The sequence below is a fragment of the Pinus tabuliformis genome, chromosome 7, assembly GCF_031772625.1.
Source record: "Pinus tabuliformis cultivar Carrire ecotype Pingquan chromosome 7, CPIR1, whole genome shotgun sequence".
In the NCBI taxonomy this organism is placed as follows: domain Eukaryota; kingdom Viridiplantae; phylum Streptophyta; class Pinopsida; order Pinales; family Pinaceae; genus Pinus; species Pinus tabuliformis.
This window is the reverse complement of record NC_142293.1, coordinates 1,111,107,632-1,111,251,810: the sequence shown is the minus strand read 5'-3', so window position 1 is coordinate 1,111,251,810 and position 144,179 is coordinate 1,111,107,632.

Here is a 144,179-nt window from a genome sequence, read left to right as displayed (position 1 = left end):
TATCAATCCGCTGTATTCAACAATATTGTTCGTTGACCGACCAATACATACCCCTCTGAAACTCACTAACTCGCCGCTTGGATTGAAGATGGCTTAGGCCGCAGAAGATAGGTTCCGCGAACTACGACTCGCTCTGTCGGCATATCCAACAAATGATTCCAATAGGTCCAACATCTGCAACAAATGTAAAAGTGGGTCACTTAACCAAAACAATTACCCTTAGAGAAAACAAAAAATGTAACAAAAGCATAGGGGTTACTATCTTGAGTCAAGCATAGTAACGCTTAAGGTACAACCCATTGCGAGGTTGCGCCAGTGGAATCCCATCATAATTTACTAACTCGTAGGCTCCTTTTGCTAATACACATTTAACAATATAGGGGCCCATCCATAAGGATTTGAACTTACCTGCTCCCAATTTGTCGGATTCCTGGTCGTAAAGTAAGACCAAGTCACCTTCTGAGAAGACACGGGGTTTGACATTCTTGTCGAACTGCACCTTCACTCGTTTCTTATGGGCTTCGTTAGCCAAAGCGGCATCACGATGGGTTTCATCCAATTAGATTAGTTCCAAGAAACGAGCCTCTTCTTTAGAAGTTCCAGAGAGAAGGTCGACTGCAAGTTTGAGGGACGAGATTTCACACTAAATTAGTAAGATTGCTTCCAGGCCATACACTAATTGAAAAGGTGTAAACCCAGTTTCATTTCTCACCGATGTCTGGTATTCCACAAGGCTGGGTACAAGATCAGGTGCCAACTCCTTTTGTGGACTCCAATCATCCTTTGCAGCATCCGCTTCAGGACCTCGTTGATTTCCTCAACTTGTCCGTTAGTCTGTCGATAATACAGAGTAGAGCTGTCGTCGGACAACCCTAACTTGGAAGCCAACTCAACCATCATGTGATTGCGAAAATGTGATCCATGATCTGTGACTATGGCCTATGGAACGCCGAATCTGGAGACCACATGATTGAAAAATAAGAGGGCAACCGTTTCGCCGCTGTTGTTTAATGTAGGCATCGCCTCGGCCCATTTGGTAAAATAGTCTACCGCGACTATGATATACCCATGCCTCCCGGCCGAGGTGGGGTTACATGTCATGAAATCTATGCCCCATTTTGCAAATGGCCCAACAAAAACTATTGGTTGCAGCGGTGCGGGTGGTATTCTGGTTTTCTGATCAAAGATTTGACATGCATGGCAACTTCTGACTGCGGTTATGCAATCTTTAAACATTGTTGGCCAGAAGTATCCTGCTCGTAAAATATTTTGCGCTGTAGTGTAACCAGATTGATGCCCCCCACATGCGCCTGAATGGCAATCATTCAGGACTTTTTCAGCCTCCTCATGGGTGACGCACCTCCTCAGAACTGTATCGACACCACGATGGTAAAGTGTATCACCGACGATCATGTAGTCTTTTGCTTGGTATCAAATGCGTCGTTGTTCTGAGCGGGAGGTATTAGACCTATATGTTTGGGTTTGGAGATAGATTATTATGTCTCCATACCACGAATTGCTTGAAGATATCAGAAACAAAGATTCATCCATGATTGTTTCTTCTGATGTTAAATCATTAGACGACGATGGGAGATCGCATAGTAGCTCTGTGAAAACCAGGGATTTCTTCAATTTGGATTTTATAAATTCCAGATCAAACTCTTGTAGAATTGCTATCCATTTTGAATATTTCCCCCCTAGCAACTGTTGCGACAATATATAAGTCATGGGTTTGCAATCTGACAGAATGGTAGTTTTTCGAAAGAGGATATAGTGTTGAAATCTTTGTATCGCTTGAACAGCTGCGAAAGCCAGCGATTCAACGTAGGAGTACTTGATTTCTGTATCATTTAAGTTTCTACTTAAATAATATATAAGATGTTCAATTCCATTGTCTTCTTGAACTAAAACCATTGCAATGGTTGTATCCACTGCAACTAGATACGGTTAAAGTATTTTTGATAATCAGGAGCGTACATTAATGATGCTTTTATTAGGGATTCCTTTAAAGCATCAAAGGAAGCTTGCGCGACCTGATCCCAGACGAAGGGTACTTCTTTTTTCAATAGACGAGAATAAAATTTAGCAAGTTCAGCGTAGTTTGGAATGGACCTCCTCAGAAAGTTTTCTTTCCCTTGGAGTTTCTGAATCTGAAGAAAATTTGAAGGTGGAGGCAAATTGATGATTGCCTCAACCTTACATGGGTTGAGACGAATCCCATCCTTTGAGACCACAAAGCCAAGTAAATGACCAGAACTAACACAGAATACACATTTGTGTGGATTGAGTCGTATCTTGTAGTGTCGACAACGTAGAAATATCGCTCTCAAATGCTGCGGATGATCGGTCCGCTTTCGTGAATGAGCCAGAAGATCGTTGAGATATGGTTGAACGATGTTTTTGATGTCATGGAAGGCATAATTCATTGCCCTCTGAAATGTTGCCCCTGCATTCTTTAAACCAAAGGGTAGTTTGCGATATGAAAATGTGCCCCACGGACAAATAAATGTAGTCTTTGACTGGTCTTGTGGGAGGATATTTATTTGATTATACCTGGAAAATCCATCCATAAATGAGAAGATTTCACATCCAGTGCATCCATCAATTATCTGGTCAATGAAGGGTGTAGGGTAGTTGTCTTTTGGACAAGCTTGATTTACATCCCTATAATCGATGCACACTCTAATCGTTCCTTGTTTTTTCATCACAGGAACAATATTCGATACCCAATCAGTTAGAGAAACTGGGTAAATAAAACCAGCATGGAGAAGTTTTTCAACTTCTACTTTGATGGCAGCGGCTTTCTTTGGGTGCACCTGCCGTAGCTGTTGTCGTACCGGTTTGACATCTGGATACATCTTAATTTTGTGTTCAACTATACTCGAGTCAATTCCTGGCATTTCATCATACGACCAAGCAAAGACATCTCTGAATTCGCGAAAAAGAGCGCTATATATTTCCAGTTTTGAAGGAGAACAAGATTTTCCGACATGAATATTCTCTATAACATCTGTTTTGGTCGAGATATTTATGGCGATGGTCTCTTCAATATTGGACAAGTTTCGCTCGGAATCCACCGTGTTTACAGTATTTGATAGAAAATCAAAAACTGAGGGATGATGAAGGTCACTAGGAGTATCTTCTTTGTAATCCAGAAGATGGGAACGATGGTGGTAATCTTCCCATGGTGCCCCGTCAATCATCATTGACTGAACAATTCCTTCGTCTGTATAATGTACTTGCGACCAAGGATCTGAAGGGGTACCATATTCCTTAGACCTATCTATCCAAACGCTTGGTGAGTGTTGATTTGGGGTCACCTCCCATGCCAGAAACATTGATTGCTACAAGATTTCTATTGGGCTTGGAGGCAATACCGGCAGATGATCCATGTTAATATCGTTTTCAGAAATCTTTTGAATAGAAGATATCATATTGCAGGTTCCCATCATTGCCACTTCCGCCAGATTTATTGGAGGTGGTAGGGAAAAAGTCCCCATTAATGTAGGGTCTTTTAGTAGGCTACTCCGATATTTTGAAGCGAATGAGGGCTTCCATGGATCATTAGAATGCTTACCGTAACTTGTGAACTGTTGGGGAGAAAAGTTTGTTGGTCGATGATTGTAATTCCTCATTGAAAGGGAAATGAAATCTTCCTGAAGTAGGTCGACACAACGACTGCCATAGCATATATCCAGGGCCTTCCCAGTAGGATGTTGTAATCGAGGTTTCCTTCAATTACTTCAACATCTATTTCTACTATTTTGCCCCCCAGTTCGACTTGCAAGTTAATTAAAATCCCATATGGGGTATATGTTCGTCCATCAAATGCTTTTAATGTTGTCGAAGATCGCGACAAGGGTGGAGATCCTAAAGTTTTCCAGCAACTCATCGACATAATACATGTAGATGCCCCCTCATCAATAATTGTTCAATGAACAGTTTTGCTGAGGGCTTTCACTTGAATGAGGAAAGCTAGTTGAGCTGGTAATTGAGGGTCATATCCTTTGTGATTAAAGGACACCAGATTGGAATACGTTGGGTCAATCCCACCTATTGCTGATAATAAAACCTGTTTTTGGGAGGGGAAATTTTGCAGTACCTCAAGTGTCGACATAGTGGATGGCGATTGGGCCAAATCTTCCACTATATTATAATGCTGTGCTGCTCTGGCATGAGGATTAAATGTCGATTTGTGTACTACTCCCTTTGGTGGCTTTATCATTAGTTCAGGAATGATGGGTGGCACAACTTCGGTCGAAGTTGTTGTCGAACTACTAGGTTGATCATTGGCCTTGTTGTTCGACAACTGTGGATTCCCGTAATCTTTATTCCTTGTCGATATCAAAGCATCGTTTGGCTGCTTTGAAACCGACAACATTAGCACTTGGGACGGGGAAGCATTGTCACTAGCAACCAGATTTGTTCCTGGATTTGGAAACAGATTAGTCAATATTGCCGAGGTTTTTGAATTCTTGAAGAATTTTCTAAGCTCAGCTTTATACAGACACTCTCTTGTCCAATGATCCTCATCACATATTAGGCATGGACTTTTTGGTTTCCTATCTCTAGAAGGGTTTGCAGAAGATTTTTCAGGGGACGAATCCTCCTGTTTTTTCTTCTTCCCTTTGTTTTTCTTCTTGTCTCCTGGTTGCTTGGTTTCTTTGCCTTTGTCAGTTGATACGGAATTTACTTCCGAGGCGTGAAGTTCTTCATTTGCATCTTGACCTGAAACCGTACGGGCCTTTTTCGACTTAGCCTTTGCGGTTTTTGTGCTGGCCTTTCCTATCACGCCGTCCCCGACATGAGAGTCTTTGTTTGATTTAGGAGATGGAGGAATGGAAAATTCTGGTCTAGGAGCATCGGGGATTTTATCATAGAGCATGCCAGGCTGAGTATAGATCAAGTCTAGATATTGCGCACGAGCAATTACTTGCTCTTTAGTGGCGACTCCCCCCTTTGCCACATCTTCCGTAATAGAAGGTAACAATGAATTAGTAAACCATTCAGTGAATAGCTGATCAGGAACATACACTTTTACCATTCAACGATGACGTCGCCACTCATGAATATGATCGGATATGTGAGTGGCCGTCGTTTGCTTGAAATTGGTAAGAAGTTCTGTTCCTATTTCGTACCTTATGGGTAACTGAAAATGGGTTAAAAAGGTTGTGGCTAGGGTGCTGAAGTTATCAAACGAAGCTCTAGGCAATTCGATATACCATTTTTCCGCCGGACCAGTTAACGTTCGCTGAAAGAGGCGAAGCATGATCGAATCATCATTTAGAGTGTTAGACGAACACCACAAGTGAAAGGTTACACATGATTCAGTGGGTCTTCACCCGGATTTCCATTAAATTTAGGAATATCTGACGGAAGTTTGTGAGGAATCGCTGGCCACCAATGGGCGTAAGCGATTGGATTGTTTGTTAGCCGATTTAAATCTAGTAACTCTAAAGTTTCCATGAAGGGCAACTGTTGATTTAGGTTCGGGGAAGCATACCCAGGATAAGATGGGATTGCCTGAGCAGTGGGTCTTTGCATACCAGCATAGTGCATTTGATGCTGATAACTTTGATAAGGTTGATGGGCATAACCATTATGAAATGGTTGATGTTGACTGTTTTGAATATACGGCTGCCCATTACTTGCAAAGACTTGGTGCTCAGATCCTTGGTAAACTTGTTGGAATTGTGGTTGTTGGTGTTGCACCAGCCATGGTTGTGAGACCATGTGCTGTTGTCTAATACTGGCTGTTTGACCAAGATGAGGGGTAATGGTACTCGTTTGAGCCTGGGTCATTCCAGTTAAGGAGCCACTAACCAATGATTGTGGTGGCATCGTAGGGACAAAAGGCTGTTGGATTACGACCTGAGAGACTTGAGGTTGGCATACAAAAGGTAATGCTTGTACTTGCGACACCGTCACAACAACCGGTGTAGTGGTTTGACATAGGCAAACTTTGTTGCATTGAGTATACAACTCCTAGTTGTTGAGGCAGTATTGGCATCCAACCACTGGATGTAATTACAACGTAACCTGAATTCTGTTGGGAACTCACGTATGTTTGACCTCCTGGAGGAGACAATGAAAGGGCATATTCCTCCCCATACGGTGGTAATCCAGTGGTTAAGGGAATTATTTTCCTTTGAGGACCGGACTGCCCAAATTGACATTGCGAAGGATCAATTTGTTGAGACTCAACATAAGAGATTCCAGATATTATTCCGGATGAACAAACTGGAATAGACCATACCGTCAAAACAACCCCTGGATGGATCTCATCCAGTGAATGTGAGCTAGTTGCGACAGAAGGTACACCGACGAACATTGTCGGAGTAGTGGCAGGAAGTTCTGCCGCTGCTGTGTCAAATGACACAGTCCTAGATGTCGATGGTTGTTCAGACATATCTAGTCTATCCAAAAGGTTTCCTAGCGATTCTACAGGAACTTCCGATAATGGTAGAATAATTTTTGATGAAGAAGGATATAGAGTGACCCCTACTCCATATTGCGATGGAATATCAGGTGGTGGATCCTCCACAATCTCTTATATAGCAATCAAATCGTGTGGAAGAGGTAGACCGTCAGGTTCGTAAAATATATCCGGTGCTGAAGAAGGTATAGATTCTGCAGCGACTGATGTTTGGGGAACAACGCCTTCCGAATCAGCTATGGATGGAGTCGGTTCAGATGTAGAAGTGTTTACCCTCACTCTAGGATCAATTCTACTGTCCTCTTGTTGTTGCGGAACTTCTTCTGTAAAGGCAGGGGTACCAGAAATGTTTGGAGTAACCGGAGTCTCTGAGGGTGTTGGAACACTTGTTCCAACTTGGCCAGGGGACTTCGAACCGGTTAAACGAGTTCGCTTTGTCTAGAAAAGTTTTGATTTTGGGGACAAAGACGGTTGACTCGTAAGCCTCTGCGAACGACAAGGTTTGAATTGAATTTCTTCCATGATTGTGGATTACTCGATCAACTAAAAATAAAGGGGAAAATGTTTCCGAATTAAATGAATTTTAGACGCTTTGACACAACTTGTTTTTTCAATTTTTAAGAGTTGAGAAAAAACAAAAGATGACTCTAGTCGCCTTCGATTTTTAATGAGCCTGAAGTGACAAGTGCTCAGATGGACCTTTTCCTTTAAGGAGTCTAAAAAGGAACGAAAGGGACTACTCTGGAAATCTAGACAGAGGGATTACCAAACCAATCACAAAACTGCGAATACTTTTTACGGTACGGCAGTCAATCTTCCCGAATGCCGTGTTCAGTGCATTGCGATCGATAGGGCAGCATACACAGCTTCCTATGGATAAAGGATATAGCCTATTGTGGTCTCCCAATATATACTCGATGGTACGTGGGAGCACAAGTCCGTACTGGCACTTTTCATCTCAAAGAGGAGGAATCACCCAACCAACAGTGAAAGTGACAGTTACCAGGCTTTACGACGCCAGAATACGTATCTAGCCTAGACTTCTAGATGTTGTGTGTTAGGTTCCAAAGCGTTTTTAGGTTCATTAAATTTGTTTTATAGTTGATCTTTCTTAAGAAATTTGCCTTTCAGGTTCACCGTGTGATGTAGATGTACAATTCCTAAAATGCAATCTAAGATGATAAACAATCGTTTAATCTTCTTTTTGCAATGAAAATCCTAGCTACTAAAGAAAGCGAGACGATATTCTTTCAACATAGAGCATAGAGCACACACTAGATGCCCTGTCCTAAATCAAACAAACAAGCAGTCTAAATGCAAATGCACATACATGTATTTATTTTCAACCTTCTTAATGTGTGAATGATAAGAAGAATGCTAAGTACAAATCTAAATTATCTTTTCAAAGCGACAGTACTAACAGATTTCTCTTCAAAAACGAAAGGAAGATAATGACGACACTTTACTATTTCGAATTGAAAACTACTTTCGACACTTGAAAAACTACTAATTCAAATCAAATACAAGAGTAACTATATAATCGACCATCAAGAAAAAATAGAATTCTTTTATTTGACTAAAAACGACACTTGCGACACTTTCAAATCAAAAGACGACAATTCGACTATGCTACTACTTTGTAAAAGAGAACTGAAAATGGTGGAAAATACATAAAAACATTCACAGTTCTTTGCATAATGGAGGTGGAATGATGGAAAGGAAGGGGGTTTCCACAGTGGTATACTGATCACAGACAACAAAACTACAGAATAGAGCTGAAAAGAGTGAAGACAAACCAAGACCTAGAGGCAAAATTAGCCTTTTCTGATCATCGCACCTGTAACACAGGGATGCATCCCACCTACTGCACACGAGAAGTGCGATGCATCCAGATTTCCTTGAAGAGAGGGTGCAATGGTACCAGGACGAGACTTTAGTTGGCTCTTGATCACAGTTTGCAACTCGGTTCAGGGATTTAGGCTGAGCAAATGATGTACAATAAATAGAAATCACAGGGGCTAATCTAATGAGGTTACTAGAGCCACCACTAGGGAAATTAGAAGGTTTTCAAATCGATCGTTCAGTTTATAAACAAAACCCAGAGATAGACTGAAGCAGCATTGATCTACTTTGCACTTGCATAGCAAATGCAGTTTGAAGGCTAGCTAGCTTGACTTCAGGCTCTGTCTGTAAGTTTATAAAACAAACAAATATAGACAAATAAAGAATCTATTCGCTCCCCAGTGGAGTCGCCATTTTGTTATCGGAAAATCTAGTGTCCACTCGGATCTGCTAGTCCCACTACGACTGGTAGCTATCTTAGAAGCAAACAAACTAAAACCACTTTCGTTTTACTTTATGAGGAGTAGATAAGAGTGGAATGAAGGACACCAACCTTAGTCTTGCGCTTGGTTCCTTGCTTGATTCCTCTCCTTTCTGACAGATCCTTGCCGCTCCTCTTTCGTCTACCCAGCTTCAAAGAGCACCTATGGAATCAAAGCAGCATAATGCTATCGAAGAACAGAGATCTACAATAATAAACAATATAGGACCAGATATATATTGACCACACAAATGCATATATCATCAAACATACAAGAATGTGGAGGAAAAATTGAATAGCTTTATTAATAATCAAGAATAGCAAAGAGGATTACAACCAATTGTTCTGACCCAACGTCATCCTCCAGCATGAAAGCCCTTCTTTCACCTCATGAAAAGCTTAGATCACCCAACACTATGATATTCCAACAAGAAACCAACAACACTTCCTTACAAGATACAAAATTCCAGCCTCTGGATCTCTGGGATGAGGGATCCATATATAGATGATTGCTGGGGGGTGAGTCAGCTTCTGGGATTTTATAAGTGTCCTCTCTCTGATAGTTCTTGATTCCACTTGGAGATTGATGATCTCTTACTCATCCTTGGGCTAATTTAGAGAGGCAAGTGTCACAGGAGAAGTTTCTGGAAGCTTCCATGATCATCCACCTCGCAAACTGTCTCTGCCATTTGTCCGCTTTCGTCCATCGCACCCCATAGAAGGGCTTTTTAGTATGCATCGCACCTCCCGTCTGCATTTAGGTGGGATGCATCGCACTTTGACCATGGAGCAGGTGAGATGGTCCAGTTTTGACCAGTTCTGAGCATTTTTTCATGGAGAACTTCTAGGAGATTATGTAATCAGCTGACCTTGTTCTTTTAGGGGATGGAACAACACTTTTAGGGACTTAGGAGCCCTTGGTTTATGGACATGTTTTATTGGGGTTGTAGTGCCCAAAAATGTCTATAACACATACCCAACGCCCATGTCACCTCTTTGATAGGTAGGTTCCTCCATTTGATGAAGTAATTATTAATTACTTTATTTCTCAGCTACTTAATCCTTTTTTCTAGGATTTTTTCTTGTTCTAGTTGATTTTAACATCTTCATTAAACTCTAGTAAAATAGTTTGGACTAGTATCTTGTCACAATTACCTTCTTTAAGAAAGAAACATGGAAGGTTAGATGTATACGTGAAGATGGAGGCAACTCCAATTTGTAAGCCATACTTCCAGTCCTTTGCAACACTTTATGGGGGGCCATAATACCTTGGTGCTAATTTATTCCTCTTCTTTTGTTGTTTGAGAGAAATCTGTTTATATGGTTGTAATACCACAAATACTCAATCCCCCACTTCAAATTTTCTTTCAATGTGATGTTGATCTAATTGTTATTTTATCATATTTATTCTATAACCAAGTTGCCTTTCAATAGTTTGAGAACCTCTTGGTGGTGACCTATGTAGTCCTCCATTATTATTTGATGATCCTTGTGATAGATCTTAGTAGCTTTCAAAGCATCCCTTTGATTATACCTTGCTTGTGTTTCTGATTTGGCCTGAAACTGTTGATTTTTGAGCAATTTGTGACCCAGAACCCAGGAGAAACAAGAGTTTCTCCTTCAGCGCAACTGCTGTGAAGGCAGTCTGCATTTCAACGCAGGTCCCGTGAAGGCTACCTGCGCTGAATGTCAAGTCCTCAGTGTTGAGGTTGCGCTGAACCAGTTTGGCCTTGTGCAGCTGGGGTTCTCTGCTCTCTGTTGCCCTGTTTTGATCTCTGTTTTTTGCAGCCTTTAACCAGCATAGGTACCAGTCAGATAACTCCTTTTCTTTGCTTAGATTCCGCCTCCTTTTGTACAAAAAGACTGTGAGTGTTTTTATGTGTTTGTGGTGTCATTTACAGTTTTCCTTTGCATGAGTAAAATAGTCATCCTGTAGCCTTTGAATCAGATCTGATTGATTGTGATCTTAGAAGAGAGTTCATTGGCTGTTTGCAGATTGATTATACATTTACTTTTGCTTATTGGTTTGAATTTGTCTCTTTTAAGTGTCAAAACAAGTCTTTATTTCGAAAATCGTTAAGTATTGTAATCTATTCTATCTTCTCTGATTTCGAAAAAGTGAACTTGTTTGTATTGATCATTTAAAAGCAAATTCAAAGTTGTACAAAAAGCTTTCTTTGTAGGCATCAATACTAAGAAAGCGGAAAACAAACACCTGCATTGTGCATTTTGCATTTGATAGTTTGCATGTTGGATTTAGGAAAAGTGCATTAGAGTGTGCTGATTGCTCTTTGAGAAAAGATGGTGTCTTTCTTTTCCCTTAGTAGCTAGGATTTTCAAATTTGAAAAGATATAAAGCTTGCTTATCATCTTTAGACTGCATTTAGGAATTTGTATCATACATCTCGTGGTGAACCTTGAAAGGCAAACTTTAAAAACATCAACCTAAAATAAACTGAATGAACCTAACAACGCTTTGTAACATAACGCACAAGATAGAGGTTTAGGCTAGAGACGTGTTCCGGCGTCGTTAAGCCTAGTGACTGTCGATCTCGTGGAAGGTGGGTGATTCCTCCTGAGGGACGATAGCGCTAGTACGGATTGTGCTCCCACGTACCGTCGCGTATATATTGGGAGACCCCTATAGGCATATATCCTTTATCCTTAGGAAGCCGTGTCGGCCGCCCTACTGATCGCAATGCAGTGAACACAACATTCACGAAGATCGACCGCCCGTACCTTAAAAAGTATTCTGCGGTTTTGCGAAAAGTTTGGCACACTCTCTGCCTAGAACTCCAGAGCAGTTTCTTTTGGCCTTTTTCAGACTCTATAAGAGAAAAAGTCCATCCGAGCATTTGTCACTTCGGGTTCGTTAAAACATCGAAGGAGACTAGAGTCATCTTTAGCTTTTTCTCGACTCTTTAAAACTGAAAAAGCAAGTTGTGTCTAAAGCGTCGTTAAAATTTATTTTAAACGGAACAATCACCCTTTAATTCCTGCGTTGATCTTTAGGTTGAAAGATGGAGCACACCAACCAAGGAATTCCCCTTGGTGGAAATCCTAGTCCCTTCTCCTCTTGGGGAGATGTTGGTGCGCCCCACATGGCCACATTGTCGCTTCCAGGACTGACAATTGGCCTACCATTCTGGCTCTTTTCAACCAATGTTGTTCAGAACGTCACCATTCCTGAACAGTCGAGTCAACAGTCAGACCAGACCAGAGTCGCCCACCAGCCTTCTACTTCATCTTCCTCTCCTCCTTCCTCTTCGCTTGACGGAACTGGTAAAACCAAAAACCAGGCTCCTAAGGAGAAGAAGGAGAAGAAGAAGAAAGAAAAGAAGAAGAAGGAGCCAAAGGCGACTGGGGGCAAACGAGAGTCGTCTGACAAAAATCCACACACAGCACTGACCAGGCATAAATCACCATGTGTCATATGCAAGGGAGACCACTTCCATAGAGATTGTCCCTGTATCCCTCGAATACTAAGGGACTGGTCTCCCCGTTTGCACAATTCGGTAGCATCAACCTCTGATAGCCATGTTGATTGCTCACCGTCAACTAGTGGGAGTGAAGCCCCAGGACAGAGAGGGAAAGCTAAATTTCCCTGCAAACTGTGTGAAGGCGATCATGCCATCCACCGTTGTCCCTTCTTAGATGAGGCAAAAAGAGTTCTGGAAGATCGTCCGATTTGACGAGCGCAACTTCCTCCTGGATATCAAAGAGTCCTGCCAAGTCCTTCGCTAGTTGAGAACCCAGCTGACCCGCCCAGGTGGTCAGCCAAAGCACCTATCATTGAAGATGAACTGTCTGGATCCATGCCTGACGAAATTCAAAAGGTTGATACGGTAGTTGACCCAGTTTTGCCTTCAGAGGCTCTATCTTCGAATGATACCATCACAGAGGAGACTAAAGACGACACCGTCCAAATTCTCTTCATCAGCACTGACTCTGATGAACAAGGGGGCAATGCCATCATTCCTTTATCGCAGGAAGGAAGTTCATCAGAGCGATATCCGGCCGTCTACTCGGTCCCACCACCAAGCAACCTAGTTGTCTCGTTCGACTGGAACCAACTAGGCAGACACCGGTTGCCAGCCAGTATACCATTTAGAATTACTGTCCAAATATACAGAATGGTAATGGCTGGCACTATCATTGATGAAGGGGCATCTGTGAGTATCCTTTCCTCTATTTCTTGGAAAGCGCTTGGTTCGCCTGCGCTTTTGCCTGAAATGAGAAATCTATCAGGCTTTGATAAAGGAACCAGTCGACCTTTAGGGATCCTCCCCAATGTGCCCATAACATTGAAAGGGAAGACCGTTCAAATGAACGTGATGGTCATTCAAGGACCCTTGGATTATAACCTACTCCTTGGATGAGACTATATATATTGCATGGGGGCCATCGTCTCCTCACTCTTTAGAGTAATGTGTTTTCCGCACGAAGTAAGAGTGGTCAAGCTCGTGGACCAACTTTCATTTCCCGGATCACGCACCGCAAATAGTCATGTACCATCCCTAAATGGTCTATTCACGCAAGAAGTGTCTCAACCCACGATCCGTCCTCTTGATGAGCGCGAGTAATCTGGGAGGATATGAATGGAACCCAGGGGGCATGCGTCCTGGTCTGCTTCGGCAGGAAAACTTTGGGTATAGGGTAGGTTTCCGCGGGAGAATATGACTAGTCCGTACCCCGTCCGTCTAGGAAGAGGGTTGTTCTAGAATAAGATTCTTTTGTTAAAGTTATGTGAGTTGGCGGGCTACGTCGCTCACCTTTGCCTATTTCGGTAGACATCGCCGAAGAAATGTTTTGTTTGCTCCGTGAACGAGACAATCTTTGGGTAACCTGAAAGAGGTAAGCCTCTCTCGTTAAAACAAATGTTTTGGCGGAAGTGAAGTAGAGGTAACCTTGAAATCGTGCTTTATACCTGGGGGCATGCAAACCTTTTGGAGTGCAAGCAAGGGGCAACTATTTATTTTTTAAATTTTTAGGACCTCTAACCCTTTAAACTCGTAGGATTAGTCGTTTCCAAACTTGCATAAAGAAAGGATCCGGAGCAAAGCTTTGTGAGATGAAGCTCCATAAAAAATAGAATCTCAATGAGACACTCTTATCATATGACTGGGTAATCGAGCAGTTTTAGCATAAAGTTCATGCTCGTTAAAAAATAAACGCAAGATCCGAGCAGTTTTAATGCGGACTTCAAGCTCGTTAAAAAATAAACATAAGCAATGAGCAAGTGTTTCCACCAGCGTTTAAGCTCATTTTAAAATAAAAAATGAACCTACCCAGTAAATAACCACTGTGAATGTAATATCATTAGCCATTAAATCCTTGGTCGTGTTTGCACCTGTCACCTCCACTTTTCATTTGGCCGATCGTTCACCTCCATATGATTGTTTACCCATTTTGAGGAACAGCTGCGAAGAGTGATTTCACCTAGCCATCCTTGTGACACTGCCGTGATTGGAAAATTCCAACCTGTACCTGGAATCATCTGCTATCCCTGTTTATCACTCGTTCCTCAAAAGACGAGTCTTCTTTAAGCTCTTTTCAACTGACTCGTAAAATATGAAAAGATTGCCGAGTTTTGGCCTTCCAGCTCGTTAAAGCAACCGGAAGAGCTATCCCTCCTCTAGATTTTAATCTTTTTGGACCTGAGGGATTATTGCACAAAATAATCGAGCGCTTGTTTTATTCGGCTCGTTAAAACTATTGAAAACTCATCCCTTCTGTATTGTTTTATACTTTTTCGGACTTCAGGGATTAGATGACGAAAAAGGACTTTTGGAGTTAACTTTATGTATCTTTTCAGACTCTCTAAAAATGAAAAGGACCGAGTTATCCTTGTCGTTAGACTCGTTAAAATCATTAAATAGCGACAAACTTGTCTTTAGAAGAGAACGAGTTTCACTATCGCTAGGCTCGTTAAAACATAACGATGGGCTTGCCCGAAGGGCAGGTTATAGAAAAAGCATATGTTATCCTCCTCAAGCTTGACAAAAATAAAGAGGTACTGGTTAGCAATGACTGGGGAAAAATTGGGAGAAACTAAAGAAAACTTTGATGGTAGCAAGTCGCTCTTGAACATGACACTTTTCCTTCGTACCACAATCGGGTTTGGTTGTTTCATTCACCGGTCACATCACCATGGTCTCGCCATACCATCCATATTTGGGGTAATGCTACCGATCCATCGCATCAGTGTCGCCATATGTTTAAGATAAGTCGTTCAGAAAGAGTCAACCGTGTCCCATCCACTGCCATACATTATCCTTCATCCATTCATGACCGCCACCCTGAATCATATGTCACAGATCGTCTTCACCTCCATTAAAATCATTAACTCCGTTCCGTGTCACTGATGTGGGATTCATTAAGGCCCTCCTGTGACAGATCGCTTCTTGTCGACATCAGCTCATTATCCAGGAAGTTGATCTAGGAACAACCCCTTTAGTACTTTGAAGCTTGCATGCCACAATGGCAAGTTTCTCACTTCCGGCGACGGGTATACATCAATGACCTTCGACCAGAATATTTTGCGTGGTGTTCGACGCCAAGTCCTTTATTCACACCACGTAAATTGTACTGCAGTACCTTGAGGGTCATTATCATTATCGGTGATTCCTCTCGCGCTTGTTAACGGTTTACATCATTGACCGGTAATCAAGCGATGTCTTTCCATGTTCAACTTCAGAACAATTCTCACATGGATCGACTTGTACTTAGAGTGAAGATCGAACGAGTTTGAAGACCCCGGATCTAGTTTCATCCATCCGAGCTGCGATATATATTCAAGAAAGATAAAGACATTGACATGTACATCATTGCAGCAGATAATCATCCTACTCAAAGGATGATAATTTCATCAAAATTATCAGTCTATCATCAGACGATTGTCTGTTCTATGTATAGAAAAATGTATTTATAAAGCTGACCATGGGAATGCCCGCCTCAGCTAGATCATGAAAGCAGTATGAAAAATAATGTATTGTATTGTATTGTATTACAGGTCTCCCTCCCAGCATTGGATGAACTTCGGATCCCCCTGATAAAGCATTTCGCCCGATAAACAACCTCATACTTTACGGGGCAACTGTTATAGACATTTTTGTGCCTTACAGCATTGAGCATGAAATGTCCATAATCTAAGGGATCCAAAGTCCCTAAACATTTTGTTCCTACCCCTAGAGGAACAAGGCTAACAAACCACAACAATTCACAAAAGTTCTCCACCTGAAACTGCTCAAAAACAAGTCAATTCAGGATCATGTCAACTGCTCCACTGACCATCCGCGCTGAATGTCAATGGATCCACTGGCTACCTGCGCTGAATGTCAACTCCAACACTGGCTACCTGCGCTGAGCAAGATTGGACAAGTGGCAGACTCATTCCTCAAGGTGTCAGAACCCAGGAAGCTTCCAAAATGACACTTGCCTCAGGGAATTCGACTGGTGATGAGTAAGAGGTTCCAAATCTCCTAGTGGAAGCAAGAACCTCCAAGTGGACTCAAGAATTGATAGAGGGAGAGGACACTAGTCAGATCTCAAGCTGACTCATCCTCTCTCCAAACATCTATATATGGATCTCTTCTCCATGAGATCAGGAGGCTGGAATTTTGTTATTGCAAAGAATTGCTGTTGGTTTGAGACTGGAATCATTGGGTGCTTAATGCTTTGAAGGGGCTGAAGGTAGGAATTCCATTTGCTGGGAAGGAGATGCTGGATTGGAGCCCTCTGGGTTGTATCTCTTCCTGAACCTTGTTATTCATCAATAAAGCTATCTTGGTTTCTCCTATACGCTGATGTATTTTGATGTATAAATGTATTAGTGTATTTGGTTTATTTCGAATCCTAAACCAGTTATGAATGTGAACATCTGTCTTTGTGTAGTGTTCTTCTCTTGTCTCAAGTAGCTGTTCTCTTGTCGCAAGTAGCTGTTCTCTTGTGATCTTGTAGGAAGTTGTAGATGGATAAGCAAGAAGGCAAGTAGCTGTGAACACCCAAAGAGAAGGGAGATCGGATTGAGGGAAAAACGGAAGACACCGGTAAGTCTATGGATCTCTCTTCTTTCACATTTCATAAAGGAAGAAACCAGTGTAGCTGTACTCGTTTGTTGCTAAGGCACTGTCACACCTTAGGTGGATAGGATCGTCCTGCATAGGCATTTTTCCCCACAACACTTGGTAGCCCATTTTTGTTTCTATTTTGAAGATATCCTTTGTTATAAGAAGTACTTCAAATTAACATGATCTGTTTTTACTTTGAAGTGTATTCCTATTAGGTATGGATGCCATTTCTTAACTGGATGTAGTATGGCCAAGTTTTTTTTCATGGATGGGTCTGAGTAAGTTCTTCCCATTAGGTTCACTACTTTGAAAGGAAATGGGCCTTCTTTCTTGCATCAAAACTACACTAATGCCATGGCATGAGGCATCACACTCCATAATGAAGGTTTTTTTGGAAATTAGGTGTGGCCAGTACAAGATTTGTGCATATAACATCTTTAAGTTTTCTAAAAGATTTGGTTGTATGTTTAGTCCAAGAACATGCTTCCTTCTTCAATATTCTTTTCAAAGGTTCTTCTATTGACCATAATTCTTGACAAACGCGTGGTAACATCCTATTAATTCTAAGAAACCTATGGGTTTCTACAATATATCAGGGATTGGCCATTCCCTCATAGCTTTGATTTTTTTTAGGGTCCACTTTGACACCTTCATGGCATAAAATATGACTCAAATATTCCACTTCTTGAGCCCCCAATGGAACACTTAGAAGGATTTACATATATTTGTTTCTCTTGCAATAGAATTAAATAATTTTCAACTTGTTGTGCATGCTATTCCAATAGTGTTAAGCCCACGTCAACATGTTGTACACGAATTTTCAAAGATTTGTTTTAGATTAGTATGTCATAAAAAAATACTAACACAAATTTTCTAAGGGTAGGTTTGAAAATATAATTCATTAGGATTTAAAATGTTAAAGGTTCATTAGAAACTCCAAATGGCACAACCAAAAACTCATAATGACCTTCAAGTGTTCTAAAGGCTATTTTGGGAATCTCTTCTTGCCTAATTATTATATGATGATCTCTAGAACATAGATCCAACTTAGAAAGAAAAACTACTCCATGAAATTAATCTATTAATTCATTATTGATAGGAAAAGGAAGCTTATCTATGATTGTCACATTTTTGAGTTGTCTATAATATGGACACTTATGCCATGGACCATCCTTTTTGATAACCATCACCACCGATGAAGAGAAAGCACTCTCGATAGGTTGAATGATGGCAACCTTACATTTCTTGAACTATATGGTTAATCTCACTCTTTTATGCATATGGATGTCTATAAGGCCCAATTGGTACACTTCCAGGATGCATATTGAGCAGGTGGAAGACCCTTAGGAATTCCTCCAAATACCTTGGAATGATCGTTGATTACTTTTTGGATATCCACTAGAGAAAATCATGTAGATGTTTGAACATCGAATGAATGTGAATATGTAATTACACCATGCTATCCCTTTTTATTATTATTAATTTTGTCATGCTAATAGAACTCATAACTTTAGAGCGTTTCCCTTGGATACCTCTAAGTTTAATTTCCATTCCTTCTAAGGATAATATCATCAAAAGATCCTGAAAATTAAGGGCCATTGTTCCCAATGATTGTAACCAAATTATACCCTTGATACAACATCAACACCACCCATTTGGATTGCTACCATGGGATTATCCAATAAATACTCCCCGATATTTAGTTTAATATTATGGCACTTCCCTAAACAATTTATGGTACCTCTATTTTCAATCATTACTTGAAATTATGACGTTGGATATACAAAGCAATTAAGAAGTTTTTCCAATTTGTAATTGATGAAGTTATGCATACTGAATGAATCAATCAACATTGTTACCTTTTTATTTTTGGTATATCCTTCTATCTTGGAGGTTTGTGGAGTACTAATGTCATTAAATTTTTATTTTTGGTATATCCTTCTATATTGAGAGTTTGTGGAGTATTGATGTCAGCGAATGCATGCCAACATATTCTTGTAGTATTCTCTTCTATCTCTATATATTTTTTATGGTTTCACTTATTTATCCTCTTCATATTCACAATCTATGTAGAATAATTTCATCTCACCACATTTATGCTCCTTATTGTACTTATTATCATAGTTGATATATAGTCCCTTTGTTATTATTTCATCCATTTGTTCAGGTGTCAACCTTGTCGACTTAGGAGAAGGATCATGATGTTCTCTATCATTATTGATCAATTTCTAGTAGCCATATTTTTACTTTCAAATTTCCTTTCTAGACTTAAAGCATACTCTAGAGACTTAGGTTCAAAGAGATGCACCGAATGTTGGACGATTTCCTTTAAAGTTACCATAGAAAGAAAACTTCAATTTGAAAGTGTAAGGATAAATATGAGAGTTTAGACTCTAGAATACTATCTCAACCCCGAATCCAAAAGTTAAATAAGAAACATCAAATGACAATCTCCAAAATCCTTAGAAAATATCTATTTTAAATCTTTATTTGTTCTATATTGAGAATGACATAATTTCATAATCTTGAATCTATGTAATTCTAAACAACATCTAATTACTTATTGTCAAAGGAAACATGCTTCATTTTTTCTCTTGGGATTCTAACAAGGGTTTTGTCTGTTTGGAAACATTATACGACTTCCATCATTCACGATGTATCCTTTGATCATAAACACCAATCACAACCAATAACAACTCCATAGGTGACTAGAGGATCCACAAAAATTATAGTGAATAACATAGTTATATGTGATGATGGACTTGTCCATGCACATAAGTATTTAATTTCACCATATTTAGGGACCTCTCTTGAATTAATAACATAAATACTTTCTCCAACCTCATAATATTTAGTGCACTCTAACCCCAAAGACTCCATTATTGAGAGTTGCATTCATTTTGAACTTCTTCCCAAAAAACCAAAAATATGTCCCACCCTTGAGTCTTCATCTAAACCCATAGAGGTAATGTATTTCGGAACAATCCAAGGGTTTCTAGGTCAAAAATCATAATGTGACTTCTTCTCCTAATTACATAATCTGAGGATAGATATTCCCCCCTACTATGAAATATTGACAGTATTTTCACGAGATTTGTGTCAACATCTTCAAATATCCCCTTGAAATACCCCAAACCCAAGTCACTAGAAATATTAACATAGTCAAAATCAATTTCTTAACCCCCTCCAAAGGCTCATAACCTAAACCTAAACCCCTAGTACCTGAGACTTTTGAAATCTCCATAAAAATAGTTTCATCTTCAACAATAATGTAATTGAAATAAGAGGACGTGATCATAGAATTTAACTTCACAATCAAAGGAGGAGGACACCTCAAGTCATCAATGATGATGTTCTAAACATAACCTGGGTCTCCTTATCCTTTGTTAGCTAAGATAGATATCTTAATGCTTTGTTGAAGATCCCTCCCTCCTCAATAAGAGCTATTGACGGGTCATCAAAAAATACCTTGTTTCTTAGACAACTCCATCAATTGAAGTTTCATGAATATACTACAAGTTAAGAGAGTTTCCATAGCTTGTAAGTCCCTAACAGGTTTCATTTTCTCATTTTTTAGCCCTTATAATGTCTTTGTAACCCATTTCTTTCTAGTGGATAAAAATTCATAAATAACTAGGACATGGCGCATCAAATGGCATTCATTACATTTATTCAATACATCAACATAATCAAGAGTTTAGGTATATTTTCACTGATCCACTATTATATTCAAAGATTCAAAGAGAAACCCACACACATTTAATTCAATTAAAACCTTGGCTATAAAGAGTTAAGGAGGAAAATTTAGAAAATTGTCATCCACTACTAGGATATTCCCTAGTTGATTCCCATTCACTATTAAATCTAAAGCAATAAGCCATTCCAAAGGAAGAACTAAGAGTTTCATCCAAATAGCCAATTTCTCGAGAACAAGGTCCTTTAGATAAAAAAGGGGGAACCATGGCTTGATTAACAAAAAGGTCCAATCCCAAAACCATAATCCCTTTATAATTTGATTTTCATCCTTTTTTTCACAAACAAAATGCATCCATTCATTAGTGAAGGTATGGAAACCAAAGGGGTAACCTAACTTTAGAACCTAATTGAGCTAAATACAAACACTTGTGGTTTCCAAGTAAATTTGTTAGCCCATAATTTTCCTACCAAAGAGTTCTCTCTAAGTGCACAATGTCCTCCAAGCTGAGGTCCTCACCCACCATGAATTAAACCAAGGGGGTAACCTAAATTTAGAACCTAATTTAGCTGAATCGAAAACCCTAAAGTTTCCAAGTAAATCTATTAACCCATAATCGTTCCCACCAAGAGTGCCCTATAAGTTCACAATGTCCTCCAAGTTGAGGTATTCACCCACCACCAATGAAATGTTTCAATCCTTGGAATTAACAATTTTCTTTCTCGTAACCCTAGTAAAGCTCCTCTTCTCACAAATATCCCCTTCTAAGTTAGAAATATCAAGAGCTCCATGAACTAACTTAGGGCATCCATCATTTGGCTCAAAATAAAAGAAAAGGAAAATATAAACAAGAAATATTATTATCACAAAAAAAAAAGGTTTTACCATTTATCTGAGTAAGATTAGGTGGCTTGTTAATGGCCCAAAATATGGAATATATCCCAACCTTCTCCATAGTGATTCTTCCCTTCCACTTATTAGTTCTACCATAAGAAATGTTAAAACCTCAAGTTAGATCTCCTTCCATATTGCAACAATGTCAGAACATAGAGACGTTTTAAGGCTTTCATGTAAACATAATAGATCAGATCTTTAAATGACCTCCAAATATTCTCCAAAACATCTCGAGACACCTTAGAACCTTGTGACCACCTACTTATAAAATATCCTATATTTTTCCTATGAGATGTGGCTTGATTCCATTATGTAAGCTTCTTTTATAAAAAAAAGTCCCTCCTAATTATTATGTTCCAAGTTTATCATGATTGTTCTTAACTTTGAACTTTATTTTATGTAGTTCTGCTTCTAGAAGATTGTCTCCCACTCGAGTTATTACTGGTGACTAGGTATCTCTTGTTTTCCAAGATCACCATCTAGTGTCCATTGTATATTTCCTTTCCTTCCAATATAGGCTAACAATATGCTATATTGAGGTGTGGAATGTATTTATGGATTCTTGAAGATTTTCTTGTTTTCATAGTTGTGCTTGGTGCAGCTAGGAGTCATCCTGAAAGACAATAGAATTCCCATATTTGAGTTCACGGAAAATTTGGTTTCTAAATATGTATTTTTTTCTAAGAATTAATCCAAATCATAGAGCATGGGTAGTTATCTTTCATTCTTATGAGGTTTTTATCTTCCACATGTCTTGAATAATTTTTGCACCATATTTTACCCCATAGATTTTCCTTATTATTGAGCCATCTCTACTAGAGCTTTGATTCTAGGACCTTATTGAGGACATGAAAGTCAAAATATCTTAATTTCGCTAAATATTTTGGAAGGCTTTATTCGTACCAAGCTATAAGAGTGCATTTTAATTCCTTTTTTGGATCCTCCTTAAGAAAGGATATTTACATATTTTTAATGGATTTTAGAATTGTAGAAGGATCTACTAGGACTGTGAAAATATAAAGAGTCATGGTTTCATCAACCGATTTGAGAAATGTTAATCCTCCATGGAGGTTAAGGTATTTAAAGGTCCACAAACTAAAATAAACGTCAATACTAGAGAGGAGGTATTCTTGAGAGATGTTTCTAATTGCGGCCCCAATGAGAGGATAACCTAGGTATTTTAGGGGAAGTGCACATTTTTGAGATCAATGGGTTCAAATTATGTTATATTCGGTAATCAATTAGGTTTTGGAGAAGAGAGATGAGGGATTTATCCACATTAATTGGGGTTATGTATTTTAGCTAAAATGTGTTTAGGCTTGCTTTGATGGATTCTAGCTCCTTGGTTGAAGGATGGTTGATAAGCATTGTGTCATATGCAAATTGGAGGTGGGAAATATGATGAAAATCACTATGAATTTTGTGGTCTTCAAGTTATTTGGAATAATGTCACAATGGAGGTTTCTTTCCAACCCTTCCATCATAAGATAAAATAATAAGGGACCAAGGGGATCCATTTTTTGATGCCATGAGAAGGATTGAATTGGGGTGAGTAGGGGAGCCATTAACAATGATAAAGAATAAAGTTGAGAAGACAAGATTTTTGACCTAATTGACCCAAGTCTGAATGAAGCTAAAAGACGTTATCATTTGGACTAGGAAGTCCTAATTAAAAAATATAAAGCTTGGAGATGTGAAGTTTGATAGCCATACTTGGTTTTCTAATTGATTTTAGGAGTGCATAGCCTCATGAGATATTATGATGTCATCAATAATTTATCACCCTTTAATATACCCTTGTTGTTCACATGAAGTTATAGGGAACATGACAAACGTTAACATGTTGGATATAACCTTGGACATGGTCTTATATATCCTATTATATAACCAGATAACCTTTGAACTTTTCTAATGAGTTAACCATATATTCCTTGGTTATGAGAGTAAGAAAGATGGAGCTAAATACTTGGAGGATTTATTACAAGGATCTTGAGTCAACCAACACTCTCCTTACATTTGCACCTATGAAAACCCAAACGTTTTGGAAAAGTTTTATAGTTAAACCATTAGGTCTAAATGACTTACTAATTTCCATTCCTTTAAATTCTCCTTTGATTTTCCCCAGGATGATATCTCATGTGGCTTGGATTCTATTTTTGGAGTTACTAGACAAGGGATGTGGTTTAAGATGGACTTTTTGGTTTGCTACCTATCTACTGTTGGATTTAAGGAGTTGTAGATAATATGCTATGAGTTCCCTTTCAATATCATTATTTTCTTTTGGTTTCTCTCCGTTAACACTTTTATTGTGGTGCCTACTATTGATCATTAGGTTGGGAAAATTTTGGTGTTTATTTCTCATTCCTTAATCCATTTGATTCTATATTTTTTCCTCCATAGGATTTATTCTTACTTCATCATTATTTTGATCCATTCGTTCAAAGTTTCACCTTTTATTGCAAGCTTACTACTCCTATCTTCATTTAAGTTGGTAGTCCGAACCTCTTCCCATTTGGTTTGCAAACCTCATTGTGCCCCAAAAATGTCTCAAAAGATAGTTTTGTTTCAAATCTCTAGTTTTGATTTCATATTTTTAAGTCGTTGTTGAAGTTCATACATGGATGATCCCTTCCATGGATCTGCAACCTTCCACCACTTTTATATATTTCATTAAATTAAAGGTGATCAAGCTAAAACTTCTCAAATTTGAAAGGTTTTGAATTGGGTGACCCCACACTATCCCACGATGGGATTTTGAGCCAATGATATGATCCTAGTTATGGTAAGATTTGAAATTCAAATATAGCTCTAGATTGGATAAATGATTTCAATGAGGAAGTGATATAACCTTATATAAATTTGATGTTTACACCATATTGCATTATAGGTGTGAAAATAATTGTTGGTTTTCGCATCTACTAATTTTGGCCCTTAAAAGGTATTTTTGAAGAGAGCATTGTGCTCATCTAACTTCCTTGTGCCTCCCATTTTTTTCACTTAGTGAGGCTATCAGCTTAAAATTTCCTCCAATTCTCTTGTGATTTAGACCTATTGCTGCACATATATTCCACATTATCTCCAGGACATCTAGTTTCATGGGTAGAGTATTGGGTCCATAAACATTAGTAACTATACCTACTATTATTGATCCAATCTCCTTGAAATTTTTACATATGGTTCAACTTATTGTTATGAAGTTTTTAGCATTATCATGGATCGATTTCAAAAATGGCTAGACCTCCAAAGAAACCATCAAAACTAATGGTTACTAAGTCACAACCCTTCTTGAATCTTAATGCATTTTTTTTTCACTAGTTTCCTATCACACATAGTTTTTAAAAATGTGGGTTTGTCTTGCATGGCCTTGCTCTTGATCAATCTTTTCTTACACTTACCATTCGCCACTCTAATGTTCAATGATGCGATAATCATATACCTTAGGTGGAGTGCCAAAGTACATATCCAACAAAATTGACACTTGTCCAAAGTCTAGTAGTTGGGAACCCTCCTACTATATTTTTTTCTTCCTAAGTTTCCTACCTCTTTTATTTTTTCTCCCCCTACTAATTTCTTTGTGGTTTTATTCTATAATTTTGATTCCTAGGTCTAATTAGGTCTATTGATTTTGTGAAGATAAGCCATTTTTCCTTTTCCCTTCCAAAGGTTCCCTTGATAACACTGGAATGTTTTCTTTTGATATATTTATTAATATTTTTTTCTATATATAATTCAATGAGTGTTGGTAGATATATCTCTTGTATGTCCATATCCTCCATTATCTCTAGGCCCCCCTTCTTCGAATTGGATTTGTCCTCTTCCTCATTACCCATTTCTAAATCTATATTATTATGTCAATCTCCCTCTATTAGTTTTAGGCTTGCATCATTTTTTTTGTGATTTGTCTCACTTGGACTGGTTGTAGGAGAGATATTTTCCTTGGTTGTTCATGCTTCCAATTCTATTTTTTCTTTGCGGGATCATGTTCTTTTTCCATAGACTTGAAACAATTACTTACTTTGTGGGTTATTGTTGGTTGCTTTAGTGGAGTATTTTCTTCCAAAATTTATTTTACTTAGCACCTTAACAAAACCCTCCTTGTTAGCCTCTTCCTCCTACTTCTTAAAGTTAGTTGAGGCATTTAGAGGGAAGTTCCTGAACATATGGTCATGCTTGTGGAATTTCTTACAATGGAATGGTATGTATTCATAGCCTAGGGTTTTTAACTACTCTAAATCTCGGAAATTGATGTAGATAGACTTTGGTAAAGCTCATGAAATATTCATATAAACACAAATTAATACATAAGAACTATATCTACTTGCTTCAATGATTTTTGATGTTTGGAAGAGCTTCTTGGAATCTTTCTTATTCCCATAAATGTCTATTCATCTTTGAATTTTTGAGAGAGTGATTGTAGCCCAATCCACAACAAAGTTAACGAAGTAATATTCCTTTCATGGTTGAACTTATTCATCCATAATGTTGGGTGTCTGTTATATTCTTTCCATGTGTCATGGTTTTATTTTATGCGGACCCAATAATAGTTGAGCAGACCCAAGGATTGGGGAAAACCCAAAGATGGTGGGCAGACCTACCCATGGTTTTGTGCATGGTTTTCACGCATGGTTTTTGGGCACGATGGTTTTTATTCACAGTATCTGTAGATCCGGTAAAGGGAACTACAATTATGTTCTAATCCAGGGTTAGTGGATTGGGGTTTGTGAATGCTTCGACATGTACATATATATGTATTGTAATATTAAAAGGAATATAATGAAAAACCAATATGATATTCCTAGTTTTGGGATCCAGGGGAAAAATTTGTGTATATTTGTTTTATGTTCTCACCATTGTATATATATATTTTTTTAATAATTCATTTGCAGGTAATTTCTGTATAGTGTTAAAACCTACATACAAACTCATATGCAATCCTCTAGAATTGAAGAAGTGAGTGCCTTAGTTAAAAACCCTTTCTTTGTATTTAACACTTGTAAAGATGGAAGTTAAGAAACCCTTAGATCCTAGCTCAAGATCCATTTCCCTTTATGTTATATACCTAGGGGGGATAATATGGGGTACCAAGGGAGGTAGGGGGCTTCCTATATACCGAGAGGGTACGTGGAAGACAGTCTGTGCGCGGTTCTGTCTAATGCGCTACTACTCGAAGGGGTACCCACAGGGATTACAACGGAGTCCAACAGACGTGACCACCTCTTGTATTTCCTGCGTGCATGCTTCCCCAAATCCGCAGGTTTATGCGCTTAACGACAGATCCCGTGGTTTAAAGACGCCGGAACACGTCTCTAGCCAAAAAAATTTTGCTAAAATTTGGAGATCCCACCGAGCCCTGGAAAGTGCTCTGATACCACTTGTTGTAGCTCTGATACCAATTTTTGTAGCTCTGATACCAATTGTTGTAGATATAACCCAGAAATACTATAGATCTGATAGAAATATGAGATAATGCAAATAAACCCAGAAATAATATGAAATGATACTTTATTGATCAAACCCTTAAGGTAGGGCAACACCATACATTCACTCAAGGAAGGAGAAAACTCCACAAGCCATATGCCTGTTCATACAAGAATACTTCTCTTCATCTTCATATCTCTCCATGTGGAGTCTCTAGCCTCTATATAGGCCTCATACATACAATACCATGCATCATTACCATGGTTTCCTCATACCATCCACTAATACCATGGGCCCATTACATTATTATTAACTACTTGTGGTCCATTACATGACATGGGTTAACCACCTTATTTATTACTATGGCCCATCCCATTATTACATTATTACCTTGGGTACCTCCCTTGGTACCCCATATTATCCCCCCTAGGTATATAACACTTTGGGTTTCCATATTGAGTTTATCCATTAGGTTAGAGTATTTTATTAGGGTCAAATTCCAATCAACTACCCAATGACCACATGATATTTTATATATTTTATGTAACCCTTAGCCCTAGCTAATGTAAATTCATATATGGGGTTTTTGGTTTCCTTAGCTCTATATCCTCTCTGTTTGATCTTATTTCTTTTGCTAATATCTATATTACCATTTTCCTTTATCTATTTTTCTATACGTGTGTCAAAAGTATCAACCTTTCCTTTTCCCACACCCCCATTACCTTAGCCTTTCTTACCTCCTGTCTAGTCAATTTAACGTCTTAAATTGCTCTACATAAATTATCAATCCGGGTATCGTAAACTGATGAAGTGTGGTGCACCATATGTGCTTAGTTAACCTTTTTCTTACTTCGTTGTTTTATAGTTTATGTTGTTTTTGGGGGTTTGGTTCTTGTTGGTTTCCTAAAGTGTGTAATGCAAATGGAAATCCTATTTTAAGGTCTTAAGAATACTTTTAAAGGATAAGTATGGATAGAGATTTCAAGACAAGGTCTATGTCCCTAATGGTAACTTCCAAAACTTAGCACTTCAAAAGATCTCAAAACATGTTATTGATGGAATTAGTACTAAACAAAAGTGTAAATATGCAGCTACTTCAATCAAACAAAAGATGAAATATTGATCATGAAATCACTGTCTCTGCTGCTTGTCTGAAAATACAAGTTAAACTATTTCACTCAAACAAATAAAAAATTGCAAGGAAAGTAAACTAAAATCACATTACATCAACTCATATTCTGACCCCTCACCATTCGACTGGCTCTGGCTATCGGAGGTAATCATAAACAACTTGAGCAATCTGATATCTAATTTGCAGAAAATAAAACTAATATTAAACTACACATTCATACTTCAATCCCTCACCAGTAGTCCCGCTCTAGCTATAGGAGGTAACTGAAAATGACATGAGCAATTCAATAACTAACTTGCAGAAAAATAAACTAATATCAAACTACGCATTCATACTTCAATCCCTCACCAGTAGTCCCAATCTGGCTATAGGAGGTAACTGAAAATGACATGAGCAATTCAATACCTAACTTGTAGAAAAATAAACTAATATCAAACTACGCATTCATACTTCAATCCCTCACCAGTAGTCCCGCTCTGGCTATAGGAGGTAACTGAAAATGACATGAGCAATTCAATAACTAACTTGCAGAAAAATAAACTAATATCAAACTACGCATTCATACTTCAATCCATCACCACTAGTCCTGCTCTGGCTATAGGAATGACATGAGCAATCTGATATCTAAACTAATTAACAAAGCAAGTAAATACAACTGAAATCAAAGCATAACTGAAATTGAAAAGCAAAAAAAAACAAAGTCAGCAGAGAGGCAAATCTCATGTCACTATTTGATGCAAAAACATGTAAAGAAAAGAAACTAATCTATGATCAATTGGTTGAACACACTTACATGAATTAAAGTTGCATGAATGGAAAATCTAAACTATCAAACTTGAAAGCAATCAAATGACATAATGAAATCAAAGCAAAATTACAAAATGAAATCTACTATACCTTACATTCTAATATGCTCCATGACATCTACTTCACATCTCCTTCCATGTTGAGAACATCAAAGCTTTATTCAAATTCTTCAAAATTACAAAGTACAACAAAGCTCTCCAAAGCTTTCAAAAGCCATCAAGGAAGAACTACAAACTCCAAGCTAAAGAACTCACAAGCTAAAAAGACTTTTGAACTCCCAAATGAAGGAGAGAGATCTCCTATTTATACAAAAAGATGAGAAACCATCTCATTAATGAGAGTCCATGAATCTCTCCCTCTACCTCTAGAGTCCTAATCAAAATAGGAACTGATAAGACACGTCTTCTTAGAGTTACAATACAATTAGGAGATGTGACACATATCCTCATGATCCCATGATTCTTTCCACTCAAATTCGAATTTGGCCTTAGAGTGCCACATAAGGGTCTTCTAGAAGCCTGCTTTCAACCTACACATGTCAACAATCTCAACCCATTTGTTAGGTATAAGCATATGCACATTATTTTCTAATTTTTAACCACAAATTCACTTAAAAGGCTTAGAATTAATAAAGATTGGAAAAACATAAATGTGGCCCAATGATAATGAGAGTGGGATGAATGTGGTGACATAGTAGTGAAATGGAGGTGAAATGGAGGTGATATAATGGACATAATAGTGAAAGTGTAATGGAAATGAATGACATTTTCAAGACTCAACATACCCCCCAATTGAAGTTATTGCATGCCCTCATGCAATATATATTACATTAACTCTTTTGATCCTTGAGCTTTGGCTTAACTTTGCATGATATCATTTGATAACTTCATATTTTTGCAAAGTGTTTTACTTGAATTGCAACATAGTTGGTTCCTGTTTTACAACCATTTTTTTTTTGTTTTGTTTGTTGTTGCATTCTATTTTGATCTTTGAACTTTGCATAATGATATTTTGATTATTTTTGCAAAGTATATCTTTATTGGATTGCATGATGGTTGGTTCTTGTGTGACAACCATGATTTTGTTTGTATCCAATTTATCCTTTAAGCACTTTTTTTTTGAAAAGCCATTGTATGCTCATAATAACAATGTAATAGTTAATATATGTTGGAAGTATGTGGGCTCCTGAATATGATATGGATATGGCAAAATATGAAGATGAATGTATTCCCCCCCCTAACTTATGGTATTGACAATTTTATGAAATGAGGAGGAGAAATGTTTTTCCAACAATTATCATTCTAGCTTTTTATGGAATTCTATGGTCAAAAGTTAGAAAATGACGTACCTTCACTTACCCTTTGGAATGGATGAGTTGTATATGAGGTGGATGAACAATTCTGATCATATTCTTCTTCAAGTGGCTGAACAAGAGGAGTCATGGATATAAAGATAAGATGACTTTTTATTGCTTCTACTAAAACTTGCTGAATCTGCTCCAAAATGCTGAAAATAATAGTCTTCATGTCTTCAAAACTCATTGACACAATTCCTACTATGTGAAAAGATGTTCTGATGTCGAACATAGTAGGAAATTGTTGGCTTACTGGCCATTAATATATGCCACTAGTCAACACGAGAACTCTCACCATTGATGACAATGAGAGTCAAGATGCCCAAACACATCTTGCTAGGTACGAATGAATTTGCCGAAGTCGAGTCACCTAGAAGATCTGACGAACAAGGGACATTAATGTATTCCCATTGTTTGTCAGCATGAGGACTTGCCATTAAGGCATGCAAGCCTCAAGGTGTTTTTACAAAGAACTTAGACTCAAAGGACTATGGACTCAATAATTTGCGTTAAAGCAGGGCTTATTTGCGAAAATGAAAATGACAAGAAATGGAAGATGAAAATGGAAGATGGCAGTGGAGAGCAGAAATGGTAATGGGAAATAAGCACGTCAATGAGCCTCTTGCTTTTATTTGTGGACTATGAATGGAGAAAAAGAGATGGAAAGTGTATGTGAACGTAAATGGAAAATATGGAGTGAAATGAGGTGAATGGTTTATTATGAAGTATGGATGTGATGGATGGATGTGATGGAGACAATAGTATCTGAAAGTTTTTCAAGTTTTTGGATCTAATTTTGCATCAAAATATTTCCTCTTTGTTGCTAATCATCCTTTTATGAAACAAATTGGTCTCTTAGAGAGACACCATTCTCTTGTAGTCATTTGTCCTTCCTCCTGGAACCTGCAAAAAAACTAATACTTCTTCTGCAATGGAATGTAAGATTATCAAAGGAGAGAGGTGATCAATCTCTCTAGTTATGATATTTACACACAAAACAAAGAATTTGTATTAATGAAACAAGTTCTCAAAGGAAAAATCAAAAGAATTTATACCTGCTTTGGAATTGGTGCCCCAAGTTGAATGTTGCTTTCTTTCAGCAATTTATTTCATTATTTTCCATTTCAAACTCTAATGATGAATTTCTCATTGTGTAGATCTTGTTGAGATCTTTCCAACGGTACTTGAATCATCAAAATCTGATTTTGGATAAGAAAGTTAGGCTGATTTGAACAATGAGGTTTTTTTCAGCTGCGAAATTGGACTTTAGCTGCGGAATGTGCACGATTCTGTAGCTAAAAATCTTGAATACAAAGTTAGCCATTCATATTTCATTATCAGTCCAAAATTAATCAATACCTTCAGAAAAGTGAGCAAATAACTTATTCATTTCATTGATTCAAAATTATTATTTTTTTCTTGACATGCAGCGACTCAGTGTAGCGACTTAGTGAATACACTCAACTTGACTTCCTTTTGACCGGGGTCTTTTTCATTGAATTGGATCAAATGAATAGGACACCATCCATGTACTAACATTCCCCCAGCTACCCATGTGGCTTGTTTTGCTTAATGACACCTGCAACCTACAGTTTAACAAAATAGCTGCGGAAAGTTGAACCAGCTGCGGAAAGTGGCTGAAACAGTCAACCATCAGTTTTACACATATTTTGGATACTTGTGTTGTGCATAGCTTTTTATCTCTTCCGCACTTTCCTGTGGAGTTTTTGCAACCTTAAAAGTAAGTGATTCATCTTTAAAAATGAGATTTTTATTTGAAACAAGACCAACCAAAATGATATTGGTCCCTTCTCTTAACTGAAAATGCAAGTGTTACTACACAATAAGCCCTGGACTTCCCATACAAACAACAGATAAATTCTGATAAATAATCAAGGATACCAAGGTCATGCTTGATAATAACATCGCTGTCTGGCTTGAGCAAGGACTAGACTATTTGTGCAGCTTCATGCTGCAACATTATGTTGTTTTGAATCCAGGTATGCATATATTGAGCCATAACTCATGTTTAAGACAATTCCCAGGAATATTAGATGACACTTCTGAAAAATAACAACACGAACTTACCTGCATGGGATTCATTCCACTCCGTGGCATATGCAAAATAGCCAACTCCCATAAGATCACACTAAATCTAAAATTCTGGAACATGGAAATAAAGAGAAGAGTTATGTGATTTTTTTATTTTATTTTTTGAATACATATATTAGCCATAACTGAAGTACAAGTTAGGAGAGAAGCCATTATACACTAAAATCAAGATTGAATGCTACTCCATGCCACGTCTATCAATCGACTGTGAAGAGCTGTATCTAACCAGTTCACGTAATGGAGAGCCATCTTAAATTGGAACTATTGTTAACAGGCGTGTGATGAAGTATGATTTCATTAAGGATGGAGGCGTGTAACCAGGAGTTGAATGCCATCACATAGTTGATACCCAAATTGGAATTGCCTACCCCAGATAACCGAATTAAATCAAACATTAAACTATCAGTTCATCAATTGAAATTCCGTTTTTTTTTTTTTTCTCTCGTGGCAGGCAAAAATGCGCTCCAAAGAAATGAGGATTTCTCTCAGACCGCCATGAATTTCTTAAAAAGGTTTCTGATTTATCTAATTGACTCTGCTGGAAAAAAAACCCATGTTTTATTTTTTTCAGATTCGTCTCCGTTTGGCCAAATAGCGCGTTTGAAATTTGACGTTTTTCAGCGATTACGCATTTTTTTTTTGTAATGTGTATTATACAGGTGCAATGACAGAGTTGAAGAATTGGGGCGACTAATAGTCACAGGTTTGTTATCTGAAAACAGAAGAATAAGCCAATCGTTGATCTATTATCCTATGTTTAGTCAATATTTAGAAATGTCCTTCTGTCAGCGAATGTAATCAGCTTACATGCTCTCGCCCTTGGAGAAAAATGACTACTCGACCCTCAATAATTTAATGGATCACCAGAAGCTACCTTCAAGAATTCAACCCTATGTTTCTGACCGATAATGTAGCTATCCAAAGATGAAATCAACTCCAGAAATCTGCCACTAAATGATGAATGGCTCCTACAGGAATCAACCTCCAAAAATGCACGATTCGGTCCTCAAACAAGGAGTTCAATCCACCTGAAATAAATTTCAGCCTCTAAAAAGAAATGCCAAGCCCCCTTGATGGAGTTAACATGGATTCTACAAATTTGCATTCACCTTCTTATTGTTACCTAATCGTTTAACATTCGAACCCTTGGTTTTTTCGCATATACAATGCATTTTTTATTATTTATGTTGTAGGTTTGTTTCAGGCCAAAGCTTGAACAGGGAGGCAGATTTTCTTGTTGAAGCCACAGTGAAAGCTAGGATTCAAGATAGCCATATATTATTTTTCTTATTTTTTTTCTCTGAAATTGTAAATTTTTATAATAAGGATTAATGATTTTCAATTTCAGGCAGCAAAGACTTCAAGTAAAACATGAGAAAAACAGGACTTTGGCTGAGGTTTTAAGCTCATTTTTTATCAGTCTCAGCTGGGTGACTAGGATAGGATCCATGTTGGGACAATTCTGGAGATGCCCATGTGGTCGGTTTTTTTATTGGATGCTTGTAACATGCTAAACCTTGAAACAACTGCGGAATTCTCAACTAGCTGCGGAATCAGGGCACTTTCCGCAGCTAAGTTGCAAAACCTTATTAAAACAGGGTACAGTGTTTTGAGGACCACTACAAACCATAACCAGTCAATTTTGGACAATTTGAACCTATCAAAGTAGTTGGGTTTCATTTTTTTAATCAATTGAAATGATGAAGTTTATTTTGTCTCTTTTTTTTAACATAACAATTCTTTTTCTGATCCTCCAGATCACACAAAGTGCAGGAGGAGAGCATACTCAAGAATTATTATTATTTTTTTTACATAACAATCCTTTTTCTGATCCTCCAGATCACACAAAGTGCAGGAGGAGAGCATAGTCAAGAATTATTATTATTTTTAGATGAAAGAAATAAGGTCTCCTAATTACACTTCCCCAACAACAACGCCAAAAATTTCTAGTCAATTTAACGTCTTAAATTGCTCTACATAAATTATCAATCCGGGTATCGTAAACTGATGAAGTGTGGTGCACCATATGTGCTTAGTTAACCTTTTTCTTACTTCGTTGTTTTATAGTTTATGTTGTTTTTGGAGGTTTTGTTCTTGTTGGTTTCCTAAAGTGTCTAATGCAAATGGAAATCCTATTCTAAGCTCTTAAGAATACTTTTAAAGAACAAGTATGGATAGAAATTTCAAGACAAGGTCTATGTCCTTAATGGTAACTTCCAAAACTTAGCACTTCAAAAGATCTCAAAACATGTTATTGATGGAATTAGTACTTAAACAAAAGTGTAAATATGTAGCTACTTCAATCAAACAAAAGATGAAATACTGATCATGAAATCACTGTCTCGACTCCTTGTCTGAAAATAAAAGTTAAGCTATTGCACTCAAACAAATAAAAAATTGCAAGGAAAGTAAACTAAAATCACATTACATCAACTCATATTCTGACCCCTCACCACTCGACTCGCTCTGGCTATCAGAGGTAATCATAAACAACTTGAGCAATCTGATATCTAATTTGCAGAAAATAAAACTAATATTAAACTGCACATTCATACTTCAATCCATCACTAGTAGTCCCGCTCTGGCTATAGGAGGTAACTGAAAATGACATGAGCAATTCAATAACTAACTTGCAGAAAAATAAACTAATATCAAACTACGCATTCATACTTCAATCCCTCACCAGTAGTCCCGCTCTGGCTATAGGAGGTAACTGAAAATGACATGAGCAATTCAATACCTAACTTGCAGAAAAATAAACTAATATCAAACTACGCATTCATACTTCAATCCCTCACCAGTAGTCCCGCTCTGGCTATAGGAGGTAACTGAAAATGACATGAGCAATTCAATAACTAACTTGCAGAAAAATAAACTAATATCAAACTATGCATTCATACTTCAATCCCTCACCAGTAGTCCCGCTATGGCTATAGGAGGTAACTGAAAATGACATGAGCAATATGATATCTAAACTAACTAACAAAGCAAGTAAATAAAACTGAAATAAAAGCATAACTGAAATTGAAAAGCAAAAAAAAACAAAGTCAGTAGAGAGGTAAATCTCATGTCACTATTTGATGCAAAAACATGTAAAGAAAAGAAACTAATCTATGATCAACTGGTTGAACACACTTACATGAATTAAAGTTGCATGAATTAAAAATTTAAACTATCAAACTTGAAAGCAATCAAATGACATAATGAAATCAAAGAAAAATTACAAAATGAAATCTACTCTACCTTATATTCTAATATGCTCCATGACATCTACTTCACATCTCCTTCCATGTTGAGAACATCAAAGCTTTATTCAAATTCTTCAAAATTACAAAGTACAACAAAGCTATCCAAAGCTTTCAAAATCCATCAAGGAAGAACTACAAACTCGAAGCTAAAGAACTCACAAGCTAAAAAGACTTTTGAACTCCCAAATGAAGGAGAGAGATCTCCTATTTATACAAAAAGATGAAAAGCCATCTCATTAATGAGAGTCCATGAATCTCTCCCTCTACCTCTAGAGTCCTAATCAAAATAGGAACTGATAAGACACGTCTTCTTAGAGTTACAATACAATTAGGAGATGTGACACATATCCTCATGATCCCATGATTCTTTCCACTCAAATTCGAATTTGGCCTTAGAGGGCCACATAAGGGTCTTCTAGAAGCCTCCTTTCAACCTACACATGTCAACAATCTCAACCCACTTGTTAGGTATAATCATATGCACATTATTTTCTAATTTTTAACCACAAATTCACTTAAAAGGCTTAGAATTAATAAAGATTGGAAAAACATAAATGTGGCCCAATGATAATGAGAGTGGGATGAATGTGGTGACATAGTAGTGAAATGGAGGTGATATAATGGACATAACAGTGAAAGTGTAATGGAAATGAATGACATTTTCAAGACTCAACACCTCCCCTATTGAAATTTCCTTAAATAAGTAGGATTTTGTCTGACTCTTGGTGCCTTTGCTTATTATCAACTTTAACATTACCTCTACACTTGCTTCCATGCTTACCATTAAACCCACCAATCCCTTTGCCATAAATTCTTCATCAATTAGCCCAAGCTTTTTCTTTGATATCAAACACCATCACCACCATCCTATTTTCAATTCTTCCCAAAAAAATCTTAATATTATTTTAAATTTTGAATTCAAAATCTATTAACATTATTTATTTATTTTTTAACAAAATTTTCATTGTTTTTAAAATTTTCAATTAGTTAACTAGGATATTTTCTATTTAAGATAAACTAGATCCCCATTAAATTAAATTAATTAGTCATTCATAAATCAAACTGCTATCAATTACCATTTATTCTAGCCCTGTAGTTACATATATAGCGCATGGTATGCTAAAACTCACATGTATGGATTGTTAAGTTAAAGTGTACTTTTGGAATTCCAGTTGGAATTTTTAAGCTCATTGCTTTTTGGCATCATTATTAGGATGACGTCAAAACTATAGTAAATTAAGTGTATTCGGATTAGGGTTATACATTATTGAAGGTGGACATTCAAACTTGCACTTGTTTCTATGTAGTGTTTTCCTATTTTCATAGTTTTCTTTCATTATAATTAGTGCATAATCCCTTAAGTTGGGTAGGTTTCTTACAAGCAATTTTAATATGGAGAAGAACATACATCACATTCAATAATGGAGTTGTCTTTAGTGCGACATTTTGGAAGCTTTTAGGGTAGGTTTTTCTGGTCTAATTTCTCTAAAATATGGTAGGAATTTATTGAAATCACAAGCTTGATGGGTAATCTTGTGCAATTGAAGTGCCCTAGGGGTTTTCCAGGGTGCTGAATCCATATATATAGTAAAAAAAACTAGTTTAAATAACACAAATCAAGATTTCACCTCAAATTTTTCCATCGGATTCCGGCATCGAAAAGTCCAAAAAGTCGCACTAAGACAACTCCATTCAATAATTAATTGAAGAACTTAAAAAGAAACAAGAGGGGTTGCGAAGTAGCTAGTACTTAGTTAACTGAACAAAATAGGAACCATTAATAAGTATCATTAAAAAATGACACACGGGATGTCATTCTGTACACGAGATTTAATTATTTTATTGCAAGGTTGTAGCAGCTAGTCCTTGCTAACCGAACAATATAGGAACAACCAATAAGTATCATTAAAAAGTGACACACAAAATGTCACTCTACATACGAGATTTAATTCCTTCACTACAAGGTCGATACTTGTGTTTGATGAATTACATTCTATGATAGTGTCTAAATAATAGTTAGGCATTTAAGAAAATCAAGAACAAGGCATGCTATTTATCTTACAAACAAGTTGAATTCTGTAATGTTGTAGAGCAAGGATTATGTTAGTTTTATTCAAAAGAGCTCGAGAGTTTGTCTTTTGGGTCCTTTAATTCTTTATATATTTGACTAGCGACTTCCCTAACTACCACTCACTCTGAACAAAAGACAAAACAATGAAAAGGTCAAAGGAAAATTTCATACATTCACTGTATTTTAAAAACAAAATTAATGCCCAAGTTTTTAGTATCCCAATATCTATATAGTTGCAATGTTGACAATTAATAAGAAACTTGTATATTCTTTATATTCCACAAAAAAAATTAATGTGTGACATTTAGTGTCCTGAGACCTATATTTTTCCATCATTTATTGCAGACAGGGATCTAGATGATGATTCATCTCAATCGGCATTAAAGATATTGTTCAACAACAACATCTGCAATGTATATTCTGTTTAAATATTCTTTCCAATTGAGGTACCAGCTGTGAAATGGTGGGGCATTCAACACTTTTATAATGTTGCCTGCCCATGTGAATATTGTAATTTGAACGATCAAGCGACAAAGATAAGAAACCACCAATATAGGTTACATACACAAATTGACCACAACCTGCATAGAATATTCTGCTTTAATTTAGCCGCTGTTATAGACATTTTTGGGCACTGCGATCCCAATCATATGTGTCCATAAAATAAGGGCTCCTAAGTCCCTAAAAGTGTTGTTTCATATCCTAAAGGAACAAGGTCAGCTGATTACATCATCTCCCAGAGGTTCTCCACAGGAAACTGCTCAGAACTGGTCAAAACTGGACCATACAGGTTGCTCAGTGCTAAGGGTGCGATGCATCCCACCTGCCCAGTGTAAAGGGTGCGATGCATACTGAAAAGCCCTTTTGTAGGGTGTGATGGGCGAGAGTGGACAAATGACAGAGACAGTTTGCGAGGTGGATGATCATAGAATCTTCCAGAAACTTCTCCTATGACACTTGCCTCTCTGAATTCGCCCAGTGATGAGTAAGAGATCATCAATCTCCAAGTGGAATCAAGAACTATCAGAGAGAGGACACTAATAAAAATCCCAGAAGCTGACTCACCCCCCTGCAATCATCTATATATGGATCCCTCATCCCAGAGATCCAGAGGCTGGAATTTTGTAGCTTGTAAGGAAGTGCTGTTGGTTTCTTGTTGGAATATCATAGTGTTGGGTGATCTAAGCTTTTCATGAGGTGAAAGAAGGGCTTTCATGCTGGAGGATGACGCTAGGTCAGAACAATTGGTTGTAATCCTCTTTGCTATTATTGATATTAATAAAGCTATTCAAGTTTTCTTCCACATTCCTGTATGTTTGATGATATATGCATTTGTGTGGTAAATATATATCTGGTCCTATATTGTTTATGATTGTAGATCTCTGTTCTTCGATAGTATTATGTTGTTTTGATTCCACAGGTTCTCTTTGAAGCTGGGTGGACGAAGGAGAAGAGGCAAGGATTTGTCAGAAGGGAGAGGAACCGAGCAAGGAACCAAGCGCAAGACTGAGGTTGGTGTCCTTCATTCCCCTCTTATCTACTTCTCATAAAGGAAAACGAAAGTGGTTTTAGTTTGTTTGTTTCTAAGATAGCTACCAGTCTTAGTGGGACTAGCAGATCCAAGTGGACACTAGATTTCCCAATAACAAAATGGTGACTCCATTGGGGAGCGAATAGATTGTTTTCTTGTCTATATTTGTTTGTTTTATAAACTTAAAAATGGAGCCTGAAGTCAAGCCAGCTATCCTTCGAACTGCATTTGCTATGCAAGTGCAAAATAGATCAATGCTGCTTCAGTGTATCTTCGGGTTTTGTTTATAAACTGAACAATCGATTTGCAAACCTTCTAATTTCTCTAGTGGTGGCTCTAGTAACCTCATTAGATCAGCCCCTGTGATTTATATTTATTGTACATCACTTGCTCGGCCTAAATCCCTAAACTGAGCTGGAAACTGTGATCCAGAAGCCAGTTGAAGTCTCGTCCCTGGACCATCGCACCTTCTACTCTTGGGAATCTGGATGCATCGCACCTCCTGTGTGCAGTAGGTGCGCTGCATTGCACTTTCCTTGTGTTATAGGTGCGTTGATCAGACAAGACCTCTTCTGCTCTCAGTTTTTTGGTTTCTGTGTTCACTCTCTTCAGCTCTATTTAGGAGTTTTGCTGTCTGTGATCAGTATAACATTGTGGAAACCCCCTTCCTTTCCATCATTCCACCTCCATTGTGAAAAGAACTGTGAATGTTTTTATGTATTGTGTGCCATTTTCAGTTCTCTTTTACAAAGAAGTAGCATAATCAAACTGTCATCTTCTGATTTGAAAGTGTCGCAAGTGTCGTTTTTAGTCAAAGGAAAGAATTATATTGTTCTTGATGGTTGATTATAGAGTTACTCTTGTATTTGATTTGAATTAGTAGTTTTTCAAGTGTCGAAAGTAGTTTTCAATTCAAAATAGCAAAGTGTCGTCATTATCTTCCTTTCATTTTGAAGAGAAATTTGTTAGTACTATTGCTTTGAAAAGATAATTCAGATTTGTACTTAGCCTTCTTCTTGTCATTCACACATTAAGAAAGCTGAAAATGAATACATGGATGTGCATTTGCATTTAGACTGCTTGTTGGTTTGATTTAGGATAGTGCATCTAGTGTGTGGTCTCTGCTCTATGTTGAAAGAATACCGTCTCTCTTTCTTTAGTAGTTAGGATTTTCATTGCAAAAAGAAGATTAAACGATTGTTTATCATCTTAGATTGCATTTTAGGAATTATATCTACATCACGTAGTGAACCTGAAAGGAAAATTTATTAAGAAAGATCAACTGTAAAATAAATTCAATGAACATAAAAATGCTTTGGAACCTAACGCACAACATCTAGAAGTCTAGGCTAGAGACGTATTCCGGTGTCGTAAATCTTGGTAACTGTCGCTTTCACTGTTGGTTGGGTGATTCCTCCTCTTTGAGATGACAAGTGCGAGTACGGACTTGTTCTCACACGTACCATCGAGTATATATTGGGAGACCACAATAGGCTATATCCTTTATCCATAGGAAGCTGTGTCTGCCGCCTTATCGATCGCAATGCACTGAACAAATCATTCGGGAAGATTGACTGCCGTATCGTAAAAAGTATTCTGCAGTTTTGTGATTGGTTTGGTAATCCCTCTGTCTAGATTTCTAGATTAGTCTCTTTCATTCCTTTTCAAACTCCTTAAAGGAAAAGTTCCATCTGAGCACTTGTCACTTCAAGCTCATTAAAAATCGAAGGCGACTAGAGTCATCTTTTGTTTTTTCTCGACTCTTAAAAATTGATAAAACAAGTTGTGTCAAAGCGTCTAAAATTTATTTTAATCGGAATAATATCACCATTCCCACGTTGGTCTTAGGTTGAGGAAAATGGAGTCCACCAACCAAGGATTTCCCCTTGGAGGAAATCCTAGTCCTTTCTCCTCTTGGGGAGATGTTGGTGCACCTCATATGGCCACATTGTCACTTCCAGGATTGACGATTGGCCTGCCAATATGGCTCTTCTCAACGTCAGTTGTTCAGAACACCGTGATTCCTGAGCAATCAAGTCAGTGACCGGATGATACTAAAGTTACCCCCCAACCTTCTACTTCATCCGATTCTCCCTCTCCTCCTTCCTCTTTGGTTGATAAAGCTTGTAAGGCCAAAAATCAAGTAACTAAGAAGGAGAAGAAGGGGAAGGAGAAGAAAGAGAAGAAGAAGAAGGAGCCAAAAGCGAAAAGGGGTAATCAGGCATCGTCTAGTGAAAATCCACACACTGCACCATTTAAGCCTAAATCTCCATGTATCATTTGCAAAGGATACCACTATCACCGAGATTGTCCCTGCATCCCTCAGATCTTAAGGGACTGGTCTCCTCGTTTGCACAACTCAGTGTCATCCACCTCTGAAGACCATGTTGAAAGTACACCATCAACTAGTGAAAGCGAAGCATCTGGACAAAAAGGAAATGTAAATTTCCTTGTAAACTGTGTGAAGGCGATCATGCCGTCCACCATTGTCCCTTCCTAGACAAAGCTAAAAGAGTTTTGGATAACCGTCCGGCTTCGCCGCTACGGCTTCCTCCTGGATACAAGAAACTCTTGGCGAGTCCATCGCTAGTTGAATCCGACTGACATGCCATTGTGGTTGGTCGAAGCATCTGTCATTAAAGATAAACCCACTGAATCCATACCAGACGAAAGTCAAAATTTTGAGGCGGTAGTCGACCCAGTCTTGCCTTCGGAAGGTCCATCTTCAGATGACACAATCACTGAAGAGAATGAGAACGACACCATTCAAATTCTTTTTGTAAACATCGACTCTGATGAACATGGGGGCAGTCTACCCGTTCCTTTACCAAAGGAAGGAAGTTCGTCAGAGTCATATCCGGCCGTCTATTTGGTCCCACCTCCAAGAAACCTAGTCGTTTCCTTCGATTGGAATCTACTAGGCAGACCTCGTGTACCGGCTAATGTACCATTCTGAATCATTGTACAAGCTTACAAAATGATCATGGTTGGTAAAATCATAGATGAAGGGGCTTCTGTGAGTATCCTTTCCTCAATTATTTGGGAAGCACTTGGCTCACCATCACTTCTGCCTGAGATGAGAAATTTGACAGGCTTCGACAAAGGAACCAGTCGACCATTAGGGATCCTTCCCAGTGTGCCCATAACATTGAGAAGGAAAACCGTTTACGTGAACGTAATGGTAGTCCAAGGACCCCTAGATTATAATATGCTCCTTCGACGCGACTATATTTATAGCTTGGGAGCCATTGTCTCCTCACTCTTTAGAGTAATGTGTTTTCCGCATGAAGGCCGAGTGGTCAAGCTCGTAGACCAGCTTTCGTTCCTCGGCTCACACATAGATAATAGTCAAATGCCATCCCTAAATGGTCTTTTCACGCAAGGAATGTCTCATCAATCTCTAGTCCGTCCACCTGAAGATCGCGAGTGATTCGGGAGGACACAACTGAAACCCAGGGGGCATGCACCCTGGTTTGTTTCGGCAGGGAAACCTTGGGTATAGGGTAGGTTTCTGTGGAGGATATATGACTAGTTTGACACACCCGTCCGTTTATGAAAATGGGATTAGACCAGAACAAGATTCCCCCATCAAAATTATGTGAGTGGAGGCGACCGTGCCACTCACCTTTGTCTATTTCGGTAGACATTGCCAAGGAAGCATTTTATCTCCAACGCGGATGGAGAGCTTTCATATGGTAACCTGGAAACTTTTCGCTATACTTGGGGGCATGCAAACCTTTTTGCATGCAAGCAAAGAGTGACCATTTATTTTCTTAGTTTGTAGTTTCTCAACCCTTTAAACTCGTAGGATTAGTCATTCCTAACTTGCATAAATAAAGGATCCGGGGCAAAGCTTTGAAAGTTGCAAGCTGCATAAAAAATGGCATCTTAGATGAGATATCATTATTATATGACTGGCATGAGCAGTTTTTATGTGGAGTTCAAGCTCGTTAAAAATTAAACCTAAGCAATGAGCAAATGTTTCCCCCAGAGTTTAAGCTCATTAAAAAATGAACCAATTTCTGGTAAATAACCATTGTGAATCCTTTATCATCAACTTTTGAGCCTTGGTTGTGTTCTCATCATCACCTCCACTCTGTTTTAGCCGATCATTCATCTCCATTTGATTGTTTACCCCTTTTGAGGTACAGTTACAAAGAGTGATCCTGTTAGCCATCCTTGTGACACTGCCATGATTGAAAAATTCCAAACCTTACCTAGAATCCACAGCTCCCTGAAATTATCATTCGTTCCTCAAAAACGAGTCTCCTTTAAGCTATTTTCACCTGACTCGTAAAACATGAAAATATTGCCGAGCGATTGGCCTCTCCAGCTCGTTAAAGCGACTGGAAGTGCTATCCCTCCTCTAGATTTTAATCTTTTTGGACCTGAGGGATTATTACACAAAAAGATCGAGCGCTTGTTTTGTTCAGCTCGTTAAAATTACCGAAAATTCATCCCTTTCGTATTATTTTATACTTTTTCGGACTTAAGGGATTATATGACGAAAAATGATTATTGGAGTCTCCTTTACATCCCTTTCAGACTCTCTAAAATTGAAAAGGATTGAGTTATCTTTTTCGTTAAACTCGTTAAAACCGAATAGCGACAAACTTGTCCATACAGACAAGAACGAGTTTCACTGTCGCTAGGCTCGTTAAAACATAGCGACGGGTTTGCCCAAAGGGAAAATTATAGAACAAGCATATGTTATCCTCCTCAAGATTGACAAAAATAAAGAGGTATTGGTCAGCAATGACTGGGGAAAAATTGGGAAGAAAACTTGAAGAAACTTTATTGGTAGCAAGTCGCTCTTGAACATGACACTTCCACTCCTCATCCGAGTCGGGTTGGGTTGTTCCGTTCACCGATCATATCACCATTGGTCCACCGCACCATCCATATTTGGGGTTAATGCTACCAATCCATATTAGTGTCGTCGGTATGTTCAAGAAAAGTTGCTAAGATAATTCACCTATGTCCATCCGCTGCAATACATTCACGCTCCATTCTTTCATGATCGCCACCCTGAACCCTATATCACCAGATCGTTTTCACCTCCAAAATAATTTACTCCGTTCCATTTTGTAGATGTGGGATTCATTAAGGCCCTTCTACGACGAGTCACTTCTTGTCGACATCAGCTCATTATCCAAGAAGTCGACTTAGGAACAACCCTTTCAGTACTTTGAAGCTTGCATGCCTCAATGGCAAGTTTCTCACTTCCGACGACAGGTTTACATCATTGGCCTTCGACCGAAATATTTTGTGTGGTGTTCAACGCCAAGTCCCTTTTCACACCACGCGAATTGTACTGTAGTACCTTGAGGGTCATCATCATTATCGGTGATTCCTCTCGCGCATGTTAACAACTTACATCATTGGCTAGTAATCGGGTGATGTCTTTCCATGTTCGACTCCAGAACATCTTTCTCATGGATCAACTTGTACTCTGAGTGAAGATTGTATGAGTTTGAAGACCCCAGATCTAGTTTCATCCATTCGGGTTGCAATATATTCAGGAAAATAAAGACATCAAATGTACATTGTTGCTGCACAGATGATCATCTGAATCAAAGGATGATGACTCTATCAGAATCATCAGTCTCCCACACAGACGATTGTCTGTCTAATGTACATGAAAATGAATCTATAAAGGTGAGCATGGGAATGCCCGCCTCAGCTAGATCATGAAAAATATTATGAAGATAATGTATTGTATTGTATCTTATTACAAGTCACCTTCCAGCTCGAAAAAACTTCAGATCCTCATGATAAAGCATTTCACCCGACATCAAAAGATTAACAACCTCATGCTTTATGGGGCAACTGTTATAGACATTTTTGGGCACTGCGAACCCAATCATACATGTCCATAAACTAAGGGCTCGTAAGTCCCTAAAAGTGTTGTTTCATACCCTAAAGGAACAAGGTCAGCTGATTACATCATCTCCCATAAGTTCTCCACAGGAAACTGCTTAGAACTGGTCAAAACTAGACCATACAGGTTTCCCAGTGCTAAGGGTATGATGCATCCCACCTTCCCAGTGTAAAGGGTGCGATGCATACTGAAAATCCCTTCTTTAGGGTGCGATGGGCGAGAGTGGACAAATGGCAGAGACAATTTGCGAGGTGGATGATCATAGAATCTTCCAGAAACTTCTCCGATGACACTGGCCTCTTTGAATTTGCCCAGGGATGAGCAAGAGATCATCAATATCCAAGTAGAATCAAGAACTATCAGAGAGAGGACACTAATCAAAATCCCAGAAGCTGACTCACCCCCTTGCAATCATCTATATATGGATCCCTCATCCTAGAGATCTAGAGGCTGGAATTTTGTATCTTGTAAGGAAGTGCTATTGGTTTCTTGTTGGAATATCATAGTGTTGGGTGATCTAAGCTTTTCATGAGGTGAAAGAAGGGCTTTCATACTGGAGGATGACACTGGGTCAGAACAATTGGTTGTAATCCTCTTTGTTATTCTTGATATTAATAAAGCTATTCAAGTTTTCTTCCACATTCCCGTATGTTTGATGATATATGCATTTGTGTGGTCCATATATATCTGGTCCTATATTGTTTATGATTGTAGATCTCTATTCTTCGATAGTATTATGCTGTTTTGATTCCACAGGTGCTCTTTGAAGCTAGGTGGACGAAGGAGAAGCAGTAAGGATCTGTCAGAAGGGAGAGGAACCGAGCAAGGAACCAAGCACAAGATTGAGGTTGGTGTCCTTCATTCCCCTCTTATATACTTCTCATAAAGGAAAACGAAAGTGGTTTTAGTTTGTTTGTTTCTAAGATAGCTACCAGTCTTAGTGGGACTAGCAGATCCGAGTGGACACTAGATTTCCTGATAACAGCCGCTTATTTTCTTAAATTTTTGGACAACAGATTGGTAATGTACCTTCAAACCAGATAGCATGCAAAATAAACTTCCGGATTGTTGTCAAAAACTAATATTTCCAATGTCCACAATACAAGCCCTTTGATGATTATCAAAAAATCTGTTTTCTAGAGGGAGACACCTATTTAATCATCTTCAAACTACATGCCAAATTTCTACTTCATTTGGCCCACCAATTCCAATCTGTACTTTTAGTGATTGTTGGGTAGTTCAATTCATGGTATTTCGATTCTGTAACTCATGTAGGTATTGGCATTTTTCATTGGTCATCCCCCGAAGGAGAGGCAGGTGCATTAAAGCTACTTGCAACTCATACAACCTCATCCATGTCCGCGTCTATAGCTGCCATGTCAGAAAAAAAGGCCTGTATGATACAAATTATAGATATGAATATCTTCAGTAGGAAAATAAATGCGGCCATAAATGGTCCATGATCCTAGTACACACCAATAATGAATTTGGTTATCACAATCCTAGTATAGGTTATCACATGGTCAGAAATGCCTTAAAAAACATGGCAACATGTAGTGCACAGTGGAGACATGGTTGCATGCATTGCATAGTTGGGGTTTAGTTTATGCCTGCACATATTAAAAAATTTAAAATTTCAATAAAAGTAAGATAAATAATAAATAAAATTAAAATTAAAACAAAAGGAAAAGGAAAAGACTTGTCACCTGAACCTTGAATGCATTTCACGTGTCAGAGTGATTGAAAGAATACATTGATCTTTCACAGCTGACCTCCTTATTTGACAGGATTTACTGAAATTGGCACACTAGTAAGCAGTAATGGGATCTGGGCTAGAACCAACTTGGATTTGTATGCATGCCCCAACTTTGATTTGAATTTAGGCCCAAAGCTCATGCATGTAGATGCTTGAGAGGAGTAGAAAAATAATATGCTCAAGAGGAGCAACAAAATAATATATACAAGGAATGCAAACACAAGTGTGATAGTTACCAGTACTACTGCATCACGTGCTGCAATGGCGAGTATATATAACAACTCCTGGGCATTTTGCTTCAAGTTTTGTCTTGATGCCATCAATGACTCGTATTCCTATCAATCCAAGATTTGGAGGTGCACTTCTCTCCACAGACGGGTCATTAATTAGTACTTACCCATTGCAATCCTGTAACGAGATGAAGGTGAGGAAGCATAAACAATTGTGGAAGGCTAATTTAAGAATAATAGTTCATGTGAATTTACATGAACAAAGCAGTCATGGAAGTGAAGCCTAAGAATTCCGAGAGAAAGCCCTCCATTGGGCTTTACATGCTCTTCTATGATTTACTTGACAATATCCTCTGCTCTGGGACAAGTCTTGCAATAGAAGCCAACTTCAGTTCCTTGGGCTTCCACTGTCACCCACGTGGAGAGTATGGTTTCCACAATGATTAGGAAAATAAGAAAACACCTCTGAATTTGAACGATTCTAATTGTGATTGTTGTTATTGATTGATAAATGATAGATAATGGAAGATTGAATTCGAAAGCGCATAGACTTTACAGAGTGAAGAAACCAAGTACAAACCTCACTTAAGACAATTTGTGGATAAAATTTTCCAAGGCAGATGCATGAGGTGAGGTAATAAGAAAAGTGAAGGCAAGCAATTTGGAATGCCGATGAATGGAATGTTTATAGGTTTATGTAATTGACAATGTTTATACTTTTGGGAATATTTATTCTTTTGACCCCCACACCCCCACATGAGAGTCTTACACCAATAAGTAGAACCCTCTAACTCTACTAAGAAGGAATGTGAAAGAGCTTGGGATATGTACAAAGCTAATCCAGGCGCAGAGCTCAATAATTTAGATGCCAGATATGAAAATATGCCTGAGAGGATACCTTTGAGGTATACAACTATTTTTGGGAATCATATTTCTCTGTAAGAGAATTGAGTTTTCCAACCATCTGAGGCAACATAAATTTTGAAGAGAAATGAACCTAAAGGAGATTGGCATACATATAGAACTGGACTAAGGAAACAACCATAATGGAGATAAAAGGCTGTTTATTTCTGTGTAGGAGTCTTCTCATCCATTATGTATGCCTTTGCCTGATATTTTAAATGATCGCTTTTCTTTCCCTTTGAAATTTATGATGACTTCCTCATTCTTGTAGAATACTGGTTAAGACTTAGAATTGGTTATGTATACTTTCATTTGGAGAATGGGTCACTGAAACTTATATATTTATTATGAAAAGTTGGAAACATTGCATGTAATGCCTTTTCTTTTCCTGCCTTTTCAGGAAGAATCCAGTGGCCTTTATGCCCTTTGGCAACATTGTATAGTTAACTGATGAGCCTCATAAATGGGTAAACATATGGGCTCATTTTACCTCCTAACCTAGTCAAATCAACCATTCCCTTAGCTTATTACATGATTTTCTGATTATATTTATGCTTATAGAGTGAGTTGAGTTAGTTATTGTGCCATGTGGTCTAACATGTATTTAATGCAGATTATTGATGGATTTCGAGGTCAAAGTCAAGGATCCAGTGGAAAAATGGTAGCAATAACTCGAAGTGGATAGAGGAGAGGACTTATAGGAGGGAATCCCCCTCATTTATTACTCCTCACTTCGAATTCCCCTTCATTTAGCTCGGAGTACAAGAAGCCAAATCATGCACTAGAAGGCAACCGAGCAAGTGGAGGATGACTGATGATTATCTTGAGTTTTGGGAGCCAAGCCTCCATGATTTTAAGGAAGCTGTTGGTAGCTTCATTTGTATAAGTAGAGAGGCCTAGGGCCTCACTAGGGTTGGATTTTTTCTTATGTAAACTCTGCTCAAATTTCAAGCTTATTATTTTTGTGACAGTTTCATGTAATCTTGCTATTGTTTTGAAAATAAAGATGGAATCCTTTTTGAGCTAGCACTGAGTTACCTCAAAGGGCTAAAGCTCTTGGGTTAGGGCCAAATCCAAGCAGCCAAGCTCCTCTTTACTTGTATTTGTATGCTTTGTTTCAGTTTGTAGATTAGTTTGTTGTTAGATGTGTTTCTCTTATGGTTAAGAATAGGTTGCTTTTGATGGTTTAGTAGTTTGCTTCCATTTGTGATTTCTGTAGTAGGTTAAGCAGCAATCAGAAAAGATTCAAAAGGCTAGCAATAGTGTCTTGGCCTCTCTTCCTCCCTTTGGGACCATGATTTGAGGCAAAGACTCTCTTGCTGCCCCAAAAACATAGATTTTCCTCATTCATAGGACTTCTAGTGTTTGCAGCCTTTTAGTAGGTTAATAGTCTAGATTTTCTTTTCCTTAGATCTTCTTCATCATGATCACTTCCTGATTTGCAATAGTATTCTTTCATGCTTTCCTTTCCTGCAACATTTCTTAGAATTTCCTTTCATAGATCATAATTTAGACCATTTTTATGAAAAACTCTGTTTTTCCTAAATGCATCATTTCATTTGTTGCTTGATTTCCTAGGTTGACTGTCATTTTCTATGCAGTAGATCTCTTCCAGCAGTAGGCCAACTTATCAGCAATCAAACCCTCCATCTGATCCATGCTCTATAAGTCTCCCAAATCTCACCTCAATTCTGCCCTAGTTTCTTGCATTTTTCCATAGAACTTCTTCCTCCCTCCTTGAGCAAATCCAATCATCCTTCTCTCTCTTGGTGATTCATGGTCGACCTTAGGTGCCCTAACACCTCATTCCAACCTTCATCCATCTTTTTCACCCACCATCACACCCTCAAAACAATGAAAACTACTCTTGTCCTCCTCCTGTAGGCCTCCTGTAGTTCCCTGTTTTCCTCATGTAGATTTCCTGTGTCCTCTTGTAAATTTTCCTGTAGGATTTCTTTTGAAGGCCGAGTGTGCGAAAAGCCTCCAAAAGGCCACTAGAGACATCCTACGACCCATCCACACCATCCTACATCCTCTCAAGTCCCAAAACCGCCCTTCAACGCCACCTATTTGCTGCCACACTCACACACAATAAAGTACATGCATGTCAAATTCACATAAAAATACATAAAAATCCAAAAATACTTTTTTTTTTGCTTATGTACTTCCAGGAATAACATAGTTAGATTTTGTTTACTCCCTTAAGTAGGTAATGGCATTCCTTTCATGGTTTTCATAGTGCTTTCTGCAAAAGTAGAATTAGTTGGTTAATTAGGGTTTACTAGGTTTGCTTTACATTTCAGTCTTTCTCCTTTCTACAATTAGAATAGCATATGTAGAGTAATCTTTATTTCCTTTCGTCACATATAGATCTTCTTCTGGAATCCACAGAAGTTGGCTTGAGCTCCTAGTGATCTTGCATCGGCTGACCAAGTGACAACCTGCATTGAGAACTAGTACTTGTGCATACAACACCGACGCTTCCAAGTTTGTTACAAGCTACTGGGTTGATAAGAGTAAGGTAGGTAGCCCAGGAGTTGCAGCATTATTGCTGCAATACTGGTGCTCACCACTTTTTTGCGCCATTGTCGGGGAAGTGTCAGAGTATTATGTGATTACTGCTTTCTTCCATTTCCTATTGCAACATTGTGCTAATAGTTCATTTCAGCAAAAGTAGACTAGTCATTTCTTTTCCTTTCAAGTTCTACATTTCCTTGCTTCCTTTTCAATTCTGTAAATTTCATTTCAGCAAGTTCATTTCTGCTAGTTGCAATTTGTTTTGTTCAATTTCAGTTTCTGCAGGTACTACCAGTGTGGGGAAAAAGAAACAAAAACCAACCAAAAAAATTTCCTTTCACGCCTCGTAGGAATAGAGATAACTCAGGGAAATTTTTTCCCAACGCCCCCACTACTTCACACAGCCAACCTTCTCTCTTCTTCGGTGGATGCGATCAGGAAGAAACTTTAGGTGAACAGCCAGACATATTTGAAGAACCAATGGTTGAAAATAGAAATTCTAGGGGGAATGGAGAGAGAATAGAGGGTACATTTCCCATTCAGGAGACCAATGGGGACACCAAAATGAAAAATATAAGCCCTTCCACCCTACCTCATTTCCATGGTCTGACTACAGAAGATCCTGACACCTTCTTGTTTGAGTTTGTTGTCATTTGTCGAACTTATGACTATGCAGAAGATGAGAAAAAGTTGAAACTGTTCCCTTCTACTCTCAAGGATGCAGCACTGCGCTGGTTCATGGGATTACATGGCAATAGCATCACAACTTGGGCTCAGATGCAATAGGCCTTTAACAAAAAGTATCGAGACTATTGTAGGTCAAAAGATACTAAAGAAGAAATCTTCCGAATGACTATAGGAAGTGATGAGTCCCCGGAAGACTATGAAGAGAGGTTCCAACTCAGTTACAAAAGGGCTGGGTGTACACTTGACCCCGAGTCTCTGAAGTTGGTCCTATTTAGGGGAATTCGGGAAGACCTTTTAGACACCCTCCATCTACTAGTTGGGGAAGACATCTACCAACTATCCTATGAGGACATAAAGACTGTTTTTAGAAACTATTCTAGAGTAGCCAGAAAGAAAGGTATGGGGAGTCAACTCATAGCCAATACCTCTTCCTCCAACTCATCCATTAAAGGTGAAATTGGAAACATGCTGGAAGACTTCAAGAGTGAGATGCTACAGACTCTTGCCATGCATATGGATACCTTACATATCAAGAGAAAACAAGAGGAAGCAGAGAGGGCTTTGGCCATTTTTTGCCATAGATGCACCAAGAGGCATCTTAGGAATGAATGCCCATTGAACTCTATAGAGGTTTGTTTAGTCTGTGAAGAAAATAATTCTACAGATAAGTGCCCTTCCTTGCCTGGACTTAAAGCTGTATATCAAGGGGCTGAGGGAGTCACTAAACAACTCTATTAATAAACCAAAGAAGGCCACATGGACCTAGACCATACTAGCAGGGGGCATATTACAACCCCAACCAAGTTCCCTCCATACCTTCTTGGGGTCCCCCTGCTCATCCTTCCTGGTCCACAACACCTCTTGGTCCTTCACATCTCCATATCATGCACAACTAGCCACCCATTCATTTCAATCCTATGCTTAGCCGCAACCTCAATGGAATGCATGTCATTAGGGGTGGAGGCCCCAATACAACTCTCTTCCCACTCTTATGCCTCCACCACCTGCCCAACCACAACCGTTACCTTCTGCTCCACCAAGGCAACCCCAAATGCCTGCCCAGCCAAATCCAAACCCGAACAACATACAAGCTCAACGAGTGTATAGTGGGGAACCATCATGCCCAACTTATGCTGTGGAGATTCAAGAAATTAACTTGAGATCTGGGAAAGTCCTCCCAGATAGCCAGCCTCCACCCAAGGAGGTTGAGGAAGATAAAGAGGAAAGCGAACCTAAAGGAATTCCACCCTTTCCTGAGAGACTATCCGCAATAGTCTAGCCTACCCCATCAAAGATTGAACTCCTGGGAGAATTGAAACATTTATGTGTGAAGATACCACTTATCCAAGCCATAAAAGAAGTGCCTATCTACAATAGGTTGATCAAAGAGAAGTTCTTTAGGCATCCAGGAAGGCACAAGAGAGATTCCCCAACCAACAATGTCATAGGACAACTATCCAACTTGATGTTGGGGCAGATAATCTGTCAAAAATATTTGGACCTTGGAAGGCCAGTAGTTGATGTCCACATCAATGGCACAATGATCCCGCATATGTCGATTGATATGGGAGCTACCATTGATGTGATGACAAAGGATACAATTCTCAAACTTAACCTCCAGGGCTCTGGTGGGCTCCAGTATTGTAGCAATAATGCTACAACTCCTGGAGCTTCGTTCTTTAGTTTTATCAACCCGGTAGTTCGTAACAAACTTGGAAGCGACGGTGCTGTATGCACAAGTACTAGCTCTTGCCGCAGCTGTCACCTGGTCAGCTGGCACAAGTCCGCTAGGGGCTCAAGCCAACTTCTATGAGCTCTTAGAAGAAGCTTTTTAACTGATGGACGAAAGCTAACTCAAAGGAAGCTAATCTATTTGCAGAAAGGAACTGAAAGCCAACAAGAAACGCAAACCCTAGCAAACCCTAATTCTTCCAGCTAGTCTCACTGATGCAGAGATGGGAATGCAAACTACTGAAAGAGATGCCATTACTTCTATGAAGGTGAAATGCATGTGTCTAGACTACCTCTATCTGAAGAAAACATCTTTTGTATTTTTGTTTCAATTATTAGAATTATCATGCATGTGCTTTTAACTAGATTTTTACTGTGCAGAGGTGGATCAAGAGGAGAAAGGCTTGAAAAAGGTTGGGAAAGTTCAGAGAGGGTCTAAGGGGTCCCTAACACCCTTCCAGAGAGTTTCACAAAGTTTGGCTACCAAGAGACCGCGTTTATGAGCTTCTACAGGAAGTCTACAGGGGTTCTACATGATGTTTAAGAATTTCTACAGGATGTTCAGTAATTCCTACAGGATGTTCTACAATCGGATTTTGGGTGATGGGTGAGTGGAAGAGGCTGCATGGGTGGATAGGGAGGTAGGAGAGGGGTTTGTAGTGACTTAGTGACAGAGATATGAGATGATGAGGGGGTGTGCTAAGCTAGTTTGTCTAAAGGAGGGTAGAGGGAATGGAAGGCCGAGAAGGTAGGATAACGTGGGCAGTAGAGTAGCTGAGAGACAAGGGGTCTAATTGGGAGATGAGCAGTTGGTCTGAGCAAGGCTTAGAAGGATGAGAGGGTGAGGGAGTAGCACTGCACAGTGTAAACTGAACCAAATCATCCACGTCCTGCACATAATCAAAACATTCTTAACTGTTTAATGGAACCAATGAACAACAACGTTATTTCTAAGGAAAAAAACGTATGGTACTAAAGCAAAGAAACATTCCAAGAGGTCTGAACGCATGGACAACTTCTACAAACGAAAATACTGCACCCAAGATTGCATGAATACGTAAACCAATGTTTTTGGTGGGTAGCACTGTCTGCAATTCCAGCCCCTAGAAAGAGGTGAAAATGAGTGTGCAGGCAACCCTTTTCTAGAACTTTTATCAACTCCAATCTCTTCACTCTATTCTAAACAGCTGAAGAAACTCTGTTTTAATACAATGACCTACTTAACCACACCAAGGAATCTAACTCAGCAAACTGCGTTTCAAATGCATGTAAAGAAAAACCATAATGCTGAAAGAAAAGATAACAATACAGAAGAAGGAGGCCTTAGGCTCTCAGGTTGGGCCCAACCCCGAGAGCTATGGCTCCTTTAAAAGCTCATAACTGAGATCAAATCTGACTGCTTTCCATTAAAAAATAATAATCATAAGTCAAATAGCATGCCAATAATGGCTATAAAAGAGCAAAACCAAGCTAGCAGCTCGAAGTGCAGAATGTGAAACAATGTTTCCAAAGTCCTTTTTGAAGGCTAAAGCCTTATCATTTATACATCACGAGGCCCCAAGATGGCCTCCTAAATCAGTGGGACTTGGCTAACCAAACTAGGAGTGAACTGCTGCTTCCTCAAAATCCGTTTGGCTGCCTTCTAAATCCGGTTGTGGTGGCTGTTGGAGCTCGGAGTTGGGGGTGAAGATCCCGAGGAAGGCCATTTAATGCTGTGGACAACCCTCCTACGAATCCTCAACCCCATCTTGGCTGTCTCCTGGTCCTTATCTGCTCAGTTTTGTTCCAATCATGTGTCAAAAAACTTGAAATGAACACGTGTTAGCCACATAGGAATAGTGACTGCCCTTATTCGTACAAATGACATAAACATACTAAAAAATGATGCATAAGTTATGAAAAATGAAGGATTGAGCAAAGGTAGTTAGGCCAAATGAGCCCAAAATGTTACCAAATTTGGGGCTCATCATCACCCCCCAGCTAAAATGATTGCTCATCCCTGAGCAACTAATCCAGCTCCTCATCCTTCATTGCTTTCACCGCCACCCTCACATCCCAGGCTTCTGAAGTGGTTTCCTCCTCATTGGCATGGAACCCAACCTTCCTTTCCACCTCTTCCCATTGCTTATGCTCTTCTTTTTCTGTGCTGCCTTCCATCAATCCTAACAGCAGAGGTGGGCTTAGCTTGAGGCCAATCCAGCTGGCTTGGAGGTTCTGTATGGACTTCTTGTAGAGGGGCACCCGTGATAGAGCTTCCCTCATTCGAGTTGGAGTATGATATTCTTTGATTTTAAGGTTGTGGGACAATGTGTTCCATCTGCGGGTGCAAGCATGAACACAGTTGTCCCCTAATAGTCGCTCCATATCCTCGAAATGTGCTATGGCCTGTGCCTGCTGATCCATGTATTTCAATAAAGTTTGAGGGTTGGTGGCTAAGTGTTGGTGGGCCGATATCAATGCAGTGGGATCCCCTGGCTCTGCTCTAATCAACAGTGGCTCATGTAATTCTCGGTCCATGACCTCTTTGACCTCTGCTGCCCTCTTTTCTTCATGGTTCAACCATGAGGCAAATGCCATGAACTGCATATCCCCTACAACTGTGTTGGGATCCCATGTAGTCACATTAGGAAGGGCCAAATTATGGAGATAGAACTCCGAGAGTTTGGCCTTATCCTCTGATGAACTGCTATTGCATAACGTTGTGAACTGTTGGGGGTCTTGGAGTTGGGAGATACCCCTCTGTGCCAATGCATTAATCTGAAATTGCAGCCACTGGTCTCGTAGGTACAGGCCATAGGATTTGGCCGGCTGCCTGCATTGTAGAGAATCCATGGCCCAACTGGCCATGCAAGCCAATTGTGCCTCTTTTTGCTGCAACTGCTGTTTGAGAGCTTGTATCTCGATATGTGCTTGCAGTTCCCTTTCCTGTAGATGCGAGGTTGGCTCCCCAAGACCAACTTGCAGTCCTTCTCTGCCTTGATGTTCTGCTGTAGTGTCCCCTGAGGATATGCCCTTTTCCTTCTTCAGTTCTTGTAGCTGCAATTTAAGTTTCTCGTTCTCTTCCTGTAGGAATACCTGCTGGCAGCTTGCCACGTGTTTGGCCATAGCTAATTCTTTTCTTGCCTCCTTGAGTTATTCCTCCAAGGGGCCTATATCTGCCACTCCTTTTGATTTAGCTATTTTCATCCACGTGTGGGTTCTCACTCTTTCTTCCTCCAACGCAAAGAAAAGCGACACTGTGAATTTTTGTGGAATAATTTTCCCAGCCTCTAAAAAGTTATAATACGAGCTCAAGCTTGGCTGGGGACTAGGTTCCGGAATATGCTCTTTCTCTTCTTCCCTCAGTGGCTCTACTTCGTCTTCCCTAAGTGGTGATGAGGGTGCCTCTCCCTGCATCCTCTCTGTCTCCTTAAGCCGGGCCAAGGTTTCCTGTAGAATGGCCTCAGCATCCTGTAGCCGGGCTTTTGAAGCCAACCTGTCCATTCTCTCCTTCCAAGTAGTTGTCTTCGGGCTCCCCCGCTCATAAGTGACTGATATTTTTGAGGGGGACCTCTCCCTTGGCAAGGTAGGGGTATCTTCTATAGTAATTGGGCTGCTGGATGGAGGTTGGGGCCTGCCTGTTTTGATTCTCACACTTCTCCTGGCTTTGAAATACAGAGGGATCTCCCTCTTTCGTTTTTCAGTCGGCTTAGGAGGTGTACTAAGGGTGGCCAGCACGACTGCTGCCTCCCTTGCAAGAATTTCGGCTGGCTTCTCCTTTGGTTTTACTTTCTCAGGGCTTCCTGTAGAAGGCCCTGTATCAGCTGATTTCTGGCTTCCTGTAGAAGCCTTTTTTGGTTTTCCTATAGAAACAGGTGGCACCGTTTTAGCCTGTTTGGCTGAGGGTGCTTTGCCTTTTGACTTGGTTGAGGATGCTTTTGAGGTGCCTTGACTGACGTGGACTTGTTCCGTCCTTTCCACCCTACTCTGTAGCCTTTTCTCTCTGGGTGTCAAGGTGGATTTGTCACCCTCCTTTTCGGAAACCTAGGGTTTCTCTTGCCTCCCCTTTTGTTCTTTCTTCGGTGCTTTGGCCGCGGGTTCTTGGCCTTTCCGTTTCTTCTCTGTGTGTACTGGCTCCTTCTCCTTGCTGCTGGAGGAGGTTAGCTCCTCGGTCAACATTTTGATATCGCCATCCTCAGTCAGATTTCAGAAGGCTTCCCACGAGAGAGGGACTGTGAAGGTGTGGAGTGCATCCTCCACGAGGAGCTGAATGAGCCCATGATGGGCTACCTGGTCTGGCGTGCCCTCTCGTAATTTGGTGGCACATTCAGTCATAGACTGCAGGAGGAAGTAAGGAATACTTAGCTTATTTTCTGAAGGTAGGTCCATTTGGTGCCTCAATTCTGTGAGTAGCCAGAAATGGTACCCATATACAATGCTGAATCGTCCTTCGCACGTGATGTATTTCATAATTTGGAGGCTGACCTCACTCCAAAGTGGCTGTAGGCTAGCTCTGCGAACCCCGTTCTTATCCTCTGAGAATTGCTCCTCCAGTGGAAGGAACTCCTTTTTAGCCTTCTGGCCTAATTTCCTCTCCTCCTTGTCCCACGGTACCCCCATTGGGAGGTTAGTGACTCTGCTGATGAGCTGTGGGGTGAGTCTGAGATTCAAACCCCTGAAATTGACAATGGCCAGCGTTTTTTATTTTGGCTTCAAAGCTCGCAGGAACTCCTGTGCCACCTCATCATCATAACCTTGAAGCTTGTCGCAGAACGACATCCATCGCGTACGAGTGAACAGTTCTACCACCTCCGGGTTCTCCCGTAGTTTCTTTGAGTCTGTCGACTCTTTTCTGATGAATCCACCCGGCATGGTGAAAGCCTGCTATGTTAGCCGGAGGTGGCGGGTGCATATCAAAAGATGGCCTTTCGGATTTCTTTGGGACAGAGCGTAGAACTACGCCTCTGTTACGCACACAATTCGTGAATTCTTGACTATCTAAAGTTGAGCCTTGACAGGGGCTCGATTACAAACCACATCCTGTAGAAAACCCCGCATATACTTCGACAACAACTTTCATGCAAAAGGAAGACGACGCTTGCAATTTTATGCTCAGACTGTAGTTTTACATTTTTGAGGACGTCGACTTCGCCACCCTTCAAACCAATTGCATGGGAGGAACAGGTTCAGGCTTACCTTTTCCAATTCGCCACCTTTGATGTGAATAGATCAATTTTCCTCCGTAGCGGCGAGCTTCCTGTAGAAGTCGCGCACAGGTTCCGGAGAGCACGTCAGTGGTTCTGCGCCTTCTGTACCACCACCAGACGTCTGAACGAGCCGAGGACTTGGAGTAACGAGCTTCAGAGAAATTCGGATGCTTACTCGATTGCAAAACGGCTGGTGATAAATGAGTGGAGTGACGATCTAGCCGGTGGATTTGAATCCCGGCCGAACTCGTGGCGCGGGGGTGAGCTGTCCCTGCCGGATCGTTGGACGACGTCATCTACTCATTTCACTGCAAGTCTCCCTGACTACCGCATCATTCCCTGCAGATCTGCCACTGCCATTTCCTTTAAATCGCCGCTTTTCCCCGACTGGACGCTTCTCACGTGTCCATTACCCGTTTTTGCTTGCCACGACCAACACTTTCCAAATCTGACTAGACCATCTGACTGGTCGTGGTGGCCAGTTGAATGGCTACCCGACTGCTCAACCCGTTCATTTCCACACTTGCAAACATTTCAGAGTATTATTCATGTAATTTGACGAAAAAAGGGTGAGGCACTTACCTGTGCGACGCTATTTTCAGGTTTCGGGACGAGGGTGATTGGATTTGCTTGTTGCTGCTTCATGCACAGGCACGGGGGTCCCTCCTTGCGGACTGCTGCTGATTACGAAGCTTGTTACTTGGCTGCGGGTGGTGCATGTGCCCGCTCTATGTGTTGCAGGCGCCTTGATGGTGTACACTCTAGCTGGAGGAACTGCTACGGGATTCCTGTAGGATGTCCTGTAGCAGTTTTTCCTCCTCGGGTGCATGCCGAAACGGTGGAGACGGTGGCATCACGGTCACGATCGTAGGGCCCTTAGATGGCTTTGGTAAGTAGTGCATGGTGTCTCTGCATCTTTTTTCCATTTGAGAATCGCTTCCTCTGATAATTCAATGTTCTGATTTGACTGTGCAGGTATTTCCATTGCATGGCAATTGGGGTGGTAGAAGGAGGCGACAACAGTGCGTGATGGAGAAAACATTAGCTTTCATGCCTCCCTGTCGGACCTCGGGCATTAGATCTCCCCACACAGTCGGTTCTGGGCCATCCAAAGATTCTACAGGAAGTTTCCTGTAGAAATACAGAACTTCCTATAGACAGTGCTGTAGCTTCCTGTAGAAGGCTAAACGGTGATCAAATCAAGCCCAGACCTTGGAAGAGATGAGTGTTTCTGGAGGGAGTGCTGGTGATCCAAGTGGATGTTGGTGGCCACCCACCTATCTCATTTGGACCCCCACAACTGTCTCTTTCAGTTTTTCTGTTTCCTTAATTATAGCACAATTTACTATTTTTAGCAGTTTTGCGGGTCCTAAACTTCCGGAGCCGTTTTGAGGCCCTAAACGACGTTTTTTGGGAAATCTTCCGCCAGCGATCTTTTTGATAAAAATCATCTTTTCCATCGTAGTCCTCAGAGAGATCTTTACAACGGGCTATCATGCGCGTCAAACGGAGATAATGGGACCAATTCACGACCCCGGGAAGTTGGCTGTCCAACTCACCCCAAAACGGGGCCCACAATTTGGCGTTTCATCTTCTAGGGTTAGGTTTTGGAATGTGATGGGTTTTCCATTGTTTCTCAATAATAAATAGGCCTTCGAGCCTCATTGTAAACATAGTTCAAAACAGTTCAGAGGCATGTAGCCGACACATCTCTTCTCAGAGATAAGCTACCATCGCCCTAGCTGGGTTATTTCTATTTGTAAGCATATTTCAGTATTCTCCATTAATGAAATGAAGTATTATTTCCGCTGCATCTCTGTTTTTATGGTTATTGCATCTCTGTATTTATGGTTATCTCTGTAATCTATTACGTTCCTGCTTAAATCCGGATTAGTGGTATCAGAGCGGTCTGCTTTTTCTCTGTTTTTCTTTGCATGTCCCCAACGAGGTCGGGATATAAGGAGTTAGGGCTTGAATTGGTCGAACCTTTGCAAGACCAGCCTCGCAAATCTCGACAACCTCCCATGGCGGATGAGAAGAAAGACGAGGGGGCAGGAGATCCTATCAGAATCTTGCTCGAAGAAGCCCTCGAGCGGCAAAGGAACGCGATGATGGATAGCTTTGCGCAGATCCTTCAACGACTACCCAGAGGCGACGCATCGGCTTCCAACAGCTACTCTGGAAACGCCACACCATTTAAGGTACAAGTTAATTTTGAAATCCCCATATTCGAGGGTCAAATAGACGCAGATGCCGTAGATAAATGGTTAAATCTGCTAGATGGGTATTTTTCTGTTCATGAATTTTCAAGTTGGGAAAAGATTGTTTTCGCTCTTCTCAAAGCAGCCCCCCACGTCAAGGACTGGTGGGAAACATACTACGAGCAGAAGGACGAAAGTACAGGCTCGCTGTTTTCAGCCACCCCCACTTGGAATGATTTCCGGGATGCCATCAAGGAGCAGTACTACCCTGTCGAAAGCTATGAGGAAAAATACATCAAATGGACCACACTGCGGCAGGGACGAGACCAAGATGTACCAGAGTTCACAAATATTTTTCATACCCTTCGCACACAGTTGGGTATCAAAGATTCTGAGCTGCATCTGGTACTCAAATACCGTGGCTGCCTACACAGATACATCCAGGAAGAGATGGAGTTCCTAAACATCTCCTCACTCGGCACAACATACCGATACGCTGTCAAAATCGAGCAAAAGTTCAAACAGAAGAAGCGAGACTTTGGATATGCAAATCCAAAGCCCAAAGGACAAAGCCAAGGTGGGGTGACCCAAGACAACCCGTCGAAGCCACAAGAAAACAACAACACCACGAAGCCGAAGAAGGACACAGGAAAGTGGTGTGAGTTCCACAAGAGTCCCACTCATAACACAAGCGAGTGTCGGACCAAGCAGTCGCTGGTGGCCGAGTTGAAGGCTTTCGAATCAGATGCATGTTCCGACTCTGAGTCAGAACCCGACAAGGGGAGTGAAAAAGGGAAGCAAATCATTGATGCGGATCCCAGCGCCACTGTTGCTACCGCCAAGATCTAGAAAAATGAGCCCGAAGATCCAGAGGAGGGGGAACGTCTTTTCCACTCACAGATGTGGGTGAAGGGTTCGCCGCTACAATTCATTGTCGACAGTGGCAGCCAAAAGAACCTCATTTCAGCAGAGGTCGTGAAGCGGTTGGGCCTACCAACTACACCACACCCACAGCCGTACAATATCGGTTGGCTTCACGAAGGACGAGATCTCAAAGTTCGCCAGTAGTGCCGCCTTCCCTACAGCATCAATCCCTTCACAGACGAGGTATTGTGTGATGTTACACCTTTGGATGTTTGTGATGTACTATTAGGCCAGCCATACTTGTGGAGGCGACATGCTGTGTATGAGTCAAGGAATCGCGCTGTCATCATTTCTTTGGATAATTCATTATACAGGATACCGGAGGTAGCCCCCCCTACTGCCACCTCTTTGATCACTGCTAAGAAAGGCATCAAGCTCATCTCACAGACTAGGAAATTTATTTTCTGTCTGGTTCGCTCCCAAAGTAAGGGGAAGATCGTTGCTACATCCATGACCCCCAAGAAGGGTTCCTCCACACAGCAGCAGCAACAGAGGGATACAGTCGTGACAGAACACAGGAACAACTTCTCCTTACCCAGAGGGGTACCACACAAGTTTCAGGTGGGCGACAAAGTTTGGTTACATTTGCAAAGGGAGCACCCTACCAGAACCCATCAGAAACTCAGACCACTTCGACATGGTCCTTACACCAGTAACAAGGCTACGGGAAACAATGCTTTGAAACACAACATTCCTCCATCCCTTCGCTTGCACCGAGTGTTCAATGTGGACTGTCGCCGACCATGCTCCCCACCATTTCTGGACACATCAGAGATTGCAGAATAGCTCACCAGAGACCCCGCTCAGCAGAAGCTTCCTCATCTCAGGGAGGAACTCAACGCAATGGGGACCATTGCTTCCTAAGGGGGGAGGAATGATCCAAGTGGATGTTGGTGGCCACCCACCTATCTCATTTGGACCCCCACAACTGTCTCTTTCAGTTTTTTTGTTTCCTTAATTATAGCACAATTTACTATTTTTAGCAGTTTTTCGGGTCCTAAACGTTCGGAGCCGTTTTGAGGCCCTAAACGACGTTTTTTGGGAAATCTTCCGCCAGTGATCTTTCTGATAAAAATCGTCTTTTCCGTCGTAAGAGATCTTTCCAACGGGCTATCATGAGCATCAAACGAGATAATACGACCAATTCGCGACCCCGGGAAGTTGGCTGTCCAAGTCACCCCAAAACGGGGCCCACAATTTGGCATTTCATCTTCTAGGGTTAGGTTTTGGAATGTGATGGGTTTTCCATTGTTTCTCAAAAATAAATAGACCTTCGAGCCTCATTGTAAACATAGTTCGAAACAGATCAGAGGCATGTAGCCGACACATCTCTTCTCAGAGATAAGCTACCATCGCCCTAGCTGGGTTATTTCTATTTGTAAGCATATTTCAGTATTCTCCATTAATGAAATGAAGTATTATTTCCGTTGCATCTCTATTTTTATGGTTATCGCATCTCTATATTTATGGTTATCTCTGTAATCTATTGCGTTCCTGCTTAAATCCGGATCAGTGGTATCAGAGCGGTCTGCTTTTTCTCTGTTTTTCTTTGCATGCTCCCAACGAGGTCGGGATATAAGGAGTTAGGGCTTGAATTGGTCGAACCTTTGCAAGACCAGCCTCGCAAATCTCGACGACCTCCCATAGCGGATGAGAAGAAAGACGAGGGGGCAGGAGATCCTATCAGAATCTTGCTCGAAGAAGCCCTCGAGCGGCAAAGGAACGCGATGATGGATAGCTTTGCGCAGATCCTTCAACGACTACCCAGAGGCGACGCATCGGCTTCCAACAGCTACTCTGGAAACGCCACACCATTTAAGGTACAAGTTAATTTTGAAATCCCCATATTCGAGGGTCAAATAGACGCAGATGCCGTAGATAAATGGTTAAATCTGCTAGACGGGTATTTTTCTGTTCATGAATTTTCAAGTCGGGAAAAGATTTTTTTTCGCTCTTCTCAAAGCAGCCCCCCACGTCAAGGACTAGTGGGAAACATACTGCGAGCAGAATGACGAAAGTACAGGCTCACTGTTTTCAGCCGCCCCCACTTGGAATGATTTTCGGGATGCCATCAAGGAGCAGTACTACCCTGTCAAAGGCTATGAGGACAAATACATCAAATGGACCACACTGCGGCAGGGACGAGACCAAGATGTACCAGAGTTCACAAATATTTTTCATACCCTTCGCACACAGTTGGGTATCAAATATTCTGAGCTGCATCTGGTACTCAAATACCGCGACTGCCTACACAGATACATCCAGGAAGAGATGGAGTTCTTAAACATCTCCTCACTCGGCACAGCATACCGATACGCTGTCAAAATCGAGCAAAACTTCAAACAGAAGAAGCGAGACTTTGGATATGCAAATCCAAAGCCCAAAGGACAAAGCCAAGGTGGGGTGGCCCAAGACAACCCGTCGAAGCCACAAGAAAAGAACAACACCACGAAGCCGAAGAAGGACACAGGAAAGTGGTGTGAGTTCCACAAGAGTCCCACTCATAACACAAGCGAGTGTCGGACCAAGCAGTCGCTGGTGGTAGAGTTGAAGGCTTCCGAATCAGATGCATGTTCCGACTCTGACTCAGAACCCGACAAGGGGAGTGACAAAGGGAAGCAGATCATTGTTGCGGATCCCAGCGCCACTGTTGCTACTGCCAAGATCCAGAAAAATGAGCCCGAAGATCCAGAGGAGGGGGAACGTCTTTTCCACTCACAGATGTGGGTGAAGGGTTCGCCGCTACAATTCATTGTCGACAGTGGCAACCAAAATAACCTCATTTCAGCAGAGGTCGTGAAGCGGTTGGGCCTACCAACTACACCACACCCACCGCTGTACAGTATCGGTTGGCTTCACGAAGGACGAGATCTCAAAGTTCGCCAGCAGTGCCGCCTTCCCTACAGCATCAAGCCCTTCACATACGAGGTATTGTGTGATGTTACACCTCTGGATGTTTGTGATGTACTATTAGGCCAGCCATACTTGTGGAGGCGACATGCTGTGTATGAGTCAAGGCCTCGCGCTGTCATCATTTCTTTGGATAATTCATTATACAGGATACCGGAGGTAGCCCCCCCTACCGCCACCTCTTTGATCACTGCTAAGAAAGGCAACAAGCTCATCTCACAGACTAGGAAATTTATTTTCTGTCTGGTTCGCTCCCAAAGTAAGGGGAAGATCGTTGCTACATCCATGACCCCCGCGAAGGGTTCCTCCACACAGCAGCAGCAACAGAGGGATACAGTCGTGACAAAACACAGGAACAACTTCTCCTTACCCGGAGGGGTACCACACAAGTTTCAGGTGGGCGACAAAGTTTGGTTACATTTGCAAAGGGAGCACCCTACCAGAACCCATCAGAAACTCAGACCACTTCGACATGGTCCTTACACCAGTAACAAGGCTACGGGAAACAATGCTTTGAAACACAACATTCCTCCATCCCTTCGCTTGCACCGAGTGTTCAATGTGGACCGTCGCCGACCACGCTCCCCACCATTTCTGGACACATCAGAGATTGCAGAACAGCTCACTAGAGACCCCGCTCAGCAGAAGCTTCCTCATCTCAGGGAGGAACTCAACGCAATGGGGACCATTGCTTCCTATTGGGGGAGGAATGATCCAAGTGGATGTTGGTGGCCACCCACCTATCTCATTTGGACCCCCACAACTGTCTCTTTCAGTTTTTCTGTTTCCTTAATTATAGCACAATTTACTATTTTTAACAGTTTTTCGGGTCCTAAACTTCCGGAGTCGTTTTGAGGCCCTAAACGACGTTTTTTGGGAAATCTTCCTTCAACGATCTTTCTGATAAAAATTGTCTTTTTTGTCGTAGTCCTCGGAGAGATCTTTCCAACGGGCTATCATGAGCGTCAAACGGAGATAATACGACCAATTCGCGACCCCAGGAAGTTGGCTGTCCAACTCACCCCAAAACGGGGCCCACAATTTGGCGTTTCATCTTCTAGGGTTAGGTTTTGGAATGTGATGGGTTTTCCATTGTTTCTCAATAATAAATAGGCCTTCGAGCCTCATTGTAAACATAGTTCGAAACAGTTCAGAGGCATGTAGCCGACACATCTCTTCTCAGAGATAAGCTACCATCGCCCTAGCTGGGTTATTTCTATTTGTAAGCATATTTCAGTATTCTCCATTAATGAAATGAAGTATTATTTCCGCTGCATCTCTGTTTTTATGGTTATCGCATCTCTGTATTTATGGTTATCTCTGTAATCTATTGCGTTCCTGCTTAAATCCGGATTAGTGGTATCAGAGCGGTCTGCATTTTCTCTGTTTTTCTTTGCATGTCCCCAACGAGGTCGGGATATAAGGAGTTAGGGCTTGAATTGGTCGAACCTTTGCAAGACCAGCCTCGCAAATCTCGACGACCTCCCATGGCAGATGAGAAGAAAGACGAGGGGGCAGGAGATCCTATCAGAATCTTGCTCGAAGAAGCCCTCGAGCGGCAAAGGAACGCGATGATGGATAGCTTTACGTAGATCCTTCAACGACTACCCAGAGGCGACGCATCGGCTTCCAACAGCTACTTTGGAAATGCCACACCATTTAAGGTACAAGTTAATTTTGAAATCCCCATATTCGAGGGTCAAATAGACGCAGATGCCGTAGATAAATGGTTAAATCTGCTAGATGGGTATTTTTCTGTTCATGAATTTTCAAGTCGGGAAAAGATTGTTTTCGCTCTTCTCAAAGCAGCCCCCCACGTCAAGGACTGGTGGGAAACATACTGCGAGCAGAAGGACGAAAGTACAGGCTCACTGTTTTCAGCCGCCCCCACTTGGAATGATTTCCGGGATGCCATCAAGGAGCAGTACTACCCTGTCAAAAGCTATGAGGACAAATACATCAAATGGACCACACTATGGCAGGGACGAGACCAAGATGTACCAGAGTTCACAAATATTTTTCATACCCTTCGCACACAGTTGGGTATCAAATATTCTGAGCTGCATCTGGTACTCAAATACCGCGGTTGCCTACACAGATACATCCAGGAAGAGATGGAGTTCTTAAACATCTCCTCACTCGGCACACCATACCGATACGTTGTCAAAATCGAGCAAAAGTTCAAATAGAAGAAGCGAGACTTTGGATATCCAAATCCAAAGCCCAAAGCCCAAAGGACAAAGCCAAGGTGGGGTGACCCAAGACAACCCGTCGAAGCCACAAGAAAAGAACAACACCACGAAGCCGAAGAAGGACACAGGAAAGTGGTGTGAGTTCCACAAGAGTCCCACTCATAACACAAGCGAGTGTCGGACCAAGCAGTCGTTGGTGGCCGAGTTGAAGGCTTCCGAATCAGATGCATGTTCCGACTCTGACTCAGAACCCGACAAGGGGAGTGACAAAGGGAAGCAGATCATTGATGCGGATCCCAGCGCCACTGTTGCTACCGCCAAGATCCAGAAAAATGAGCCCGAAGATCCAGAGGAGGGGGAACGTCTTTTCCACTCACAGATGTGGGTGAAGGGTTCGCCGCTACAATTCATTGTCGACAATGGCAACCAAAAGAACCTCATTTCAGCAGAGGTTGTGAAGCGGTTGGGCCTACCAACTACACCACACCCACAGCCGTACAATATCGGTTGGCTTCACGAAGGACGAGATCTCAAAGTTCACCAGCAGTGCTGCCTTCCCTACAGCATCAAGCCCTTCACAGACGAGGTATTGTGTGATGTTACACCTATGGATGTTTGTGATGTACTATTAGGCCAGCCATACTTGTGGAGGCGACATGCTGTGTATGAGTCAAGGTCTCGCGCTGTCATCATTTCTTTGGATAATTCATTATACAGGATACCGGAGGTAGCCCCCCCTACCGCCACCTCTTTGATCACTGCTAAGAAAGACAGCAAGCTCATCTCACAGACTAGGAAATTTATTTTCTGTCTGGTTCGCTCCCAAAGTAAGGGGAAGATCGTTGCTACATCCATGACCCCCGCGAAGGGTTCCTCCACACAGCAACAACAACAGAGGGATACAGTCGTGACAGAACACAGGAACAACTTCTCCTTACCCGGAGGGGTACCACACAAGTTTCAGGTGGGCGACAAAGTTTGGTTACATTTACAAAGGGAGCACCCTACCAGAACCCATCAGAAACTCAGACCACTTCGACATGGTCCTTACACCAGTAACAAGGCCACGGGAAACAATGCTTTGAAACACAACATTCTTCCATCCCTTCGCTTGCACTAGTGTTCAATGTGGACCGTCGCCGACCATGCTCCCCACCATTTCTGGACATATCAGAGATTGCAGAACAGCTCACCAGAGACCCCGCTCAGCAGAAGCTTCCTCATCTCAGGGAGGAACTCAACGCAATGGGGACCATTGCTTCCTAACGGGGGAGGAATGATCCAAGTGGATGTTAGTGGCCACCCACCTATCTCATTTGGACGCCCACAACTGTCTCTTTTAGTTTTTATGTTTCCTTAATTATAGCACAATTTACTATTTTTAGCAGTTTTTCGGGTCCTAAACTTCCCGAGCCGTTTTGAGGCCCTAAACGACGTTTTTTGGGAAATCTTCCGCCAGCGTTCTTTCTGATAAAAATCGTCTTTTCCGTTGTAAGAGATCTTTCCAACGGGCTATCATGCGCGTCAAACGGAGATAATACGACCAATTCGCGAACCCGGGAAGTTGGCTGTCCAACTCACCCCAAAACAGGGCCCACAATTTGGCATTTCATCTTCTAGGGTTAGGTTTTAGAATGTGATGGGTTTTCCATTGTTTCTCAATAATAAATAGGCCTTCGAGCCTCATTGTAAACATAGTTCGAAATAGTTCAGAGGCATGTAGCCGACACATCTCTTCTCAGAGATAAGCTACCATCACCCTAGCTGGGTTATTTCTATTTGTAAGCATATTTCAGTATTCTCCATTAATGAAATGAAGTATTATTTCCGCTGCATCTTTGTTTTTATGGTTATCGCATCTCTGTATTTATGGTTATCTCTGTAATCTATTGCGTTCCTACTTAAATCCGGATCAGCTGGTGAGGTCACCTAGTAGCATAGTAGGGACCCTTGGCTTTGAGTTGAGGGCCTTTTTTATGCATGGAATACCTGCAACCTGCATGCATTGCCACATTGTGAACTTGCTTTCCCTATTTTTTTTTGTTTGTTTGTTTGTTTTTTTTTTTGAAAGACAGCAGGGGCGCCTCCATGAGGTTTTCACCCTTACCATTTGCCTTGAGCGCCTCAGTGAGGTTTTCACTCAAGGGTCTTTTTCAAACATTTTCAGAAAGACAATAGGGACGCCTCAATGAGGTTTTCACCCCTACCATCTGCCTTGGGAGCCTCAGAAAGGTTTTCACCCAAGGATCTTTATTTTATTCTATTTATTATTATTATTTTTTAAGATCTTCAGGGTATGCCCAAAACAGAGGCAGAACCCTTCTCTATAACCAACACTGATTTTTCCACAGTTTTGATGAATTCTTGCCTTGACAGAGGTTTTCTGTAGATCTTTAGTCGATGCCCATTGACAAGCATAGGGATGGCCTCCTCATCAATGGTCCGAATAAGAACAGATCCATTTTCATTACATTTTTCCACTGCATATGGTCCCAGCCATCTGGTTCTCAGCTTCCCCTTGAAATCCTTATGCCTGGAATCATAAAACAACGCCCAATCTCCCGGCTGAAATTGATTGTCATTGAGGTGTTGGTTATGCCACACCTTCCTCTGAAGTTGATCCACTTCTGAGTGGAGAAGGGCCTGCATTTGGTGCTCGTCCAATCCATTCAGCTACAATAACCTTTCTTGTTGGGCATGGCTGAGATCCAGGTCCAGCTGAGCTGCCATCCTCAAGGTGTTGTATTCGAACTCAATTGACAGCAAAGCTCTCTTCCCATAGGCCAGCTCATAAGGTGTGAAGCTGGTTGTGGTCTTCCAAGTGGTGTTGTAAGTGCATGTGGCCTCAACCAGGCGATCTGCCCAATCTTTCCTACTGCTTCTCACCACCTTAGTCAAGATCCCTTCCAATGCTCTATTGGTGATTTCCACTTGCCCATTTGCTTGAGGATGATAGGGGGTGGAAGTCCTATGCTTGATTTTGTGATGAGCGAGTAGGTCTTCAATTAAGTTGGAGGTGAACTGGCTTCCTTGATCGGTGACTAGCTCTCTTGGGTAGCCAAATTCGTAGAAGATGTTTTCTCTTAAGAACTCGGCCACCTTTTATTCTGTCGCTGCTTTGATTGCCTTGGTTTCTGCCCACTTTGTCAGGTAGTCTGTGAACACAATGATGTAAGACCTTTGCCTCAAAGGAGGGTTGATTGGACCCACAAAATCCATACCCCACTTCTCAAATGGCTTAAGATTCACTTGAGGTTGGAGAGGAAATTCGTCCCTTGGAGTCGGTTTCCCTATCCTCTGGCATCGGTCACATTGGCTGATATACCTTCTGACATCTTGATGAAGCGTGGGCCAATAGTAGCCTGCCTGCAGGATTTTGAAGGCAGTCCTTTTGGCTGCAAAATGTCCTCCACAAGGCTCGTCATGACAGGTTAGGAGGATATCAAAGACTTCCTCCTCCCTTACACAACGCCTTAAGATATGATCAGGGCCAAGCTTGAACAGGTTGCCCCCGATCCAAGTGAATGAGGCACTCTTCCTTACGATCCTGCTCTTCTCCCTTGAGGATAGGTGCGGAGGGAACTGTGCTGAGACAAGGTAGTTTGCTATATCAGCAAACCATGGAGAGAGTATTGAGATAGCAAACAGATGTTCGTCTGGCATCTGGTCATCCACTGTTCCATCCTCTCCTGCAGGTAAATCCAATCTAGACAAAAAGTCAGCAACAACATTTTCTTTACCTGGTTTGTCAACGATAGTCAAATCAAACTGCTGCAACAAAAGTAACTATCTAATAATACGAGCATTCACATCTGGTTTATTCATTAAATATCTAATTGCAGCATGATCAATATGCACAAATGTTTGATATCCAGTGATATAATGTCGGAATTTGTTCAGTGCATGGACCACGGCCAAGAATTCTTTCTCAGTTACAGTGTAATTCAGTTCTGCCTTGGATAAGTTTTTGCTGACAAAGTATATGGCGTATGGAAGTTTTTGTTCAACTTGTCCTAAGGCTGCCCCTATGGCTTTGTTTGAGGCATCAGTGTGGATGTGGAAAGGTAGGGCCCAATTTGGACCTCTCAAGATTGGGGCAGACACCAACTTGTCCTTTAATTCATTCAGAGCCTTCTAACAATCGTCAGTCCATTTAAACTCAACATCTTTTGCCAAGAGGCCAAACAATGGCGAGGCTAGCTTGCTGAAGTCTTTAATGAATCTCCTATAATACCCTGCTAATCCTAAGAAGCTTCGAACATCTCTTACCTTCTGAGGAGGTGGAACCTTCTTGATGAGTGAAATTTTGTTAGGATCCACCTGTAACCCTTGGCAAGAAATGGTATGGCCTAGCACGGTCCCTTCAGTCATCAAGAATTCACGCTTTTCAGGACTAAGGGACAGGTTCATCTCAATGCACTTGGTTAGGACTTTTCCCAGATTGAACAATGCTTCCTGGAAGTTGGACCCATAAGCAGTGAAGTCATCCATATAGATTTCCACCGAATCATGGACCAACTCAGAAAATATGCTCAAGACGGCTCTCTGGAAGGTGGCAGGAGCATTGCATAGTCCAAAGGGAAGAACTCGGTAAGCAAAGGTACCCCAAGGACAAGTGAAGGTGGTCTTATCTTGGTCTTCCGGGCTGATTTGGATCTGGTTATACCCGCTAAACCCATCCAGGAAAGAGAAAAACTTCTTTCCTGCCAGTCCATCCAACACTTGATCTATGAAGGGTAGAGGAAAATGGTCTTTCTTGGTGGCCTTGTTCAGTTCTCGGTAGTCCACACAGATTCTCCACTTCCCGTTTTTCTTGGGAACCAACACCAAAGGGGACACCCATTCGCTATCCGAGATGGGGTAAATGAATCCAGCATCCAACAGTTTTTGTAATTCCTCCTTGACGATGTCCTTAAGGGCTGGATTCATTCTCCTTTGGGGTTGCCTAACCGGTTTACAGTATTCTTTGATGTAGATGTGATGGGTACAGATCGAAGGATGGACTCCTTTCATCTCCTTATAGCTCCAAGCAAAAGCATCTAGATGACTGGCCAATAGACTACACAACTCCTTTTCCTGGGAAGGAGATAGGGAGGAGCTGATATTTAACGTTCTCTTAGGGCCGAACTCCACATTTTTGACTCTGGGAGTGACAGGGTTGGTCATACAAAGGTCCACTAAGGTGCTGGCTTGGGCATCCTCCACCAATTCCTCTAAGGACAATGCACTGGGAGGTGGAGTCTGGATCAAGGTCTCAATCAAATCATCCTCGGTTGGGAGGCCTCCCCTAGTGGTGTCTAGGGTGCACAAAGGTGATGAGTACACCTCATCCTCTTCTCCTTCCTCCAACCAAAGTGGTAAGTCATGCTCTAATAAGGGTTGGGCAGGAGGGTACAAGACTAGCTGCTTGGACATAAGACCATTTTTGATGGTCATGTTTCCTGCACGGCAGCATATGTAAGCATCTGCAGTGGCTAACCAAGGCCTTTCCAAAATAAGAGGGTATCCAGTAAGTTTTGCCTTTGGTTGCAGAACCAAAAAGTCTGTAGGGTACTCCCAAGAGTCAACAGAGACCAAGACATCCTCTACAATCCCTTCGGGGGTCACGGTGGAGCGATCTGCTAGTTGTAGGACTGTCGAGGTCTTTCTCAGGGAACCCTGAAGGTTGAGTTTGAGCATGGTATCTCTGGTCATCACATTAATGGCAGCCCCCAGATCAATCAATGTGTGAGGTATGATGGTGCCGTTGATGTGGACATCCACTACAGGACTCCCAGGATCTAGATACTTTGGGCAGATGGCCTGCCCCAACATAAGATCAGACAGTTGTCCTATGACATTGATGGTTGACGCATCTCTTTTTCGCCTGCCTGGGTGTCTGAAACATTTTTCCTTAACCAGTTTGTTGTATATCGGTACATCTTTGATGGCTTGGAGAAGTGGTATTCTCACACACAACTGTTTGAGTTCTCCCAAAAGCTCATCCTCCTCTGGGTTGGGTTGTGTGGTGGCCATTAGTCTCTCAGGAAAGGGTGGAATGGCCTTTGGTTCACTTTCCTGTTTATCTTCCTCGTCCTCTGGGGGAGGAGGTTGGCGATCCGGAAGAGTCTTTCCAGATCGCAGATTGATCTCTTGGATCTCCACAACATAAGTAGGGCATGATGTTTCCCCAGTATATACCTGCTGGGCCTGTCTGTTGTTGGGGTTCGGGTTCGGTTGAGCAGGCATTTGGGGTTGCCTTGGAGGAGCAGGAGATAATGGTTGTGGTTGAGCTGGTGGTGGAGGAAAAATGGCGGGAGGAGTATTGTACTGGGGCCTCCACCCCGATTGAGGTGCATTCCACTGAGGCTGTGGCTAGGCATGTGAGTGAAACGAAGGAGTAGTGGGCTGAGTATGGTAATGAGGCGGGTAAGACCATGGAGGAGGTATAGACCAGGAAGGATGAGCAGGGGGACCCCAGGAAGGCATAGGAGCGGATTGGTTGGGGCTGTAATAAGCTTGAGGTGTCCCTTGCATCCCCTGTTGGTAAGGTCTAGGTCCTTGTGGCCTCCTTTGGTTGAGGAAATAGAGAGGTTCAGTGGGCGCTTCTGTCCCTTGATACATGGCTTTAAGCCCAGGTAAGGTCGGACATTGGTTTGTGGGGTGGTCCTCCTCACAGACAAAACATACCTCAACCGAATGTAATGGGCACTCGTTCTTAGGGTGTTTCCTTGTACACCTAGGGCAGAAGATAGCCAAAGCCCTCTCAACTTCCTCTTTCTTCTGCTGGATTCAGAATGTATCAAGTTGCATGGCGATGGTCTGTCTCACCTCACTCTTGAGGTCCTCTAATTGATTTGCAAACTCATGTTTGGAGAAAGGAATACCAGCTGAGAGGAGGTTTCCTCTACCTCTTTTCTGGGCTGCCCTAGAGTGGTTTCTAAACACAGTCCTTATGTCCTCATAAGGTAGTTGGTAAATATCTCCTCCAGCTAGCATGTGAAGGGTATCTAAGAGGTCTTCAGGGACTCCTCGGAGCAGGACCAACTTAAGAGATTCAGGGTCAAGTGTGCACCTGGCCCGTTTATAGCTAAGTTGGAACCTTTCCTCGTAATCTTCTAAAGACTCATCATTCCCCATGGTCATCCGAAAGATTTCTCCCTTGGTTTCCTTGGACCTACAGTAGTCCTGGTATTTGGTATTGAAAGCTTGCTGCATCTGGGCCCAAGTGGTGATACTGTTCCTAGGTAAGCCCATGAACCAGTGTAATGCTGCATCCTTAAGGGTAGAGGGGAAGAGTTTCAGTTTTTTCTCATCTTCGGTATATTCATAGGTTCGACAAAGGACAACGAACTCAAACAGGAAGGTATCAGGGTCTTCAGTAGTCAGTCCATGGAAGTGAGGTAAAGCGGAGGGGCTGATGTTCTTCATTTTCATGTCTCCATTGGTCTCTCGGATGGGGAAGGCACCTTCAACTCTCTCATCTTCTCTCCTATTGTCAGCCATAGATTCAGATGGAGTGTTCTCTAACTCTTCTTCTGCTATAGGATCTTCGTATATCTCAGGAGGTTCGCCTATAGGTTCTTCTGGATCACTGTCACCAAAGAAGAGAGAAGGGTGGCTCAGTGATGTGGTGGGGGTGTTGGGTAAGAATTTGGCTGTTTTATCTCGATTTCTACGAGGCATGAAATGAAAAGACTTCTTATTGCTTTTGTTTTTTCTGGTACCTGCAAAACTAAAACAGATTGAACTGAAACTAACTATCTTGCTGAAATGGAAATGCAGAATTGAAATGAAAGCATGAAAGAACTAATCTATTTTGCTCAAATGAAATTGCAGGAATGAAATGCTAAGCTATGCTTGCAGAATTGAAATGCTAATCTACGCTTGCAGAAATGAAATTGCGGAATTGAAATGTTAATCTATGAAAGCAGGAAATGTCTATGCTACTTTTGCAGAAAGGAATTTGCAGAATGGAAATGAAATACTACTTAGCAGAAGGCGAGAGTAGGAAAGTAGAAGAAAAGCAACAATCACCAATACTCTGACGCTTCCCCGGCAACGGCGCCAAAAAGATGGTGGGCTCCAGTATTGTAGCAATAATGCTATAACTCATGGAGCTTCCTTCTTTAGTTTTATCAACCCGGTAGTTCGTAACAAACTTGGAAGCGACGGTGCTGTATGCACAAGTACTAGCTCTTGCCGCAGCTGTCACCTGGTCAGCTGGCACAAGTCCGCTAGGGGCTCAAGCCAAATTATATGAGCTCTTAGAAGAAGCTTTTTAACTGATGGACGAAAGCTAACTCAAAGGAAGCTAATCTATTTGCAGAAAGGAACTGAAAGCCAACAAGAAACGCAAACCCTAGCAAACCCTAATTCTACCAGCTAGTCTTACTGATGCAGAGATGGGAATGCAAACTACTGAAAGAGATGCCATTACTTCTATGAAGGTGAAATGCATGTGTCTAGACTACCTCTATCTGAAGAAAACATCTTTTGTATTTTTGTTTCAATTATTAGAATTATCATGCATGTGCTTTTAACTAGCTTTTTACTATGCAGAGGTGGATCAAGGAGGAGAAAGGCTTGAAAAAGGTTGGGAAAGTTCAGAGAGGGTCTAAGGGGTCCCTAACACCCTTCCAGAGAGTTTCACAAAGTTTGGCTACCAAGAGACCGCGTTTATGAGCTTCTACAGGAAGTCTGCAGGGGTTCTACAGGATGTTTCAGAATTTCTACAGGATGTTCTACAATCGGATTTTGGGTGATGGGTGAGTGGAAGAGGCTGCATGGGTGGATAGGGAGGTAGGAGAGGGGTTTGTAGTGACTTAGTGACAGAGAGATGAGATGATGAGGGGGTGTGCTAAGCTAGTTTGTCTAAAGGAGGGTAGAGGGAATGGAAGGTCGAGAAGGTAGGATAACGTGGGTAGTAGAGTAGCTGAGAGACAAGGGGTCTAATTGGGAGATGAGCAGTTGGCCTGAGCAAGGCTTAGAAGGATGAGAGGGTGAGGGAGTAGCACTGCACAGTGTAAACTGAACCAAATCATCCACGTCCTGCACATAATCAAAACATTCTTAACTGTTTAATGGAACCAATGAACAACAACATTATTTCTAAGGAAAACCACGTATGGTAATGAAGCAAAGAAACATTCCAAGAGGTCTGAACGCATGGAAAAATTCTACAAACGAAAATACTGCACCCAAGATTGCATGAATACGTAAACCAATGTTTTTGGTGGGTAGCACTGTCTGCAATTCCAGCCCCTAGAAAGAGGTGAAAATGAGTGTGCAGGCAACCCTTTTCTAGAACTTTTATCAAATTCAATCTCTTCACTCTATTCTAAACAGCTGAAGCAACTCTGTTTTAATACAATGACCTACTTAACCACACCAAGGAATCTAACTCAGCAAACTGCGTTTCAAATGCATGTAAAGAAAAACCATAATGCTGAAAGAAAAGATAACAATACAGAAGAAGGAGGCCTTAGGCTCTCAGGTTGGGCCCAACCCCGAGAGCTATGGCTCCTTTAAAAGCTCAGAACTGAGATCAAATTTGACTGCTTTCCATTAAAAAATAATAATCATAAGTCAAATAGCATGCCAATAATGGCTACAAAAGAGAAAAACCAAGCTAGCAGCTCGAAGTGCAGAATGTGCAATAATGTTTCCAAAGTCCTTTTCGAAGGCTAAAGCCTTATCATTTATACATCACGAGGCCCCAAGCTGGCCTCCTAAATCAATGGGACTTGGCTGACCAAACTAGGAGTGAACTGCTGCTTCCTCAAAATCCGTTTGGCTGCCTTCTAAATCTGGTTGTGGTGGCTGTTGGAGCTCGGAGTTGGGGGTGAAGATCCTGAGGAAGGCCATTTAATGCTGTGGACAACCCTCCTACGAATCCTCAACCCCATCTTGGCTGTCTCCTGGTCCTTATCTGCTAAGTTTTGTTCCAATCATGTGTCAAAAAACCTGAAATGAGCACGTGTTAGCCACCTAGGAATAGTGACTGTCCTTATTCATACAAATGACATAAACATACTAAAAAATGATGCATAAGTTATGAAAAATGAAGGATTGAGCAAAGGTAGTTAGGCCAAATGAGCCCAAAATGTTACCAAATTTGGGGCTCATCAGGCTCCTTGAGGAAGACCACGACAGTGCTTCAGTTAGCAGATTGCTCCACCGTGACCCCTGTGGGGATTGTAGAAGATGTGATGGTCTCCATTGATTCTTGGAAGTACCCTCCTGATTTCTTAGTTCTCCAGCCAAAGGTAAAGCTCACTGAGTATCCTCTTATTCTAGGAAGACCCTGGTTGGCTACAACCAATGCTTACATTAGCTGTCGAGCTGGGAACATGACCATAAAGAATGGGCACATGTCCGAGCAGTTAATCCTATATCCTCCTGCCCAACCCTTACTAGAACATGATCTACCTCTCTGGTTGGAGGAGGAAGATGAGGATGAAGTTTATTTTGCACCACTTTGTGCATTAGAAATCGCCATGGGGGTAAACAACAGGATGAGGATGATATGATTGAAAATTTGATTTAGAATCCACCTCCCAGTGTATCACCATTAGAAGACATAGTAAGAGAAACCCAAAACAACCCTCAACTGATCTCTGTGTGGCCAATCCTACTTCTTCCTGTGTCAAAATATAGAGTTCGGCCCCAAAAGAACATTGAAAATCAATCCATCCCTATCTTCTTCCTAGGAGAAGGAACCATGTAGCCTACTGAAAACATCTAGATGCCTTCACCTGGAATTATAAGGAAATGAAGGGAGTGCACCCTTCAGTATATACTCATCATATATACATCAAGGAAGATTGCAAAACAGTCAAGCAACCTCAAATGAGGATGAGTCCAGCACTTAAAGATATTGTTAAGGAAGAACTGCAGAAATTTCTTGATGCTAGTGCCAAAGAAAAATGGTAAGTGGAGAATCTGTGTCGACTATCGGGAATTGAAAAAAGCCACTAAAAGGACCATTTTCCTTTACCTTTAATAGATCAAGTGTTAGACGGTCTGGCAGGGAAAAAGTTTTCTCCTTTCTAGATGGGTTTAGCGGGTACAATCAGATTCAAATCAGCCCGGAAGACCAAGATAAGACCACTTTCACTTGTCCTTGGGGCACCTTTGCATACTAGGTTCTTCCTTTTGGTTTGTGAAATGATCTAGCCACGTTCCAAAGAGCGGTATTGAGTATATTTTCTGAACTAGTTCATGATGTAGTAGAAATATACATGGATGATTTTACTCCTTATGGTTCTGACTTTCAGGAATCTTTATCTAACCTAGGAAAAGTTCTAGATAAGTGTATTGAGATGAAATTATCCCTCAGTCCGAAAAAATGTGAATTTTTGATGACTGAAGGGACCATGTTAGGCCATGCAATATCTCAGCAAGGACTGCAGGTGGACCCCAACAATATCGCCATCATCCAAAGGGTCCTACCTCCTCAAAAGGTGAGAGATGTCAGAAGTTTCCTAGGCTTAGCAGGATATTACAGAAGATTCATTAAAGATTTCAACAAGCTAGCCTCTCCTTTTTTTGGCCTCCTAGGCAAAGACGTTGAGTTCATATGGTCAAAAAACTATCAAGAAGCCCTAGATACCTTGAAGAGCAAGCTAGTAATTGCCCCAATTCTCAGAGGCCCAATCTGGGCCCTACCTTTCCAGATTCACACAGATGCCTCGAATAAAGCAATAGGAGCAGCCTTAGGACAAATTGATGAAAATTTACCTTATGCCATATACTTTATAAGCAAAAACTTGTCAAAGGAAGTGTTAAACTATATAGTGGCCGAGAAGGAACTCCTAGCTATTGTGCATTCCTTAAACAAATTCAGACATTATATCACATACCATCAAACCTTTGTGTACATTGGTCATGCTGCAATTAGATATTTAATGAACAAACTAGATGTAAATGCTTGCATTATTAGATGGTTGCTTTTACTGCAGCAATTTGATTTTACAATTATTGATAAGCCTGGTAAAGAGAATGTTGTTGTTGCAGGTGGGGACCAACGCTCCGAATATGGCCAACATATACCTTGCCATCTCAACACTAATCACTGAAAATATCCATAAAGGGTAATAAGTACTCCTCCCCTAGCATTCTCACCACCTTTTCCTTCATTCTCTCCTCGTAACTCAGCTACAACAGTCTCCTTGTGCCCCCACAACCTCGTAACCACCGTCCTCCGTTGATCTCTCCCATATTCTTGCTCTTGGCATTTTCTACAGGAGCACCTACAGGTTCTATAGGAGCACCTATAGGAAAACTACAGGAGGGACAACAGGCTTCTATAGGAGGGGCAATGAGTCATTTTGAAGGGAGAAAACACTATTTGTAGCATGATTTTTAGTCTGAAGAGGTAGGATTCATGCATCCCCCCTGGTGAATATTAATATATGAAAGAAGTGGTCTCAATTTTAGGAGGAAACAAGTCTTTAGGAGAGGAGAAAATACATAATTTTTTTTTTCTTATTTAAAACAAAAACACAGTCTCCTCTGTTTCTCTGTTTTTCTCAAAATTCTTTGTCTCCACCTCCATAGTTGGTTTTCCACAAGAGTATCGACAATATGACAGGAGGGTTTATGAGGAAGGAACCCACTAACTCAACTAGGCTCTGTGCACATCCTCAAGTAGTGGACATCTTCACAAGGGCAAACTGAATGGATTTCTTTGAGAAGTTTCAAGGGTTTGATGAAGAAATTGCCCAAGAGTTTTCTCTCTCTGGTCCCTCACACAAGGACTCATGTCTCTGTCACCATTAGAGGTCTTTCCATGGAGATAACCCATGAATTCATCAATAGGGTCACTACCCTTCCTCTTGGGCTGCCTTGGAGTAAAGATGAGAAACCAATTGGCCAAGCTGCCAAGAAGAACTTTTTCCAAATGAAGATAAAAATGGCATTAGAGGGGATAGCATACCATATCCCTAGGATGAGGTTAGCTATAAAATAATTAAATACATTTCCTGTAAGGGGAGGTATAACATTGTTTATGGTTATCACTTTAGAATCCTCCAAGAATTAAGGTATGGCATGAACACTCCAGCACCTTAGAAGCTCAGTATACCTTACTTCCTCCTGCAGTCCTCATTGACTCCAGCACTAAGGTACAAGCAGGAAGTTCAGAACAGCTAGCTCACCATGGCTTAATCAAAATCCTAGTAGAGGAAGCCCTCCATACCTTTACACTCCCTATAGCATGGAGAGTTTTCTAAAACATGACAACTGAGGATGACATAAATGCCTTAGCCTATGATGTCAGGCCTACTGGCAGTGAGGAGGAAGAACAATAGGGGGGGAAGGTGGAGCTAGGGGTGACATAGCAGAACATGAAAGGAAGGAGGAAGGAACTGAAATAGAGGAGGAGAGAGCTGAAGAAACAGAGCAGGAAGAGACATAAAAAGAGACAGAAGAAGGAGAAAAAGAGGCAGAGAAGGTGTTAGGGCCTAAATCTACCTCAATTTGAGAAAGATAGGATCTAGGATAACATCAAACCACGCTTAAACTGGTAGCTAGCCCTACCAGGTCGGGAGAGGGCTCTCTCCTTGTCAATCTCAACAAAATATGATCAATGAGGGCTTGAGATGATTGATGTGAATACTGATCTTAGGCTAGGTATGTGTGCAGAAGAGCTTGATTGAATATAATGATGTTTTGGTGGCTCAAATGAAAGGCAGATTTGGGTCATGGGGAATGAGGCTCAGTTTTGCAGAGATCTCTATGGGGCAAGGTAGGCAACTGAGTTGGCACTTCAAATTGAATGAAATGGATAGATTTAGATAGGTGAGGAGTTGAAGAGGGTAAGAAAACCTCAGGGATCCTCTTCAAACAACTGAAAACATCAATAACTAAGCAAACCCTACATAGAGCACTGCAAATTCAATGGATTCTACCTTTATCCTTGTTTGTTTTAGTTAATAAGAAACAAGAGAGATAATGGCATACATAAACACATATAAACTTACAATTTACAGAAGTAAACACAATACCAAAGCAAGATACCACATGAATCCCATAAAGTGCTGCAAACCCTAGTCTATTCCTTAGCCAAAACTGCTGAGATGAGTATACAATGAAGCTCCAAGCTTTCTCAAAATTCAAACCATGCTAATGACTGAAAAACATAAGATATAGGCAAACAAAAACTCATCCTATCCTCTAGGGGTCGAGCTCATGAGTTTAGGAGCTATTCCGACAAATTCTAAATTGAGAACTAAAAAGTAGGCAGTGGAACAACATGCCTCTAAAAACTAGGGAATTGATTCATTCAGTTGCAAACTACCTTTTCAAGGATGAATCTACCTATATGAGTAAAAATTCAACATAATTACATCAATTTCAATAAAATTACATTAAATTACATCATGATTTTGAAATTAAGAAGGAGAAAAGTCAAACTGTCAAGAAACTAGGTGAAAAACATAGTATTTTGGTCAAACTGAGCAAAATTTCTCCAATGCGCCGCGCTGATTTCCCTATGCGTAGCGCCTTTTTGCAGTTGCTTTTGGAGGCCTTCTTGGTGTCCAAATTTTCTCCAAGTGGGATTTTTGGAAAGGTCTGCCTGTATAATTTCTAGCACAAGTGAAATTTTTGAATTTGGCCTCCATTTTCCCCTCCAAAACGGAGTTCTCCCAAGACTGCTTCCTATGTGTCAAAAAAGGGGTAGAAAGGTCATTTTTAGGGTGTTTTTGACCCTTTTGGGGGCTCAAAACCTGTCAAAATTTCTTGGGAATTGATGAGCATGCATAATTTTTCATGAAAAATAAAAAAATGCTGAGTTTTCATCAAAAGGAGTCCCCCATCAAAAGCGAGCCCCAGGTGGTGCGGCGCATTGGATAGAAAAACCTGTTTTTTGGCCCAAAAATTTCAAAAATGAAAAAATGTCCCAAATTTTTTGAAATTTGGGCTGAGTGTCCTCCATTAGGTGCTATGCTAGGTCAAGGAAGCCTCGACCAAGATCTGAAGTTTATCTTGCACTTTTTGCCTCCTCGATCTCTTCTTCAACTTGGCCTTCAAGTTCCTGATTATAGCTTGGCACACCATATTCCTTAACAAATAGTGATATGCCATGTTTCTTAACATATTTTTCTCATTGACGGCCTTCTCCAACATCCTCTCCAAGTGGATATTAGTCCTCTCCAACCAAGACTCACAATCAGCATTGATTTCTTACTCAAGTGCCGTGAACTTGACTTTCCTCCTTTTGGCAGCTTGCTGATTTTCTCGTATGTTTCTTAGCTCCATTATGGTTTGCTGATCCTCTAGTTGTTTGTTTCTTTGATCCAAATATTTGACAATCCACTTGGCTCTTTGTAGGTTGAGAGACAAATGCTGAATGTCGGCTTGTTTCTCCTGGATGATCTCTCTAAGCTTTGAGCTTTGTGAGCCCAAATCGGTGTCATCATCCTGAATGAGAATGAAATCAGTCTCCTACTCACCTGAAGGCCCCTCATCCTGTAATGGCCTCTTGCTCTTGTCCTGAACCTGTTGTGCTGATGAAGGAAATGAGATCCCTTCCACACCGGGTGGAGATAAGACTCGCTTTGCTATTGCAAAAAAACCTCTAGTGCCCTTTTGATAAATGACAAACACCGACACACTAGCGGTTTGTGTCTCATGACCCTCCTACTGATGTGAAGGTCCACCTGTCTCATGAAAAGCTTCTAGAGGTACCTGAGGAGCTGTGAAGAACTCATGAGAAATGAAATCCTCCCATGAAATGTCTTGCAAACCAAGCTGATTCATGACCACAATTTTGATCAGTGCAAAATGATATATATTGTTATACTGTTGCTGAGGAGTCTTCTTGTGCACTATGGTGGTCATCTTCTCAATGTTCTGGAAAATGAAGTAGGGGAGATTCATCATTCTCACCTTGGTGAAGTGCATCAATAGTCTGATATGGTAGGCATACAAGTGAGAACACCGGTCCTCACAACTAAAATACTTAAATATGAGTTTCATCAAGGGAGCATATGAGTCTTTTAGGTACCGAAAGGGAAAAACTCTACTAAGTTGTCTCAAATAACTTGGCTTGATGTATGGGTCATAATGTTCCATGTCAATTTGCTGCCTTTGATTCCACTGCTCTCTGACATTAGGAATGCTGGTTGCTAGAGAAATAGACTCCGGTGTCAAGGTGAATGTCACACTAGCTAGAGTGGCTTGACCATTATGTAGATGAAGCACAAACAACCTGGCCAACTCATGATGGTACTGGAATCTAGCAACCATCTCACAAAACTGATAACAAGATTGGTGTTGGAAGCATGTGATAGCAAGAGGGCAGGCCTGCAGCTTAGCAAGTGAAGTAGGCTCCTCTCGTATATGTTTGCCACCCTTGTGAGGTCTCCTTGGTGCATGCATATTGTAGGAGAGTCACTGTGTGTCTCTTCATCTCGGTCATATGAAGGATCAGATTCCATGTTTTCTAATGTGTGAGTTTTCTTGATGAGTATGAAGAGATTTATGGTGTTTTTAGTTTTATGCCATCAAGGGTAAGAATGTATGAGGGACTGTGGAGGGAGAGGGTATGAGGGGTTTGGGAATATTATGACAAGTTTTTTGGGAAATAGGGGGTTTAGGGAATAGTATGTAAGCTTAGAGACAACAATTAGGGTTTGGGGATTTTGTAGTTAGGATTTGGGAAAATGGAAATTGGGAATAGGGGTGAATGAATTTAGGAATATAGGAATTAGGGAATGAGTGGATGAAACTGAAAAATAAATGGAGGAGTCAAAGAGTAAGGGAGTGATGAAATAGACTTGGTAGCAAAAACATAAATACAAACCCTAGGAAATTGTTTTTGAGAAAAATTGCAAAGAGGTAGGGTTTGAGATTTTGCACACTAAACCACCATAAATTCTAAGAAAAACTCTTTCACTAGCAAGGGAAGAACTCTAGACTTACTTGCACACCATAAGATTGAGCAATTTTCGAAATTTGAGGGAGTTTATGGTGAAATCGGCTTTTCAGCTCTATGTGCCGTGCCACAAACCCAACGCGTCGCGCCTTTTATATGCACCGTGCCAGTGTATTTTTTACACTGTGGAGGGCGGCCCAATGCGCTGCGCCTTCTCTCTGCACCGCCCCTCTCACCCAATGCGTCGCGCTCACGAACTTGCACAGTTTTGCTGCAATTTTGCTCCCTTTGTTCAACACGTCCTTCTCTTGCTCAATCTTTCTTCTTTGAATGCAAATGAGCTTTTTGAATCATGAAAATTGATTTATATACAAGAAATTTTTATTTTTCATTCATAAAACCCACTTTTGTAATGTTTGCATTGTGACTTACTTTTTCAACTCTGTTTTTTGGGCAGTTTACTTTATTTGTGCCTTTGATGAACTGAATGACTTGATTTTTTGTTTGCCTTGCATGGGATGGAGCAATTGAAGCTTGGAAAGGTGACCAGGGTTGCCACTGAAGTTTTTTACATATGAGAGAACTGAAATTACACCAATTTATACAATAAAAACCTAAAATACTCTCTTTTTCCTCAAAACAGGGTTTTGAGGAAAAATACATTTCTGAGCAAGTGATTATGAGATTGGTACTGGAAATTTATTCAACCTCCTCATGCACCTGCTGATCGTTATTAGACATTTTGAAACCCTAGACCTAATGAAACTGAAACCCTAGAAATGACTCGCAAATTTAAAGACAAAAAGTGACTGCAGATGATCTTGATGAATGGAAATGGGCCAGTAGGTAAAGGACATGAGGGAAAACGTATAACAAGCCACTACTTTCAGATGATCCATGCTCCTAATGGAATGCAGCTGACTGAGCGAGACACCTAATATGCAATGCAACAAGAGAATTTGATCTCTGACGGAGGGATGAAGATACCGACACTAACAGAAGGCAGAACAAGGAGAAGAGTCCCCTGAGACTTTGGAAAGGGAGGCAGTAGCTGCCCTCACTTCCCTTAGTACACCAATCAAGCCAAAGCAAAAGAGGAAAAGATAGGCCCCCATGTATTTCAGGGCTAGGAAGAGCACAAGAATTAAACCAGGCAATGTTGGCATTATGATTCAAGTGTTGTCCTTGATGGCAACTCACTCAGAAGTTGGTACAGGTGCTCAGAGGTTGGTACAGGTGTGGTACAGGTGATGGCAACTTAATCAGAAGACAGATCTTAGTACAGCATGCCAAGGAAGTTCATATACGCAGGTTCGTTAAGCCCAAGTCGCGTGTACACGCTAGTTGGATTCAGAAAAAGCGCGTGTATGTGGAACAGCACCTTTGGTCCATGGTGGTTAGTCCTTGGAAGTTGTGCCTATGGTTTCGGACCATTGTGTCTCGACGGGCGTGTCGATCTCTAGTTTTGAAGTTGATGGTATTGTGTTACTATGGTTTTGGCTCTTGGTATTGAGCAAGGCCTAAGGCTATATAAGGAGAAGAAGATCATTAGGCAAGATCATCTTTCGACAAGGCTTGAATATCTAAGAGAGAAAGAGATCTGATATGCAGGTTCTGGGTTGCTTGATCTAAGCCAAGGAGAGATCACATCGGTTGATGGAAGACTAGATCTAAGGATAGATCGGGATCTAATGGTTTGAAATGAACTATCATGATATGGTTGATTATGCGTATTTCTAGATCTGCATATTGTCGCAATGTTATGAGTCTAACTGATGTCTGGTATAGCTGCAAATTGAGAAAGTTTATTTTTAGATCTGTACGCAGGTTGGTTTCGGTAAAAGCGCGTGTATACGCGGGTTTTGCTCATTGAAGTAGCGTATATCTTTTGAAGCTTGATTTTGGGTTTACAGTGGGGGTCTGACTGCTATTGCAGAGTTCTGTAGCCTGCTCTGTGTTCTGGTAACTGGTGATTGACAGGGTTCAGTGGTTCAGTGATTCAAAGTTTGGTTGTTTTATGCTTCAATGATCTGTTGTGAAAATTGAATGAATTGGGGTCTACAGATTGTAATGTTGTGCTTCAGGAATATCCAGTCTGAAAATGTATGAAAGGTGGTACCTGAAGGAAAGAAGATTGTAGGTCAGCACCTACGTACTAGTATCTTGGCTAGTACAAGAGCAAAGGGGGTTGGAGCTCCCTTCCAAGGAAGTTTGGAGAACGAGAGAAGGTTGTAGCCTTCTGCAGGTTGTAGCCTGCGTACTGGTATAAGGCTGCACCAGTACAAAAGATTGTAAACTGAAGTTTCATATTAAAGAAAGATAGAGACAACTTGCAGCAGGTGGTTTTCACCCACATTGGGTTTCCACCTTACATCTTGGTGTTCATGTGTGTGGCTTTTGATCTGATTCTGTTATACTGCACCTGTTTACTATTAATGTGGTGAATAATGTCCTGATGAACTTAACTGAAGAATTAGCTAACTAAATTATGAGTTTTCTTCTTATACGCTGTTTTATTTAGTCATAGTAGCGTGTACACGCTGGTTCACCTAACTGAAGTAGCGTATATGTTTCTGAGCATTGAAAAAGTTTGATTGATCTGATAATACTGATTCACCCCCCCTCTCAGTATTATTTCCAACAGGCAATCCTCAACCCTCTTCAAAAGTTCCAATTACCATTGAAGATTCACCCTCTGCCAAGGGGAAAGAATCTCCTTCCAAGACAGCTGTAACATATGAGAGGGGAACTCCTAGATCTTCCACATGGAAGGAAAAGGCAGTACTACATGAGGCTCAAATAGTTCTATAGGAGACATTGTCAAAACTACAAGAGACCCAAAAGCTTGAGAAAAGGATAGAAGGACAACCACAGGTAAAGGAGGAAGCAACAAAGATACAAGAACATGATCCCTAACCTAGTCTTGCCTCCTATTACAATCTACTTGAGGGAGGAAGGATAATCCCACAAAAATTCACAATTCCACTATTTTTTGAATTGGAGAAAGAAAACAACACATAGGTGGATGCAGATAGCCAAATCCAAAGGAGTTGAGGATGTTGGCCATATGGAAAAAAAAACTCAGGGAAATGGGCAAAGAGTTGAGTGCTCTCAGAGTCAAGCAAGAAATTACAAGAATCCACCTTGAAATTGAAAATGAATTACTAAGGAGGCAGCTATAAGAGAAAGAGACCCAGCTGGCATGCATGGCCAACTTGTCCATGGAGGCATTGCAATGCAGAACACCAACCAAATCCTATGGCCTCTATCTAAAGGACCAATGGTTACAATTCCAAATAAAGACTTTGGCATAAAGAGGCACAATGCCTTTCTAGGACTACAGGAAGTTCATGGACCTGTGTGACCAAAGCACCTCAGAGGATAAGCAAAGATGGCATAATTCTACTTACACAACATGACCCTCATAGACATGAATGTGTGGGATCCCAATGCCAAGCTAGGGGACCTGCAATTAATGGCCATGGCCTCATGGATGAACGATGAAGAAATGAGGGAAGCAAAAATAAAAATATTGATGATAAAGGATTAGAATGAACCATTAATGATAAAAGCTGAGTTATCAGATCCTATGGCACTCATCAGCACACACAACCTGCTTATCAATGACCCTCATATTGCCCCTAGATATATCACCAATCAGGCACAAGCCATTGTACACTTTGAGGATATGCAAAGGCTAGTTGGGGATGAATATGTTCATGCATGCATGAGGAGATGGAATACCTTACCACACAGTTTGCAGATTAGGGAATATCATTCCCCCATGAGGTTAAAGGAGGCATAGAAAAGAGTGCCAATGTACAAGTGTTTCATGCAAAGGTTGAAGGTCAACTGGATTGGCCTCAAATTGAGTCCCCCACTGCTATTAGGCATGCTGGAAGATAGAAGAGAAGACGAAGATGAGGAGCAGTGGAAGGACATAGGCAGGAAGGTAAGATTCTATGGAAAAGAAGAGTAGACCACATCAGAAGCCTGGGATGCTAGGGAAGCCACCAGGGCCATAAAAGATGAGGAGATTGACTAGGTTACTCAGAGGATGAGCAACACCTTCAGTAGGGGGTGATGATGAGCCTCATAAATGGGTAATTATATGGGCTAATTTTACCTCCTAACCCAGTCAAATCAACCATTCTCTTAGCTTATTACATGTTTTTCTGATTATATTTATGCTTATAGAGTGAGTTGAGTTAGTTATTGTGCCATGTGGTCTAACATGTATTTAACGTAGATTATTGATGGATTTCAAGGTCAAAGTCAAGGATCCAGTGGAAAAATGGCAGAAATAACTCGAAGTGGATAGAGGAGAGGACTTATAGGAGGGAATCCCCCTCATTTATTACTCCTCACTTCGAATTCCCCTTCATTCAACTCGGAGTACAAGCAGCCGAATCATGCACTTGAAGGCAACTGAGAAAGTGGAGGATGACTGATGATTATCTTGAGTTTTGGGAGCCAAGCCTCTCTGATTTTAAGGAAGCTGTTGGTAGCTTCATTTATATAAGTAGAGAGGCCTAGGGCCTCACTAGGGTCAGATTTTTGCTTATGTAAACTCTGCTCAAATTTCGAGCTTATTATTTTTGTGACATTTTCATGTAATCTTGCTATTGTTTTGAAAATAAAGATGGGATCCTTTTTGAGCTAGCACTGAGTTCCTCAGAGGGATAAATCTCTTGGGTTAGTGCCCAATCCAAGCAACCAAGCTCCTCTTTACTTGTATTTGTATGCTTTGTTTCAATTTGTAGATTAGTTTGTTGTTAGATGTATTTCTCTTATGGTTAAGAATAGGTTGCTTTTGATGGTTTAGTAGTTTTCTTCCATTTGTGCTTTCTGTAGCATGTTAAGTAGCAATCAGAAAAGATTCAAAAGGCTAGCAATAGTTCCTTGGCCTCTCTTCCTCCCTCTGGGACCATGATTTGAGGCAAAGACTCTCTTGCTACCCCAAAAACATAGATTTTCTTCATTCATATGACTTCTAGTGTTTGCAGCGTTTTAGTAGGTTAATAGTCCAGCTTTGCTTTGCCTTAGATCTTCTTCATCATTCTCACTTCTTGATTTGCAATAGTCTTCTTTCATGCTTTCCTTTCCTGCAACATTTCTCAGCATTTCCTTTCATAGATCATAGTTTAGATCATTTTTATGCAAAACGTTTTTCCTAAATGCATTCATTTCATTTGTTGCTTGATTTCCTTGGTTGAATGTCAATTTCTATGGAGAAAATATCTTCCAGCAATAGGCCAGCTTATCAATAATCACACCCTCCATCTGATCCATGCCCTATAGGTCTCCCAAACCTCACCTCAATTCTGCCCTAGTTTCCTGCATTTTTCCATAGAACTTCTTCCTCTCTCCTTGAGCAAATCCAATCATCCTTCTCTCTCCTGGTGATTCATGGTTGACCCTAGGAACCCTAACACCTCATTCCAACCTTGATCCAACTTTTTCACCCAATCTCACACCCTAAAAATAGTGAAAATTTCTCTCGGCCTCCTCTTGTAGGCCTCCTGTAGTTCCCTGTTTTCCTCCTGTAGATTTCCTGTGTCCTCCTGTAGATTTTCCTGTAGGATTTCTTTTGAAGGATTAATGTGGGAAAAGCCTCCATAAGGCTACCAAAGGCCTCCTAGGACCCATCCACATCATCCAACGTCCTCTCAAGTCCCAAAACCGCCCTTCAACTCCACCTATTCACTGCCACACTCACACATAATAAATTACATGCATGTCAAGTTCACATAAAAATACATAAAAATCCAAAAATATGTTTTTTTTCTTATTTTCTTCTAGGAATAGCATATTTATATGTTTTTTACTCTCTTGAGTAGGTAATGGCATTACTTTCATGGTTTTCATAGTGCTTTCTGCAAAAGTAGAATTAGTTGGTTAATTAGGGTTTACTAGGTTTGCTTTACATTTCAGTCTTTCTCCTTTCTGCAATTAGAATAGAATTTGTAGGGTAATCTTCAGGGAAAATTTTAAGAACCCCCCCTAAATTTATAAATATAATAAATGGGAGAATCTCCATGGTATATAGGAAAAATGAAAGACGATTTTATCAATAATATAATATGTATATATAATTTTTTGGCGAATCTCTCACCAGTCATGGCGAATATTTTAATCAATTATAAAATCTTGTAAGATCTTGGCGAGTCTTTCACTAAATAATAAAACTTTGTAAAGTCCTAGTGAATCTTAGCATAGGCTACATGCTGGTTTAATTCCCCCATTTAAATAGGCTACATTCCAGGTGAATACCATGGGTCAATACCATGTGCCATTTTGGTGAATACCATGGGTCAATACCATGTGCCATTTTTATTTTTATTAATTCTAATATTAGGGTTAATAATGGTTTTTTGCATGGTATTAATAACAATCTAGTCCATGGTATTTGTCCCATAGTATTTTGGCCATAGGTTTCACCTAAATATAACCCATTTTTTGAGTGTTCATAAATATAAGGTGACTTATGGAGTAAATATAAAAAAATGTTTTATTTGTGTACCATACCTCTCGTTTATTTATATTTTTATTAATTTACCATACCTCTTTTACAAATATGGTATTTGGCCCATAGGATTCACTTAAATAAAACCTCTTTCTTGAGCCTTCATAAATAGAACGAGGGTTATGGACTAAATATAAAAAGAGGTTTTATTTATTTATGATACGTCTAGTTTATTTATATTTTTATTTATTTACCATACCTTTTGAGTAAGTATAAAAAGACGTTTTATTTATTTACCATACCTCCACTTTACTTATATTTTTATTTGTTTACACCCTTACATGTTATGGACTAAATATAAAAAGAGGTTTTATTTATTTATGATACGTTTAGTTTATTTATATTTTTATTTATTTACCATACCTTTTGAGTAAGTATAAAAAGACGTTTTATTTATTTACCATACCTCCACTTTACTTATATTTTTATTTGTTTACACCCTTACATGTATATAAGGTGACTTATGGAGTAAATATAAAAAATGTTTTATTTATTTACCATACCTCTCATTTATTTATATTTTTATTAATTTACCATACCTCTTTTATAAATATGGTATTTGGCCCATAGGATTCACTTAAATAAAACCTATTATTGAAAATGGGCGAATGGATTCACTTAAATAAAACCTATTCTTGAAAATGGGCGAATGGAAGGTTGTAAGTCCTAATTTCAAGGGCTAAATTTACCTTTTTTACCCTCTCCCTTAAAATAAGGTGGGCTATTTGAGGTGATTTGTAAAAATGTACTATGATACAAAATATTCGCCCACTAAAAATTTAAAACCCCTTAATTTTGCCGAAGGGCGAACATTCGCCCCTAAAATTATCCTTGGTAATCTTTCTTTCCTTTCATCACATATAGAGATTCTTCTGGAATCCATAGAAGTTGGATTGAGCTCCTAGTGATCTTGCGCCGGCTGACCAAGTGACAACCTACAGTGAGAACTAGTACTTGTGCATACAACATTGACGCTTCCAAGTTTGTTACGAACTAACGGGTTGATAAGAGTAAAGTAGGCGGCCCAGGAGTTGCAACATTATTTCCGCAACACTGGTGCTCACCATTAATCAGACTACAACAAAAGCAATGATACAACTTGTGGCGCTGATAAAATCTAGACATTTGGATATCTACTCGTTACTTCTTCGATTTTGTTTACTTCAGAGGCGTTGAAAATCTTTTGGATGTGACATCAATAACCAATAGTTTGGAAAAAATCCCTATGGAAAGTCTGTATTCCAGTGCTTACCCCACCTCAGGCATGCGGGGAAGATCGGGCATTATTGTCAGGTATTGTTTGCCACAATTTTTTCTAGTTACATTCATATCATCCCTCTATGGAAGCATGGTAATCCTTTATATAAATACCAGTGATTAGTTTTAATATAAATCTTTGCTTCTAGAGTAGTGATTTAGTTCTATTTGTTATTGTGTTTTATATTTCTGATTTAGGAGGTATGATATCATGAAATTTAGATTGTAAAGTACAAAAAAAAATAATAGTAAGATTCTAAGGTATTAAAAAAATAATAGTAAGTTTACCTGTATATGCATACAACACTGATGAGGAGGATGGAGGATGTAGACCGAACTGAGGAGGAGGCTTCAAACATAACTGAGGATGCAGACCTGAGGAGAAGGCTTTAGATAGACCCGAGGATGCAAACCGACCTGAGGAATTAAAATAAAAAGATAAAAAGCTACTACAGAATGGCGTCGAAGGAATTAAATGGAGAAATTAGAATGAAAATTCTGTTATTCCACAGATCCAATTGGAGTAGAGAAATTATATCTCTGTACATAGCATAGAAAAGGAGCATAATAATTTTCTATGCACATAGCGTAGAAAATGACATAAGGAGAACATGCTGCCAGCCAATTGAAAAACCTCATGTAATCATGCTATGGACGTGTAATGACATGTAATCTATAAGAAATTCCATGTGTAATCATGCTATAGACGTGTAATCTAGAGGACATTCCATATTCCTACCTTCGGAGGTGTAGTCTGGATGAAATTCTATAAATATATGACTAATTTAGTTTTTAGCGTAAATTGCAAACAATTAATGCTATCCAATTAATGATAGACTAATTCATGGCATTACTTGAGTATGAAACAATTTCTTGACAATACCTTTTTTAACCAAAGAGTTTGATCTAATATGTGCCTCTCGCCTCGATAAGAGGCCAAATAAGAAGGCAAAGTTATTCATTGGATCACACAATGTAGTGTTAATCTCTTAGAGGGTGGACACAAGGCGCTTTTATTAAAACTTTAGGTTTATGTCTTTTGATGTCTTTGAGTACTAATATGAAACTTAGACGCATTTCGAGGCATTTTGATTTCTATAGTCCCTGCTTGCTTATGGCAAGGACTAATAAGAATGGTTGCAAGAGTTGTTAAATGTATACCTAACCCAAGCATAAGTAATATTGGAAGCGTTTGTGTCTTTTTAGGGAGTGTGGGAATTTGAGTCCTTGTCTAGAATGCCAAACAATGGTAACACATATGGTGAATCAATAATTCACAAGTTCCCATTTATGAGGATAATGATGATACTAAGGATTCATTACACAAGAATTTGCGTAGAGCTTGAACGATGAGATTTCCATAGGACTAGAAGTGGAAGTATCCGAAGAGATCATTTATAGGATCAATGATTTACATATGGGTAAGCGATGTTTCAAGAACAAATTTGTAGCAAGTAAAGAAATAATTATTAGTGAAAGGTGGAGTTCTCAATGACATTAGGAAAGGAATTTAGTGAACCACCATCTTACTACCATGGGATGAGGTTAATTTATATGTTGTCAAGCACATTACTTGTAAGGACAAACATAAACATGTCATTCCTTATCATTTCAAATTGTTCTCACATTTGAGATTAAATCATATACCAGAATCCCATAATTTTTCCATAGGTTATTTGCAGAGGATGGTTAGAGAAGTTCATTGAGGATAAGTTATCAACCTAGCTCATCATGGAGGAATTCAAGTATTGATTTAAGATGATTCTAGCAAAAGAGGATGAAAAGGACATATGATGAATTCCTAGGAATTCACACTATAGAAAAATTAGAGGATGTAACTAAGGAATCCTATGTTACAAAATCCAAAGGTGAAGAAGCTCCAAGTATAACATAATAGTAGGAGGTAGCTATAGAAATGTAGTTGCCAGACATTTAAGGAACACAAGAAAGGGATGGTTGGAATAAATAAGTGTTTAAGAGAAGGGGAAGGTAGATATAAGGACATAGGAAAGAAGGGATGAGTTAGTGTAGCTAGAGCATATTCCCTAAATTTTTGATTAATCTCCAAGTTTTGTATTAGGACCTTATGAATCGCTTGTTTTAGAATTTATTCTAATATGGGGGATTGTGATATAGAGGGAATATTGTAAATTAAGGCTCACATTGAGAATAACCAAGTCACATAATTTTTAAATAATGACATTAGAGGCATTATGTACTATACTTAACCCAAGAAACCTAAGAATAGAAGAGAAAATAGATAAACCCTGAGAAAGGCATCTTGATAATAACAAATAGAGAGCTATACTCACTTGCCTCTTCAAGGGTCCAACACTGAAGATTAAATCTTCAAATATAATAACAATTCTTGATAAAACATTACATAACCTACTCTATATATATTTATACAAATAAACTTAACTACCTACTGACTCACTTATAATGAGGGCCTATTAACAAAGAGGTCTCTTTTACAATGGGTGATTAATAACTAAATATTTAGCGGGCCTTATTCAAGGAAGATGACATTGAACATTACTAAAGTATCCTAAGTAAGGGAAATGTGGCATCTTCTAATTGCATATCTTTCTGTCAGATCAATACTTCCATGATCATGCATTGGTGCAACCAACACTCTTTTGCATCCGATACTACTTATGACTAGATCCAAGTGGAACTTTCTTCATTAAGTTAGGTTAGGTTGGTTTAGACTTTGATATTTGATCCAACAACCTTCTTCAAATAGGACATATGAAAGGATGGACCAATCTTGGAGTGGGTTGGGAGGGATAGCTTATAGGTGACTTGACAAATGCATTATCTAATTTGATGGGGACCATGGAACTTTATTGACAGCTTTTGGTGAACTTTATCTTTGAGTGATGTTTTCTTATAAGGATGTAGGAAAAGAAACACTTTGCCCCTTTAACAAAAAAATGTTTATATATATACTAATTATCTTATTGTTTCATTCGATTTTATTCCATAATCAAGTTTTCCTTGAGGATACAAATAATGTATTCTATGGTGTGAAGCATTTTATATACTACATGAACCTTAGAGGTGCTTGGTACATAGGATACTATTGACATGAGTTGGAGTAGCTTTATATGGTGTTATTTTATTAGCTCCATGACAAATGGATTATACCACCATCCAACAAGGGGAAGCCATTATTCCCATTGGTGCAACAAGCATCCCAAATATGTTTCTAAGTACTTGTTGACCACTTTTGATTGACCATTAATTTGAGTATGATATGAAGTTCTCATATTTAGGTATGTACCTTGAAATTTAACTAGGTATTTCCAAAATTTGTTGGTGAGTGCGGGTTTCTAATTTGATAAAATCGAAGTGGGCATACTATGTAGCTTAAATAATTAATCAATGAAGTCTTAGGGAACTGAGGAAGGAGTGAAAGGATGAGCCAAGGCATATAAATGCACATCTTTTGAAAGATAATCAACCACCACCATGTTAACTAATTTGTTTCCTAGTTTTGGTAGTCCCATGATAAAATCCATTAAAATGAATGTCTAGATCTATGTTGGGACTGATAGAGTTTGCAATGCCCCTAACATCTTCACATTTCACACTTTTTTCTTTGAAAAACATCAAAGGATGCTACGAAATCTTGGATTTATTTTTCATGCCCTACGATAGGAATGAATGCTTAGTTCTTTCATTGGTTTTGTGAAAGCCAAAGTGACCTACTATTAGTGATGAATGTGGCACCTCTAAGACTCATTGTTTTAGGGTCAAATTTTTTTCTAGAAATTTTTTCCCTTTATAGTGCAATGTATCTTGTTTCCATGTATAAATTTAGGTGGGTTGGGATCTATTTGAAGCTAGTTGATGAAATACCTTAAAGTACTATTTGCTAGCCATTCCCTATTGGCTTCCTTAGGCCTTCTTGGACTTGGTAATGATAAGGAAAGGAGTGACCGATCCTTCTCAAATCATCTATATAAAATATAAGCCACAAAATTCTCATTACCCTTCTTACATATGATCTCATAATCATAGCCCCCATCTTGGTGACTCATTTATGCTGCTTTGGTGAAGAAAACCATTGTTTTAGGAAGTACTTTAGACTATGATGGTAAATTTTGATTTGAAAATTCCTCCATATGTGATATGGATATCCAATATCCATTGCATGAAAGATAGATATTATTTCATCATCATATGCTTATTTTCCCAAATTGTGATCACATAATTGCCTAGTTAGTGAATGCCAAGGGGTGTCCTACCTCCACCAATATTACTCCTAAACCTCTTCATAAGGCATCAAATAAATATTGTTAAGGTCAAGAACTATTTTTTTTGGTAGTAATGCACATGGGAATATTTAAATTAGTGAGTACTTGCATTTCTTTCTCACTCTAGTCAAAGGCATTGTTTTAAGAAGTGAAGTTAGGGGAGCTGCAATTTTGACATATTTTTTCACAATTTCCTATAGTAACCTTGAAGTATTAAGAATCCATTCAATCTATTTACTTTTTTGGGATGGGACCAATCTTGCATAGCCACCAATTTCTTTGGATCAACTTGTATTCTCTCCTAACTTACTATGTGATCTAAATATTCAACCTCAGGATCCCCAAGAGCACATCTGGAGCACCTAAGAAATATTTGGTTTTCTCTCAAGGGTTTCAAGGTCCTATCAACATGTACGGTTTGTGTAATTCCCATGCTCTATTGTAGATCAAGATGTCATTTAAAAATAGTGGAACAAAATTGCATAGCAATAGTTTGAAAATCTTGTTGATGAGGCTCTAGAAGGTAGATAGGACATTATAAAGACTGAAAGACATCACTAGAAACTCATATTTACCTTTTTTTTTTACAAATGTTGTCTTAGGGATGTCTATATATTTCATCCTAATTCAGTGGTACCTTGAATGTACATCAAGCTTAGTGAAAAAATGTGCTCAAGGAAGTTCATCCAAGAGATCATTAATTATGAGGATGGGAAATAACTTACCGAGAGACCTAGATCAGGGCATATGCACCAAATACCTTCCTTCTTTAACATCATGAATATTAGTGATGAGCAAGGGGTTGTATTAGGATGTATGATTGATGCCTTTAATAGTTCCTAAACGATCTTTACTATTTCACTTTTTTGTGCAAAATGGAATCTATAAGGACATGCATTTGGTGGTTGGCTTACTAAAATCATGGGAATTCCATGGTCATGCTTTCCTCAAGAAGGGGGTAAAACCTTTAGTTTCTCAAAGACATGATGATTCTTATCAAGAATTAGCTACAAATAATGAAATTACATGAGAAATAATGCATAAATTGCATGAAATTACATGAGAAATAATGCAAGAGTGGCCCTTGTATAATAATTTCTCCATACAATAAGAAATCACTACTTCAAGGGAGCCTGCCTAAATCCCTTAAAGGGTTTGCACATGAACCTATTTAGTGAAATTCATGTATATTTATTTGAAATACATGGTAACTGGTCCCAGTGTGAATATCCATTTTTCCACCAATGCTGTATCACAACCACCCATATCAATGGAAAATATATGGGTTTTGAGTTGATAATCTCCCATATGGAGTTTGAAATTTTGACATCTGCCCCCACATTTTATCATACCTCCATTGATGATTATGATTTGAAGCTTGTGCATTGGGTTCACAAAAAAATAGGTTTCTTCTACCACTTTATTGTGAATAAAAATGTAAGTATTTCCATTATCAACTAAGACAATGATTTTCTGGTGCTTGAGGTAGCCCATGAGTTTCAATGTCTGTGGAGTCAAATGCTTAATAATGCATGTAGGGAGATTATGGGTTCTACATGAGTAAATGGAGGTTTGATACCCGCTTAAGTTGGAGTGTTGGTGTCTTCAACCTATAACTTAAGTGTCTCTTAGACAATTATGTCTTTGTCCAATGCTTGAGTGATCATGTCATTTGGATCAATTTATATTCTTTACATCGATGATCTAGTGAATATTTTTCATCACAATTGTAGCAAATTCCATGTCTTTGGTGGTATATTATATATGCTAGAGACACATTTTATACTTGAAACGAATGAGTAGGAGTTATACTTTCAAGGGATGAGTGTGGGGATCGAATGTTGATTTTTGTTTGTTTGTGCGTTGATCACCATTTTTGGGTTTGTGCTTATAGGGTCCTTTTAGTGGCTTCAACCTCGTAGCAATAAATTGAATTCTAACTCGTGTTCAAATGTCATATTTGATGCCACTACTGAAATATTTTTTATAGAAAGAATATGTTAGGTTGTCTATATGGATGACTAATTTCTCAAAGGCTACCATAAAGTCAATAATTAAACTTGTTTGACATAACTTGGTATGACACCCCAAATGGTGACTATCTCTCTTGAAACATGCATGGATAACTTTAAAGAATTGACTCTATCTGATGCATCCCACATTGGCCTTTTATGCCATTCCCACCATTTCCATCATTCTAGATCAAAATATAGGTCTCCTACCCTAAGTTTAAACATGTTATTAGTAATTCCTTGGTTTTTTTGTTTGTGCATTGATCACCATTTCTACCACTAAGGCCCTTTGAGTCACTTCCAACCATGTAGTAGGACATTACATTATAAATTATGCTTGAATCTCCTCCTTGAGGTCATTAATGGACCATTATTTATGGAAATAATTTATTAAGTTATGTGTATGAATGACTAATTGCTCCAAGGTTGTCATAAATTTGGTAATTGAGCTTGTTTGGTGTAGCTTGGTAAGCCACCCAAAATAGTGAATATCTCTCTTGAAACATGCATGGATAACTTTAATAAAATGAATCTAGTGATCTAGCCCACATTTAAAAAAAAAATAAATTCCAACCATTGCCATTGTTCTAGATATAAGTATATGACCCCCACCTTAAGTTTCATCATGTCCTTAGTAGTTCCCCAAACAAGGAAATATTGTTCCAATTGAGTGATCTTGATAAGTTAGAACCATAAAAATTGTTCAGTTCCACCTTAGAAGAACACTATTATATGTTATTATCCATTAGTCTATCATTGGGTGAACTTTAGGAGGGTTGTGGGTGGCTACATAGTACCAAGTTAGAAGTTTCTTTTTGGTGTGCTGTTTAGTCTAGTGGTTTTACTCTAGTATGCCTTAAGCTAACATACTTGGAAACTTCTCATTCAACATACTTTCAAGGTTGGATAGGTTTTTCTCATTTTGCTACTGCACTTCTCATATAACTTCCCTAACTTCTTATCCAACTTCTAAAATTAGTTTTCCAAACTATTCAACTTGTTAGAATTAGAGGGAGTTGTCATATTGTTTTAAGAGGTGGTAAGAGGTGGTTTATAGGTATCCACCATGGGTGAGATACTAAAAATAGTTATTAGGACCCAAGGACAAGGGGGTTTTAGGTGCTATATCTCTATGATATATGCGAAATGTCCTACAATATTAGGTGGTCAAATATCTCAGGTCACTAAGGAGGCTCAATCATTTCCTTTGCCATACTACTCAACTACCATAACACTAAAGAGTGATACCATCAAATTCTTCTCATCGTACTGCAGGAACACGATGGTTGATTAATTTATACAATGTAGGTTTTAAGTATACCTAGGGACTTCCTAGATAACTAAAAGTATGGGGAAGTGAGATTCCTTATACAAATATGATTTGATGTAGTACTACTTGAAGGGTTACTAATATGGGTTACAAGGGTTTCCAACAATGTGATTCCACTTGTATTTCCTACATGTATTCTTCATCAACCCTAGTTTTATTTGTTAAATGAGAAATCACTATTCTACTTAAATATATCGAAACATGCCCTCAAAAAATTTCAAAATTTTAAGATTTTTCAAACTTAAGAAAAAAACTCTTAAATCACTAGAAAATAACTCATTCAAGGTAGTGTTTGAAGTCAAAAATATAAAATGATCACAAATATATTATACTTCTTAGATTGGATAGTATATTCCCAATTATAAAATGACATAGATTTTATAGACTTATTGACATTAATTTGAATAAAATTTGTGCACTTTATCAAATGATGTCCAATCCACAATTTTGTGATCGTAATAGATAATATCCTTCAAAAAGGATGATTTTAAATCAACAAGATCTCCACTTTTTGGACTTTGTTTTAGATTATTTTTTATTTTTATTTTTGAAATTAGGAATTCATATATTATGACTTGCATAAAAACTTTTATAAATTGTCTTGAATACTTCTAGTTTTTTTTTTTTTAATCTATAAAAAACTAGTAAAAAGAAAAATCCTCCCACTTCATGCCCACAAAAGAAATTAAACACCACTTGCAGTGTTCTTGACCCTAAAATTTCAAACTCATATAAAATGTAATGAAAAATCCATGAATTCAAGGGAAAATAGACGAACCCCAAGAAAGATTATATTAAAAAGTAGAGAGCTATATTCTCTTGGCACTTTAAGGGAGTGACTTTAAAGGATACAGATCTAAATACAATAATAATTCTTGAAAAAACATTACATAAATATCTCTCTCTCTATACATATATACAAATATACATACATACATACATACATAAACTTAAATACCTATGGGCCCACTTATAGTGAGGGCCTACCAAATAATTTGCTTCTTATTAATAAAGAAAACATTTTTACAATGAGTGATTATTAAAAAACTATTTAGTGGGCTAAGGTTGTTAGGGGAGGAACCAAATGCATTTTTTTTTTCTATATAATACTACCTAGGCACCCACGGGGGATTTGAACCGGTGACCTATCGCAAGGAGTGCTTTAACAGTACACCCATTCACCATCAATCCAAAGCCCCGTGGGAAGAACCTAACACATTAAATCACATAATATATAACAATTATAAACCATTAATATATATTTTAGTACACATGAATTAAGATTTGTTGGGGTAAGTTATGCTTTCTTCTAGGGTTTTTATCTACCAGGGTTTGAATAAGCTAGGTATCATTGATATGGATCTTGCTAGGAGTGGGAGTAGAGGCTCATCTACTACTCCTACCTTTTATTTCTCATTATCTAGAGATTTAATATCCTTTAATGAAATATTGTTGGCAACATTAAATAAGGTTGAAAATTACAAGATCTAATAGAGGATGTTTTTTTAGGAAGCTATATGAACTTCTAGTTCTAAAAGTCACTATTCAAGCTTGCCAAAAATTGTCATAATCATGGAGAGAGACATAATCAATGAACTATTTCCTTTTTTTGAAATGAAAAGTGACATACCACATTTGAGAAATAGGACACCGTGCATTCTATTTAAGCTAAATAAGATCAAGATGTTATCTTTAGAAGTAGTTCACACTTTGCGGGAGCCTAATGAATGTACTTGAATAACTACTCATTTCCAACCTATAGGGGGATATTTTATATTTGGTTATTGTTTTGTCAACGATCCCTCAATTCATTTAATTCCCTAGGATGATATGATCGCTCACACCATTGATAATATCCTTATAAGATATGTTGAGAGGCTAGTTACAAAGGAAAATAAATATGAATGATTTGGAATCCATGTGGAGGTTAATATATAAAATTCTCTTCTTGAAGCAATTTAGCTCAACTTGAATGGACAAACATATGCTTATGATTTATTCTATGAACAATTTTCTCATAAATGCAATAAACGCCATGATCATACTGATTTTGTGAATTATTCTAAGTATCATCCCTAAGGAATAGGATAAGTTAATCAGAAGGAAAAAATACCAATGCAACAAGTAGTAAAAAGATAAGAAGGGAAACTCAACTGACGCAACATCATGGAAATTGGTAGGGATGATCAACAACAACAATGGAAAATAAGTTAATTATAAATAAGGAAGAAGGAGAGCTTTATGAGAACATAGAAATTCATAACAATTCAAAGGAAGGTCATTACCAAGATTTTGAAAATGGAGGATCACATTGTAAAGCTACTTAGGAAGCCTCAATGGTTTCCTTGTCTTGCATAAAATGAAAGGGACATATTTATAGAAGAAATTGTTGATTAGAACATAGGATAAACATAATGGTGATTCAAACTTTATAACAAACCTAGTAGCACCATACTTATCCACAAATTTCTCATAGTGAGTGACAAAATGATTAGTGAAGAAGAAAGGGGTTATGACTTGTTTGAGACCATATACATAGGATTAGACTTAGAACTAGAGGATTTGAATACTGTAAAATAACAAAGACAAATAGAGAGTTAAGAGAAGAGGTTCCAGGGAGAAATAACCTCTAAGGACTTAGATCACTTTCTAGGGAGTTCTTTGTGAGGGTAAAAATCAAAAGTATGTGATCAATTACTATTTTTTTCTATAATTTTAGAGGTATAACAATGCAAGAAAGTTTGAGAGTATATTTAAAATCCTAATTTTGATTTAGGAAACAAAAATAAATGAAGCACATATAAATGGGCTTAGAAGTATGTATGCAAGCAATGTAATCATATCAAAAAACCCATAAGAAGATTTTTAGGAGGATTTCATAATCTCTAGGACCCTAATGAACTTCACTGACATTTTTCTAGTGGGGATACATTGGATTGCTAATAATTTTACAAAATTTCGAAGTAGGAAGAAACTTCAAATTACTAATATTTACACCTAAAATAATTGGAACACAAAGGAGTGTTGGGGATCCTTTCTTTCACCAACATTTTTGTTTACTCAAATAAATGGGATAATGACAAAACATTTGAATTTATATACAAATGATTAAGAATAGAGCGAGGTTATATATAAGAGAACCATGTAGAATAGTTGGAATATATCATATTGAGATAGGATTTAATTTATTTAACATTGAAAAATGTAGATTTATTTAGACAAAAATAAGAGTGGGGCTAGGGCATATTGTAGAAAGATAATATATATTGCTTATTAGAATTTCCCTAGTAAAAGAGAAGGAAAAAACGTCTTCAATAATAATTTGATAAGGATCCTTGAAATTGACATAATTAGTGTCATTTTGAAATCCATTAAGACTCTTGGAACCATTTCATTAATATCTATTATGATTTGGATGTCATAGAATTATTGGATAGAGTTAGGACCCAATGGTAGATTTTCCACCATTAATCCCTATATAAGCCCCAAGTTAACCCTAAAACACCTTTTTTTTTCTTCCAAGGAAATGGGTAGAAATTTTTATATCAAAGCTGGAAACAAGCTAGGTCCCTTACATTCAAAATTTTCTCTGATTCAAATATTTGCAAAGATAAATCATGAGAGTATCTGATGCTACCCTTATTATTTATAACTATTCTACTTAGAACAATTATATTATAGTTTCTTCAAAAGACCCCACAAAATTTGACAAAATGAAAAAACATATAGTCTATAAAGGGACTGTCTACACATTGATTTCCATCTTCTCTAGTGGGCTGTCCTCCTAGAACACTTCCATAGTTTGACTAGGTATGAGGTTCATATCGGAACTGCGACACTCTTGTTCTGCCTCCACTTCTATTTAAGTATTGGAAGTGGGCATCTCTCCTAGTCTGAAGACCTATTTAAGAACTCCAATAGTCGTTGTTTCCAATATTACCTCCATACTGTCCACCTTAAAATTCAAGTTAATCATTCCAGTGTTCAAATGCTCCACTGCTTTCTATAGCAGCTCCAGATCCTTTCCAATCCCATCAAGATGAGTCAAAACCATTGTTATTTGATCATGCACCTCCTGAATTAATTTCTTCCCTGCCTTTTCTACCATGGCCTCCATATCTCCATTTTTAGAATTTCGATACTCCTTTGCACTATCGTTGCTTTCGTTGAGACTAGTTTAGGTCATTTTGTGAGCAATCCTTCCCTGCACACGAATAATTATTTGGTTTAACCGCTTCACCCAATTCCTTGATACAATTCCCTATTTCTTGTCCATCGATGCACACATGCTATCACATTTAAAATCATTCTTAGGTTGTAGATCAAACATGACACGGTCAATCATCCTTGACAATGCCATTTTGCATTCGAATTGACTTGATTCCACTCGAAGCAACTGGAGAAATGTATTGAATATGACTTTCCATCCTTCACATTTGATATCATTCTAAAGGTATTCCACTTGAAATTCAACATGGTACTAAGATCCATGAACCTACAACTAGAGTTAATATAACCTAGCTATCGACTCCGCTTCCCAAGAAATTCCTGCCCGGCCTCAAGAAAATATTGGAGCATGTTTGATCTATCCTCTTTAATGCTTGTTTTATTCCAACTGTCACCAAATGAAATTTTATTTATTTGATCATTTAAGGGACGTGGCATATTTCGGGTTCATGGAATTGATCGATGATCAAGGATCCTTATTTTAATGCGACGCCTATATTGGCTTGAATATCTGCCTCATGGTTATTCTCACATTTTACATGGTATAATGTGAAATCATCTAATTTTCTTAGAAGGATCATAATCCTTATAAACATAGGAGAAATTTTGTGTCTATGAGATGCCTGTTCCTAAAGGACCTTGAACACCTTTGGATGAAAACCCTTGAATCACAAACTATATTCATATGCCTTATACCTTTGGAGATAGCTATCTTCAGACCTTGCCAGAGCAATAAAGCTTCAACTTGATTGTTTGTTGCCTTCCCCAATCCCTAGGTAAGCCTTGTTCTATTGTTCCATCGAGGTTATAAAGCACCCCTCCTGCTCCTGCCTTCCCTGGAACCATAAAATACCTTATTAATCCATAAATATTGAGTAATTACATTTACCCATTTTATTATAATTGTACCCTTTGTCTCCTATATATATACACTAAGGAGACCTAGTGTTAGGATCATCGAATCTTGTCTTTTACATTGTAATCATTATAAAAGGAGGTTCTCCCCTCAAAGAGAATTGTAATTGTTGGTTTCTTATCAACTTTTAAGGTGCAAGGTTCATAAAATTTGGTGTCAAATCATACAAACTTAGGGTTTTTCCACTTCCAATAGGTTAGTTTGGCATCTTCACTATAAATTTTTTTTAAATGATGTTTCAATTGGTAAAATTTGGATCATATCTAGGCAATATCTCGGGAAAATTTGGTAAAAATTTCAAATATTGGTTCACTATACTTCCAAAGATGTTATTTGAGAAAATTAGGGTTCTTGAATGCTCCTAAAATCAATTTCAAACAAGTCAGTTTTGCATTTTCACTATAATTTTTTTTGGGACATTTCAGATGGTGAAATTTGGATCATATTGAGATGAGATCTTGGGTAACATCTAGTTAAAATTTTAGAGTTTTGTTTGCAACACTTTCTTACTTATACTCAAGGGAAGCCTTAGGGTTTGCGAAGGGCCCCAAAATTAGTTTCAAGCAAGGCAACTTGGTAGTTTGGCTATAACTTATTTTCTAGGAATTTTTAGATTGTTAAATCTTCAAAGATATTAGGAAACACATAAAAGTATCTTACATAAAAAAAATAGATTTATATTTGAATAATTAAACACCATGGGGAACACTACACACGTTTTCTTGTGGGGATAGGCAAAAAATCAACAAGTTTGGGAAGGTTACTATAACTTTCACTTGGCACATCAAATTCTAGTTAAACCTATGGATTTGCAAAAGATATATTAGGGTATTACAGATCCAATTATTAGATTTAGAAGGGCTCAAATATTAGAGATATATCAAGAAAATTTCAACCATTCAAATATTTTCCAAACTAAGATTTTAAAGGTACATAATTCACAAGTAACATAACATTTTATCAAAAGATCCATTTTTTTAGGTGTTTAGAAATCATGATAGAGAGAAATTCTATTATTATTTTCTCACAAGGTTCCAAAGAAAGATCCAAAAGCTACTGCATTAATTAAACTTCCGAAAGGATCATTTAGGACTTATGAAGAAAATAAAGATTTGGAATTTAGGTTCTCATGATTAGAGAAGAAGTTTAAAAAAATTGATGGTTATATGTTGAAAAAGGTCGATTTATCAGGTTCTCAAGAAAACATTAAAAGAGAAATGATACATGAAATAGAAAAGAAGTTGAATGAAAATAAGGACAAAATGATTAATGGAATGGAAAAAATACAAAATTCCATTAAAAAATTACAAACCATTCCATTAAAGTATCTCCTTAAAAAGAATATGGAGATCCAAAGAAATCATGAAAAAACAGAGAAGCATGATGTTGAGACTCAACCACATATGGGGAACATTTTATCATTGTTGGCAACATGATGTTAGAATTGATTTCAACCATGGAGAGTCAATCACCTTGGCATTGATGTCAACAACCAGATGACCCTATGCATGGTTCTGATCAATGTTGATGTGTTCCTAGTATTGCATAGGTGTATGAGGAAGTGGTGATGAAGTTGGCAGCATATTTGGGTTAGAGACCTTTGAGTTTTCCAAGCTTTACAAGATGGTTACGGTCTTGATATTATCACAAAGTGACACTACCACACTGTCATGGTTTTGTCATGGCCTACACATGACACTTGTTGCACGCTTCCTAGCCTATGCCCGTCACACTTACTATAGGTGCGAAAAGCAAAAGCCACGACCCTTTATAGTGGAAATTTCCCATGGATCCGAAGAGAGAGCACATTGATATAGTCTTAATGGTGGAATGCATTTATGCATAGATATGGTCATGGTTAATGGTTGAATTGGTCATTAATGGGAGTGTGAACACATGTGTAGTCCTCCTCGTAACTTTTGATTTTATCTCATCAAAATTAAATGTAATAATCATGTAGAACCTATAGTGAACAATTGTGAATTCATTTGATATTGAAGTGATGATTAGTGGCATGGATTTGGTCCTCAGTGGTTATGGAAATGAATGCAATTTCGTTAAGCCTCTATTAACACATTTTAAATAATTCCTATCATGGATTAGTGAGTTTAGAGAGTGTGGAATTTGGATCAAGTAAGTGCAAGTATCCCTTGCAAATGGTGCACTCTACCTATGTGTGAGATTGATAGATTAGATAATGTGATGGCAGAGGTTAGAGGATGTGATATTTTTTGATATTGCACATGGAGAGAATTGATGTTGTGTGAAGTGCAATTCTACTTGAGGAGAATGCAATTTGGTTACCTGTAGCAGAGCCAATTTATAGAGAGTGCACATGGGTCCTCCAATAGGTAGTGGCTTGCATAGTTGAAGAAGTGGCGAATTCTGATAGGTGGTAGTCTCCAAAGTTGAGGAAGTGGTGGATTTCATTAGGTAGTGGCATGGAGTGAGTGGTTTCTCACATGCATTGTAAGTAGTAGTTTGCACACTAGTGGTGGCTAGTGCATGATGTAAGAATCTTATGATAATATCAAGAAGAAGTAGAAGACAAAGTAGACTTTGGTTTTCCTCCCGGAATGGTTTCCACCTAAAATTTGGTGGTCATATGGTTGATGATCTTTACTTGATGTGTTAATTGTTTCTCTCATGTTTTATATGTTTTATATGCTAGTCATGATGTGTACACGTGATATTTGATGTCCATATTTATGTTGCTGGTTAATTAGCTCACGATAAGTTAATGTAAAAGAAAAGGAAAAATTGGTAATTGTTGATCCATCAAGTAAAATACTCATTCACCCCTCCGCACGCCTTGTCAGAATTGTCAATATCCCAACAATCACAATTGGATAACACAAATATTGAACCACAAAACCATAACCATGAATTTTCAATCCAAGATCCACATCATCATGGCTTCAGTTAGCATCAAGGAACTACAACATTACAAATTTTGATATGATGAAATTTTATGGTAACGTTCCTATAATGTGGATATTAAAGATGGAGAAATACTTTGATATATACCAAGTGGAAGCCTTACAAAAGGTAATTATTGCATCCATATTTTATAGTAAGACCAATTTGTGAAATGAAAATTGATTCTATTATCTCTCGGCACATTTTTATAGAGGAATTGATAGCATATTATGGGGATATTAATAGAAATACATTCTTTAGTCATTTGGTAAATCTTTAACAAAAGGTTTAAGTTACGGGTCACATTTAACAATTCCAAAAGTTGAGTATCAATGTAAAGTACATTTCAGAGCATAATTTGTTAGACTTATTTATGGGAATTTTAAAGGAAAGAATGTAACATGAGGTTTATCTCTTGGAACTTAAATATCTAAAGCAATCTTTCAGTTTGGCAAGGAAAATTGACAGTAAAAATATGGCAACTAGAAAGTTGGTCATTAATAACTATGGAGAAAATCATGCTCCATCTGCTAAACTGACAAGGTTGACTCCTTGTCAAATCGATGAAAGAAAAGTAAAGGAATTATTTTTCGAATGTGATAGCTACTACAATAAGGAGCATAAATGAAATGAGAATAAATTGTTCTACATAGACTGTGAAGATGAAAAATATCAAGAAGTGGAACCATCACAAGATCTAGAGCTAGAAGGGATTGGTCCAACATTATATTGTCTTGTTTCAGATGGTATGAGTGCTTCACAAACCCTTGAGATAGAAGGATATATAAAAAAGAAAAAACGGTAACAATATTGATTTATTTAGTAGTATGCATAACTTCATCAGTTACGAATTGGAATTAATTCTTAATTTCTTCCTATATCCAACACCATAATTTCAAGCAATTATTGCAAATGGGGGTACCATAAATTGTTTAGGGAAGTGCCTTACTATTAATCTAATTTTTGGGTGAGTATTTGTTGGATAATCCCATGATTGCAATCCAAATGAGTGGTGCTAATGCAGGGTCTAATGATTATGACCATTAGGAACATTGAATCTTAATTTTCAAGATATTTTCATAATATTTTCCTTAGAAAGAAATGAAATTAAGCTTAGAGATATCTAAGGGAAACCCATTAAAGTGATAAGTTATAATAACATGACAAAATTGATTAAAAAGGGACACCAAGGTGTAATCACACGATTATGTTCATTATATGTTCAAACATCTATATCCTCTACTCCAATGGATGTCCAAAAAGTTATAAACAATAATTCCAAGGTATTTGGAGAGATACTTAAGGGTTTTCTGCCTACTCGAGATCATTACCATCCTATTCATTTGCAACCTAGAAGTGTACCACCTAACATTAGGCCTTATAGGTATCCATACACATAAAATAATGATATTGAGTGTATAGTCCAATAAATGTTAGAGGCTGTCATCATTCAATAGATAGATTGCTTTCTCTTAACCAATGGTGATGGTTATAGAAAAAATATGGTTCATGGAGTATGTGTCAAGATTATATACAACTCAAAAAAATGACAATCAAATATAAGTTTCATATTCCTGTTGCTGATGAATTATTAGATGAATTACACAAAGTGATTGTCTTTACAAAGTTGGATCTCCATTTGGGATATCATCAAATTAGAATGAGGCATGAAGACATTCCCAAAACAACCTTTAGAACACATGAAGGTCATTATGGGTTTTTGGTTATTGCTTCTCAACATTTAAAATCTTGACAAATTATATTTTCAAACCATTCCTTAGAAAATTTGTGTTAATATTTTTTATGAAATACTAATCTTCAACAAATCTTGGGAAGAGAATGTACAACATCTTGACAAGGCCTTATCACTATTGGAAGGGAAACAACTATATGCAAGGCCCTTTAAGTATGCCTTTGCGGTTCAAGAAGTGGAATATTTGGGTCATATTGTACGTCATGAGGGTGTCAAATTAGATCCTAATAAAATGAAAGCAATGAGGGAATGACCAATCCCTAATACCTTGAAGAAACTTGGAGGATTGTTTGGATTGAGAGGATATTGCTGCAATTTTGTCAATAATTATGGTCAAATAGCAACAAATGTAACAAATTATTGAAGAAGGAAGCATTTTATTGGACTAAAGAAACAACCAAAGCTTTTGAAAAACTTAAAGAGGCTATGTGTACAACTCACATCGTCACAACACTTGAATTCAAGAAAATCGTCATTGTGGAGTGTGATGTCTTAGGCCATAACATTGGTGTATTTTTGATGCAAGAAGGAAGGCCCATTTCCTTTGAAAGTATTGAACTTAAAGGAAAGAATTGACTTAGACCCATATTTGAAAAAAATACTACATGTTGTTAAAATATGGTGTTTATACCTAATAGGAAGACACTTCAAAGTAAACTAGATCATGTTAGTTCAAACTACTTCTTGGAATAAAAATTATCTCAAAAAGAGGAACAAAATTGGTTTACAAAGATGTTGGGTTGTGACTTTGAAATTTTATATAAAAAGGGAAAACAAAATATTGTGGTAGATGCACCCTCAAGTAAAGAGGAAGACACAAAAAGTTTACTATGCGCTATTTCCATTCCACAATATGAATGGGTGGGAGAATCAAGTAAAGAATATAAGCAATATGAGAAGGTGCACACGATCATTCAAAAAATACAAAAGAACCTCAATGCAGTAGAAAAAATTATGTGGAAGAATGATTTGTTGTGGCATGAAGATCACTTATGCTTATGTAAGAATTCTCAACTCATACATAAGGTCCTTTTGGAATTACACACTTCTCTAGTAGAAGGACATTCATGGTTCTTGAAGACATACATAGGTTAAATATAAGGGAGAGACAATCAAGACAACGAGCTCCATTCATTAACCATATCAAGCCAATGTTGGGAAGAAGTTTCAATTCATTTTTTTACATGTTTACCCAAATATGCAGGAAAGATTGTCATTATGTTAATGGTAGATAGAATGAAAAAGTATGCCCATTCTTATCCCTTTCTTATCCTTTTAAATCAAGTATAGTGGAAACAGAATTCACAGAACATTTCAAAAGATGCATGGAATACCAAAAAATTATGGTAAGTGAAAGAGATCCAATTTTCACTGGAAATATAGGGATTAAATTATTTTATTTTTTGGGCACTTACTTGGCTCACGACTCATCTTAACATCCTCAATTTGATGAGAAAACTCAGATTGTGAATAAGTTTAAAATGATATCTATGTTGCTTTGCATCTAATAAACAAACACAATGAGTTAGATGGTTTCCCTAGACAGAATGGTGGCACAACACATCCTTCCATACTTCACGCAAAATGCCACAATTTATGAAACTTTATGGATATAATCCTCCATCCATCACATTAGCCCTGAAAGAGACTATAAAGGTTCAAGTAGTAGAGGACCACATGCAACACCAAGAAGAGGTTTTGAAACTAATGAAGAATAAGTTGGTTATAACACAAAAAATAAGATGAAATAAAAAACATATCAACATCTTAGTGAAAGGGAATTTAAAGTGAGGAATTGGGTATTTGTGAGCACATCCATATAAACAAATGTCCTTCAGGGAACAAAATAAGGACAAAAAATTAGCACCTAGGTATTATGACCTTTATAAGGTGTTAGAGAGGATTAGAATTATGGCTTACAAATTGGAGTTCCTCTATCTTCACATCTACATCCATCTTCCATGTTTCTCACTTAAAGAAGGTAATTGATGACTAGATCTTAGTCGAAAATATTTTACTAAAGATTTATGAAGAAGGAAAATCTTATTAGAACAAAAAGCAATACTTGAAACAAGAATTAAACAACTAAGAAATCGAGCAATTTTTGAGTACCTCTTCAAATGGAATAACCTAGTAGTGAAAGAAGCGACATGGGAAGATGAGTTGCTCATGAAAAAACACTCGCATATAATGAAGCGTTGACGACAACACTTGTTTAAGGATGGGCATGTTAAGCCCTATATAAGTCCCATGCTAACTCTAAAACTACATATTAAGCCCTAGATATTGAGTGATTAAATTTCTATTCTTATTTTGTCATGTAGGTTAGAACTTTTTATGGTCCTATTTTATTATAATTTTACTCTTTATCTCATATATATATATATATATATATATATATTAAAGAGACATAGTCTTAGGATTATCACAACTTGTTTTGAACATTATATTCATTGTAAAAAGAATTTTTCTCAGCGAAAAAGATGATAATTATTGATTTCTTATCATTTTTAAAAGACATTTTTGATAACACCCCTTTATATAAAAAGTTTACTAAAAGCTTAACTTTGAGTATATTTGAATATATCTCAAAAATAAAACTATAAAATTGGATATATATCTCATAATATATATAAATATATATATATATATATATATATATATATATATATATATATATATATATATAGTAAATGCATATTGACTAAATAAAACAAAATTAAGGAATGTAAATAAATTCTTCTCCTTTATTCTACATATAAAATGCTCAAAATAAAATATCATCTTTAGTGGTAACACTAAATGTACTCTAAAAATTTATAGGGGTAACACTAGATATACTAAAAAAATATTCATCCATTATTTTCAAAAGAGTGCAATCAACATACTTATTGGAATCCATCCTAAGAAAGAACTTATATATCTCTATCTTTGTATTATATATTCCAAAAACAAAATCCTTATAAGAACTTATATATCTCTATCTTTGTATTATATATCCCAAAACAAACTCCTTAAAATTGACTTATATTGCTTGACTAACCAAGAGTTGGAAGGAAAAGAAAGGCCTGATGGCATAAATTTCTTTCTTAACCTAATCCTTTAAGAAAATAACCCAACAAAATTTGACCTATTTAGACAAATATCTCTTTTAAATATTTTATATAAACCATTGACAAAAAAACACGTCTTTGACTTAAAATGCATTTGAAGAGAATATAGAGCCAATATCTCTTTTAAACATTTTATATTAAACCATTAACAAAAAAGGTCATAGACCAAAAAAACATTGAAAGAGAATACAACCACTTTGTGGAAGGCCATATCAATATGTTGAGGATTACGCTAGCGAGAGAAGCTATATTTACTTGGAAAATAATATGATAATTAAACCAAACACGAATATCTCAATCTAAACCATTCTTAATTGCGTCTTTGCATAAATCCATATATACGCGAATTTTATTATAGATGAGGAATTGCATCTTAGGTTCATGATAACCAAGAGGCCACAATTTTTCTTCACATTTTTAGAGATAAGGATATGATGTTACTTTTCCCGTTTATAAATATATTTTTAATAAGAGATATATATTTACAAAAATAAAAAGTTTTTTGATTTCAGACTTTTGTGATCTATATCATTATCAAATAAAATTTCAGAATAATCACATCGTTGTTTGAGAGTTGACGTTTTGAACTAGCTATTGTGGTTCATCCTCAAGATAAGTTATTGGATATGTTAAAATATCAATTTTTTTTTTCTTTTTATTTATTAAGTTTGTATTTTTTTTATTTATATCTTAGATTTAGATCAATTTTAAATTGTTATGTTGATGTATTACAGAGATAAAATCAACAAGGTGGATAGCTCCAAAGCAACATAGTCCTTGCCTCTTTTGGTAGTTATCAGATCAATTGTTCATGTCAATCTAGGACTAAGGTTGTTAGGGTAGGAACCTAATGCATTAAATCACATAATATATAACAATTATAAACCATTAAAATATATTTTAGTACACATGAATCAAGATCTGTTGGGGTAAGTTATGCTCTCTTCTAGAGTTTTTATCTACGAGGGTTTGAATAAGCTAGGTATCATGATATGGATCTTGCTAGGAGTGGGAGTAGAGGCTCATCTAATACTCCTCCCTTTTATTTCTCATTCTCTAGAGATCTAATATCCTTTAATGAACTATTGTTGGGGACATTAAATAAGGCTGAAAATTACATCATCTAATAGAGGATGTTTTTTTAGGAAGCTATATGAACTTATAGTTCTAAAAGTCACTATTCAAGCTTGCCAAAAATGGTCATAATCATGGAGAGAGCCATAATAGAGTAGTTTACAAGTATTTCACCATCTTCAAAATATTTATGGTCATGGTTGACACTCAACTATTTCCTTTTCTTGAAATGAAAAGTGACATACCACATTTGAGAAATAGGACACCGTGCATTTCTATTTAAGCTAAATAAGATCAAGATTTTATCTTTAGAAGTGGTTCACACTTTGTGGGAGTCTAAGGAATGTACTTGAATAACTACTCATTTCCAACCTATAGTGGGATATTTTAGATTTGGTTATTTTTTTGTCAACGATCCCTCAATTTTTTTTAATTCCCTAGGATGATATGATCGCTCACACCATTGATAATATCCTTATAAGATATTTCGAGAAGCTAGTTACAAAGGAAAATAAATATGAATGATTTGGAATCCATGTGGAGGTTAATATATAAAATTCTCTTCTTGAAGCAATTTAGCTCAATTTGAATGGACTAACATATGTTTATGATTTATTCTATGAACAATTTCCTCATAAATGCAATAAATGTCATGATCATACTGATTTTGTGAATTATTCTAAGTATCATCCCTAATGAATAGGATAAGTTAATCAGAAGGAACAAATACCAATACAACAAGTAGTAAAAAGATAAGAAGGGAAACTCAACTGACACAACATCATGGAAATTGGTAGGGATGACCAATGAAAACAATGGCAGATAAGTTAATTATAAATAAGGAAGAAGGAGAGCTTTATGAGAACATAGAAATTCATAACAATGCAAAGGAAGGTCATTACCAAGATTTTGAAAATGGAGGATCACATCGTAAAGCTACTTAGGAAGCCTCAATGGTTTCCTTATCTTGCATAAAATGAAAGGGACATATTTATAGAAACAATTATTGATTAGAACATAGGATAAACATAATGGTGATTCAAACTTTAAAACAAACCTAGTAGCACCATACTTATCCACAAATTTCTCATAGGGAGTGACAAAATGATTAGTGAAGAAGAAAGGGGTTATGACTTATTTGAGACCATATACATAGGATTAGACTTAGAACTAGAGGATCTGAATAATGTAAAATAACAAAGACAAATAGAGAGTTAAGAGAAGAGGTACCGGGGAGAAATAATCTCTAAGTACTTAGATCAATTTCTAGGGAGTTCTTTGTGAGGGTAAAAATCAAAAGTATGTGATTAATGACTATTTTTTTCTATAATTTTAGAGGTATATGAGGTATAATAATGCAAGAAAGTTTGAGAGTATAGTTAAAATTCTAATTTTGGTTTAGGAAACAAAAATAAATGAAGCACATATAAATGGGCTTAGATGTAAGTATGCAAGCAATGTAATCATATCAACAAACCATAAGAAGATTTTTAGGAGGATTTCATAATCTCTAGGACCCTAATGAACTTCACTTAGACATTTTTCTAGTGGGGATACATTGAATTGCTAATAATTTTACAAAATTTCGAACTAGGAAGAAACTTAAAATTACTAATATTTACACCTAAAATAATTGGAACGCAAAGGAGTGTTGGGGATCCTTTCTTTCACCAACATTGTTGTTTACTCAAATAAATGGGATAATTACAAAATATATGAATTTATATGCAAATGATTAAGAATAGAGCGAGGTTATATATAAAAGAACCATGTAGAATAGTTGGAATATATCATATTGAGATAGAATTTAATTTATTTAACATTGAAAAATGTAAATTTACTTAGACAAAAATAAGAGTGGCGCTAGGGCATATTGTAGAAAGATAATATTTCTTATTAGAATCTCGCTAGTAAAAGAGAAGGAAACGATGTCTTCAATAATAATTTGATAAGGATCCTTGAAATTGACATAATTAGTGTCATTTTGAAGTCCATTTCATTAATATCTATTATGATTTGGATGTCATAGAATTATTGGATAGAATTAGGACCCGATGGTAAATTCCACCATTAATCCCTATATAAGCCCCATGTTAACCCTAAAACACATTATTTTTTTCTTCCAAGGAAATGGGTAGAAATTTTATATATCAAAGCTGGAAACGAGCTAGGTCCCTTACATTCAAAATTTTCTCCGATTCAAATATTTGCAAAGATAAATCATGAGAGTATTTGATGCTACCCCTATTATTTATAACTATTCTACTTAGAACAGTTATATTATAGTTTCTCCAAAAGACCCCAAAAAATTTGACAAAATGGCAAAACATATAGTCTATAAAGGGACTGCCTATCCATTGATTTCCATCTTCTCTAGTGGGTTGTCCTCCTGGACTGATTCCACAGTTTGACCAGGTACGAGGATTAGATCAGATCTGCGACACTCTTGTTCTGCCTCCACTTCTGCCTGAGTATTGGAAGTGGGCATTTCTCCCAATGTGAATACCTATTTGAGCACTCCAACAATCGTTGTTTCCACTATTACCTCCATACTTTCCACCTTAAAATTCAAGTTAATCATTCCAATGTTCAAATGCTCCACTACTTTCTATAGCAGCTCCAAATCCTTTCCAATCCCATCAAGATGAGTCAAAACCATTGTTATTTGATCATGCACCTCCTGAATTAATTGCTTCCCAGTCTTTTCTACCATGGACTCCATATCTCCATTTTTAGAATTTCCCTACTCCTTTGCACTATCATCGCTTTTATTGAGACTTGTTGAGGCCATTTTGTGAGTAATCCTTCCCTGCACACGAATTATTATTTGGTTTAACTACTTCACCCAATTCCTTGATATACTTCCCTATTTCTTGTCGATAGATGCATGCATCTTATTGAATTTAAAATCATTCTTAGGTTGTAGATCAAACATGACACAATCCACCATCCTTGCCACCGCCATTTTGCATTCGAATTGACTCGATTCCACTCGAGGAAACTGGAGAAATGTATTGAATATGCCTTCGCCATCCTTTGCATTTAATATCATTCGAAAGGTATTCCACTTGACCTTCAACATGGTACTAAGATCCATGAGCCTATAACTTGAGTTAATATAACCTAGCTGTTGACTCCGCCTCCCAAGAAATTCCTGCCCGACCTCGAGACAATATTGAAGCATGCTTGATCTATCCTCTTTAATGCTTGTTTTATTCGAACTGTCACCCAATGAAATTTTATTTATATTATCATTTAAGGGATGTGGCATATTTGAGGTTGGAATTGATCGATGATCAAGGATCCTTGTTTTAATGCAACGCCTATATTGGCTTGAATATCTGCCTCATGGTTATTCTCACATTTTACATGGTATAATGTGAAATCATCTAATTTTCTTAGAAGGATCATAATCCTTATAAACATAGGAGAAATTATGTGTCTATGAGATGCCTGTTCCTAAAGGACCTTGAACACCTTTGGATGAAAACACTGGAATCACAAACTATATTCATATGCCTTAGACCTTTGGAGATAGCTATCTTCCGACCAAGCTAGAGAAATAAAGCTTCAACTTGATTGTTCGTTGCCTTTCCCAATCACCAGGAAAACCTTGTTTCTATTGCTCCATCGAGGTTATAAAGCACCCCTCCCACTCCTGCCTTACCTGGAACCCTAAAACACCTTATTAATCCATAAATATTGAGTAATTACATTTATATTTTTATATTGTTATGTAGGCTAAAAATTTTCATGGTCCCACTTTATTATAATTATACCCTTTGTATCCTATATATATACTAAGGAGACCTAGTGTTAGGATCATCGAATCTTGTCTTTTACATTGTATTCATTATAGAAAGAGATTCTCCCCTCAAAGAGGATTGTAATTGTTGGTTTCTTATCAATTTTTAAGGTGCAAGGTTCATAACATTTGGTATCAAAGCATACAAACTTAGGGGTTTTCCACTTCCAATAGGTTAGTTTGGCATTTTCACTATAACTTTTTTTTATATGAAGTTTCAAATGGTGAAATTTGGATCATATCTAGGCAATATTTTGGGAAAATTTGGTAAAAATTTCAGATATTGGTTCACTATACTTCCAAAGATGTTATTTGATAAAATTAGGGTTCTTGAATGCTCTTAAAATCAATTTCAAACAAGCTAGTTTTGCATTTTCACTATAATTTTTTTTTGGGACATTTTAGATGGTGAAATTTGGATCATATTGAGATGAGATCTTGGGTAACATATAGTTAAAATTTTAGAGTTTTGTTTACAACACTTTCTTACTTATACTCAAGGGAATCCTTAGGGTTTGCGAAGGGTCCCAAAATTAGTTTCAAACAGGGCAGCTTGGTAGTTTGGCTATAACTTATTTTCTAGGAATTTTTAGATTGTTAAATCTTCAAAGATATTAGGAAACACATAAAAGTATCTTACATAAAAAATTTAGATTTATATTTGAATAATTGAACACCACGTGGAGCACTATACACTTTTTCTTGTGGGGATAGGCCAAAAATCAACAAGTTTGGGATGGTTACCATAACTTTCACTTGGCACATCAAATTCTAGTTAAACCTATGGATTTGCAAAAGACATATTAGGGTATTACTTTAGATTTAGAGGGGCTCAAATATTAGAGATATATCAAGAAAATTTCAACCATTCAGATATTGTCCAAACTAAGATTTTAAAGGTACATAATTCACAAGTAACATAACATTTTATCAAAAGATCCATTTTTTTAGGTGTTTAGAAATCGTGATAGAGAGAAATACTATTATTATTTTCTCACATGGTTCCAAAGAAAGATCCAAAAGCTAATGCATTAATTAAACTTCCTAAAGGATCATTTAGAAATTATGAAGAAAGCAAAGATCTAGAATTTAGGTTCTCATAATTAGAGAAGAAATTTAATAAAATTGATGGTTATATGTTGAAAAAGGTCGATTTATCAGGTTCTTAAGAAAATATTAAAAGAGAAATGATGCATGAAATGGAAAAGAAGTTGAATGAAAATAAGGACGAAATGATTAATGGAATGGAAAAAATACAAAATTCTATAAAAAATTTACAAACCATTCCATTAAAGGATCTGATATGGAGATCCAAAGAAATCATGAACAAACAGAGAAGGATGGTGTTGAGACTCAACCATATATGGGGAACATTTTATCATTGTTGGAAACATGATGTTAGCATCGATTTAAACCATGGAGAGTCAATCACCTTGGCATTGATGTCAACAACCAGATGACCCTGTGCATGGTTCTCATCAATGTTGATGTGGTCCTAGTATTGCATAGGTGTATGAGGAAGTGGTGATGAAGTTGGCATCATATTTGGGTTAGAGAGCTTTGAGTTTTCTTAAGCTTTATAGGATGGTTACGGTTGTTGGGTGCAGGAATTGCACTTAAGCAAACTCCTCAACACTTAATTGTCAGCCCGGGGAATTCGTAAACTTAGAGACGAAGCACAGACAATGCCAAAGATGGTATGAATTTTCTTGATAGAAATTCCTACTTTCTTAAAGAAAAGCTTGCAGAATCAAAAGAGTAAAAGATAACTGAATCATCAAAGTAATCTATTGCTGGAACAAGAAAGAATGAATTTGTAAAGGGATCAAAATAAGAAGGAAATCACTCCAACTAATCAATTTTTAATTACTGAGTATGTGTTATGTTTTTCTTTGGCAGAGACACTTGGAAGTATCATAGAATGGGCCCTTAAACCTGCTTCTTTAGAGATTTCCTTCTTGCACTAATCTATCCTGCACTATCGCAGTCTGCTTACACTAGTGCAGGAACAGAGGTTGCAGGAGGTATAAATGGTGTCTTTACCAAAGGCTTTTTACTTCATTCAAGGGCTCTAACTTCTAGGGTTCATAGGTATCAGATCCTATGACAAGAAACTAGTTCTTGCACCTGATCAGAGCTTCCTGCACTTAGCTATTAATTCTTAAAATGAGTGCTTACTTATTGCAAGTGCCAAATTAAATTGCACATATAAAAAGTGAATGTTCCTGATCTTAATAGAATGCAATAATGAAGGAACAATCAATATACATTTATCTTATCATAAGCATTTAATGAAAGAAAAGAAGATTGCGGGAAGTAAGCTAAAAATTATTGCTGCAACACACCAACATGCACTGGTGCAGGTCCATTTCTCCTACTTGGACCAGGCGGGGAAAACCAATCAAACGAAATTGCAGGAAAGGAATATCACACCAATGTGCACTGGTGTAGGTTTATTTCTTCTGCTTGGACTAGGCAGGGGAAACCAATTAAACAGAATTGCAGGAAAGGAAATATCACACCAACGTGCACTGGTGCAGGTTCATTTCTCCTACTTGGACCAGGCGGGGAAAACCAATCTGAACTCAAGTGTGGGAAAATAAATTGTAGGAAAAGGAAATTTATCTACTTCACACAGCGGATCCACTTTCAATCAGATAGGAATGCATGTACTGGAAATTAAATCACACTTGACAACGTAAACACAAATTACAGGGAAATAAAATGGGGTAAACGTGTTGGGTCGGCTGGGCCCTAGCCAACCATCGCGTTTCCCTTTTAAATAAAAACGCTGCTCAATAACTCAGATCAAACTCATTTGTTTAAAGGAACAAATAAGATTTGAAAAGCATGAGGTGGAGCTCCTTATTCTTATTAATTCACAAAGGAAAAGTACATCATGAAATACAGAGTCCAACCCAGATTTGGGCAATAACAAAAGGTACAATCTCTGGTTTAGAAACACAGTCCTATTACCACCTCTCCCCCCTACGTGCATAATCGCTCCTCCTTTTATAATATGTTTACATGATAATTAATCGTATCCTTTGTAAATAATCATGGGGATTTCATCCCAACTAATTCTAATTAAATAGAATATTAGTACAACCATTCCCATATTAAAAAAATAGATATTTAATACGAATTTTCCAAATCTGGGCGTTTTCTAGATTTTTGGAAAAATTGGTATTTTTAACAAACTTCCTCCAAAGACCTCTTCGTATCTCCTCAACCATTACACATTTTGGAAAACGGCCCACATCTTACTCAATTTACTATACTGGGAAAAAAACCCATGTTTCATAATTTTTAGATTCACAACGATCGGCGTGGAAATCGAGGAGTAAATCGGTTGTTGGGAAACTATTGCGAATTCAGATGGAAGTTGTAAAATATGAACTGGTGCAGGAATGTGTGGTGCAAGAATCCTACCGGTACTAGTGTAATAATGTGTGGTTTAGGAACTTCACCTCTATAAGAATAGGCATATAACCAACTTTGTAAACCTGCTAACACACAAACTATTATTAAATATGCCTTTAATGTTTAAATCTCATTAAAACAAAGGAATAGCAAATACTTACTTATTATCTCTGAGAATGCAAAAAACTATGACAATGACTAGTCAAGCTAAACAAAAGCATGAGTGATTTCGAGTAAAAGGTGATATAAAGCAAGGCAAAACAAAGACCCAACATCCCCCCATGCTGACTTTCTTGCATGCCCTCATGCAAGGAAATCAATCGTCACGTTGTTGCTCCCAAATTGCAAGGATGGTGCGTGCTTTCACTGATCTGCTTACGCCGCCTAAACTGCGCTGCTTTGCTGGAACTTTTCTGCTTGCACTACTGTATATTACAACGTGATTTCACTGGTGCAAGCATAAAATCTACTAAAAAAACAGGGAATTTTGGTAAAACGTGGATAGAAAAAAGAGTATGGTACATACTTGTTACCTTGTCCCAAATGAATTCCTTATTTTGTTTCTGCCCAAAGTCTTATAATGAAAATCAAATTTTGTTGAAAACGTGAAATCTAAAAATAACTACCACAAGTTCATGCACCTACTATAGCAATATTGTACCTAGATTATGCAGTGCATATTTAGAGGCAACCGCCATCAATACACATTGTTGCCAACCAGCATCTTGTGAGCAGTCATCATTGAGTAATTCATCACTCTAAATACCATGAAAGTCAAAATGAGTTATGATACCAATTAGCAACCTCTTTATTGAACACTCTAAATTCCGTTGTCATCCAGATTCAAACTAAATTTCCTCTTAATATAGAACAAAGAATAACCTTTACTAAGGGTACCACATCCTTAAAGATTCTTGATTTTTTAAAGATATAACTCAAAGCATCATGTTCAAATCATCTTTAAAACCATTGTCCAAAAAAACGGATAAGTTTAGGGGAAGAGAAAGATAGCTAAGCAAATCATAGTATGCAATTAACTTTAATACCACAAACATAGCCCTGCTGCCCGCAGGTGTCCATAACCTCAGAAAGGGTGTCTTTTGACCCATCGAAATTTCTGTGTCCCACTTACTAGGCATGGATTCAGAGTTCTCTTATTTTAATTTTAGATGAAGGCCACTGTTTTGGCTTGTTAACCAACTAATGGTAGTGCCACTCACAAGAAGTAACATGGATGAACATGTCGGCTTGTGATGAGACCTCTTGTCTTCCAACTTTTCGGTTGAAAGCCATTACTATGGCTTGGTGACCAGAAGCAGTAATGTCATGCATGCTAGGTCTCATGATCGTGGTAGGGCGGCTCATCATGAGACCTTCTATCCTCCCCTAAATTTATTGTATACTCTGATTTTGATTAACCTAAAAGGTTACTTAATAAGTGGGGAGACAGATCTACTCCTTAAGAGTACGGGATGGCGTGAAAAGTTTTTAATGACTAATCATTACTGACTAGTTCCTCTGCCCCAAAGACTTATTAAAGATATCCTAGATAATGACTAAAATATTCCTTGAATTAAGAATTCTAGTGTTCTCATGAATAGCTTATTATGATCTTAACAAGAGTGGTCCTCCATAGGGGGTTTCCAATAGTACCTTCTAAGGGAAACTAAAATCATATATATCAGATGACAACTTCTTAGAGTGATTAGTCATGGTTACTTTGAAAAATCATGAGGTATTAGAGTGAATCATACTCAACAAGATGTGTCATAGATGCGTGTGTTAACAACCAATGTGGATCAAAAGTAGTTTTAGTGACTACACTTTAAAAATAAAAAACCCTAATAGCATCTTAACAACTTTATTCACCTACCCTACTTTACCTAAGAGGTGGAAGACTTCCTTTTATGTATAGGAGTACTTCCAATGAAGCCATGTGCGGATCAGGTGAAAATATATATTCATGCTCAAATTTGTCATACAAACTTGAAAGTGTGCATGAGCATGAAAAACCAACAAATGTAAATGATATGACAACAAGATTTTTAGAAGAGGATAATGTTGCCTTACTTGAGTACTTGTTTGGAACCAATGTTCGATGTAATCATGGTAGCCTTGGTCCATTTCTTGATTTGGCCCATGCTGCACATCTTCTTCTTCCTTGTCATGTCGATTGTCCTCCTTAGGGCGATTAGTCTCTTGATCACATTCTGGATCTGTTGATAGACATGTCAAGAACTTTTCATTCTCAGGTTCCAATGGATATCCTTCGTTGATTATAGTGCATGATTCATTCGTCTCTTCAAAAGAGACTTCTAAATCCTCTTGTGATGGTGGAGAAATGGACAAGTACTTGACTATTGTCAAGAAGTTTTCTTCCTGATAGGTAGAGATCAAGATCCCAGCAGCTGCTAGGGCTTGAGAGAGAACCTTCATACTTGTTATCATCTTTAAGTCCATCTGGTTGATTGATATTCCCTATCTCCACACACATATTAGTAATGGGGGTTCTTACAACACCCCAAAAACTATATAACGTTAAATATTAGGATCTAAAGATAATTGATTTTAAAAGTTATTGGCTGAAATAAAGCTCATCACACTTGCATAAAAAACACAAAAAGATAAAGGCAGACTTACCCCTATTGCATCAATAGAAAATTCTTACCAAATCAAATCGCCTCCCCGACAATGGCGCTAAAATGTTGGGTGCAGGAATTGCACTTAAGCAAACTCCTCAACACTTAATTGTCAACTCGGGGGATTCGTCAACTTAGAGATGAAGCACAGGAAATTCCAGAGATGGTATGAATTTTCCTAATAGAAATTCCTACTTTCTTAAAGAAAAGCTTGCAGAATTGAAAGAGTAAAAGATAACTGAATCATCAAAGTAATCTAGTGCTGGAACAAGAAAGAATGCAATCACTCCAACTGATCAATTTTTAATTACTGAGTATGTGTTTTGTTTTTATTTAGCAGAGACACTTGGCAGTCTCGTAGAATGGGCCCTTAAACCTGCTTCTTTAGAGATTTCCTTCTTGCACTAATCTGTCCTACACTATCGCAGTTTGCTTGCACTAGTGTAGGAACAGAGGTTTATGCAGGAGGTATAAATGGTGTCTTTACCAAAGGCTTTTTACTTCATGCAAGGGCTCGAACTTCCAGGGTTTAGAGCACTCAGATCCTATGACAAGAAACTAGTTCTTGCACCTGATCAGAGCTTCCTGCACTTAGCTATTAATTCTTAAAATGAGTGCTTAATTATTGCAAGTGTCAAATTAAATTGCACACATAAAATGTGAAGGTTCCTGATCTTAACAGAATGCAATAATGAAGAAACAATCAATATACATTTATCCTATCATAAGCATTTAATGACAGAAAAGAAGATTGTGGGAAGTAAGCTAAAAATTATTGCTGCAACACACCAACGTGCACTGGTGCAAGTTCATTTCTCCTGCTTGGACCAGGTGAGGAAAACCAATCAAACGAAATTGTAGGAAAGGAATATCACACCAACGTGCACTGGTGTAGGTTGATTTCTCCTGCTTGGACCAGGCGGGGAAAACCAATCAAACGGAATTGCAAGAGAATAAATATCACACCAACGTGAATTGGTGTAGGTTCATTTCTCTTGATTGGACCAGGCGGGGAAAACCAATCTGAAATCAAGTGCAGGAAAAGAAATTGTGGGAAAAGGAAATTTATCTACTTCACACAACGGATCCACTTTCACTCAGATAGGAATGCATGTGCTGGAAATTAAATCACACTTGACAATGTAAACACAAATTACAAGGAAACGAAATGGGGTAAACGTGCTAGGTTGGCTGGGCCCTAGCCAATTAGCGCGTTTACCTTTTAAATAAAAACACTGCGCAGTAACTCAGATCAGACTCATTTTTTTAAAGGAACAAATAATATTCGAAAAGCATGAGGTGGATCTCCTTACTCCTATTAATTCACAAAGGAAAAGTACATCATGAAATACAAAGTCCAGCCCAGATTTGGGCGATAAAAAAAGGTACAATCTCCTGTTTAGAAACACAATCCTGTTACCACCTCTCCCCCCTACGTGCATAATCAATCCTCCTTTTATAATATGTTAACATGATAATTAATTGTATCCTTTTTAAACAATCATGGGGATTTCATCCCAACTAATTCTAATTAAATAGAATATCAATACAATCATTACCCTATTAAAAAAATAGAGATTTAATACAAATTTTCCAAACCTGGGCGTTTTCTAGATTTCTGGAAAAATTGGTATTTTTAACAAACTTCCTCCAAAGACCTCTTCGTATCTCCTCAACCATTACACATTTTGGAAAACGGCCCACATCTTACTTAATTTCCTATACTGGGAAAAAAACCCATGTTTCAAAATTTTGAGATTTGCAATGATCAGCGTGGAAATTGAGGAGTAAATCAGCTGTTGGGAAACTGTTGCGAATTCAGGTGGAAGTTGTAAAATCTGAATTGGTGTAGGAATGTGTGGTGCAGGAATCCTACCGGTACTAGTGCAAGAATGTGTGGTGCAGGAACTTCGCCTCTATCAGAATAGGCATATAACCAACTTTGTAAACCTGCAAACACACAAACTATTATTAAATATGCATTTAATGTTTAAATCTCATTAAAACAAAGGAATATAAAATACTTATCATCTTTGAGAATGCACAAAACTATGATAAAGACTAGTCAAGCTAAACAAAAGCATGAGTGATTTCGAGTAAAAGGTGATATAAAGCAAGGAAAAACGGAGGCCCAACAACGGTCTTGCTATTATCACAAAGTGACACTACCACACTCTCATGGTTTTGTCATGGCCTACACATTACACTTGTTGCATGCTTCCTAGCCTATTCCCGTCACAGTTCCTATAGGTGCGAAAAGAAAAAACCACGACCTTCTATAGTGGAATTTTCCCATGGATCTGAAGAAAGAGAACGTTGACATAGTCTTAATGGTGGAATGAATTTATGCATAGATATGGTCATGGTTAATGGTTGAATTGGTCATTAATGGGAGTGTGAACACATGCGTAGTCCTCCTCGTAATGTTTGATTTGATCTCATCAAAATTAAATGTAATAATCATGTAGAACCTATAGTGAATAATTGTGAATGCATTTGATGATGTTGAAGTGATGATTAGTGGCATGGATTTGGTCCTCAGTGGTTATGGAAATGAATGCAATTCCGTTAAGCCTCTACTTAAGACATTTTAAATACTTCCTATCGTGGACTAGTTTAGAGTTTAGATAGCGTGGAATTTGGATCAAGTAAGTGCAAGTATCCCTTGCAAATGGTGCACTCTACCTATGTGTGAGATTGATAGATTAGACAATGTGATGGCAGAGGTGAGAGGATGTGAGATTTTTTGATATTGCACATGGAGAGCATTGATGTTGTGTGAAGTGCAATTTTACTTGAGGAGAATGCAATTTGGTTACCTGTAGCAGAGCCAATTTATAGAGAGTGCACATGGGTCAGTTGTCTTGCATTATGATAGCCCAAAATGAAGTGATGTGATATGAAGAAGTGTGACTTATGCGATTAGTCAACGACTTGTAACTAATGGAGAATTGCATACAAATGCATTATTTTTGAAAGATTGATGGCTAGTATTGTTAGAATGTTTGTGTGTTAATAGTGTGCTTGCAGGGCTAATATCTTTGAAGGTGTGGTTGCCATGCATTGCTTGAGGTCTGCCATGAACATGTGATGCATTATGTATGTTGTAACTGTTAGAGTGGGCTTGTATGGCTATGTATTGTGATTTATATGGAGAAATGCTGCTGGGGTCATATCATGAAAGTGTGTATGCTGGTGTTTTTGTATGGTTGAGTTGAGTAAGAGATGTATGCTATTTCCTAGTGAGTTGATGTGTTAGATTTTGATGAGAAAATTGTGTGAGATGATGTATTATTTTAGGTTTATTTAGAAAGTTGTATTGCATAGGATTTGATTTAGTTGATTTTGTATTTAGTTGTTAAGGTGAGATTTATAAGTGGGTATAGTCTAAAAATTATGAAACAAGACTCATAGTTGTTTTCTGCAAAGAGTAGTGGGCCCTAGTTTGAAAATGGATGAAACGTGGTCCATGAGATCTTGAAGGTTGGGGCCTTCAATGGGTAGGTGGTGGCTTACTGACAAGTAGTGGCTTGCTGATTCAAGGGGTGGTGGCTTCCTTCAAGTTGTGTCTTGAAAAATTTCGGAGTGGTGGGTTCCCCTAGGTGGTGGCATGGGAAACTATTGGAGGTTGGGGCCTCCAACAGGTAGTGGCTTGCATAGCTAAAGGAGTGGTGAATTTTGATAGGTGGTGGTCTCCAAAGTTGAGGAAGTGGTGGATTTTGTTAGGTAGTGGCCTGGAGTGAGTGGTTTCTCACATGCATCGTAAGTAGTGGCTTGCACACTAGTGGTGGCTAGTGCATGATGTAAGAATATTATGATAATATCAAGAAGAAGTAGAAGACAAAGTAGACTATGGTTTTTCTCCTGGAATGGTTTCCACCTAAAATTTGGTGTTCATATGGTTGATTATGTTAACTTGATATGTTACTTGTTTCTCTCATGTTTTATATGTTTTATATGCTACTCATAATGTGTACATGTGATATTTGATGTCCATAGTTATGTTGTTGGTTAATTAGCTCATGATAAGTTAATGTAAAAGAAAAGGAAAAATTGGTAATTGTTGATCCATCAAGTAAAATACTCATTCACCCCTCCCCCCGCCTTCTCAATATTGTCAATATCCCAACAATCACAATTGGAGAACACAAATATTGAACCACAAAACCATAACCATGAATTTTCAATCCAAGATCCACATCATCATGGCTTCAGTTAGCATCAAGAACTACAACAATCTAAATTTTGATATGATGAAATTTTATGCTAACGTTCCTGTAATGTGGATATTCAAGATGGAGAAATACTTTGATATACACCAAGTGGAAGCCTTACAAAAGGTAAATATTGCATCCATATTTTTAGAATAAGACCATTTGTGAAATGAAAAATGATTCTATTATCTCTCGGCCCATTTTTATAGAGGAATTGATAGCATATTATGGGGATATTAATAGAAATAAATTCTTTAGTCATTTGGTAAATCTTTAACAACAGGTTTAAGTTATGGGTCACATTTAAAAATTTCAAGAGGTGAGTGTCAACGTAAAGTACATTTCAGAGGATAATTTGTTAGACTTATTTATGGGAATTTTAAAGGAAAGAATGTAACATGAGGTTTATCTCTTGGAACTTACATATCTAAAGCAATCTTTCAGTTTGGCAAGGAAAATTGACAGTAAAAATATGGCCACTAAAAAATTGGTCATTAATATCTATGGAGAAAATCATGCTCCATCTCCTAAACTGACAAGGTTGACTCCTTGTCAAATGGATGAAAGAAAAGTGAAGGAATCATTTTTCAAATGTGATAGCTAGTACAATAAGGAGCATAAATGAAATGAGAATAAACTGTGCTACATAGATTGTGAAGATGAAAAATATCAAGAAGTGGAACCATCACAAGATCTAGAGCTAGAAGGAACTGCTCCAACATTATATTGTCTTGTTTTGGATGGTATGAGTGCTTCACAAACCCTTAAGATAGAAGGATATATAAAAAGAAGAAAAGGTAACAATATTGATTGATTTAGTAGTATGCATAACTTCATCAGTTACAAATTGGAAAAAATTCTTAATTGCTTCCTATATCCAACACCATAATTTCAAGCAATTATTGCAAATGGGGGTACCATAAATTGTTTAGGGAAGTGTCCTCTTATTAATCTGAATTTTGGGTGAGTATTTGTTGGATAATCCCATGATTGCAATCCAAAAGAATGGTTCTAATGTAGGGTCTAATGGTTACGACCATTAGGAACATTGACTCTTAATTTTTAAGATATATTCATAATATTTTCCTTAGAAAGAAATGAAATTAAGCTTAGAGATATCAAAGGGAAACCCATCAAAATGATAAGTTATAATAATATGACAAAATTTATTAAAAAGGGACACCAAGGTGTAATCACACGATTATGTTCATTATATTTTCAAACATCTATATCCTCTACTCAAATGGATGTCCAAAAAGTTATAAACAATAATTCCAAGGTATTTGGAGAGACACTTAAGGGTTTTTCGCCTACTCGCGATCATTACCATCCTATTCATTTGCAACCTAGAAGTGTACCACCTAACATTAGGCCTTACAGGTATCCATACACATAAACTAGTGATATTGAGTGTATAGTCCAATAAATGTTAGAGGTTGGCATCATTCAATAGCTAGAGTGCTTTCTCTTAAGAAATGGTGATGGTTATAGAAAAATATGGTTCATGGAGTATGTGTCGAGATTATATACAACTCAAAAAAATGACAATCAAATATAAGTTTCATATTCCTTTTGCTGATGAATTATTAGATGAATGACATGGAGTGATTGTCTTTACAAAGTTGGATCTCCGTTCGGGATATCATCGAATTAGAATGAGGCATGAAGACATTCCCAAAACAACCTTTAGAACACATGGAGGTCATTATGGGTTTGGTTATTGCTTCTCAACATTTAAAATCTTGACGAATTCTATTTTCAAACCATTCCTTAGAAAATTTGTGTTAATATTTTTTATGACATACTAATCTACAACAAATCTTGGGAAGAGAATGTACAACACCTTGACAAGGCCTTACCACTATTGGAAGGGAAACAACTATATGCAAGGCATTTTAAGTATGCCTTTGCGGTTCAAGAAGTGGAATATTTGGGTCATATTGTATCTCATGAGGGTGTTAAATTAGATCCTAATAAAATGAAAGCAATGGGGGAATGACCAATCCCTAATACCTTGAAGAAACCCGAAGGATTGTTTGGATTGAGAGGATATTGCTGAAATTTTGTCAATAATTATGGTCAAATAGCAACACCTGTAACAAATTATTGAAGAAGGAAGCATTTTATTGGACTAAAGAAACAACCAAAGCTTTTGAAAAACTTAAAGAGGCTATGTGTACAACTCCTGTCGTCACAACACTTGAATTCACAAAAACCTTCATTGTGGAGTGTGATGCCTTAGGCCATAACATTGGTGTAGTTTTGATGCGAGAAGGAAGGCCCATTTCCTTTGAAAGTAGTGAACTTAAAGGAAAGAACTGACTTAGATCCATATTTGAAAAAAAATACTACATGTTGTTAAAAATGGCGTTTATACCTAATAGGAAGACACTTCAAAGTAAAATAGATCATGTTATTTTAAACTACTTCTTGGAATAAAAATATCTCCAAAAGAGCAACAAAAATGGGTTACAAAGATGTTAGGTTATGACTTTGAAATTATCTATAAAAAGGGAAAAAAAAAATATTGTGGTAGATGCACTCTCAAGTAAAGAGGAAGACACAAAGAGTTTACTATGCGCTATTTCCATTCCACAATATGAATGGGTGGGAGAATCAAGTAAATAATATAAGCAATATGAGAAGGTGCACACGATCATTCAAAAAATACAAAAGAACCTCAATGCAGTAGAAAAAATTATTTGGAAGAATGATTTGTTGTGGCATGAAGATCGCTTATGCTTATGTAAGAATTCTCAACTCAAACATAAGGTCCTTTTGGAATTACACACTTCTCTAGTAGAAGGACATTCATGGTTCTTGAAGACATACCATAGGATAAATATAAGGGAGAGACAATCAAGACAACAGGCTCCATTCATTAACCATACCAAGCCAATGTTGGGAAGAAGTTTCAATTCATTTTATTACATGTTTTCCCAAATATGTAGGAAAGATTGTCATTATGGTAATGGTAGTTCGAATGACAAAGTATGCCCATTCTTATTCCTTTCTCATCCTTTTAAATTAAGTACAGTGGAAAAAGCATTCATGGAACATTTCAAAAGATGCATGGAATACCAAAAATTATGATAATTGAAAGAGATCCAATTTTCACTGGAAATATAGGGATTAAATTATTTTATTTTTTGGGCACTTACCTGGCTCACGACTCATCTTAACATCCTCAATTTGATGAGAAAACTCAGATTGTGAATACGTTTAAAAGGATATCTATGTTGCTTTTCATCTAATAAACAAACACAATGAGTTAGATGGTTTTCCTAGACAGAATGGTGGCTCAACATATCCTTCCATACTTCACGCAAAATGCACAATTTATGGCACTTTATGGATATAATCCTCCATCCATCACATTAGGCTTGAAAGAGACTATAAAGGTTCAAGTAGTAGAGGACCACATACAACACCAAGAAGAGGTTTTGAAACTAATGAAGAATAAGTTGGTTATAACACAAAAAATAGGATGAAACAAAAAACATATCAACATCTTAGTGAAAGGGAATTTAAAGTGAGGAATTGGGTATTTGTGAGAACAACCATATAAACAAATGTCTTTCAGGGAACAAAATAAGGACAATAAATTAGCACCAAGGTATTATGGTCCCTATAAGGTGTTAGAGAGGATTAGAATTATGGCTTACAAATTGGAGTTTCCTTTATCTTCACATGTACATCTGTCTTCCATGTTTCTCACTTAAAGAAGGTAATTGATGACTAGATCCTAGTCCAAAAAATTTTACTAAAGATTTATGAAGAACTAAAATCATACTAGAACAAGAAACAATCCTTGAAACAATATTAAACAAATAAGAAATCGAGCAATCACTGAGTACCTCTTCAAATGGAATAACCTAGTAGTGAAAGAAGCGACATGGGAATATGAGTTGCTCATGCAAAAACACTCGCATATAGTGAAGTGTTGACGACAACACTTGTTTAAGGAGGGGCATGTTAAGCCCTATATAAGTCCCATGCTAACTCTAAAACTACATATTAAGCCCTAGATATTGAGTGATTAAATTTCTATTCTTATTTTGTTATGTAGGTTAGAACCTTTCATGGTCCTATTTTATTATAATTGTACTCTTTATCTCCTATACAAACACACACACACACACACACACACACACACACACACACACACACACACGCATATATATGCATACATACATACATATTAAGGAGACATAGTCTTAGGATTATCACATCTTGTTTTGAACATTGTATTGATTGTAAAAAAAAAATTTCTTGGCAAAAAAGATGATAATGATTTATTTCTTATCATTTTTAAAACACATTGTTTATAACATCCCTTTATATAAAAAGTTTACTAAAAACTTAACTCTAAAAATATTTGAATATATCTCGAAAATAAAAATAGAAAATTGGTTTATAAATAAAAAAATATAATATAGAAAATGCATATGGACTAAATAAAACAAAAATTAAAGAATGTATAAAAATTCTTCTCCTTTATTTTACATATAAAATGCTCAAAATAAAATATCATCTTTAGTAGTAACACTAAATATACTCTAAAGATTTATAGGGGTAACACTACATATACTAAAAAAATATTCATCCATTATTTCAAAAGAGTGCAATCAATATATTTATTGGAATCCATCCTAAAAAAGAACTTATATATCTCTATCTTTGTATTATATATTCCAAAAACAAAATCCTTAAAAGAACTTATATATCTCTATCTTTGTATTATATATCCCAAAACAAAATCCTTAAAAGACATTTTTTATAACACCCCCTTATCATTTTTAAAAAACATTTTTTATAACACCCCCTTATATAAAAAGTTTACTAAAAACTTAACTTTGAGTATATTTGAATATATCTCAAAAATAAAAATATAAAATTGGTTCATAAATAAATAAATATATATATATATATATATATATATATATATATATATATAATATAGTAAATGCATATTTACTAAATAAAACAAAATTAAGGAATGTAAATAAATTCTTCTCCTTTATTCTACATATAAAATGCTCAAAATAAAATATCATCTTTAGTGGTAACAATAAATGTACTCTAAAGATTTATAGGGGTAACGCTAGATATACTAAAAAAATATTTATCCATTATTTTCAAAAGAGTGCAATCAATATATTTATTGGAATCCATCCGAAAAAGAACTTATAGGGGTAACACTAGATATACTAAAAAAATATTCATCCATTATTTTCAAAAGAGTGCAATCACTATATTTATTGGAATCCATCGGAAAAGAACTTATATATCTCTATCTTTGTATTATATATTCCAAAAACAAAATCCTTAAAAAAACTTATATATCTCTATCTTTGTATTATATATCCCAAAACAAAATCCTTAAAATTGACTTATATATTGCTTGACTAACCAAGAGTTGGAGGGAAAAGAAAGGCCCGATGGCATAAATTTCTTTCTTAACCTAATCCTTTAAGAAAATAACCCAACAAAATTTGACCTATTTAGATAAATATCTCTTTTAAATATTTTATATAAACCATTGACAAAAAAACACGTCTTTGACTTAAAATGCATTTGAAGAGAATATAGAGCCAATATCTCTTTTAAATATTTTATATTAAACCATTAACAAAAAAGGTCATAGACCAAAAAAACATTGAAAGAGAATACAACCACTTTGTGGAAGGCCATATCAATATGTTGAGGATTACGCTAGCGAGAGAAGTTATATTTACTTGGAAAATAATATGATAATTAAACCAAACACGAATATCTCAATCTAATTCAATAGAGTAAGGGAACCATTCTTAATTGCGTCTTTGCATAAATCCATTATACGCGAATTTTATTATAGATGAGGAATTGCATCTTAGGTTCATGATAACCAAGAGGCCACAATTTTTCTTCACATTTTTAGAGATGAGATAAGGATAGGATGTTATTTTTCCCTTTTATAAATATATTTTTAATAAGGAAGATATATATTTTTACAAAAATAAAAAGTTTTTTGATTTCATATTTTTGTGATTTATATTATTATCAAATAAAATTTCAGAATAATCACATCGTTGTTTGAGAGTCGACGTTTCAAACTAGCTATTGTGGTTCATCCTCAAGATAAGTTATTGAATATGTTAAAATATCAATTTTTTTTTTTTTTTTTTTTTTTTAAGTTTGTATTTTTATTTTATTTTATTTATATCTTAGATTTAGATCAATTTTAAATTGTTATGTTGATGTATTACAGAGATAAAATCAACAAGGTGGATAGCTCCAAAGCAACATAGTCCTTGCCTCTTTTGGTAATTATCAGATCAATTGTTCATGTCAATCTAGGACTAAGGTTGTTAGGGTAGGAACCTAATGCATTAAATCACATAATATATAACAATTATAAACCATTAAAATATATTTTAGTACACATGAATCAAGATTTGTTGGGGTAAGTTATGCTCTCTTCTAGGGTTTTTATCTACCAGGGTTTGAATAACCTAGGTATCAATGATATGGATCTTGCTAGGAGTGGGGGTAGAGGCTCATCTAATACTCCTCCCTTTTATTTCTCATTCTCTAGAGATCTAATATCCTTTAATGAACTATTGTTGGGGACATTAAATAAGGCTGAAAATTACATGATCTAATAGAGGATGTTTTTTTAGGAAGCTATATGAACTTCTAGTTCTAAAAGTCACTATTCAAGCTTGCCAAAAATGGTCATAATCATGGAGAGAGCCATAATAGAGTAGTTTACAAGTATTTCACCATCTTCAAAATATTTATGGTCATGGTTGACACTCAACTATTTCCTTTTCTTGAAATGAAAAGTGACATACCACATTTGAGAAATAGGACAACGTGCATTTCTATTTAAGCTAAATAATATCAAGATGTTATATTTAGAAGTGGTTCACACTTTGTGGGAGTCTAAGGAATGTACTTGAATAACTACTCATTTCCAACCTATAGTGGGATATTTTATATTTGGTTATTGTTTTGTCAACGATCCCTCAATTTTTTTAATTACCTATGATGATATGATCGCTCACACCATTGATAATATCCTTATAAGATATGTTGAGAGGCTAGTTACAAAGGAAAATAAATATGAATGATTTGGAATCCATGTGGAGGTTAATATATAAAATTCTCTTCTTGAAGCAATTTAGCTCAATTTGAATGGACTAACATATGTTTATGATTTATTCTATGAACAATTTCCTCATAAATGCAATAAATGTCATGATCATACTGATTTTGTGAATTATTCTAAGTATCATCCCTAATGAATAGGATAAGTTAATCAGAAGGAACAAATACCAATACAACAAGTAGTAAAAAGATAAGAAGGGAAACTCAACTGACACAACATCATGGAAATTGGTAGGGATGACCAATGAAAACGACGGCAGATAAGTTAATTATAAATAAGGAAGAAGGAGAGCTTTATGAGAACATAGAAATTCATAACAATGCAAAGGAAGGTCATTACCAAGATTTTGAAAATGGAGGATCACATCGTAAAGCTACTTAGGAAGCCTCAATGGTTTCCTTATCTTGCATAAAATGAAAGGGACATATTTATAGAAATAATTATTGATTAGAACATAGGATAAACATAATGGTGATTCAAACTTTAAAACAAACCTAGTAGCACCATACTTATCCACAAATTTCTCATAGGGAGTGACAAAATGATTAGTGAAGAAGAAAGGGGTTATGACTTGTTTGAGACCATATACATAGGATTAGCCTTAGAACTAGAGGATCTGAATAATGTAAACTAACAAAGACAAATAGAGAGTTAAGAGAAGAGGTTCCAGGGAGAAATAATCTCTAAGGACTTAGATCACTTCCTAGGGAGTTCTTTGTGAGGGTAAAAATCAAAAGTATGTGATCAATGACTATTTTTTTCTATACTTTTAGAGGTATATGAGGTATAATAATGCAAGAAAGTTTGAGAGTATAGTTAAAATTCTAATTTTGGTTTAGGAAACAAAAATAAATGAAGCACATATAAATGGGCTTAGATGTTAGTATGCAAGCAATGTAATCATATCAACAAACCCTAAGAAGATTTTTAGGAGGATTTCATAATCTCTAGGACCCTAATGAACTTCACTTAGACATTTTTCTAGTGGGGATACATTGAATTGCTAATAATTTTACAAAATTTCGAACTAGGAAGAAACTTCAAATTACTAATATTTACACCTAAAATAATTGGAACGCAAAGGAGTGTTGGGGATCCTTTCTTTCACCAACATTGTTGTTTACTCAAATAAATGGGATAATGACAAAATATATGAATTTATATGCAAATGATTAAGAATAGAGCGAGGTTATATATAAAAGAACTATGTAGAATAGTTGGAATATATCATATTGAGATAGGATTTAATTTATTTAACATTGAAAAATGTAAATTTACTTAGACAAAATAAGAGTGGCGCTAGGGCATATTGTAGAAAGATAATATATATTTCTTATTAGAATCTCCCTAGTAAAAGAGAAGGAAACGATGTCTTCAATAATAATTTGATAAGGATCCTTGAAATTGACATAATTAGTGTCATTTTGAAATCCATTAAGACTATTGGCACCATTTCATTAATATCTATTATGATTTGGATGTCATAGAATTATTGGATAGAATTAGGACCCGATGGTAAATTCCACCATTAATCCCTATATAAGCCCCATGTTAACCCTAAAACACCTTATTTTTTTCTTCCAAGGAAATGGGTAGAAATTTTATATATCAAAGTTGGAAACGAGCTAGGTCCCTTACATTCAAAATTTTCTCTGATTCAAATATTTGCAAAGATAAATCATGAGAGTATCTGATGCTACCCCTATTATTTATAACTATTCTACTTAGAACAGTTATATTATAGTTTCTCCAAAAGACCCAAATTTTTTTGACAAAATGTAAAAACATATAGTCTATAAAGGGACTGCCTACCCATTGATTTCCATCTTCTCTAGTGGGTTGTCCTCCTGGACTGATTCCACAGTTTGACCAGGTACGAGGATCAGATTAGATCTGTGACACTCTTGTTCTACCTCCACTTCTGCCTGAGTATTGGTAGTGGGCATTTCTCCCAATCTGAAGACCTATTTAAGCACTCCAACTGTTGTTGTTTCCACTATTACCTCCATACTGTCCACCTTAAAATTCAAGTTAATCATTCCAATGTTCAAATGCTCCACTACTTTCTATATTAGCTCCAAATCCTTTCCAATCCCATCAAGATGAGTCAAAACCATTGTTATTTGATCATGCACCTCCTGAATTAATTGCTTCCCTGTCTTTTCTACCATGGACTCCATATCTCCATTTTTAGAATTTCCCTACTCCTTTGCACTATCGTCGCTTTTATTGAGACTTGTTGAGGCCATTTTGTGAGCAATCCTTCCCTGAACAAGAATTATTATTTGGTTTAACTTCTTCACCCAATTCCTTGATATAATTCCCTATTTCTTGTCGATAGATGCATGCATCTTATCGCATTTAAAATCATTCTTAGGTTGTAGATCAAACATGACACGATCCACCATCCTTGCCACTGCCATTTTGCATTCGAATTGACTCGATTCCACTCGAGGCAACTGGAGAAATGTATTGAATATGCCTTTGCCATCCTTTGCATTTAATATCATTCGAAAGGTATTCCACTTGACCTTCAACATGGTACTAAGATACATGAGCCTATAACTTGAGTTAATATAACTTAGCTGTCGACTCCGCCTCCCAAGAAATTCCTGCCCGACCTCGAGACAATATTGAAGCATGCTTGATCTATCCTCTTTAATGCTTGTTTTATTCGAACTGTCACCCAATGGAATTTTATTTATTTGATCATTTAAGGGACATGGCATATTTGAGGTTGGAATTGATCGATGATCAAGGATCCTTGTTTTAACGCAATGCCTATATTGGCTTGAATATCTGCCTCATGGTTAATCTCACATTTTACATTGATCCAGGTGGATATTGGTGGCCACCTGCCAAGTCCACCTGGACCCCCACCATTGTCTTTCTCAACATTTTCAGTTTCCTTAATTGTAGCACAACTTACTATTTTTAGCAGTTTTTCGGGTCCTGAACTTCTGGAGCCGTTTTGAGGCCCTAAACGATGTTTTTTGGGGAATCTGGGGGCAACATGGGTCCCAACAATGATAGTGCTCAGATAGATCTTTCTAATGAGCTATTGTACGCGTCAAACGAAGATCATATGCCAAAGTTACGACCCCGGGAAGTTGATGTACCAATTTACCCCAAATGGGGCCCACAGTTTGGCGTTTCATCTCCTAGGGTTAGGTTTTGGAATGTTAAGGGTTTTTCCATTGTTTCTCAACAATAAATAGGCCTTCGAGCCTCATTGTAACACAGTTCAGAGGCATGTAGCCATCACATCTCTTCTCAGAGATAAGCTACCATCGCCCTAGCTGGTTTATTTCCATTTCTGGTTGTAAGCATATTTCAGTATTTTCCATTAATGAAATGAAGTATTATTTCCGCTGCATCTTTGTGTATATGGTTATCTCTGTAATTTGTTGCGTTCCTGTTTAAATCCGGATCAGTGGTATCAGAGCGGTATGCTTTTTCTCTGTTTTTCTTTGCATGTCCCCAACAAGGTCGGGATATAAGGAGTTAGGGCTTGAACTGGTTGAACCTTTGCAAGACCAGCCTCGCAAATACCGACGGCCTCCCATGGCGGACGAGAAGAAAGACGAGGGGGCAGGAGATCCCATCAAAATCTTGCTCGAAGAAGTCCTCGAGCGACAACGGAACGCGATGATGGACAACTTTGCCCAGATCCTTCAGCGGCTACCCAGAAGCGGCGCATTGGCTTCCAGCAGCTCCTCTGGAAACGCCACACCCTTTAAGGTACAAGTTAATTTTGAAATCCCCATATTCGAGGGTTAGATAGACGCCGATGCCGTAGATAAATGGTTAAATCTGCTAGAGGGTTATTTTTATGTTCATGAATTTTCGAGTCGGGAAAAGATTGTTTTTGCTCTTCTCAAAGCAACCCCCCACGTCAAGGACTGGTGGGAAACCTACTGCGAGCAGAAGGATGAAAGTACTGGCTCACTATTTTCAGCCGCACCCACCTGGGATTCGTTCCGGGATGCCATCAAGGAGCAGTACTACCCTGTCGGAAGCTATGAGGATGAATACATAAAGTGGACCACGCTGCGGCAGGGAAGGGACCAAGACGTGCCGGAGTTCACCAATCTTTTCCATACCCTTCGCACAAAGTTGGGTATCAAGGATTCAGAGCAACATTTGATACTCAAATACCGTGGCTGCCTGCACAAGTACATCCAGGAAGAAATACAATTCCTAAACATCCCCTCGCTCGGCGCAGCATACCGATATGCCGTCAAGGTCGAGCAGAATTTTAAATAAAAGAAGCGAGACTTTGGATCTGCGAATCCAAAGCAGGGGAAAGGTGCCCCTAAACCACAGAACAAAGGACAGAGCCAAGGCGGGACAGCCCAAGACAAGCAGCCGAAGCTGCAAGCAAAGAACAACGCCGCGAAGCCGAGAAAGGACATTGGAAAATGGTGCGAGTTCCATAAGAGCTCCACTCACAACACAAGTGAGTGTCGGGCCAAGCAGTCACTGGTGGCTGAGCTAAAGGTTTCAGAATCAGATGCATGTTCCGACTCTGAGTCAGAACCCGATAAGGGGTATGAAAAAGGGAAGCAGATCATTGATGCGGATCCCAGCGCCACTGTTGCTACCGCAAAGATCCAGAAAAATGAACTCGAAGATCCAGAGGAGGAGGAGCGTCTCTTCCACTCCCAGATGCGGGTAAAGGGCTCCCCGATACAGTTCATTGTTGATAGCGGGAGTCAAAAGAACCTCATTTCGGCAGAGGTCGTGAAGCGGTTGGGCTTACCGACCACAGCACATCCACAACCATACACCATTGGGTGGCTTCACCAAGGGCGAGATCTTCGCGTGAGCCAGCAGTGTCGCCTTCCATACAACATCAAGCCCTTCACGGATGAGGTATTGTGTGACATTGCTCCCCTTGAAGTTTGTGATGTATTACTAGGACAACCATACTTGTGGAAGCGACATGCTGTGTATGAATCAAGGCCCCGTGCTGTTATTATTACATTGGGAAATAAGTTGTTCAGGATACCAGAGGTAGCACCACCTGCCGCCATCTCTTTGATTACTGCAAAACAATGCAGTAAGATCATTTCCAAAACCAGGAAATTTGTTTTCCTGATGATACGCCCTCAAGGGAAGAAGAAGACAGTGGCCGCGGCCTCCAAACGGGGTCCCTCTGCACGACAGCTACAGATGGAAAAGATTGTGGAGGAGTACGAAGACATCTTCACCTCCCCGACAGGGGTTCCTCTGCACTGTCAAGTCAAGCACTCCATCGATCTGACCCCAGGTGCGCCGCTACCCAATGGACCAATTTATCGGCGCTCCGTTCTGGAGAACAATGAAATCAAGAGGCAGATTCAGGAGCTCCTGCAGAAAGGTCACATCCGTCCGAGTTCATCGCCCTGTGGGAGCCCGATCGTGTTGGTACAAAAGAAGGATGGGACGTGGAGACTCTGTATTGACTATCGGGCACTGAACAAGATCACTGTCCGTAATAGGTGCCCGATCCCGCGGATTGATGACCTCCTAGACCAACTAAAGGGGGCGAAATATTTCAGCAAGATCAATCTGAAGTCAGGATATCACCAGGTACCAATCGAACCCTCGGATGTGTGGAAGACTGCCTTCAAATCCAAGGAGGGCCTCTTCGAATGGTTGGTCATGCCTTTCGGATTGATGAATGCTCCTGCAACCTTTATGAGGCTAATGGATGACATCTTGCGGCCATTCACCAACTCCTTTGTAGTAGTATACTTGGATGACATTCTGATCTTCAGCCAGAGTTGGGAAGAGCACCTCCACCACATCCGACAGGTTCTCCAAACACTGCGGCAACACAAGCTAGGTGCCAATTTGGAGAAATGAACTTTTGGCATGACCGAGGTTCAGTATCTGGGATACATCATTGATGAACAGGGGGTGCATGTCGATCCAGCCAAGGTCCAAGTCATTCGGGATTGGCCCTCTCCAACCACTCTAACAGAGCTCCGCAGCTTTCTAGGTCTTGCCAACTTCTACTGCAGGTTTGTGCTGGGGTTTTCTCATATTTCTTGGCCCTTGAGTCAAGTCACCAAGGGAGGGGCGAAAGAAAAATTCTTTTGGTCTGAATCTCAACAGAAGACATTCAGGGAGTTGAAGGATCGCCTCTGCACGGCACCAGTGCTCGCGTTACCAGATTTACAACAACCATTTGAGGTCGAGACAGATGCCTCTGACTATGCTATTGGGGCAGTCCTTACTCAACATGGACATCCAGTGGCATATCACAGTGAAACGCTTTCAGACACAGTCCGGAAGTACCCCACTTATGATAAAGAGATGTATTCCATTGTACAGGTCTGCCGACAATGGAAGCATTACATTTTGGGGAAGGAAACGGTCATCCACACAGACCACCGACCCTTGCAGTTCATACAGACCCAAGGGAAATTGCAGAATGATCGCCATCAGAAGTGGTCTACATACCTGCAACAGTTTCACTTGAATATCAAGTATAAAAAGGGCAGCACCAATAATGTTGCATACTGCCTCAGTCGACCACCGATCATGGCGCTGACCACCGTGCTCAACTCTTGTGGGCACGAGACTTCTGATTGGCCACTTCTCTACAAAAGCGACCCAGAATTCGGCCACACATACCAGACACTCTTGGAGGGTCGGCATGTTGCAGATTTTCACCTCCAGGGTGCCCTATTATGCCACCTCGGTCACCTTTGTGTTCCTTCAAGCGAGCGTGCCAAGATGATTTGGGAAGCACACTACAGTCGGGCTGCTGGGCATTTCGGGGTCGAGAAAACAGTGGCAGTACTGCAAAATTATTTCTATTGGCCGAATCTTCGACAGGATGTCGGGAAGTACATCCGACCATGTATTGCCTGTGCCATTGCCAAACTGACCATTAAGAAGCAAAGCCTCTATACCCCGTTGCCTACGCCTAGTCGACCTTGGGAATCCATCTCCATGGATTACATGTCAGGCCTTCCTTCCACTAAGCATGGAAATGACTGTGTTTTTGTGGTCGTCGACAGGTTCTCGAAGATGGCCATTATGGTGGCCTGCAAGAAGAATATCACAGCAGAAGCCACTGCTAAACTCTTCTTTGAACGAGTGTGGGTGCACTTTGGGATCCCACAGTCTATCATCTCAGATCGGGACAGTCGGTTTCTCAGCACATTTTGGTCCAGTCTCTGGTCAATGCTGGACACCAAACTCACGAAGTCCACAGCCTTCCATCCTCAAACTGATGGCCAGATAGAGGTTGTCAATAGGATGATTGTGCACATTCTGCGCATGTATAACTCAAAGCATCCACGCACATGGGACGAGAGCCTCCCCTATGTTCAGCACAGCTACAACCGAGCTCTTCACAGCTCCACTGGCCATAGCCCTTTTTAGGTGGGTTTGGGATTCTAGCCACTATGCCCCATTGATGTGGCCATGCCACTTGCAGCTACTCACATGAATTCAGCTCATGTCCAGTCCGAAACAGATAAGGCCACCAACTTTATTGAGCGCATCCAACATATTCGCCAGCAGGTCCATGACATTCTTGAGAAATCAAATGCCAAGTACAAGCAGCGACATGATCAACATCGGGTGCCACACAAGTTTCAGGTGGGTGACAAAGTCTGGTTGCATTTGCAAAAGGAACGCCTTACTGGAGCCTATCGGAAATTGAGACCACTCTGATATGGTCCGTACACCATTACTAAGGCTATTGGAGACAATGCATTTGAGCTCAGCATTCCCCCATTCCTTGGCCTGCACCCAGTGTTCAATGTGGACCGCCTTCGGCCATACTTTCCACCATTGCTAGACACATCCGACATTGCAGAACAACTCAAACCCATAGAATTAAATCCAGATTGCATGGAACAAGTTGCAACTGACCGAATCATGGACACACATATCAAGAACACTCGCCAACAGAATATCCAACTGTATCGAGTTGTCAAAGCAGGCCAACTCCTTCAGCAGGGCAAGTGGCTCACCAGGGAGCAAGTTCAGCAGAAGTTTCCTCATCTCATGGAGGAGCTCAACACAATGGGGACCATTGCTTCCTAAGGGGGGAGGAATGATCCAGGTGGATATTGGTGGCCACCTGCCAAGTCCACCTGGACCCCCACCATTGTCTTTCTCAACATTTTCAGTTTCCTTAATTGTAGCACAAATTACTATTTTTAGCAGTTTTTCGGGTCCTGAACTTCCGGAGACGTTTTTAGGCCCTAAACGATAGTGCTCGGATAGATCTTTCTAATGAGCTATTGTACGCGTCAAACGAAGATCATATGCCAAAGTTACGACCTCGGGAAGTTGATGTACCAATTTACCCCAAACAGGGCCCACAGTTTGGCGTTTCATCTCCTAGGGTTAGGTTTTGGAATGTTAAGGGTTTTTCCATTGTTTCTCAACAATAAATAGGCCTTCGAGCCTCATTGTAACACAGTTCAGAGGCATGTAGCCATCACATCTCTTCTCAGAGATAAGCTACCATCGCCCTAGCTGGTTTATTTCCATTTCTGGTTGTAAGCATATTTCAGTATTTTCCATTAATGAAATGAAGTATTATTTCCGCTGCATCTTTGTGTATATGGTTATCTTTGTAATTTGTTGCGTTCCTGTTTAAATCTGGATCATACATGGTATAATGTGAAATCATCTAATTTTCTTAGAAGGATCATAATCCCTATAAACATAGGAGAAATTATGTGTCTATGAGATGCCTGTTCCTAAAGGACCTTGAACACCTTTGGATGAAAACCCTGGAATCACAAACTATATTCATATGCCTTAGACCTTTGGAGATAGCTATCTTCAGACCTTGCTAGAGAAATAAAGCTTCAACTTGATTGTTCGTTGCCTTTCCCAATCACCAGGAAAACCTTGTTTCTATTGTTCCATCGAGGTTATAAAGCACCCTTCCCGCTCTTGCCTTACCTGGAACCCTAAAACACCTTATTAATCCATAAATATTGAGTAATTACATTTATATTTTTATATTGTTATGTAGGCTAAAAATTTTCATGGTCCCTCTTTATTATAATTGTACCCGTTGTCTCCTATATATATACTAAGGAGACCTAGTGTTAGGATCATCGAATCTTGTCTTTTACATTGTATTCATTATAGAAAGAGATTCTCCCCTCAAAGAGGATTGTAATTGTTGGGTTCTTATCAATTTTTAAGGTGCAAGGTTCATAACATTTGGTATCAAAGCATACAAACTTAGGGGTTTTCCACTTCCAATAGGTTAGTTTGGCATTTTCACTATAACTTTTTTTTATATGAAGTTTCAAATGGTGAAATTTGGATCATATCTAGGCAATGTTTTGGGAAAATTTGGTAAAAATTTCAGATATTGGTTCACTATACTTCCAAAGATGTTATTTGATAAAATTAGGGTTCTTGAATGCTCTTAAAATCAATTTCAAACAAGCTAGTTTTGCATTTTCACTATAATTTTTTTTTGGGACATTTCAGATGGTGAAATTTGGATCATATTGAGATGAGATCTTGGGTAACATCTAGTTAAAATTTTAGAGTTTTGTTTACAACACTTTCTTACTTATACTCAAGGGAATCCTTAGGGTTTGCGAAGGGTCCCAAAATTAGTTTCAAACAGGGCAGCTTGGTAGTTTGGCTATAACTTATTTTCTAGGAATTTTTAGATTGTTAAATCTTCAAAGATATTAGGAAACACATAAAAGTATCTTACATAAAAAATTTAGATTTATATTTGAATAATTGAACGCCACGTGGAGCACTATACACTTTTTCTTGTGGGGATAGGCCAAAAATCAACAAGTTTGGGATGGTTACCATAACTTTCACTTGGCACATCAAATTCTAGTTAAACCTATGGATTTGCAAAAGACATATTAGGGTATTACTTTAGATTTAGAGGGGCTCAAATATTAGAGATATATCAAGAAAATTTCAACCATTCAGATATTGTCCAAACTAAGATTTTAAAGGTACATAATTCACAAGTAACATAACATTTTATCAAAAGATCCATTTTTTTAGGTGTTTAGAAATCGTGATAGAGAGAAATACTATTATTATTTTCTCACATGGTTCCAAAGAAAGATCCAAAAGCTACTGCATTAATTAAACTTCCTAAAGGATCATTTAGGACTTATGAAGAAAACAAAGATCTAGAATTTAGGTTCTCATAATTAGAGAAGAAATTTAATAAAATTGATGGTTATATGTTGAAAAAGGTCGATTTATTAGGTTCTTAAGAAAAAATTAAAAGAGAAATGATGCATGAAATGGAAAATAAGTTGAATGAAAATAAGGACGAAATGATTAATGGAATGGAAAAAATACAAAATTCTATAAAAGATTTACAAACCATTCCATTAAAGGATCTAATATGGAGATCCAAAGAAATCATGAACAAACATAGAAGCATGATGTTGAGACTCAACCACATATGGGGAACATTTTATCATTGTTGGCAACATGATGTTAGCATTGATTTCAACCATGGAGAGTCAA